Source organism: Haliotis asinina, chromosome 16 (genome assembly GCF_037392515.1).
Source record: "Haliotis asinina isolate JCU_RB_2024 chromosome 16, JCU_Hal_asi_v2, whole genome shotgun sequence".
NCBI lineage: Eukaryota > Metazoa > Mollusca > Gastropoda > Lepetellida > Haliotidae > Haliotis > Haliotis asinina.
In genome coordinates, this window is record NC_090295.1 from 35,296,306 (window position 1) to 35,440,484 (window position 144,179).

Below are 144,179 nucleotides of genomic sequence, written 5' to 3' on the forward strand. Positions count from 1 at the left end.
TATATGGCTGGAAATGATCGAATCTGGACCAGACAATCTTTTGATCAACAACATGACCAATAATCTGCGCAAATGGGAACCGCTGACATGTGTCAACCAAGTCAGCGTGCCTGACCACACGATCCCGTTAGTCGCCTCTTACGACAAGCACAGTCGCCTTTTATGGCAAACATGGGTTGCTGAAGGCCTATTCTACCCCGGGCCTTCACGGGTCGAATACCATTTTAATCGACACCCAGAGACTGGAAGATCTAAAGATAATGGTGACGTAATTACCTCATAATGGAATACTTTTGTAGCAAGGACACAAACTGGTATCACTACCATTTGGACTTATGTGTAGATGTAAAACAGAGATGCATTGAAAATGGAACGAAAATGTGAATCTCGTCATGGAATTATGCTGGTTTGGGAGTGACGACCTTTGACATAAAATCTCTCTGTGATTGTAATTTACAGATACACATACAGGAGTTTTTCATTTCTTAGAAATAACATTCGATTTACGTTTAATGAGGACTGTCGTATCTTAGAATAAGTGTGTTAATTTTACTTCTTTATTGAATGCAAACCAGGGAATATTATATATAGCTTGTTATACATGTTTACGTCCCCAGAGGGTCAAGTCTGTCACAATAGGTTTACGTTGAGGACTATTTCAACGTTGGGTGTAGGAAACTCTCGTGCTAATGTGGTCTGCAATCATAGTTATCGTTATTATTTAGATGCTGATATTTTCCTAACAACGGGCTTAAGTACTGCGCTTGAATAATCAGCCCAATTTCGAGAGCACTAGACAAGTATAATAGCGACCTAATTAGCCAGGAATTGAACACTAGTTATTTATCTATAACAAGATTAATGATCCAACTACATGCCCAAGTATAATCTGCGTATGCATGGTGTGCTGGAGGTGTTGTAAATCGCCGAGCTAGTGCTGTAGTGCCATTTTTGAGGGAAGTATTCTCTTTGAGTTGTCTGAAAGGAAACTAACTGAATTTCGTGTATGTTAAGAGGGGTATCACCTGCTGTGCTGATCAACTACCTCGAATGCTTTTGCCAAAAGCAACATTTGCGCATTGACGATAATAAATTTTGTTATGTTTGAACATTGTGTAGCCACAGTGTTAAGGTCGCCAGGCTGGGCAAGTCGGTCGATGCATGTCATCGTATCCTCGTTTCGTAGACTGATGCTCACTATATCGACCTCTGAATTGTCTGAGTGAGTGAGTTTGGTTTTACGCCGCTTTTAGTAATATTCCAGCAATATCACGGCGGGGGACACCAGAAAATGGGCCTCACACATTGTACCCATGCTGGGAATCGAACCCAAGTCTTCGGCGTGACGAGCGAACGCTTTAACCACTAGGCTACCCAACCACCCCCTGAATTGTCTCATCCAGACTCGGTTAATTTCAGACTACTTTCCCTCGACACCCGTGAAGATCCGGGTTAGAATTCATCTTCAGTAACACATGCTTGTCGTAAGAGGCGACTAACGGGATCGGGTGGTCAGGTTCGATGACTATGTTGACGCATGTCATCCTATCTCAACTGCGTAGATCGATGCTCATGCTGTTGATCACTTGGTTAATGTTGAGCAGCAATATTGTTGAGTGCGGCGAAAAACTAAACTCACTCACTGTCCCTTGAAACACTCCTAACAAACACGTCACCACATGTAACTTTCTATCTCTCAATAAACACAGAATGCCCCTTGCTGAGCACAGTAATTCAATCGGATGGCTTTATTTAGTGACGGGTAATTCACATGGGGCCCAAAACAAAGTCGAGGAAGTAAATTCTCCAGGGCAACTTATTCTATGACAGATGGTAAACTGATTTATTTTTTTTATATTTTATCTGATTTATTTTTCACTCGGGTTCAGGGTATTTCCCATGCGGAGAATCGAACTCTGGTGTGGAGTGAGTGAGTTTAGTTTTACTCTGCACTCAGCAATATTTCAGCAATATGGTTGTGGTTCCGGTGAGACGGAATGTTTGCTGGAAACCAAATAGCATTAGAGCACAGGTCGTTCTTGATCCAAGAATTCCAATTTAAATCATTATGGTATAGAAGAATTTGAATAAACAAACAAACAAAATCCCTTTAATTAAACGCATTGTGAAAGTATGTAGTTTCGTATGTTGCAAGTACATGTATTCACACCACTACAGTCGACCTTTCTGATATACTTGACACTATCTTGAAAAAATCTAAATGAATTATAACAATTATTAAAAAAGACAGCAAAAGCCACTCAACTTAAATGACATAATAATCAATGCATATTAAAGTCAATCACGCAATTAGGAAAATTAGGTAAACCAAATGTATAGCAATTACATCTTTAAAACAACATTCACAAATGATATCTATCAATTCATAATTACATACAAGGATACGAATATGCGAGAAAAGATTATTCGATATGAATGTTCTCAATTAAACTTTGTGTAGCTGCGGCGAATATGCTGATGGAGGTTGAAGGTTCAAGTGATAAACGCTGTGTTTTTGACAATCACGAGAGCAAATGTTGCTTTCAAAATTACTCGCAATAATGAAGCCGGGAAAATGGAGAGATTTTCGGCTTAATTAGATCTGTACGACAGATCGACAATTAGCTCTGGCGTCCATGTTGAGATAATTAGTAAATTTGGCAAAATTATCAATTTTCGCTTAACATATGTTTAATTGGGAAGGATACACACATACCCTGTCCAGGACTTGTTTAGCTTTAATTACATATTTTCATAAGGTATAAAACAATTTTGATGTAAGTCTCATTAAAAATGATATTTGTTTTTCAATTTAATATTCCTATTATTCCCAAAATTACTACTAACTGTCGCGTTTTATTTTTTAATTGTTAAATTTATAATGTCAGTTTTAACATCGGTTAATATTGGTTATGAGACTTTAACTTACACATTTTAAGCTTGAAATAGGACGCTAAAAATTAAAAGATTCGTTTAGAAAATTGGTCCGATCTGGCAGGTCATCGTCCACAGCGGCTGGTAACTGTCGATCCACTTTTAGACAAATATATGCTATCTATCTGAGCACACGACAGCCTAATATACATGTTATCAAATATTCTCATTTTCGAAATATGTTTCAATTTTTATATTCAAAAGAAACATTTATCAACATCCCCGCAAAGGCTTTGTCAATTATTTTCAAAGAAACAGAAGGCAATAAAAAGATAGTATACATACGATAGAAGCAGTGCTATATGATATGCGAGTCGTTATAACGAACACCACGCTGGTCATCAAGATGACACGGTTGGTGATTTGCATTATAAATTCATGTATCTTAGAGGCGATCTATCTACAAATGCGTTCCTTAAATGAACTATTAGTCTTATCGCTTGTTGGAAATTGTATGCAACTATTTTCAATAAAAGATATAATTACGGACCCTTCTTAAGAATCACTGCCCCATTGTCCACGTCAACATATACGTCTTTACGTTGACAGTTGGAAGTGAGATCAACCAGATAATTCTAATATGATAAATAAGAATTAAGGTTCTATATGATTCCTTTACCATTATTTCAAGGCTGAGAACTCGCATTTTCATAATTTTCTATATTCGTGAGAGATAAAGAAAACTACTTTCCCATCAAATGTTATGTTTTTTAACTTACGGCCATTTTCAGATAGTATTATAAAGGACGTCAATCAGTAAGCCCTTTCTCAGCACATTTCGTTTCAGGACAAAGCCTTCTCTGTTTTGAATAGTATCACGTGACCTTGGATGACCTAGGTAGATATGAGTAATAGAAAGTCGTCATGAAACTCATATAGCAATGTCTTTCGATAAGAAGACGAAATGGCACGAGTTGGATATTACAATTAAGACGTTTATAAACTGAAGTCACTATCATAATGTACAACAACAACGTGTCTTTGAAGTTCCGGAACATTTTAACACTTTTGAAAGAAGCATTTCTGAAATTGTTCAAAATGAGGATTTCTTGGGAATAAAACGAAAAAAGATCAAGATAGAGGTTATAAATAAAACAAGCGATATGCAGAGTGGTCCCTAGAGATTTGCATATGGATATAGACAATGCATTTCTGTGGGTGACGGATTGCGTGCTGGCGGGACATTAGCCACGAGTTGATTTTTATCCAGTAATACAGCTATTAGAAAGCGAGAGACGGGTGGACTGTCGTTATGTACACCCGTGGGAAGCAGTGCATACTGTCTTTATTAACAACTGTCAAAAAGTGACGCTTTCATTTCAGTTTCTATACGTGAGAATGTGATAGAACAATGAGCTTTGCCATGAATAGGTAAGGCTGATCCGTTAACAGAAGGGCCATTGGGAGCGTGATTCGGCCAATCACAGTCCACAACGGTCTTTTCTTTGGCTTCCTATCATCATGAGGAGGTTTAGACAATAACGAGGTCGTAGGATGATCAGTCATAATCGATGAGGACAAGCGATTTTATTGATGCAAAACACTGATTAGCTGTTATGTTTCAGTCAAGGCTGTCGAGGTTATATCAAGATTTACAATCAGTATTACTGAGACACAGAACCGTGGGATTTTCGCTTGAGCACCTAATGAAGGAACATTGAGTTTGAAGTGTGACGTTCTTAATGCTTAGATCTTGACGGCCGTCGAATCTTGCATGACAGTGTTAGATTAGTGTTCGAGCTATCCCCGTGTTTCTGTTCGGTAGAGCGTGTTACTGACAAATGTTGGTGACACCAAAGATGGGGAAAATATTGTCCAAGTGTTCACGAGGCGGCGCCTATCTGCGGCTAAACCCACGTTCAGCACGTGTTGGCCACGGTCACGTGCCTGTGGCGTTGTAACAGATAACGGCAGTGAGACGTGATTAAGCGGGATCGGTTTTAACGCTGACGGTTGGATGTGCTGTTCTCTGACAGATGATTTCAATTTACCGTTCTATCACCGAAGTAAAACAATATAACGATCCTAACTCGCCAAATGGGACACTCCCTTCTATTCAGTATGAGTCAAGTAGGTTTTATTCAACACTCATGGCGTCGGAAGCCATCCGAATTGTGCAACACAACATCTGACGCCATGCCGTATTGACGTTCCTGTTGCCGATTCTCTAATTGACATCCGTCGGATATTAAGTCATCTCGATGCATTGTCATCATCGAATCTGCGCCATTGGCGACGGCACAAGCTGCCGCAAACGCCATGTTGGACTCTAGGAAGAGCGGAGCGGTAATAAGCTGGTCGATCGTCCCTTCGCTCTATGGGAAGGGAGATTCAATAAAACCTCGACTAGAATTATAAGCCTCCTTAACAGGCTTGCAAACATCGACATATGCCAGTCAGCCTTTATATATGAGCATAAATGCAGATCTGAGAATACCGTGTTGTCACCACAGGGTCACTACTCGCCACATCCTATAAAATCAGTTCTCAGGAAAGTAGAATCTTGTATACTCCGCCATTAATCTGCCGCATGGTATTTACTGTCGTCAGGATGATAGGATATTTGTGACTGGAATTGCTTTGATTCGGCGTGATTGGAACCGACAATTAAACGGGCATTTTAACAATTAATAGCAGCGCCAAGCCATCTGTTAACCGATACATTTACAACTGATAAAACATACATAATCAATTAATTGAGAACATGCTGTTTAAACCACACCGGGCTTCGTTGTCCGCCTGGTGTAAGACACAACCCGGAACACGATATTTGTAATTAAGTAGTGAGTCAATACTGAAGCGAATTAATAAGGTAACAGTGCCCAACTGAACGTTTTATAATGAGGTACTAATAGCTTCTGGGCACGTTTTAGAATTGTTACAACCCCCCCCCCCCCCCCCCCCCACACACACACACACACACACACCCCAAAAAAAAAAAGAAAAAAAAGAAACTCCAATACAAAAAAAACCAAACCAACCAACCAACCAACCAAACGAACAAAAGACAACCAACCACCGCCACCACCACCTCCAACAACAAAAAACCAAACCAAACAAACAAACAAATGAAAAAACATTGCTCCCGAGGAAGACACGCATATCTCTACATTTATGACGTCAACGTCAACAACAACACAACAACAATCATCTTTATCATCGTCGCCGTCATCATTAAGTCACTTAGTAATGGATGTTTTGAAATAAACATGTGTTGATCTATATTTCATACCGCACACTTCTCTATTTAAGAACTTCTTATTGTACTCAAGAGGATGTGAAAACCAACTTTAAGTAATCTTTCTCCAACTAACAACCTCCCATTTGAAATGGGCCATTGGCGCGATATTCCAATGGACTGAAAACATGCCATTATGTAAATACGAGCAAGAAAACCATGTGCATATTAAATATACTCCCAAAATATGCTGGTTATAGCAAAGTAAACTTCATTTGCTTTACTGCCAGGCAGTTCAGGGATATACAAAATATATATTTTTTTACCATATGTATGCTAGTGTGCTCTATTTTCGACGCCTATTTGGCACAGCTTCAATATTGCTCATGCGGCTTAAATCAACACTCTCATTCACTCATTCACTCACTCACTCACTCATATATGATACAGCCATACTGCGGCAAAAATATGGATTTCTTTACTCTTTTACAACCAGTTACGGTTTGTGGAAAAATTAAAAGGGGATAGCGCTTAAGCCACAACAAAATTAACTGACCCATTTTAATCATTGCTTGTTCCATTACAAGACCCATATTTCCATATCGTTCGGCGGTTCAAAAGCACACTCACTCCAAGAAACATAGAAACATACAGCCATCACATACGATATGTCAACAGTCCTACAACACAGCATGTATTGTGCGAAACACATCCGCTCAACATGATCTTATAGAAATGTCTAACACCTGCAATCTGTGTAATCAACATATTATTTTAAATATACATGCATTCTGAGGGTAATTACGTATTTAAATTAACTGGATGAAAGCCAAGATACTTTCTTCATTTTCGGAAACTCAACCAGCAGTAATCTTGACTTGCCACATGTTCTGGACTTGCATGGGCTTTCTTAGTTTAGTTGTTTCAGGGTATCTATGACTGACAAAACGTTTTGAACACTTTATTAACAACTCAAAGTAAAAGAAAAATAATGCCCTCTAAAGTTTAAACGGGGTAAGTAATGTAATAGCTAAAATATTAGCCCTTAGATGAAAATATATTCCATGTTCACCAATATTACTACCAAAATGTTGCTTGGGTGTAGAATTAATGGTTGTGAATTATTGATGAAACACTTGCTTCCCGTGGGCAACATTCAGCACTTGAGAAGAAAATAAATTAACGAGTAAAATACAGTTTACACTTATGTTCGATGGCGCCTACAATGAAACAACAAAGAAATGGTTGTTCCATTGTGATGTATTTGATGAATGTACACAGTTATTGTACTGGGGTGTGCGATTGCTGTTTTCCGCCTTGCAACATTTTGATGAGGTAATTTATAAAAATATGATACTAGATATTTTGTATAGGGCCATGTTCAGTTCGCCATTTCAACTGCTCAAGGGGGCTTTGTTTTTCCCTCGCTCAGTGGATGTCCATCACAACGGCACATCCCACTTTCAATCTCAACTCCCTGGGGAATCATACAACTCTTGCGGGCTACTAGGCGAACGTGGCTTTCCCATCCTTACGAGGTACCCATTCACACCTGAGTGGACTGGGACACATAGTCACAGTACTTTGTCCACGTTTACTGCACGTTGCTGTACCCGCAACTAGGTGTTTGCACGTACAGTGTGACCACCATCTGGTCATCTACCAACGGATTCGTGGGTTCCTTTATGTGCACAGGGTTGTGTACTGGTTGTGTATGGGTTGTGACAACTTTGAAAGAGTCCGCACACAAAGTTGACTCCAAGGTTTTTTACACGCGGTCATAGGTGGGCTCGATCCCGGCTACCCCAAACTCGTTGCATAACTAGTCTGGCCCTTTAGACAGCTCGCCCACCGCGCCCCCCCCCCCCCCCCCCCCCCAGTTTGCAAGCGTTTGCATTTCCTTGAGATTCATTCTATATAAAACATATACATTCTGAGTATTGTTTCACTATGCATTAGAAACGTACCAAGATGGATCTTTTATTTTCAGAAAGTAAAAACATCTAGACTGGTACTGCAGAAGGATAAATTTGTCTGCCTTTATTAGAATGTTAGCCTAAAGATACAAGAATCTGCGGTCTAATTTAGTGATATTGGTGTTTTACGTAACTTTTAGTCATGTGAGGAATCGAACTCGTACAATCGGCGAGACGAGCCAACGTCTTAACAGGGATTCCCAACATGGGCACAATGTGTGAAGCCTATTTCTGGTTACACCGTTGTGATATTGCTGGAATATTCTTTAAGACGGCGTAAAACTCGCTCACTCATTTTAATGGGTCTTTCCCATCCTCTCTGAAGTTTGACTCGATAGAGACATTTCTGTGTTTTAATACATTGTTGTATCGCTTGTCACAGTAGACTTAATACAAAATTTAGATGTCCTTTTCTAATTGCAAAAGCAGTGAACTGGATTGTACCTCGAAGATAATCGAGGTTAAGCCTTTGGCTTTGGTGTTTCATACTTGATTCTCGAGTGTGTAATGAGTAACATGGAGTGTGTGAAGAGTAACACAGAGCGCGTCTCTATCTGTCACGAGTAACACGAATCGTCTGAGTGACGAGTAACATGGAGTATTTGTGTGTGAAGAGTAACACAGAGCTTCTCTGTGTGACGAGTAACACAGAGGGTCTGTGTGTGAAGATTATCACAGAGGGTCTGTGTGTGAAGAGAAACACAAAGGGTCTGTGTGTGAACAGTAACACAGAGGGTCTGTATGTGAAGTGTAACATGGTGGGTCTGTGTGTGAAGAATAACAGAGGGTCTGTGTGTGGAGAATAACGGCATCTGTGTGTGAAGAGTAATATGAAGCATCTGTGTGTGAAAAGTAACACAGAGGGTCTGTGTGTGAAGAGTAACATGTAGGGTCTGTGAAGAATAACACAGAGTCTGTGTGTGAATAGTAACATGGAGGGTATGTGTGTGAAGAGTAACATGGATCATCTGTGTGTGAAGAGTAACATGGAGGGCATGTGTGTGAAGAGTAACATGGATCTGTGTGTGAAAACACAGAGCGTCTGTGTGTGAACAGCAACATGGAGCATCTGTGACTGAAAAGTAACATGGAGTGTCTGTGTGTGAAGCGTTACATTGTGCCTGGGAAGAGTAACATTGTGCCTGTGAAGAGTAACAGAAAAGGTCTGCATGTGAAGAGTAACATGGTGCCTGAAGAGTAACACAGAGGGTCTGTGTGTGAAGAGTAAGATGGCATGTCACTGCATCAGCAGTAACATCAGCTGCGAGAAGTGACATTGAGAGTGTGAACAGTGACATGGAACATCTATGTGTGAAGAGTAACAAGGTGCCTTTGAAGAGTAACACAGAGGGTCTGTGTGTGAAGAGTAACACAGAAGGTCTGTGTGTGAAGAGTAACATGGAGCATCTATGTGTGAAGAGTAACATATAGTTTGAGAAGAGTTACAGGCAATTTCGGAATCCAGTTTGGTTAGAAAGAAGAGAATGAGTTCATAATGAGTTTCTACCCATCAATCAAATTGAGCCACACAGTTTAATTTATTTTGTACATATTCCACATTGAATCGCACTTCTCTTCAATCATCTACATGGTGAGTGGTGAATGAGTGAGTGAGTGAGTGAGTGAGTGAGTAACTTTTTTTCACATATTTAGAATTCTAATCACAATCTTTTGCCCTTAGGCAAATGCAAAACATGTAAACACAACATCGGAAATAAAAAACAAAGTCAAATATCAAACTGATGTATTTTAATGCATCCTGAGAGGAAACCGCCATAAACCACAATGTTACGTATTAAATCATATCAATGATACAGCTGATACTGGGACAACCAGGCCTTTACAATCTCTTTACACGTAAAACAAGATTCTGACAGCTTCATTACAATCAATAGTCAAGCTATTCCATTATCTGAAAGTTCTCTCAAGTCTGATATCCACATGGCAATGCCCCATAAAAAGGGGAGACAACTCACCCCTACAAAGACATCCCACAGAGGGCCACACTAATCCATAACAACACTAAGTTAATACCCCGCAACAGATGTCTAACAAGAGCTTTGATCGAAGAAGGCAAAACTAATCAATAACTTTGTGAAAAGCGACAGATACTTAAGACTAGAGAGACATATGGGCAGAGATAACTGCCGAGTTTACAAACAGCATATCTGACTCATGTCGTTTTACATCTTGTTCAATATTCCATGAATCAGCATGGATATTCAAAAGCTGTGAGGTCGTAAGTATTGAGACAGATGCTCCCTCAGACCCTTATTAAATATACCTATTTAGGGCCAGTTGAGGTGGACTAGATATAATGCTTATTATAAGTACTGAGACAGTTATATTCATATACAAAATCATCATTATAAAAAATCTGGACACTATCCGTTAATGCTTTTGGAGACAAAGAAGGTAAAAACTTGAACATAATTAAATGGATTTATTGTTTTTGTTTTCATGAAATTCCAGAACATGTTGAATCACATGTGAAAATAAATATGAAGGTGATGATATTCGAATAATTTAGTGAGACATAGTGAGGCAAAAAACAAAAAAGCAACAAAATAATAAATCTTGAAAACGGTGCTACATGTAAATAAATGCTCCACTATTACGTCGACTTGGGACTAAGAAGGGAGGCCGTGTCGACAATGTCTAAATACTTGAATTACACACTGCAATAGCAGTTTGTGTCAGCCTTGACATTCACAATATGTTTTGAGGAAAGTAGCAGGAGCTACTCAAAATGGCAATACTGTGGTTAAACATGGAAGCCATATCATGGGGGACAGCTGAATTCTATAAACTAACAACTATTTCTGCATACAAATATGCATGAAAATAAATAACAAACAAGCTATGCTAACAACAACCATCTAATGTATAATACTGGACAGTTTCGAGACCCTGGTCCTGACAAAATGGCTGCTGGCAAGAATGGAAGGTTATAACTACAAAACACTATCTTCCTCAAGACATATTATGGTGGTTTTGACAAATGGTTTAATACTGTTACACGAAGGCAATGGATATAGGTCTGTCCGTCCGGACTGGTCAAATAAATGAAAAATATAAATAAAACTTCTTACACCAAATTATATGCGCTAGACGTAAACTACAGTTAGCGATGCACACAGGGCAAATAGCCTTGCTTGTCGGGCTTATGATTAGACGTTGTATGTGCAAAGCTGAGATTCTAGTCTCTTGATTGACAGTTTTCGACACGAGTGTTACTGAAACCCCATAAGATAATTATGACTGGACCTACTGAAATTTCTAGCAACACTGATGCAGTACTCTTTTCTAGTCATCACAGCGAGGGTGAGCACTCTGCTATAGATACACACCAAGGAAAAAACACTTCACAATAGATCAGTCAAATTTCTTAGAAAATTCATGTTTTATATTCAGTAGCAGTATAAATAAATCTACATATTAAATACAGTGTAAATATAATTAGATTTCAAAAATGTCAAAATGAAAAAGAAAAAGTTTCAAAATCTATACATGTGACATATAGTTGTTAACAGCACAAGTGTAATGAGTTGTTAGGCGAGTGGGATATACAAAGTCCATTGACTAGTCATCGTTGAAAATTCAATAATATCCACTCAACTCTTACATACACTGGGTCATACATTGGGTATGCATACACACAAGGTGTAATCATTAACTGCAAAGACTCAATACACAGAATCTGTGTAACAAAACACTCAAAAAGTCAATTGGTTGAGAACTTGGTCCCTCAAAGCACATCCCTGAAATCCATTTGATTGACCTGGTACGTCAAACTACAAAAGACAATTCAAGTCAACACGAAATGTACATCAACACCATTGTGTAACCTTTCGACATTTACACCCGAGTGTAAGTTTACACCAATATACATCTATACACTGATTGGTCCTTTTACCAGCATCTACACAGAACGTCACAGATCGTCACAGATCACACAGTTCGGACTATTTATGTAGAACAGGCTAGAGTTGGGGTGTAGCCACTCTGAAGCTCATAGCTCGGCTTCGGACACACCTCAAGTCCTTCGTGGTGATACCCATTGGCAATGAATGACACGGGAGACTTACTGGTTTCTTTTTCATTATTGTTCTCAGACAGACGAGCCGATTTATTGGGAGGCTCATTCACACTCTCATTGTCATTGTCGTCTGTTGTTTCGCCTGCCTCATCATCACCATCATCCATCACAGCATCAACTGGACTACGCCGACTACTGAGATCTTCTTCAGAGAGCTTGTCTTCCCCATGGACACCTAGTTTGCCTTCAGTTGCTTTCCCAATGAAGTTACGAATTTCAGAGAAGTAGGCATCGTCTTTTTCTTCAAGCTCATTGGTTGGTGAGTCTACAACGTTTGGGCCTTCAGACTCGTGTTTCTTCAAATGGCGATCAAGGTTTGTCTGTTGCCCAAAGCAGCGATCACAGAGGGGACACTTAAAGGGCTTCTCCTTATTGTGAATGTTGCGGACGTGACGTTGGAGGTTGGATGAGATGCTGAAGGAACGCTCACAGTACTTGCATTTATAGGGCTGCTCTCCTGTGTGAGTACGAAGATGGCGAGTCAGGTTGGCAGATCTTGGGAAGATCTTACCACAGAACTTGCAGGAGTAGCGTTCCTTCATTTTGTTTCCACTGGGAGAATAAGGATAAGGGTCAACAACCTTTTCCATCTTCATCATTGGAGACAGGGTCTTATCGGCATCTGATCGCATGAGGCTGAAGGGGCTCATTGTGGGGAATGTTGGGCCACCCATCGGGAAACGGGGAAATGGCATGAACTTAGCGGCATCCTGGATGGCCTGGAACTTCTCCTTGTCCATCCTCATCATCGTATCCATGACGAGGGGTGTGGGGAAGGGGTAGGGGAAAGGAGGAAACTTGACTTCTGGCATCAGAGGAGATCTCATCTCGCCATATACATGAGTCTTGCGGGGAGTTTCAATTGGGCTCGTCTCCTTGGTGATCTTCTTGCTCAGATCCAGGGGCAGCTCATCTTTGGTTGGGGTTGTAAGCTCGGGCTTTGGCGATGGAGTTTTCTTTGACAGGTCAAATGGAGCATCTTGTCTGTGGCTTGGTGGTGTAAGATTTGGCAGATCAGATCTGTGTTTGGTAAGACTCAGTGGCAGTTGGGGGGACATTTTGGGATGGCAGATCTCACCAGGCTCAAGACTTGATGATGGTCTCTTATGACTGGATTCGCTTTCGGCATCTGACACGGAGCTGACATCCAGATCGCTTCCTGTGCTCATGTCGGACATCTCTCCATCAGAACCATCACGCACCTTCATCTCGCGGTGGTCATCCTTCTCAGAAGAGCTGACACTACTGCCTTCAGGTGAGAGTTTCTTCTCAGGTGTGAAATATGCTGGTAGTTTGGCACCAGGTGAAATGGGCGATCCAAGGACACCTGGGAGATGTCCTCCTGGCTGCAGGACTGGGAACGTGGCACCAAAAGCAGGGTAGTATGGAAAGGGAGGGCGAGCTCCATACAGTCCCATCAAAGCTGGATTGATAGGTGTTGGCTGGCTTCCAGGTGACAGAGACATTGGTGACATCTTATCTGCTGAATAGCACACACGCATGCCGTTCCTCAGCGCCCCCTCACAGAATCGCTTGTGCTTGCTAAGGGAGGTAACTGTTGAGAATGCTTGACCACAGTCCTTGCACTTAATCTGCTGCCGGCAATCTGCGTGCATGCGTTTATGTCTGCAGAGGTTGGAAAACTGAGTGTACGCTTTGAGGCAGACTTCGCACTGGAACGGCTTCACACTGCTGTGAATGTGTTGGTGCTGTTTCAGACCGCTTGATGTGGCAAAGGTCTTGCCGCACTCAGGGCAAGCGTGACACCGTGCACCGATGTGTTGGGAACGGATATGGCGCTGTAGGTTGCTTGGGTCTGTGAAGACTTTATCACAGTTCTCACAAGGGAATCGACGTCCGATGTCGTGTGCAGTCTGAAAAGTTGAAAGGAATAAGAAATAAGATCATAAAAATCAGAGTCAGCTACTAGGATAAATATGAATTCAAATTGAATTTTCCTCAAAAATACATACTTCAAATATATATTAATACTGTGAACTTAATTTGGGAAAATCATAAAAAAGGGGAAATCTATAATATGTAAATAACAAAAAATATTATGGTCATTCAACAAAATAATTTTCACGAATATTTTCAACTAAAATTGAAGAGTTGAAAAACAGACCATATATGGCATCCTTCAAATAACAGAAGCTGAAGAATGATATAATATTCCTTAGCCTCAAAAAAGAAAATTTAAGATTTAACCTTCTGGCAAGTGGCATAACAAACATTAGCTGAATGTGCTGCTATATTCCTAAACCTTAGAAAACTAAAACTTCTGATTAGTGGTAAAACTGTCAGGAACTGAAGTATAATGCTATATTTGTAAACCATCAAAATTCTAAAATCATAAACCAAAACTTTCAACTAGTGGTATAAAAGCATGTTTTCAATTGTAAAATTCAAAGTTTTAATTAGTGGGACAACTTACCTGATGTCTGATCAAGTTGGACTTCCACTGAAAAGACTTGGGGCACTCGTCACACTTGTATTCCCCTTCTCCTGTCTCAGTCTCTCTAGCGATATCGGAGTCAGTACTGCTGAAATCAAATTGCTACAATATACACCTGTACAAAGACGGACATCTGTACAATAATATTCACCTATCAACTTGTTGCCATATTGGTTGCATTTGTTTTGAAAGATGAAAAAAAACCCCAAAACTTTTTATGATCTAAATCTGATAATCAATTTCTGAAGAAAAAAAAATCAATAAAATCAGCATTGAAGAAAAACATGAATACATTCACAATTCCAAAAACATTCAAGTTAAACATCAAAACAATACTGCAACAAGTTGTGAGAAATGACAATCATAAAAAAACATCTATACAGGCAAATGAATGAAAAGGGAAAGGTAAATTACTTTGACACGAGCAAAGAGAGTCCCATATCCTTCTCTCGCCTATCCGTAATGTACGTCCGTTATGCTACCCCTCCAACAGACAACTGTCTTGTACCCCCAGCAGTCGCTGAATGAAAGGGTCTAAGCTACCCACGATCCCTGACAATGAGAGAGAGCGTCTATGCCGGCCCAAAGCTATCCTATCGTCAACAACAGGCCAGTGTTTGAGTGATCGTATTGTCAACAGACCGGTGGTAATATCACCTTAACGCGTTTGTCGGCTGCACAGTGTGAGAGCCCTATCGTTATCAACAAACCCTAACATCCCTCTCTGCTACACAGCATCTCATTGGCTGGCGGCTGTCCAGTTCACCTGTCACTCAAATCTGTGATTTGTTGACAAGGGATTTAGATAATTCCTTTCATTGCTTGCTTTGCCTGGCGGAAGTCATATTGCAAACATTTATTGGAATTTCAAAGTTTTGTGAGAGGATCTGTTGTCATTGGACAAAAAATCCTGCTTGGGGATTCTAACTCTGTGAATGCATCACTGTCACCTATTACCTTGGTTAATGAATAGATTTTCTTCATTATCAGTTTACACTTGCAATCATTTGATAAATACCCACACTGATAACTCTAATACAGTAACCTGATTTTCCAATTTACAATCATATATGATTATTTGTTGCTCAATGCAGTGTCCGCGGAATAAAGAACTTCTATTCGATTTAGACCCTGTTATCACAAACCAGATGATTTAGGAACTTTGTATGGACTGAAAACCCTATACATTGAAAAGAAAGGCAAATGTAATAATTCTGCCTTACAAAGGAATACTGACTTTAAACAAGAATGATGCGAAAACATATTTTGGATTTAATTTGAATCACTTGGTGATTCAGTTTTGAAATTAGAAAGCTAGTGGTGAATATGTTTTCGGTATCACAACTGATGCACATAACTGTCCTCGTATTGTGAAAAGAAAGAATAATGTTTTCATCCAAACACTCCATATCAAAACATGCACTAGATAACATTTTAAGTTTTGTGACTTTTTATGGTCTTCATGCATCTTTTAATCAAAGATATTTTTTTAATAGTTTTGTCATCATACTCTGACATAAAATTATGTCGAGACTAAATTACAGACAACACTTCTATTATTTTGTAAGTCATACACAATAAACATTCACCAACACTTACAACCAAACCAAATACATCAAACATCAAGATGCTTCAACAAAATATTTCCACTCAAACTCAGCATGCTGATGAAGCGAGTTAATCAACTTAACGCTTTAATCACACAAAATTCTAAATCCCACACATTGTTTCTGCCCATTCTGCAGTCATGAACTTGAATACACATGCAGAAAAACGACAGACTTACGCTAAATGATTTTATGTGATGTGATCACCTGGGAACTGAGAATAAATCAAGACGATATTACCAAAATAATTTTCATAACAACCTCGGAAACTAAACCTCACAAAATAATACCTATGTATAGGACAAAAACATTAATTACACATTGCCTGTAAAAATTTGACTAAAATGAAACCAGGATGGAATAACTTGCAGCAAGACTTCTTACCTTTTACTTTCTGCCTCAATATGGTCGCCAGAGTCTCGGGTCATGGCTTGGTAAAGTGCAGCGGAGCGACCACAAACATAAGTCTGATGGCGGCGTAAAGCAACTTTGGAACGGAAAACTTCACCACACTCAGGGCACGAGTATGTCCGATCTTCTGGAAAAAAATAGAAACCATATTAATCCAAAACTTCAAATAAAACTTCACCAAACTAGAAAAGGTATTAGGGTTTAATAACTTGCAGCTTCCAGTCAATACCCAAGTCTTCATCGTCTCATTAAGTAAAGAGTAAGACGGTTCATTTTCTAGATTTCCATATGATATTCTTTGTACATAAAGTACTACAGAACAGCTGGAAAACCATTTCTGAAAGACAGATGCAAATTACCAGAAATATCTATACACGTTAACTTCACACGTGGGATGAACATTGACTGTGTGGCGATTTCTTGTCCGAGGACAATTCTAGCGACCATATGTCACATCACTCTTGTACAAATTAAGGCTAGGCGGTGGGCATTGATTGGCTGTTGAGATAATGTGTGTCGTCTTAATGATATCAGTGCTAATGAATGTGACTTTGTGAGCTGCAAGAAGAGGTGACACATCATACTGTCACATTATCACACCTGTCAAGGTAAATACAAGTAAAGTAGTGGAAATACTGGGTAAAACGAATAAAGTGCATCAAAATACAGAAAATCATACAGAGGTTCAATAAATGTTACAATGTTAAATGGTTATTTTAAAAAACACCTACTTGAATTATGAATTTTTCTATATTTCTAAAAGCTTTTGTCTGGCACACTTTGCTTGCATATTAAAATAAATGACACATCCAAAATATTACCTTCTGAAAAAAGCTCCCATGACTCTTAAAAGATCTCATTGAAATATTCACAAGAGTATAATTGATGAAAACCTATTGTTTTCAATTTCAAGTACTTTGAGAGCCAGAATCACAATACAATATTTTCCAAATCTCTTAAAAGACTGTCTTTTAATGGATAAAGAAATCTCCAGGCTTTGACAGCTAATTGTGACGGGACAAAGAGACTGAATAACTGCATTAGCTCGGCAGGTGGACCACGGAGCACCTATAATGTTACCTTATAAACATAATGAAATTAAGGAGACCAACAAGAACCTTTAAAACCCTATCAATTAATTAAACTGTCAAAGCTTAACCATATGCTAGGATGAAGCGTCTTTTATCCCACATCATCAGCTGGCCGAACGATGTATAACTAGCGTATCCTACCCCTGCATGTTCTCTGTCCTAGTCTCCCTGTCCTTACTGGCCATTATTATCAGAAATCGTACAACAAGAAGTGATTGAGGGAGCTGCAGATTTGTCCCTCGTCATATCCACCTGGTACACCTGGCTGCGAGACAACTGTTTTTACCTGACAGCCACCTCACGAGCTTTATCCTTATCTCTGCTCTGAACCAGTCTGCCCAACACCACAAGAAGCATATAAACTTGTAATCTTGCCTATCATAAATTGAAGCTATTGCTTGCTTGAATATCATAAGCTTTTCCCCATCCGAAGTGATCTTTGTCAACATGGGGTTTTGTGTGTCGATCAAGCGGAGAGGGGCGGGACGGGAGGGTGGGGGGAAGGAGGCTGAAAAAGGGACGACAGGCTATAAAATAGGAGGACCCTTGAATTGGGGATATCGTGATAAGGCGGACAAGATAACACTGATGAATGGACAATAAATACTTGGAATTCAACAGGTGTAACAGTAAATCTTTAGTGGACATTTGGGGATATTTTTCCAAAGTACAATCATTTTTGTAAATGACATGAATTTAAGAAAATGAATAAACATCCCTATATTCTAAAGTAAAACCTTGATTCTTTTCTACTGAATAAAGTTGTACAAATACCTGAACTCGACTCTCTGTCCGCTTCTACAAGATTCTCAGCCAAAGACCATATATCCATTGGACAGAAAAACACACTGTTGTCACTACTCCAGGTAAAACTCACTACTAATACAATGTTTCTATCTCTCTAAACATTTTTTTATTATTGTGAGAACCCTTGAAGCACAGGTAGCTTAAGCCCCGCCCCCTGTCAGCCAGCCCACAGATGACCATTGCTCTGATAGGCCAGCTTGGGTAATTAGCGAGAATGTAATCAGTGTTGCCTGTCAATCATTCGCAGGTAGAAAGTCCTCGTTATACTGCTGAACAGTGATACCTGGGAGGAGAAGAGGCAGGCGGGTTATTCTTGGCCAACACAATGTACTATTCAACTTGCCCTAGGGGGTAGGGTGTTATAGTGAGGTGGGAGGGGAGAGGATCAGTGGGGGTTTAATGAGGGGCGCCTTGCTGGTGTTAAGGCCTTGTTTTGATGGGCAGTAAAGGTTGAGACAGGAATTTTATCTTGATGTGGCTGTTGACAAACTATCAATTTTAAATCATGAATTAATTCTAGCAATTTTTCCCAGTTGAAACTAACATCAAAAGTTGAATATCAAATATTATATGCAATTTTCTTTCCAAAAAATAATCTGCACTTTACAAATATATTGGTTAGGAGTTGTTTCTTATATTTTATGGTTTTATGATGATGATGTGTCTAAAAAATTATTAAATAAATTCATAACAAGCCCAATCAGCACTATAATGAGGCACTGGCAGGTGAGGGGAGTCAAAAGATGACACAACAATAGGAAAGGTCGGAGGTTACAAATAAACCCTAATTCATTCATTGCTGGCCAATAGCCCTCCCTGAGAAAAATGTTACATGGTATCATGACCTCTCTCATGACCTCACACTGACCAATCAAAAAAGAATATAGACTCAGCACGCTGACAATGACCAGGGGTCATCGCAAAGAAGCATCAGCCTTTTTAAAGAATATTCTGACCCATTGTCAATCATTTCTTTATTTGCTACAACTTTCTTCACAGCGCCATCTGTTGGCTATTGGGGCATGATCACCAAGTCAACTTAAAACATTAAATACGTGAAAACACTTATAAAGCCTCTCGCAGAGATAATGTCCCTCTCTATGGGGTATTCTAATTGAGCTGATGTACCATCTAGTCCAACAATTGGAAATATTGACCAAGTCCAGCATAGCCATTGTCCAGGTATTGTCTGTGCAATCCTGCTTTTTGAATGACCCTGGGTGAAGATGAGAAGCACACTGTCACCTTATCATAATACCACCTTGGTTTAATATTGGAGTCAGACATTCAATACTTCATACCAAATTAACTCATCAGCTTAGCCCATTGTAAACATACTTAAAAATATTTATTTTTTCACAGATATAAAAGGATGAAATTGTATTCATAAAGACATTTTTGCAGATGCACCTTTCCTGAATGCTCCTGTCTTTACTGAAAAGTAAAATAGGAAATATTTTGTTGATTAAAAAAAAGGTGAACAGGCAAGAATTTAATTCAATCTTTGGTGAAATACGAACAATAGCAAATTTGAAAATAATATGAATAGAAGGCAACAAAGCAGGGACGAAGCCGACTGGTGGGGTTTTGAAGATCGTACGTGAAGAGTGAGTGAAGAGTGACTATTGTCGTGGCTAGGCACGCGTTACTCGCTTGCCTCAGTCTGCTGCCAGGTGGCGCAGACAGCTGCTCGTGAGCTTTGTGTGGGACCCACGCTCTGATCCTCTGACTACCTGTAACGGGGGTAATCCTCGCCAACATGTCATAATAGAGCTAATTGTTTACCTACAGGCTTGCTTCTCGGCCTAGCGTCCTAAAGGAAAGATAGGACGTCATCTGTTGCAGACTGCCTTTTGTCTCCCTGATAAAGGGGGAAGGGGAGAGGTTTTTTTCAGGGATGAACTCATCAGCTGGAGTCTATTGCAGTGAAAGAAATTGGCACTTGTCCTATCATCCTTACCAAACTGCCCAATGGTTAAGATATCATGGCTCGAAATTATTAAACAATTTTGCGATTATTATGATGAGTAAGTAACTGAGCTTAGTTTGACACCACATTTAGTGGTATTCCAGCAATGTCATGACAGGACACACCAGAAATGGGTTTCACACACTGTACCCATGTGCAAACTGAACCCGAGCCATTGGTGTGACGAGTGAATGGTTTAACCACTTGGCCACCCAAATGCCCAATTATTATGACTCGCTGGATAAATATATAAATTTCTATAAGTGTTGTGATGGCAGAATGTACTTTTAGCACTGTCAGGAAAAGAATTTTTGATGTCATTTTGAATTCAATTCTGAACTAAACATAAGTTCTAAACATAAATATATCTACTTTATACCTTCATTAATGTCGCACTTAAAAGTGTTGAATTCAAATTCTTGACATTTTACTCTTTAATTCACAGACCATATGTCGTTTAAGCTCAATCCAAAACATCAACTTTTGCTCCATAAAAATCTTCTTTACACTGAGCAACTCATTTATTCCGCTTCTCTTGAGAAAACATGAAAAATGAATTTCAATGAAGAGAACGGGGGATGTTTAGAATATACACAGACATTAAGGTGGCACACAGATCAATTACATGGCAAGTTACCCCTAGACCCAATTCACTACTTGATACACGACATGACTAGTTCAGTAATTCCCTACAAAATGACACCACTAGATCTATTTTTATCCTAATTTCAACTGCGCTTGGGAACTTATCAAAATAGACAATGCTCCTGTACCGAGATGTGTTGGAGGCACACGAGAAAAGATACACAGTTGACCGGCGACATTGTTAGCAGACAACTCTGTCCTCCATACGTACATGATGCATCAGTTATTAGCCCTGTGTAGTCATTCCATCTCGATATAGTGACAGTTCACATTGCCACTCAAGCGTAAACCTTGTACCTGGATGCCCACAGTACACACAGCTTTAGATACTACTTACAAATAAAGCCGTTCATAATCATTTCATAAAAGCATGTACATTTTCTGACAAAAATTACATACTTTTCCTGTTTTAAGGAAATTGGAACAAGGATACAGCAACAATTAATGTGAAGAACATACTTGATAATGGATTAAGTAATAAATCAAATGAAATTTATACTGTTGGTATTATGCACACTGAAGAGTGGAGATATCTCACATTTTCCCGTCCATGGTTAGCTGTCAGGCTTCCAGGAATGCTTGTGTTATGTATGTTATGCCAGCTAGCTCTACTTAGATTGTCCACACTGTACAACCCTTGCCTGACACAAATAACCACCAAATCAATAGTGAAGACAAATTAGAGGGTACATTTTCATAAAAACAAATAAGGAAATATCATTTAGTTGACGGAAATATTTACATCTGCAATCAATCACTTGTACTGATAATTATTGATGCATCATTAAATAAGAACTGACAATCCCCTCCCCCACTCAACCCCCAACCCCCGCCCAAAGAACAAAACAAAACAAAAAACAAAACCCAGTCATAAAGTTGCAAATAAATTGAACTGAAATGAAAGAAATAATAACCTTACCCAACAAAATTAAAAATATACTAACCTTCAAAAGAAACTAGTACATCTGCTTGAAATTAATTTCAATTTATCATAAACAAGAACTTGTCGAAATAAAGTTTTTGGGGGGTTTTATTGAAAAAATACTGGCCATAGTTTTACAATGAGATCAAAATAAAGTAGAAAAATTTTCTAATAAATATGACATGAAGGGAATAGAAAACTCTAGATTAAATATATACTGATCTTCAAAAGAGCAGTACAAGTACTTGAAACTTACACTGGGTGTCCTGGGTAGAACTCAATGAGGAGGGACAGGCAGCGACATGGAGGGGTGGTAAGGTACATGCTCATTACACCCCCACCCCCCAGTCAGTTGTATTATCTTGTCCACTATAACACCCCTATTTCCTGGGACACTGAGCTACACAAGGTTAGCCAGAACAGATCTATTGTAAGGGATTACAGTGACTTGAACGCGTGTAGTTAGTTTTCGTAATTGCGTGACTTGGTCCAATAATACAGTTTGCTACTGACAGGTCGATGATAACATTTGAAGTCATCCTTATGTGCACTCGGAGCGATTGACACGTTGTTTGAGTACAAGAGCTGCACAGACAATGTGATTGTCATGATACCTGGCACCTGTGTTTTCCTCAACTCGTCAGGTATTGTTCTCGACAGGTAGATACAGGTATCTTAGCAAACACTGGTATCATTGTAACAGGTCTCTGTTAATACAAGTACATCACCTTTAAAGTAGTTTTTGCACTCTAATGAACAGATATAGTTTGGTTGTGATCTGCACACCTTCGTGAAATCAATCGGCTTATGATCATTCTCGACATGCACCTTGGACAATACAGTTGATGTTACCCATTGACAGGCAGGAGATCGGAATGTTTAAGCTTTGTTTAACAGGAATGCACCTATTCTAATTACCAAAAGCAAACATCATTATATCTTGTTTCAACTTGAACATTTCAAACCAAAAGGTTTAAAGAACATCCCTTATTTAAAAAACAAAAATTTTGCTGAGCTTGCAAAAATCACATTTTAAATTATTTCATTAAAATTACACAACATTAGATAAAATTTTAAGCAATTAATGACAATACCTTCAGGAGTGCCAATGTCCTTGTCGAGACCTCATCAGCAATACTTCTAAAGATTTAGGAATCACCAATTATAGATGGTTCAAGGAGCAATACTTTTCTTCAAACCTTGACACAATTAACTCATCAAACCGCCATAACGCCCGCTACCACCTCTCTACTAGACACACATATCTCACACAGTATGAATACCTTACAATGATCACCTTTACCTGTGCAACAGGTGAGCAATAGTTTATGGGCAGCTAAAACAAACATTGTGTCATAGGTAAAGGACAATACCTGGTCCTACCTGCCTTGTATTGTTCCTAACGAACACATGAGTGCTCCCATCTCTACCTGTCAAGCTACTGTGTAACTATTGCTACCTGTATTCTCACCTGCTTATAGTCTTAATTGTTACCAGGAAAACAAAGCTAGCCAAATACCTGTCATAAATCAGGGGTCGTTGAATCACTCACACTGGTCTCACCTGAGGTGGTGATTCCCAAGTCCCCTTTCACCTGTATACTGAACAAGTGCCACTTAACACCTTATCATAAATGCAAACTATCACAGTTTTTACACGACGTATCACAGTTTCAAGTGTTTATCTCACTAAACTGTTACCAAAGATACAAAGTAATTTCTACATAAAAAAAGAATTTCTGATTCACCAACATTACTTAACATATATATATACATATTACAAAATAAAAATTGAAATTGGCAGGGCAATGTTGCAACACACACACACACACAACTTTGGGATGCTATCTTATTATATGGGTATTTATGTAGTGCTATCTCATCTACAGAAATACTACTCCACATGTGTGTACACATGAAACTGAGTTAATCACTCCATAAAATACATTTATAATTTTAACCTATTGAGGGGGACAGCCCCAAAATGTTGTGTACGTACAACATACAACGTGTAATCAACACCTAAGCTTATTTTCATCAGGTCAAAATACTTACGATGTTCTCTTATGTCCCGAGTCATGTTTGTGAATAAATATAAGAACAACTTCTATTCCTTGTAGTTCTACTGTACAGGAGAGTACCTGTCTTAACGAAGTTCCAGGTGAGATATACAGGTAGTCCATAACTCATAGGTATTTATCACTTGTCACAGCTCAGCAGACATGTACAGGCTCATTCAAGCATCTAATTGGGGACACTAATTAACTCAATTGATATGTAGATACAGGTGAAAGCCAATAAAGGATAACAAGATGAGAGATACCATACCTGTTGATACAGGTAATATCTCCTGGATTCATCAGTAGTTACTGTCAGTTACATCTAAATGATCTAATTAATTAGCATTATCTATACTTGCTTAGTAATTAATTAATGTTGTTACTGTCATCGGTGAACGGTGTCAAGTTGCCACTGAAGCTGTTATGGATGAAGGGATGTGTGTTGGATGTTTTTGTTGTGATCAGATAGATCAGTATTCAGAAATATTGGTGTCAATACTGCCTGACTGATGGCTAAATTGGCTATTGCTACTTTAATGGACAGTTTATTGTTGACATATATATTTATATTAAAGGTTCCTTACAGTAATAGGTAGCATTTTTGGATTGTGCATTCCTAGAGGAACATGCCATTTCAAAAGGCATTTTGTAATCCTCACATGCATTTTGTAATCCTCACATGCATACAGCTGTAACTTCAGTGTGAAGTAAATTTCGAAAAAAAATATTTCTAGAAATATCTATGTGGATACACAGTGCTACTTAGAATCCCAAACATACCATATATTACATTTGTGTGTCAAATAGGACATCATGTACAACAAGTTTCAAATAAGATGTAAACATGTATTTAGAAAAATATACATTTTCCTAGAAATATCTATATGTCAAAGCAAACATCACATAGATCAATGGATTAATATTAAGGAAGATGAAACTGAATGATATTGCCCAGGTATGATGTATTTATCACTTCCTCACTCTCACTAACTAATGCCACCTTACAAGATACAGTCAGGTAAACTATAATTACACAGGTAAATTCAAACAATTAGTCTTGGGATACAAAATATGTTCAACTACTCAGCCTTTTGAGAGAAACTATATGAAAGGAGAAATGATCTACACTGTACAACTATCAATTGTGAGAATTGTCACACCTCTCTTATGAGAGTAATCACATGACAGAATAAATTCAGAATTCTTTAAATGTAAACAAATCTATTAGTGAAACCATTACAGAGGAAATCAGACCAACAATAACATAAGGTAAGAAATGGTATTCCCACAGTATTAGCCATCACTTATGAAGCATCTCTTGAATAAGTAATAATTACAGGTAACAACAGGTAAATCATATGTAGTTCACAGGTAAAATAACTTATTCCTTCATGATTGATTCCAAGCTTTGCTCACTATAGTTGTCCAACTTGAGTCCTTTCAGCAAGTGTGCAAGTACCTTGATAACCAGGTAACTGCAGGTAAAACACAGGTAAGAAACTTACCTTCTTCTATTTTGTGCATAGCCATAGCATCCAATTCCATTTCTGGGTACAGAGCTTCTCTAGCATACAGCAGCATCTCTTCTCCTGGGTGAATGTCCCTCACAGCTCTGTAGTACACCTTTAAATGAGGACACACCTGTCTTAATTACAGGTATACATTCTTTGATCTAATTTCCCCCAGCAAGCCTTCCCACGAGCAGCTTACAAATAAGACAATGGACAGTTTAACTGTGTATTGTATCCTCTTAATAAGAGACAATAGTCAGTTAATTGTTCATTAGAAAAAACACAGGTAACCAGGTAGCATTTGATGTGCTAATTACCGATGAGATGACTTCATCATCAAGTGACTGGGGGATGTGATGATAGGTGTATCAACAAGAACTGTCCCACAGACCGGACTACCTTTATGGTCACCTGATTGGTCAAAGCTAATTAGCTTCAGGGACAGAGGAAAGGTAGTGCTTCAGGCTGGTTTCGGACTTGTATGAACATGTCAGCTAAGATGAAAAGTAAATCTTCATAATAGGTACCATGGACATGCAAGTTTTTGTACCTGAGGGGGGATTGAAGTGCTCAGAAAGTTCCAGGTTGGGTGTAGCTTGGGGGGATTTTTCTTAAGAGATGATGAAGATGGACTGAGAAGAATCCTGCTTGGGTGTTATAATTAGCACCAGTTTCATGGTCTAACATAGCTTTTAGCAAGTCAGTGATGAGGTGATTTGTGATGACAATGTATCAAAAGGGGGACAATTACTTACGTTATCATTGTGCGAAGAATGTTGATACAGGTGAACTACGTTCAAACACCTGACTAGCTTGGTGAACTTAATTAACTAAGTGAATTATAATAAAGTGAATTAACGTGGGAGCCATTTCACATAAATGAGATGGAGGTGATTGGGGATGTGATTGTCCATGAATGTGTGTGTGTGTGTGTATACATACACACAAACACACACATATCTTTATATATACATACATATGATTGTGAATATTCAGTGATATATATTTAAGTTATATTATGTTGTAATATGAGGTAATATGTACATGACAAAATCATTACAAAATCCAATCTCTTTAAATACTGAACAAATTAGGTGAGACATAGCAATTACAACAGTTTTAATGTTTTTCAAGTTTTCACGATTCCTTTCATGTTTTCTTAAGTTACATGTTCCATTGAATATTTATGTCCATGAAAATTTCTAGCTTCATAAAGTCTTCACATTTATGCAGTTTTCTGACTTTTTTAATTTCTTGACAGTAATTTTTTAAAACTTTTCATACAGTTTTAATGTTTGTACACATATATTTTCATAATAAATAATTTCGGCAATAATTCTCTTCTGATCTATTACAAAAAAAAGAAGATTTTTCTGCTGGCTGTTCACTTCAACCCATTCATAATGTTTCCCAACTCAAAGCTCCCAGTCCTAATTTCAGTTTGGTAGATTTTTGTAGAACCTGCCGCCATTATGACACTGTACTGACACGTCAACACTGATATATGTTTCAAAACATCAAAGCATAGGCCTCCAATTCAATAACTAGATTTGAAACATTCAAGTCTTTGTTTCTTTGATATAATCTCGACTCTTCAAAATGTTCTAGTTCAGTCCACCGCTATCACATTCTAAAGTGAACATGCATGCTCTAAAGATTTCAAAGTTGAAACTTATCAAATTTAAACTTTGTTCAATCCTTGATAAGCACTGACAAGACGTGAAGTCGAATGAAATATCCAACGAGACTTTTCGCAATCATATCACATGCCTACAGGTCACGAATCGAGCAGCCTTTTTTCATACATTTACGCTCTTGTCAAACAATACTAAATTGCTGTTATCTACAACTGTTTACCTGACAAATATGTTCTGAATATCAACTCTTGATAAAAAATACAAACGTTTTCTGTCAACTCGTCAATGTATGACATGAAAAACTTAAATGATGATCACGTTATCAGGAATGGAGAGACACAGATGGTTGTCGAGTACCAATGTTTATCCTGCTCAAACAATTAATACAATTTCCTCATTTTGTAAATCTAACCTCACAACTACACTGACTGAGATCAGCCGTCTCTGATCTTCAAAGCTTGTGTAAGTATTGGACAAGATCTATTGTCAACCCGTTATCATACCTATAAGCTTCAATACAAATTATTGCAGTCCTAAATTCTGTTTTTGAATGAAAAAATGCTAAAATAAACACGCTACCTAAATCTGTTATCAACAAAGTCAAGTGACTATCTCTGTTTGAAATTTCATCAATCAAATTGTAGACAATGGTCATACTGTTGGAATTAAAGCAGACATACTTTTATCTATACCCAACTAGTTGTATATCACCATTATTCAATATCCGCTTCTTTGACAGGAGTAATACATGTTTTATACAATGCCAATATTACACATAAGAATATCAATATAGATTTTACCACAATTGATTATCAAATCATTACTCAACTGACATGTCGTTCAGTGTCTGAACAAGTTGTTAGGAAAACACCGTCTCCAATCTGACAAGTCATCACGTGTCAACTATGCCAAAACAGCTATGTGTAACCCAGTGAAGCAATTAAAATCCTCCTGTCTTTGAAGTGAACATCTATTCTTCTTCTATTACTAAGTAGCTTAATCTCCTCAGCATAATACACTGAAGCACATTTCTTCACTTCGCTAATTTGCAGGTTTTCACACATAATCCACTAGATAATCTGGATTAAAGCAAAGATTGCTGGCTAGGGTCTCTTATCTACAAGGTTTCATCTATCGGATTATATCCTCTGCTTGAGACGGTCAAGTTGGGAGTCTAAGTCCAGATGTCCGAACATCAAATCACGGACTCTCTTGTAGACGTGATATACAGTTTAGTAAGTGAGGATTTCTTGGCTAATCTACCCCTAATCCCTCTGATCTGGTCCACAAATCACTAGGGGTTCACATATTTAATGAGTTTAACATTCATGACCTAAACATGCACATTTTGTTTCACCTTTCATCAAGGTACCTTTTGTGTGGTGCTCTCTGGAGACGATGAACGTTATGGATAAGAGGTTTAAACAGCTCACAGTCTTAATAAAAATCTGACTTTAATCTAAGCTTATGTCATAGTTGCTCTCTGAGTTCAAAAGGTAATTAACATATTTCACCTTCTTTTGGGGTAACAAGACATTCCACTGGCAGAAAAAAAATAACTATTACAAAATACTAATACGATATATTTCTTTCTAGTCAAATGGCATCAGTTTGACAGATGTAATATTGTAACTGATCACATTAAATGTTACTGTTGCTAAGATTTGACAAGTAATTTAAAGAGATCTAAAATACTTAAAGAAAATCTAATGCAAATGTGAATCCTTATTTAGCCCAGAAATGTTTTTGGAAATGAAAATGCTACCAAGAAAACGAATAATAAATTTTGAGTGAATGTGTTGGAGATTTACAAATGACAAGCACAATCGCTATCTGACTCAAGAGAATTAACGTGATAAGACGGCTAAAGGAAGACCTGGTCACATGACCTTGCATCTTAGGACATTGGATTACTTGCTTCATATTTACGTCCTAAGTGAATCTTAGGTTCTTCAAAGGACAGACAGAACTTGGAGAGCTCTTTCAAAACATTCCAATTTCATGACATTAATAAAAATATGTTTTCAATGGCTGGCATAAACCAGGATTTAGCCAGGCATCTACTTTTAATATCTCACTGAGCTAAAGAGGTCTCGATGACAGTCACTTTGGGATGTTGTTAAGAAATAGACAAGATAATGTGCTGGGTAGAGAGTACAGAGGGACAAATATTTACTGCCTATCGTGTCGTGTGATAAGACAAGTTCAAAGACATTAATAATGATTCAATTTAGTCTCATCTTCAGTTTCCGTCTGATAGCAAGATGGTTCTTATGTGTCGGCTGTTGAGGCGATGGTTAAACTTCAGCTGTTAATGGACCTTGAGGGGTAATGCATCACTTGGGGATATTTTGAGTAGGGTATTTGTCACAATAAGTGGGTGGGATGTTTTGGGGTGGGGTGTGTGTGTGGGTCAGCAAGTGGGTGGGTTGGGTGTGAGTGAGTGAGTGAGTGAGTGAGTGAGTGAGTGAGTGAGTGAGTGAGTGAGTGAGTGAGTGAGTGAGTGAGTGAGTGAGTGAGTGGATTTGTAAGTGTTTTTGACAGCAAACAAGCAAGACTGACTGAGTGAGTTTTTACCTTTACTGATGACCCATTATGTGTGATTGATATCACAAGATATCACATCAAAAACATGCTTCACTTCACAACTTTCCCTTTTTTACCGTCCCCATTATCAATTAAGCTTAGTGGGTTGGCGCCATTTTGCTTAACATTACAAAACCTCAACTGGGTGTTTCTAAAATGTTTCAGTGTGTAGGTATGAGGAAGCAGATAGCTCAATAGCTGAAATACAGTGCAGACGACTCCCATATAAAGTATTTAAATTAATCACATTTGATACAAATTGAAAGTAGGCAATACGATCATCCAAGAGTGAAGGAATTTATCTTATAAAGAATCACCACAATGCTGGCACAGAACCTCAGAAACAGAACCACTGTCTGTCGCCACTTTTTCCCACACTTCCTCAACCAATATGGGTGGTAAATTAAATTACCGAAAAAAACTGACATAATTTCATCCTATTATTTCCTTCTGACGCCAAGTCATCCCTTCCCAGAATGCCGTGTCAGGACCACTGCAATATTGACCATCAGAAGACTATGAGGATCTGGTCATGGCTGAGAGTTGCCTGACGTGTCGGATGGGTGGAGGATTAGACTGCAGGGAACAATACCCCCAGGGGGCATTACCAAGGATGGGGGGGAGACATGAGTATCAACACAGAAACGCTTCATTTATTCACACACATTGTGGGAAAGTTGTCAGATCGTAATAAAAGAGTTAATATGACAACACTGATAGTCAAAATCAAGCTGTGACGAGATGTGAGAGACCAACCTCAGTCAGGACTGGCCTGTTGTGGTTGAGGTGAGAGTCAGTCTATTGGCCATGAACACATACAGAGACATAATGTGGACATAATAATTGTTGTGCTACAAGCATTTATCAAATATTTATGAATAAATACTTGTTGATTCTAGACGTAGCTCAGAGCACCAACCCATACAGTGAGCAAAATTTACATTGGTCCTGTGGTCCCTTGTTAGTAAAAAATTCATTAGGACCCCTAAATGGTCAGTTTGCTGTGATCCTGTTGGCCACTGATTTTTGTACTGATAGTTAAGTAAATCCATATACTACTACGACTAGATATTTGTATAGCTATACAAAAATCTAGTCGTAGTAGTAGTAGTAGTCGGAAAAGGTTTCTTTTCCTGCTAAATACAATAAACTCTCCCAACTGCCCAATGTTATTCTGTAAAAAAATCAGCATTTGTTGGCAATTGTCACACAAGATATTTCAGTTAGGCTGACCCTTTTCTAAATGATACATTTATGACATAAAGCTCAACCTGACCGTACACTGACATAAACAAAAACTTAAATGCAATCATTTCTTGAAAATACCACCTACTACACTACTAACGGAAACCTTTTAACTTGCCAAATTATCTAATGTTAAACTTAAATACATTTATTTAGTTAATACACATTTCAGCATAACACCAAGTGATTTATGTCCAGTAAAGATCATTAATTACATATTGACAAAAAATTGACGTTTCAGCTTAAACACTATGCATAAATTATCATCAATAATAAATTGTCATGTGGACAATATCATAAAGTAAACCAACAGTAGATATTTAATGGAGACAATATCATTCAGTACAACATCATTTTCAGCTGTCTTCCTCTTCGCTCAATGTGGATATGACTTATTGAAAATCTTTATGCCAAGATGTTGGTGCATCAATGTAATTTGTTTATGAGATGCTATCGTCCCGCCAACAAGCTATCACAACACGTGTGACACCAGTTTGTAAGTACTATTGAAACAGCTTAATTTATTGCTCACATGTTTCGTCTCCTATAAGGACAACAATAAGACATACACATGAAAGGATATAGATTCTGCAGCTCAATAGAACATTATAATGACAAACTGCGACAGCCATTGTCATGTTATCAACCTCATTCAAGACGTGGTATCAATTTTAATGCAGTGTAGCAGGGATGCACACCGCATGGTCAACGAATTTCTGCATAAACATCGCGAATATAACGTACTAAGGCTTAGTTGGCAACAGATGGAAAGATGCTGGCCTCTTTCATGCTGTTGTCAGAAGGAGATAATTGTCCCCTGACAACTACTATTGAATGGTGACATCTTGATAAGGGATTATTTATAGTAGAAGTGTAGTGATAATAATTCATGGTCGAATAACATATACACAAGCAGCTGAGAAATTACAACATTTTAATAACTTCCAACGCAGAAATGAGTTGTAACTATGTGCACGAACTGATGTTCCGCTGCAGTAAAATATAGATTCTCTTTAAATGGGTCATAACCTCGAGATAAAAACAGACTGCAAAAGAGATCACGAGACAAGAAAATAATAAGGTTTTGAAACATCTTGATAAACTGAAATTTGTATTTGTCAGTATCACAGTTTAGACTTTATCAGCCTGTTTGTAGAGTAAATTTCATCATACTTTTTGTAAACTTGTTATAGAATGGTGCAGTGTTTATCACTAACCACATTTTCTATATTTTAATCAAACTTATATTAAAATGTTGCAGCATTCAGCTTTTAGCACACTTTTCATAAGCTTTAATCACACTTTTCATAAGCCTTAACCACACTTGTAAGTTTTAACTACACTTTTCATAAGCCTTAACCACACTTGTCATAAGCTTTAATTACACTTTTCACAAGCTTTAAGTTAACTTGTTTTAAAATGTTTCAGTATTTAACTTTAATCACACATGAACTGTGTTAGAGATAGCTTTCTTCACACTTCTATATAGCTATTGCTGTGTTTAGCTTTTTAATTAATTATTTCATGGTATGTGCCATAGTTGTTAGAATTCAGGAAATATTTTCTTTAGTTTTGTGGAGCTTTGTGATTATTTATTACTGCAGCTGAGTGTCACAGAGGTTTGTTTTTCTTCACATGGTAGATATTTCATTCACTCGTTTGTTCACTCCTTCCTTCCTTCATTCATTCCTATCCTTCCATTCCCATTCATTCATGCATTAATTTGTTTGTTCATTCATTTGCAATAAATGATTGTTTCCGAAATTCTCGTCAGATACGCTGGTCAAATTTATGGTGAGATGTAACAAAATTAATAAAGCTATCTACATAAAATCACACTTAATTCCTTTTGTGATAAATGTTCTTAAAAGCAACAATTAGATGTAAGCAGTAAACAATAATGTTTCACATAACTAATCAAACGTTTTTCATTAATGCTTGATCCTCCAAGATGGCAGTCCACAGTGAATTGCACTACCTGATATGGCTGGGCCCTGTGACTCCCCACCCTCAACCACCCTTACCTATAGAGGAAACTGGACCAAAGGAGGAATTCTTTGGTAAATAGTAGAAAACATAAAATTGTGAAGAAAGGACCAGTGTTATTGATGTTCATAGCCATCTGTTGCACCTCAGAAGGTGTGCCAATCAATTTCAATTTCAGTGCCTCAGACAAGACGAGATGTGATGATCTACATAATCAATCCCATCATCATCATGACCAGTGCTGGAGGGTGACACATGGACATCGGGAGAGCGAACAGAGAGAGGGAAACGGGGGTGACACGTGGATATGGAGAGAGAAAGGAATATGATGTATCTTATAAAGAAAAAGACTGGATCCAATCTATAAATTTATGTACAAATCTGAGAAAGAGAGAGAGAGAAAGAGAGAGAGAGAGGGAGGGAGGGAGGGAGAGAGAGAGAGAGAGGGAGAGAGAGAGAGAGATATCGATTCTTCAGGACTGTACATGGTGATACTACCAAACATTTGTGAAATACTAATCAACTATTACAAATGTTTTTATTTCGCTATAAGTGACCAGTATGAAAAACAATTCATAAACTAATATTTCAAAAGACTCTAATATTCATTAAAAATGTGTATCAGTTCAACTAACCACTCATAAAAGAAAAACAATTAATTCTACCAGCCAGTCACAAAAATATGTATCAAATTCATTAAAGTCCCATAAATACATCTATCCAAACAACTACCGACTCTACACAATATGTATCAATTCTACCAACAACTCATTAAAATATATATCCATTTCATCAAGATTCATAAATACACTTATCTGTTCTTTGAACTGCTCTTTCAAATGTGTATTCATTTCATGAGGAAATAAGTTTATATACATAATTGCTGAGATACACAAATGCTCATTTCAACAGACATCTGTCAACAATAAAAGTAGTCTTGGAGTAAACAACATATCATATTTCGACCAATGGATGACAAGACACCTATCCTGCGACTCCAAGCCATTGTATATCTATCATAATCGATTTCCAAATGCCTAGACACGATCTGTGAATGTGATTCTGGGATATCTGCACAGAACAATTTACTGTGAAAAAATGAATAGCAATACCGTTCACACATTTCTTCACAGGAGGAATGAAAAACTGAAGAATTTGTCAACTTTTTTTGCTTTTTTTAAAAAAAATACCATTCATATTACAGTTTTGAAGAAAAGTTTTATTTCACTTTACATACCAATTCAATAAAAATTATTTTCTGTTGTGTTTGGTTAAATAACATAAGACCAAAAAGTCCAGATGTCATATTCCACACTCCTACCATATAATCATGCACTAATAGACGTATTCTAATAATTCCAGTTTAATATTTAGCATTTTAATAACCATATCACATTTGCTTGTCACATTTTCTACTATCATCACATAAATGGTTAATCATCACAATAACATCTAACACTCAAAAACAACCTACTTAAAAATAATTAAAAAAAACTATTTACCTGATCGTCAACTTGAACTGCCATCAAATTTCTTTGATTCCTGTCTTCGGAACCACGGATGTACTTCATCCAATTACCAGATCCGGGATTGCTTGCGTCCACCCAGCCTTTTACCTTACCACAGTCATCCACCAGCTGAAACAAAAAAACAAGCAAATAGAACAAACTGTGTCAATATTTTGCAGCAAATTTACCAAAATTAACAACCTGTAATTTTCCCAGGCTTTCAAACTACATCCAGTATGTGTTGCAAGCTGCTCCTGGCTGATGACTGGTGTTTTGATACAGTGCTAAAAAATGTAGCGACAACAACCGACATGTGCACACTGACGTAGAGTGTGACATAGGTGTTAATGTCTTAAAAGATATGGCATAATTTTTCATACACAGTTGCACTCCCTTGCCAAGTTTGTATCATTTCAAACTAATATTAAATGCATTTTGTTGAACATTTTCATATATTTAACTTCATATGGAACAACTAATGATTCTTTAAGAGATAAATGCAGTGACTACTTTATCATGAAATAGAGTACATTTATTGAGTTAGGTCATGATGCTGTTCAATTTACGTCTTGTGAAATGTATAACAGCAACTTGAAAAAATCTAAAACAAAAGGGAATAACTTCAACCCGACCACTGGCTGTAAATTTAATCATAAGACAATCATTTTGTCTATCAGAGCTATTAAAGATGAGTACAACATGTTTTGTTATGAAATATACAGAGACATTAGACTAATGTTTCAATTGTATTATCATCAAGAGCAGTGACGGAACGTTATTTGCAATAAGGACATAGTATAACCTGACCTTCAAATTACAATGCATCAATATCGATTTAATTCAATAAAGCTGCTTGTAAACATTTTCCTCAAATGACTATATAATCAGGCAATCTCTTTACACTGAAAGCAACAATCTGTCTATCAGTAATAATAGATACAAGCAACACAGGAATTTCCATAGTCACAATAAATCTCTGTTAATAGCTGAGTCCATTGTAAGATTTTGACAGTATCCTAGCCATGGGGTGATGAATCATCTTCAAAGATCAAATGTATGACAATATTTTTATAACTTAATAACCAACAAATATTTGTATGGATATCAACAACATAAAAATATGAAGGAGAATACAGCTGTGCTAAATTTATCAAATCATCTCTTAAATGTCTGTTTTCATTTTGCAGACAATACTAATGTCTGTCTATTGCAATTATACAAAACATCATTTGTATTTCTTCTTGTACATGGGCAGATGGTCTACAAACTGAAATAAACTTCTAACACAACAATCACGAAAAAGTTTCAGAAACAAAACTGCAGGGAACAACTCTAACAGTTTTTCCTGGATGACATAAACAGTGAAAGAATATCAGAATATTTCTCTAAAAAGACTTTCATCAGAATAAAAATGCACACAATAAATTTCCTGAAAGGATGTGATAAGAAAAGTACATATACAAGAATAAGAGAACAATTTGAGGATAGTGAGTATCAGTACCTTATCTCGTGAATGGTTGCAGCACTGGCTGTCCGTGACAAAATAACCCCCAGTTAAACACTTGTAGATTTCATTAAATATTGCAAATTAGATGAATCACAGCAATGTTATGACAACAAGCCACAATTGGCATGGAGAAATCGAGAGCTGTGATTGGCTAAATCTGGGACAGACTGGGACGAGTCGGGCGTTTAAGCATCGAGTGTCTGCTCCCTAGAATTGGCAGATCTGGCTCAGCTGACTTGAACAATAGCTAAGGGCAATTCATCATTTCAGGGGACATGTCAAGCCTCTCGTCGTGTTTCTTTGATTAATTCTCAACTATCAACAAATTAGCAGGATTCGGGGATCAATTACTGTTCTATCTTGGTAATATTTTCCATAATTCGCCCACCTGCCTCCAAGTTCATAATTAATTCCCTCTCATACATGGGACTAGTCATGAATTTCCATGAAAACCAATTTTTATTTGAAAAGATACGAGCAATTGGGAATGGAATAAACTATTTCATGAAAACAACAGATCAAATTTTTATAAGGGTATTTAACTGTAGCGATAGTTTCATGGCCATTTTTCTCCCAGCAGACTTTGACTAGCATTTTACAGTGTTCATAAATACATTGCAAATCTCTTGCAAGTTTTACTTCTATACAGCTTAATTAATATAGTATTCCCTTAGGAAGTTCAGCACAATCTTTTAAATAAACAGTCAAAAACTTTTACTGAATTTGGACAAGAATTCAATTTATTCCGACTGATGAAGCTGTTCAGAATTAGTAATGAAGAATGGTTGATTACTGTCATCTGTAAAACATCAATACCAGAAAACGTTAATTCAATTGTTTTATTTAGAAAGGTGAAGAAATAAGCAAAAATTCAACTCAACTTTAATATCACAAGATCTAATGCAGAAACCCGACAGAGCCTTGAAACATACATATGACTCAACACAAAGGACACAGACTGGACTGAAGATGACTATTTTGGTCCTGAACAAATGCGCATATCGAAAAAACATTATTTCTTCTATATACAACATTTGGTGATGCCTGGTGATAACTTTCACAAATGTGATATACATGCCAGGGTTGCAAGTGCAACTAAAAGTCATTTATTAGTAGTATGAAAGTAGTATTTATTTCTACCTAAGTCACTCCAAAAGATATGAGAGCATAACATCTTTAATTCATGAGGACTCCTTTTTGGAAATACTTTTTAATTAACCTGTTCTTAACTATAATTCATGGCTGTGTAGCAGTCAATTTCTAGTATAAAAGACATGGATGGTTTGACAGAAATCCATGTCAAAAGGCGTAAAGCTAGGTCGAGATGAACTAAATAATTTTTTTAAATATAACCTACCATAAATGCAACGATTCATTCAACACTGACCATAACTGTTACCAACAAACATCCACAAGATAATTCCATCATGGTATCTTTCAAATTAATTTAATCAATTGTCAATTTGATGGACGATTCTAACTGGCCATCCACTCTCTCAGGAGTTGGAGTATTAAAGCGTTTTTCTCACAGATGAATTTATGCAGGCACTTTATTTGATACTTGAAAAGAAATAGATACATCGGAAGGCAGGAGTTTAACCCCGTTTCCCAAAGACCGATCACAACAGGGGAAAGTAACTCCCATCTCTCATTGGCGATTGCATTAATTAGGCACCCTGAATGAGATGGGTTAGAATATATCTCTCAAAGAACTCTCGTGAGACCAAGACACTCTGTGTATCTCTTTGATCAGTTAAAATTAATAACTCATTACGAAAGTGTTAACGAGCTCGTCCGTTGCGACTACCATGGGTGATGAAGCGTCTGACTGGCAGAGGTCACATGGACGATCACATGGACAAAGTAAGGAGAAGTGTGAAGCATTTGTCATTCAAAGTACGAGTGTGAAATTTATTTCGGACACAAAACAGCAATTAAAGCTGGCAATGGTGGCAGTTATTATCAATATTGTCGCACGCTATCCTCCTGCTATTCGGAAACTATTTGGCTTACGATCATACTCTAATTTTCCTCAAGTGTAGAGACGGTGTCATATTAATAAGTGATGAATGATCAATGATTAACGTTGTAATTTGTCCAAATAATGATAGATTGTATGTCACAGTTTGACAGACGTATACACGTTTCAGAAATACCTTCATTAGAATCAGCATGTCGTTATTACAATTGTCATTTCCTCAAAGTATTTCCTACTTAATTTCCAACCTAATGCTTACTTGGATGAAATGTCAGGAAATGGGTGTAGATTGTTACACTTGCAAAGTGATGTGCATTGTTTGTTTGTTTGTTTGTTTGTTTGTATGATTCTAGACTACTGCCTGTCTCAAAGTGAGTCAGTGAATGAGTAAAAGGTATGGTCTTAAACCACTTTTAGCAATATCTTATCAATATCATGTTAAAGGTCACTAAAAGTAGTATTCAATCATCACATCCATGTGGGGAATCGAACCAGGGTCTTCCACATGATGAGCGAACACTTAACCCACTTGGCTACCCGATCATCCAGCCTGGCTTAAAAAAACTGCCCACTCAGATACCATGCTGCAGTATAACATGCTTAACACTCATACGCTCTGTGCCAACCAATCCTTGTTTTATCCTGTTCCTGTCCAGCACCAGGCAGGGTAACAACATCTACCATCCTTGAACATATTTTGGTAGGGCACAGCAGGGACTGTACCACTTAATATTCATTCTCCATTCTCTCTATCCATTAGACCATGGATAATGCTTAGCATTTACAGAATTCAACATTTAGAAAAAAGGCAAACCTTCACATTAAAACATGAAGCTGAGGTTCCTGCTTAAATAACCATTGTCGAAAACCTTGTGGACCTCAACATCTGTTTTCATTGTCTGACTGAAAATTTTAAAAGTTTGCCTTCTCTTATCAAATTAAATATAGCTTAAAGTTCCACACCATAAATTCTGACAATGTCTGTGATATGCCTCAGCAAATGATAACCAGATAAAATAAATTCCAGAAAATATTCTGGCGCCACAGAATAAATGGTATAAAGGTATAAATATTCTAATTTCAATATAGATGGAAAAATCCTGTAAAAGCCCAAAACTGTAATTGTAGCATGAGCTTATAGCTGTCGTTATATGTCATTTCTGTCTAAATTTCAGGAAGCTGATTTTCCGAAAAAGCACTTGAACATAATGTGAAAACAGATCCAAGATGTTCACTCTTCTAAATCACTCCCAAAGCAATACACAATACTTGTATTTCACTCTATAAAGATTACAACACCTGTATATAAGAAGAATGTTTCACCTGTGTCTCCTCGTCAACAGGTAGATATTTCACGGCGGTACAAGTTGATCAAAGAGAAAACACCTGTTGAACGAGCATAGACAGGGTGTTGTGAGGTTTGCCTCCCATCCCCTAATCCTCCAAACAATTTCAGACTCTGTGCAGAAACGGGTCGTCTTTTCATTGAGGTGCGAAATCCTCTGTCAGTCGACAAACACTTCTTGCTTGTTGTTCGTTCAAGAAGCCAGATAAATGAAAGTTGGGATGATCTCAACCGAGGGATTCTTAATTTCTGTGATTAGGGCGTGTGATGGTATTGTGATGGGTAGGAGGAAAATAGACAACCATTCAACCGAAGAGCAGTAAGAAGGTTAGTCACACTGCAGCTTCACAACTTTTGTTTGTCGGTGTGGTGACAAGGCTGTCGTAGCACCCTTAAAGTTACTATTGATGGTGGGAGGGCGAGTGGTAAATAAAATCAGCTGACATGATACAGGGATTCGTCTTTGATCAGTTTCACGCTATCTTTGATCCTTTATACATGGTTTCATAAAATTTTATGTGTAATTTTATACGGAGCTCATCTTGTCATATTTGTGTGACATCTCAAGCTGACACCTGGGGAATTAACAATTAACTTTCATTTCTCCATCTCCACCTTTTAGTCGTTTTTCTTTAAGTGTGGGCTTTTATATCTAAAGGTTACTTAAGACATTCCTCAAATTTATCACGACTTAAAGATGTGCTGATGTATTAGTCATCAATCTGAATGCGTGTGGGTTTCATTTAACCATTTGGAGGCTGACGTCTATATGTGAAATTCAGTTTAATATTCATTCTGCATTTTTGCATCATAAAATTGTATATCTGACAAATGGACCAAAGAGCATTCTCACAAGTTCAAGTCATACCCTTAGGTCAAAAAGTTGCCTACTACTTTAAAAGATCTTTTTTAATGTTAAGATTTAAAAGGGTTAAAAGGATTTAACTCTACTGTATATGTGGAGATGGATGAAGATGAATAAGAAATATTAAAACTTTATACACTGTATAATGCTCTTGGTTGAAGTTTGCTTCAAGGATCTTACTGATGTGAGAAACATTTGACATCATGGCAAAATATACATTTCTCAAACAATTCTGACCGGAGCAATAAGATAAAATCTTCAAATTCGTATTTATTTTCTATTTTGTTTCGTACAAATGTCCATGATACCTCAGACAACAAAGCCTGTCTAAATCTAAATCCTTGAAACCAGTGACATGCTTTCATATGTCAAATGTGTTTTTATCAATTTGGAAACTTCTAAGTAATCCTATCCAAGGTTTAACGGTGGGGGGATACTTGCAAACCACAATGCTTTTCCCACAATATCTCTCAGCCTGCTGGACACTTGACAAAACCTTCGAGCTGGAGACATCGAGATTAGAAAGGAATGATACATGCTAAGACTATCATTATGTCTGATTATGTAGATTCCATGTTTCATTTGTTGTCCGTTGTTGTTGGAAATATAGGCTAATACAGGTATCATCGCTATTTCCTTTAACCTGCATTAGCAATGCATCATTGTAGTCTTTCCACTGCCATCATAATGACGTGTGTCAAACGTCTCCCTAAATCTGATCTCCAGTGTCCAACAAATTGATGCAGCTTTCTTCACTGAGAGGAAGATCTATTGTCCCTTATATCCTTTTCAAGCCCCTTGACACATGAACAAACAATCATCTTTGCAGGCGTGTCCAAGAATCTTTGGAGGTGATTGTTACGATATCGTATTGTCTGAGAGGTTGATACGAAGGTGTATCAACCAGTCAGATACACGAAGCCACACAGTTGACTAACACGCGGACAGCAGCCATGAAACACACAAGGCCATGCAGGTGTCCGTGCCCAAAAGGATTACCTTCGTCTTCTGATGTTGGCCCCGGTTGGGGTGTTTCTGCCCCGAGGGCCACACACCCCAACAATTGGGGTTGGGTAGAGTTGAGTAAGAAGCTATTAGATGTATTTAGCAAGGAGCAATGATAAAGGTTTGAACACACTGTTAGAGAAAGGATTTTGAGGACAATCTTGAGATGACTGTCCACTTTGAAGTGGACATCTTGTCTTGTTTGATGACATTATCAGGGATTGACCATCACTGTTGGGGGTGGAGAGCAAGGGTATCAACGCTAGTAATCTCTGAAAGTATTCCGGGGAAGACCTTTCAACATAATAATTACAGATAGTTTGAAGATTCCAGAAGAATTCAATCCAACCTCAAGACCACCCATATGTAATTAATTCCAGATTCCCATTTTGCAAATAATCCTTGCAAAGTCCAACAAAGGTAACAAAAGGGTAACATCCTGAAACTATGCACATATGTCCCACACATCATTGAGAACCCTTTCAACTGGATCAGGCAGAGTACCATTTCATTATCATACTTATTATTGTTGTTATTGTGATTATTCCTCAAACTATTATTAAACCTTGGTGGTGTAGAGGATACAGCATCTGCAGGTGAGCACAGAAAGTCTGTGATTTAATTCCCTCCCTAGTCATGACAATGAACAGTTTGCTGGGTCACTATTGGGTATCTATGTTAAGCTCAGCATTCATGTTTAACTGAGTGGGGTATCCATGTTAAACTAGGTGGTGTATCAACTAAGTGTGGTATCCATGTTAAAGTGAGTGGGGTATCCATGTTAAACTGAATGTGGTAATAACTGAGTGTAGTATCCATGTTAATCGGAGTGGGATATCCATGTTAAACTGCATGGGGTATCTACGTTAAATTGAATGAGGCATCCAAGTTAACGTGATCAGGGTGTCCATGTTAACCTTTGTGGGGTATCTATGTGAAACTGATCAGGGCATGCATGTAAAATTGAACAAAATGGCATCGATCAGGATTCATAGAAAAGAAGGAGTGAGTTTAGTTCTACGCCTCTTTTAGCAATATTCCAGCAACATCACAAAGGAGGACACCAGCAATGGGCTTCACACATTGTACTCAAATGGGGATCAAACCTGGGTCTTCAGCTTGATGAACAAACGCTTTAACAACTTCGCTACTCCACCACCCTAGATTTATACAGGCAGCAGTACACATCTTGACACAAGTGAAATAATCCTGACTATCCATTTCACCTCATTTACCTGGAGCCGGGGATCAGATGATGTCCTGGAGTAAACACAATCCATTTCTGATACAGGATGAAGTCTTCATCATCCTTTCCAAACATATTTCATAAACTTCTATTCTTCTTTGAAACATAAATAAAAAAATGTAAAAAAAAATTGTAAAAGACAGACAAGGCATTTCAAAGAAGTTGCTCATTCACCTGCCATTTGTAGAGCTTTTTTCTTCGCAGGAACATACACAGCTTAAATGAGACGACATAACATCCATCCGTTTGTTTACTTAATACCTTATTTCAAAGCATTCTATACAACAGCAAGCCATGCACAGACAACATAAAAACATTATAAAGGATTATTACAGCATAATGCATCATAACTCGGAAGATTGGATCCTCAAAACACTTTCAAATTCTTAAACAAACTTTCATCGAGTTTTTTGAGGTATATATTCAAATTATACAATAATCAAACGGGTCTAGTGCTCTGGTTGTTCAGCATTGCTTTCTTGCCATCTCATGAACAAATTGGCAAAGGTGTGTAAAAAATTTAATGTTGTTCTTTATGGTAGTTAATACGATTACCATACAGGCATACAACAATGTGTTAACTGCACTTGGTGTGTTGCATACAATACCTTGTCACAACGTACTGTCCGACACTCCACACACTAACACAGAGATTCAGCCGAGCTCGTGAAACCCTATTCAGACGGCAAAAACAGATATATGTGTTAATTCAGATTTGTTTCCCCCGAGTGATTCACAGTGATGGGACTTGGACACGTAACAGTTTTGGAATTCATCCCAGAAACATCATTATACTATAAAGCCCACTTTTGTCGCTTAACGTGCACAAAAAATTGATCTTCGTAGTCAATGTAGCCAATTTTCTCCAGCAGTGACCTGGTAGACACCTGTACACTAACGAGATAATACCTGTGTGTCTGTTCAACCATCCTCGTAGTAAGTCATCCTTTTTTAAGTCTGAGGTGAGTATGGGAAAGGTTATCAAGTGCAGAGACACCCCGTTTAGGCCTATTAGCCTTAGACGACAAGAAGATAGGTGTGTTGGGAGAAGAGAAGACAGGCAGGATCTCGCGATGCATTTACGGAAATCACTGACCCCACGAAGACTGTGTGAAGTTTGTCGGTGATGCTTGTCGGAGGAGCTATTAGATGACAATCTGAGTCGGCTAGCTTGTGATGGACTTGTAGCGAGCTATTACACTGACAATACAAGCTGGCATCACTGCTCTCGTGACTACCCTCTGTACCCCAGGTGACAAGACGTATTGAGCTCACAGTTTGATACACCTGGGAAATGTCACATCGAGACAAACTCTCTCACCTTCCAACTCACTGTCTCATTGAAAGTTTATGATTCATCCGATATTATTTTCAAATTTGCATGGCTCATTTTTCTCACGTAGATTGTATATTTATATCAAAACAGGGCAATAATAGGATGAATGTATTATAACAGTGTCCGTGCTAACTTTCTCACTGTATACGTGTGATTGATCAAACTAGCAGTTGGATCAATTTGATCCATTTAGACTTGAACTCTTTCTAGTGCATGTATAGAATTAGATGCGGCCAAACCTCATCCACATCAAGAAATCACTGCTAAAAGTATAGTCGATTTTACAATAGTAACTAATGCATACCGTGAAATTTTCAAGGTATCTTAATTTCAAGGCATTTTATTTTCAAGGTATTTTATTTTCAAGGTATTTCAGGTTAGAAATGCAACCTTGAATATATTACATCCATGAACTTTTCTGAACTTCAAACATTTGAGTTAAATTTCCTATGGATAAGCATTTCAACTGCTGGCAACCAATGACTTCCTGGCATAAGCAGATATTTGTTACAGCAGTAATACAGCTGTATGATGTTGTTTGTAAACAAATGAGTCTGGACCAGACAATCTAGTGATTGTCATTATGCCATATGATGACAGATTGTGTTTATGGATTGCTATGAAACAGTGATGAATTCTTTCATATTCCTTTACTTAATCATGACACAATCATTTTAATATGAAAGGTTTGAGTGGTTTTAGTAAAAAAAAATAAAACTGACACTAGCAAAGGAAAGCATCCAATTACCTGAAAAATATCAATTAGTTGCTTAGTAACTAAAATAATGAATGTCAGTTAAACGATGACCATGAAATAAAATTGCAAAATGTAACAGATTGGCTATAAAATGTCCACAATATTTATTTTGGAAGAAAGTGCCTCAAAATACCAGGCATTTTTTCTGCGCCCTGACAGGACACATCTAATGAGAAATAGCAAAGACTATCTGTGCTACTTTGATATGACTGTATCACCAACGACTTTAAATATTTCCTTGGTAAAAGTCAACGTCTCGGACACCACAGCAAACAAAGTCCAAGGAACTCTAACATTTGAGCCATGTTAATTTGCAATAGAACAAAGATGGGAGACAACGTGAAGTCTAGAACATGTCACGACTCCAATGTGTATTACCTCGAAAACAATCAGCCCAACCCAACGACCATCGAGACGCAGTTCGACTACTTACATTCATTTCTCACATGTATATTTCGACGCAGAAAAGGCCCCTTGGCACAGTTTTATTTGTACGACATTTTTGTTCAATTATCGTTATTGAGCGGTTTAATTGTTTAAAATAAAACTCCTAAATTGGATTATTTGCAGCTTCTTGACATGTTGACTGGCGGACGGGGTTAAAGACGACACAGGCGGGAACACACAAACGGCAAGTGTAACGTGTTTGTTGCAGTGTGTGACAAAATGCCGAAAATGGCCAACTTGCCATGCTTGGCGATCTAAGCAAACAAGACCGACATGACAACTACAAATTTACATTTGTACAAGTTATTTGCCGCAAACCGATTACACACACACACTGTGTGCTGGTCGTCTTCTCAGCCATTATCTTGTTGGAGCCCCTTCTCAACACATTTAAATGCTCGTCGTTTACATGGCTAAACTTCCGTCAGAATTAAATTGTGATTAAACAATTCTTGGGGAAAGTGATACCCATACACAATACTGCTGAGCAAATAATGAAAGCTTGATGAAATAATCTTATCTGCCATACCAAAATATTCAAAATGGGACAAATAAGTGAATAGTTGGTATGTTTACCTCATAACATAATGAAGTGTTGATACAAATATAACATTTTTTTAAAAATCAAACCCAAATTAAAAACCTAAAATATTCCATTTAAATAGTCTAAAGAACACAAAAACTTCATGATTTTTCAAAACGTTTTCCGACCATATTTTATGATATTAAAAAATTCTGAAAGTGAAAACATAAACACTCAATTCTTTTGCACCCGTAACACCATTAAAACAGCCACTAAAATCTTACAAAAATGCTTTTTCAAAAACTTCATACGATGATTTTTCAAAGATTCCAAAGTTGAATGTTAAAATCCATATTCAAACCTAAAAAAAGAATAAAGGAATAAACATCATTACTCATACCTTACAGAAGGAAAAGCCCAACCATTCTTCTACAACTGCGAGTAGATTGTGAGCGATTGTTATGCACAACAATATAATGTACAACAATCATAACGCAGCTATGCATTACAGTGCTGTTACTCCCTTGTGGGATATAAACAGGCTGATTGAGTGGCGGGTGTGAGAACCACTGTATCCCACAGAGAGAGTATTATACAATATGTGCACACACACTCACACACGTTGGAATTTGGAGGAAGGAAAGAAGACAGAAGGATGTGAATGGAGGACAGCTACAGGCGGTCATCACTTGGACAGTCGCATTCTTCATACTTCCTTATATAGACATTCATATACTGATCGTCATCAATCATTAGTTTATTGGCAGTGATACTCCTGTATTTGCGAGTTCAAAGGTTTTTAGTTAAAGAAGATAGAAATGAGACTCTAACTGATGGAATTACAGTTTTGTTGGAATAATCTGTTATATATTTGTGAATTGTGCTAACTTTTTTTGATTTAAGGAATAAAATGATACTATTTTTGTAAGTTTTATTATAGTACTTCCTTGATTCTTACCTTTTTAAACTTGCATAGGTCACATACATCACTCACATTTCTCCCTTGATAAATAACGTTGTATCAAATGACACAAAAAACATTATCATATCCAATCACATTTCACTAAATGTACACAGCTCATCATTAACTTCACCTAGGCATACTGATGTTATATCATACATCATTATCCCCGCATAGACATCACTAACCCCCACCCTAGACATCACTAACCCCCACCCTAGACATCACTAACCCCCACCCTAGACATCACTAACCCCCACCCTAGACATCACTAACCACCACCCTAGACATCACTAACCACCACCCTAGACATCACTAACCACCACCCTAGACATCACTAACCACCACCCTAGACATCACTAACCACCACCCTAGACATCTAAACCCCCACCCTACACATGACTAACCCCCATCCTTCACATGCCTAATCCCCTCTACCCTACACATGACTAACCCCCATCCTACACATGACTAACCACCACCCTACACATGACCAACCCCCACCCTACACATGACCAACCCCCATCCTTCACATGACCAACCCCCACCCTACACATGACCAACCCCCATCCTTCACATGCCTAATCCCCTCTACCCTACACATGACTAACCCCCATCCTACACATGACTAACCACCACCCTACACATGACCAACCACCACCCTACACATGACCAACCCCCACCCTACACATGACCAACCCCCATCCTTCACATGCCTAATCCCCTCTACCCTACACATGACTAACCCCCATCCTACACATGACTAACCACCACCCTACACATGACCAACCCCCACCCTACACATGACCAACCCCCACCCTACACATGACCAACCCCCACCCTACACATGACCAACCCCCATCCTTCACATGCCTAATCCCCTCTACCCTACACATGACTAACCACCACCCTACACATGACTAACCACCACCCTACACATGACTAACCCCCATCCTACACATGACTAACCCCCATCCTTCACATGCCTAATCCCCTCTACCCTACACATGACTAACCCCCATCCTACACATGACTAACCACCACCCTACACATGACCAACCCCCACCCTACACATAACTAACCCCCATCCTACACATCACTTCCCTACCCTACACATCACTACCCCCACATAAAAACACAACCCCCAACCTACACATCACTAACTCCACCCTCCACAACAACAACAACAACAACAACAACAACAACATCAACAACAACAACAACAACAACAACAACCTTTGATCTTACACCCTATTCATCTGAAACCCATCACTACCCACGTATCATGTTTTAAACACTTCAATAACATTATTGACATTAAAACTGTTCAACGGTACATTACGAATCTATCCCTTGCCTATCAATTACTCATTTGGACAGATACTTCAAAGCAGCGTGGCATGTTTTTCACAAGACAACCACATCTGTATGTTTTAGCAGACAGATTCGGATGTCACCAGCTGTCATAGAAACCCCCGACAGACGAGAACTAACCAAAACCTCAACAATCTGTGACAGTCATTTTATCGACGACATCGAGCTGATGTCCCAGTTAATTTTCTAGCCATTGTTTGTCTGCCGGACTTCTATTGCACTTTTCACCGTGCTAGTCACCACTGGCTTAAACTCAATTAATTACAGGTAATGCATTGTTTTCTGTCAGGTCTCTCAACATGGCTAACGCACCTGAAATCATCGTTGGCTTTGTAGTCGAAATCAATTAATGACTCGTGTAATTTAATATTGGCGATGATATCAATATTATCTGCTAAACAGATGGCGAGGAATTGATAAATCTCTTCCAACTTTTATTCCAATAAAAGGCCCAGTCACTGATAGCAAGTTGCCTCTCTGGCAAACATAAACCTCGTTAATCAATTGCGGGGATGTCGCCAGGTAGATCTGAACCAGGGAGAAGCTGCGAGTCTGGAGGGGGGGACTCTAATTGGTTGACTGAGAGGATGCCTTACTGCCTCACCAGTGGTGTTTCTAACTCTGTTATGTGGGAAACAGCCCAGACTGGGCCAACATTGCTCGTGCCCCTGTCCCATTACTATCATCCTTTAAAAGCTTGGTCAACACACTACAGGGAGTACCGTTTGCCAACAACATATTGTCTTTGAATCGCAGATTTCACTGAGCTGGGTGCTGTTATGTCATTTGTCATTTGTCAAGTGGTCTAATCAATCGCGCTAAATGATACCAATAAATGTCTCGGATTGTCCACTAGGCCTTCGATGACCTTTCTGTATTACCGGGTCTCCAATACACACAGTTACACCTCAAATACTAACTTTGTCCTAATGAATTTCTACCATATGCTATGATATTGATATCTGGACATCGGATGCGGAATGGCTTTTCAACGGCATTTCGACTTGTAAAGAGGTGCAATAGATTCTGGGTGGGAGATAAGGGAAGGAATATTAGAGCTGGTGTTGTTGGTTCTGGGATAACAATTTTATTATGATTGGACCTTCCATGACTTGTATTGGGAATGTAGGGAAAGATGCGAGTGAGTGAGTGAGTGAGTGAGTGAGTGAAAGAATGAGTGACTGAATGATTAAGTGAGTGAGCCTGTGAGTGTGTGGATTTGTGAAAAAATGAGTGGGTGTGATTGTCACTTGATTTCTGAGTAAGTGAGTGAGTTGGTGTGTGTATTTGTGAGTGAGTCATGTGCTGGTTTTCGCAATGTTTTATAGATTTCTCTATAGCATACATCAGGCCACCACAAAGCTACTACCTACTTCCTCCTACTCAAGATTATGGTAGGTTGATCTTTGGACGAGATTTGTCATGCAAATTAGGTGAGGTTGCTGTAGGGACAGGTACTTAGGGGCTGAAGTTGGTAGTTATGGCACTCAGACTGGGTGGGGTGAGGGTGGTGGTGGGGGTGGGGGCTACAGGGGACAGGGACTCAGGTTAGGGGGTTAGGGGGTGAGACTGGTACTTCTCTCAGATTAAGGTGGCAACATAGGGACAGACTAGGACAAGGGGCAGGGGACAGACACGTACATTAAGGAAGGAGCTGAGGGTGAGGCACGTGGATTAAGGGGTGGGGCCAGGCACTCAGACTAGGAACGGGGGTGGGTGATCAGGCACTTAGTCGAGAGGTAGGGGTGGGAATCTGACAATCAGATTATTGTGGTAGGGCTGGGTACAGGCACTCAGGGGAGGGGAAAGGGGCCAGGCACTCATGTGAGGGGGGTGAACTGGGAATGACAGGATTACTGGGTAATGACATGGGGGACTGAGAGGCATTATCACCAGGTACATACAGTATCATGACAACAACCTACAAGGTTTAATTGACACTTACCCTGAGTGTAGGCAACAGGAACATCTGTCTGTTACTGCTGTGTGTTTCAAGCACCTCTAATATAACCAGCACTTCACACAGAAAGAAAAAACACATATCTTCATTCAAAAAGTGGTCAATAGCACCATCCATGATTTATCACAGACAACGACGAAGTGCATACAGAACCCTCCCTGCAAATCTCTCACAGCTGAGGGGTGACAACCACAGCCATTATATTCCCTCTTCAGGGTTGGGACTTCTATCAAACGTTTCACTTATTTAACTGTTAAACTCAAAGACGTAAAACTCAAAGACCGAGGCATGCATTACATTAAGTCTGGACCATCATGAAGATAGCCACACCAACAGAAATTGGAAACCACAAGCGATATTTACAGCTCCTTCAAGACAATGGACACATCCTCTTCCGACTGAAACATGATATCAACTTTTATCTTGTAGAATTTATTGCAGATGAGTGAGTGAGTGAGTGGCTTTGAGTTGTTTTCACCAATATCCCAGCAATGGTGGAATTTGACCCTTATAGTTGAATGGTGTCACCAGCAGAATTTCAAGCACATTTGATCATCATCATATACTGGGTGCTTTAGAAGTCTAATAATGACCAGAAGAATATAATGAGATACAAAACAACTACTGTCTGATACGAGGAAAATATCAAGCGATACAACAAGAACACCATGTGATACAAGAACACCATGTGACACAAGAACACCATACAATACAGGAATACCATGTGACACAAGAACACCATGTGATACAAGAATGCCATGATAAGAAAACATCATGGGATACAAGAAAATTGGAATTCTCATCAAAGTCTGAGCAGTTGTAGTTGGTTTATCTCTCCACCAATCAGGAGACTGGCGAGACTGACAACCACTGTTCAGCCCAGGCAGCGCTTGGTGTCAAATAACAAACATACACTTTATTTTCCTGCATAAAAAAACCAAGGAGGCAAGTTCTCACGCATAAATTTGGCTCAACATGTCTATTAGTTGAGAGCACATGGTTGCGACATCTGTCTTCCATTTTGGCTCTGTCTCAACTCTCTCCCATCCTCGCTGCAGTTGATAAGGACACCACACTCACAAGCTCTTGGCTAAACTTTGTCATCTATGTCATGTGCTGAGGGACTGGTTTGGGCCATTTAACAAACTTTAGTTTGGGTCATCCATAAACCTTGGTTAAACTTATCACTAGTTTTGGTGGACACTGTCACAATCACCATTCGTGAAACACAAACACAAAAGCACATTGCTGTTGCCAGCTCAGGAAGAATTAATTTCTAAAATCAATACAGAAAACTAAAACAGATATTTTAATTGTGGGTACACCTAGTAACTGCATAGTAGCTGTTGAATTAATCAATATTGATTTAATCTTGATCAATAATGAATGATCAGTACTGACCTTAAGTTAAGATACTTAATACTCAACAGACTGATTCTGTGATTGATGTAATATTTTCAGGACAACTTAACTTCCAAAACAACTTCTTAAATCTAAAAAGATAAAATCTAGATAAGACAAAATACATTGTACTGTGATGCTGACATTTAACAAACAATAATGATATCATCATATTAAAAATATTAATTGGAAAAATTACACTTACATCAATAAAAAAAAGATGACCTGTTTGTAACATTCATCCAAAGAAGTGGAATTGTTCAGAACAAAAGGACACCAATCAAGCCATGACTAAAAAATCGCTAATTTTGCATTATTATCGTGAAATAATCAGTAGTAAATTGACTTCAGATGGCGATCCGCACTGTGACATTTGTAGGAACAAGTTTAACTAGAATGTAATTTCTGTATGAATGAAATTCATCTTTACTAATCACTTAGTTGACATACCAATCTAACGTGCCACGCAGGATGGATCGGTGTGATCGTTGCAATCAAACCAATTGATGTGCCAGAGCCTGGCCAGATAAAATGGTAATAGCACCTCTTGTGACAATTACGTAAATACCATAACACTGTAGAATTAATACTACCTTAATTAGACACACAATCATAGTCTTGGTGCACTGCAAATACGATCTTCTTGAAGTTTTAGTCCATACTATGAAATAGTGAATAAAATATCATTTGGTTCATCTTAACACTAGATGCAAAATATTATATTTCTTGAATATTCCTGTAGAGAAAGTGATATTGTAAAAATACATTAACGAGATATATAATAAGACAGACTAGCAATACTAATCCAAATGTGTTCAAGTAGTCATAAGTTGATTTTTATACATAAGATGTTCTTCAAAGTTTTATTACGAATTAAGAAATAGTTACTAAAGTACGACTTGGTTTATTTTAACACTTGTCATAAGCTGAGTTTTTACATAAAGTGTCCTTGAAAGATTTCTTCCAAACTACATAACAGTTACTAAAATACAGTTTGGTTCATTTAAATATTAGTCATGAATTGATTTTAAGGAAATTTAAGATATTTAGTTCAATATATGGTTTGCTTTTATGACTATATAACTTCATTTCACTGTTTTCTTAATATTAAATCATGAAATGAACTAATGACATGAGTAAAATTATCAAAATATTAGTAATCAAAGATTACACTTAGAACATTCATGGAAATTGTATGTATAAATGAAAGTAATATATATGAGCAAGCACAAAAAACATAGCCCTCTTACCATGAACAGAAGAATCGTGGGAGCTAGGATATGGAGACAGAATCACAGATGGCGCCAAACGCTTGCAGTGATTCCCACGGTAACCAAGAAATGCTGCGACTTGTTGCACTGTCTGTTTGGATCACACACAAACAACCTGTTGTAAGATCTCAACATCTTACGAATCCTCCCATTGGCTGATGAGCAAGGATGGACCTGTTCATGTCTCGCGTCAAGAAACTGCGCCTCCTGATTGGCCGACCCCTTCCCAATCACTGACAGTCATAGAGTCTTACTTACCCAGACTGTGACCTTAGAAAACACTTGCTTATCAGTAACAATACTCCAGCAGCTCCCCAAGATGTCTCCCCCTCTTCCTCTCTCTCCCCCAGTGTCCTCATCTAGTGGTCTTACATCTGTTTCCCTTAAACAGGACAGGGGAATTCCTACTGATTCTCAAGCCCCATGCCATGTGTTTTCTCTATCAGACAACTTGGACGTTGCATTTTGGCTGTCATCGGTGTGTGGCTTCCGTAACGACTACAAGCCCTGCACAGGAATGTTTCTTTAAAAATATCATTACAAAATACATCAGTTTTTGGACATTTTTATTGCTACTATCACTAGCTTTTTAAAATGTTTTTTTTTGTGAGTTTTTTTTCAGGGTAGTGTTTTGACCTCTTGTATCTTTCTAAATTAGTTCATGATTTGAAACTAATATTTTTTTACATCAACAGTATTTTCTGTGTCACACAGTCATGTAAATTTATTGATAAATCTAAACATATGATAACTTCAACTAACGATGCCTACAACTGAAATGCTAAAGATCCTCTAAATGTGTGAAATTTTTGCATGTTTATAAAATACATCTATTAAGATAACCCCAAACATTTCGGAGAGATTTTGAGTTATAAAGGAATTTATAGGCTATACGTTAGTTTAAGTCCTCACATGTTTTGATTACAGGGAGCATTTGGGCATTGGAAGAGTTGGGTCTGGGTGTTGATGTGATCGTGATTGTGATCGTGATCATGATCGTGAATAGTTGCAATCATGGTTGGTTTCTAACAGATTTGGACGATAACTGGTGGTATAATAAGGTTGGCTGAAAGGAAATGTGTAATGCATGTAGGTGGCAATAGCACTGGTTTAATAGGTGCTGGCATATAGGGTTTGGAGCAACTGATGTTGGTCTGAAAGATTGGTTTCATGGGTGTTGGTTTAAAGAGGTTGGTGCAACTGGAATTGGTGTAGAGGATTAATGCTTACTGTAAGGGGATTGGTTTAAAGTGATTGGTGCAACTGGTTTTGGTGTAAGGGAATATGTTGGACGGCATTGGTTTAAAGAGGTTGGTGCAACTGGTGTGGTGTGGTGTGGTGTGGTGTGGTGTGGTGTGGTGTGGTGTGGTGTGGTGTGGTGTGGTGTGGTGTGGTGTGGTGTGTAAGGGACTAGTTGGAGGGGTGTTGGTTTAAAGAGGTTGGTGAAACCCATGTTGGTATAAGGGATTAGTTGGATAGGGGTTGATTTAATGGGGTTGGTACAACTAGTGTTGGTCTAAGGGATCAGTTACAATGTGCCATTGATTAATATGTATTTTTGTAATTAGTTGTTCTCGTCATTATATGACTGAAATATTGCCCATGTGACGATAAATAACTCAGTCTCTCACTAAGGGATTAGTTGGATAGGTATTGGTTTAAAGAGATTGGTGCAACTCGTGTTGTCTAAGGGATCAGTTTGGAGGGAAGTTGGTTAAAAGACGTTGGTCTTGGTGTTGGTCTAAGTTGTCTAAGATTGGTGTTGGTTGTCAAATGACTTTAGGTGGTCTTTTTTTATTTAACATTTTGAAGACCAGGACTAGAAGTAATTCAGAGAAGACTTGACTGGGGCAGAAGTCATGTCAGATTGGTTAGAAAACCTGATACATACACATGTATATAAACATACATCTCACATGGTCACATGACATCACAGACAGTTCCAGCCAATGCCTACAAATTATACCAATGTTGAATCCAACTTCCTGTCTCACTTTTCATATCATGAGTAATTCAAAATTGGAACGGCTAATTACCTAGATAATGAGACAGATAAGCTCATTACATCACTGCTGCCACGGAAACTCCATGCTTTAATTGAGAGGGAGAGAAGAGAGACAATTAGCAGGATCCCGAGAGGAAGGACTCAAGAGAACTCTTCAGAGTGGAAGACACAAAGTGGTAATGTGACACTGAACACGCTCACGCTCAACAGTTGCTGTAGGCAGGATTGTACCTCTCAAAGACTGAGCACAGCCATGCCAAAATCAAATCTACATTTCTTAAAGTTCATATCTCTGCCACAGTAATCATAGATTCTTTTAATGAATTTGACTTAGAAAGGTCTGTTTTACAGAAAAAAACATGTTTATTTGGTTAAAACATTTAAAAAAACCAATCTACTCAATTATGTTTGACTTTTTGCTAAAATGGTATGAACTGTAAAATGTTTCATAAATATTTGAAAGAAAAATATATCATAAGACTTTAATAACATTGTAATATAAATTTTGCTTAATCTCTGTGCAAGAGGTATATATATATATAATTGTCACCAAAATTACAGAAAAATCATAAACCTAAAAGACACAAAAATTAGAAGTTCATAAGCATGTATTAAACTTTTAGTGCTGCTTGTAAAATTCAGTTCAGAAATCTCCATTAAATCTCCAGGTAATTAAGTAAAGGTAAACACTTTGTATATGCTGTAAACATGAACACTTCTCAGTTACGACCTCATGTTCACACCATGGAATACAAGTCTGTTTATGGTCTCACTAACAGGATGTATTCCCCACATATGACACACACTTGCATCAATTTCCACTAGTTTATCACCCACGTGTTATCCACTAGTATTCCATATCTAGGTGTTATTGTACATTACAGCCTCCTGATTCCTGTAACCCCACGGCTTGTGGACCCCCCCTGCTGTGTCTGCGAGTCTAAAACGGCTTTGTGTTTTTTGCCTCCATTACAGGGAGAATGTCGGAGTGTGATCGTGTCCTCTGTCCATTATCTGTACACGTCCCAGATGTGACTGCTGCTGTACCCCCCCAGCAGCCTCCATGACTTCAAACATGAGACACGCGGGGACGTATTCTGCCCGCGCGACACGAGACTTCTGGTTGCGATCATCTTTACTCTACGCCCTTTTAACAGTCGTGGAAAAACAGACATGGACTAAGACTCATGGCTCTAAAAGCATTGTCCTTTTGCCATTTTCCAAATGTATCCTCGAAACTATGTCAAAGTAAGGCAGAAACACGGCAGGTTGGCTTACGCTTGCAAGCAGCATCTGCAACTTATTTCATAAAGAGCCATTTTCGGAGTCACAGCAACTGATCACGATGGACATGTCATAAGCATCTGAAATGTTTTGATCTGTCCTGAGGGTTGTATACGGAGCCTCATTATGGAATGTCCATATATCCAACCATTGTCCTGCTGTCATGACTGGCGGATCCCCACGGACTCCCACCAGGATCCATCTTATACACTAAGTATCTAATCCGATGTCCATTTTGAGATTCCGTCATTATTCTTTCATGTTTCAGATATTCTAAGAAATTTGACTTTTTTGCATTAAAACTGCATTAGCTTTTATCTACCTCAATTATCCTTCAAGCATATACATTCAGGATTCTTTAAAAGCTAATTATGTCTACAAAATGATGGACTTTCAGAGTTCATAAAGAGAGTCTAGATGAAAGGGCAATCAGTCCTAGAGAGTTTGATAAAAGTCATTTAAAAACAACGTTCTTCAAACTCATTTTTATGGCGTACAAAAAACTATCAGTTGATTATGGTAATTACCTGTGGACAATGTGTTAACTTCAAATAAGGCACAAACTGCTACGTCTAGACCTTTTACTAGACAATCAAAATGGTTGAAGAAAACTTCAAATTGCATTGAATTTTGCAAACACAAGTATTTTAATGAATCATTAGGAATCAATACTAAGAGACAGCGCCTAAACAAATCATGCATCAAGACTGTCTGTCATCTATTTCGCCTTTGACCACAAATGACATGCAATTTCTCAATCTCTTGTGAACATGCATAGACGCTCACACAATCAGGTACGGAAATGGTTCTGAATTTACGCAAGATAACGCGTCTCTCTTGATTCCTAGATAATGACTTAAAGACACAAAGTGATCCTCTGTCGTTTCATGCTCGTCTTTACCGTAGAGACAGTGCTGAAAGTGTTTAAGACTTAATCAAAGCAGGATAATGACAGCCATTACCTCGGCTGTGGTGACATGCTTTGATTTGAAACTCAATCTTAGCGCAATAACAGACACTTCCCTAAGAGGAAATTATCAATTGCAGCAGATTGTGAGAGACAATCGAGCACGGCCAGGTAGAGTCGGCCATGTGGTACGTGAATTGTGGATGATGGAAGAAAGCCTCATCCCCACGTGCTGATCAATACCCTGTCACAATGTGTTCTAGTGGAGAGAATATTGATACCTGGCCACTCTTTATCATGCAACTCTTTCAAGGTGTCCACTTTTGATGTTTCCATATAGGTCAGGCACTAGAGGCAAACTGAGTAAGAACTTATCCTGATTTCAGTCTCAGAACATAATCATAAAAGAACCTGGAAATGTAAACTAAACAAGGTTTGAGATGTTTTGAAAGGGTTCAGATTATTAATTCACAATCAAGTTCACTCCCTTTGGAAACTAAAAACACTTAAATATACTGAGAGAAAGAAATAACAGGAGACAGGAAAATTCAAGTGTTCCTTTAATATTTTGCAGTTTTCATCACCAGCTTTGAACAGTGGTGTGAGAGAAAATCTGAATATAAAGGAATGCTGCCATAATGTTGTGTTCCCTTATTTGTTTCCTTCAGTATAAGTCAAAGATAGGCAATTATTCTTCAGGAGGTGGTTTGATTGACTATCACACAGTAAATGAACTGAAATTATTTTACCAAAGAAACCAAATTAAATCTTGATAAAACATATTAAAAATGACCCAAAGGCTTTCAAACTGCAGTGCTATGGACTTCCTAGATATTGTAGGCTGCATACAAGTAATTAAATGTTTCTTGGGCACATTTTTTTCAAAAGTGATGAGGGCGGAAAGACTTTTTAAAAAAAATTTATAGAAAAAAAAGTGAAGATGGAGGAACAGGTGCTTTAACTCAGCTAGATCACCGCTCCACTGAAGGAGTGAATGAATAGTTCTGGCAGCACAGACTCTGTATCAAGTCGTGATCTAGAGTTCACAACTGACTGACCAGATTGATGGTGACTAAGTGTCCATGTTATCACCCACAGGTTTATCACTCTCAGATCTAGTTTATCCTGCTGCTATCAAACAGCTGGAACACGTTTAAACAATGTACAACAAAATGATCACTCAGACAAACAAGGTTTCCAAACACAGTAGTACTTCAACCGATCAAATCATTACACATGCATCAACAATTTCGTATTGTCCTAAAAAGTACTTATTGATTTGATGAGACGTCCTTCGCAACGAGAGAAACATGGTCAATATGTAATTGTCAGGACCCATAGAGCCAGAGACAAACGTCATACAATGAACTTGACTGTGTAATTTTTTGTTGACAGAGTTTAAAAATGTTAAAAAATAACATGGATGATGACAAAGAAATAAATTGACATGTATCAGCTGTTTGGTACGTCATTGACACTCGATTAAGGACAAACCGTTCATTATTACAAATTGTCGAAAAAAAATTTCCTGAATCTAGTAACGATATCAATACCATCAATTGAGAATCTATTCAGTACTGTCATGGGTTATATAGTAAAACATATGGTGCCGATATGGCATTGAGTAAGCGAGGGAGTTAACAATATTCTAGATATCCGAAATTTGTCCATACACTCAAACCATGAGTGAGTGAGTGAGTGAGTGAGTGAGTGAGTGAGTGAGTGAGTGAACCTGGATCTTCGGCATGACAAGCAAACTCTTTAACTACTAGGCTATCATGTTGAAGGCGACTATGTTTGGTTGACACATGTCATCGGTTCCCAGTTACACAGACCGATGCTTGTGTTGTTGGTCACTGGATTGCCTGGTCCAGACTCACCACCATCTGGTTGGAATATTGCTGAGTGTGGCATAAAACTAAACTCATCCACTCACTCAACATGATTTAACCAACGGTTACATAGTAGCCTCTAAGCTGGACATATTCTGGCCACAAAAAGTTACAATTACAGTTAGAAATTTAGCATTGATAAAAGGTAATAATGCTTTTAATGCAAAATAGTTACAAATGTTGGTCCTTTTCAGTTCACTATGACCATAGTACACTCTATATCCAAAGGTATTTTTCAAGATTGAGCCTCAACCCACCTTCTATTATCCTGACAAAATTTTCACTTCACTAAATGATTCAGTTACTGTGATAGATCTCATAAGCTATACATTCAGAGTTAATACAACAAAAGTTTGATAATGACACTTGTTACATGCAAAGATACACAAATTTCTATCAACTTCCCTAAAATTAATCTTAAGTTAAACTTTTCCTGTCGTACTCAAACAATTTCCTTCAAATATCAATCACCCTGTCCCATGGTATTACTAAACCTTACTGAAATTGATGTCAGTGACTAGCTGGGAGACATTTGGGAGTTATCTCCTCTTGAAGGTTAAATGTAGTGGTACGTGTTAAATGCAAATGACACGAAGATCAGGAAATCTTTAATCTGCAATCAATATAGGATGAGTTGCTGTCAAGGATCGCGACCCCCTCTTGTTTGTCAATCCCAGTGTAGCTCTTCACTGTTGGAGGCTTAATTACTTATACACTTCGTTAATATCAATTGTCGCTTGTCGACAACGATCATTCTTTCTTGTGTTGACCACTTTCAACTTTGATACTGTCAATGATGTGTCAACGCGCAGCACAAAAGCTGTATCGGACATGATGGCAATCAGATGTGAGGATGGCGATTCTGCTAGAAGCTTGGTATGCTGGTGTCGTGATTATCTCCGAGACAGCTCAATATATCATAACCCCTGTGAGATTGCCGGAGACTTTCATCAGCTTTTCACAGCCGCAGCAACTGAGAATTCTTGCTAATGATCCCAAAAAAGTTTGACAAAGAAACAGAGGTTAGGGAAATTAATTAATTGTGGAAGCAAAGGTGTACGTCAGGCTCACACTGACTGGTGTCTCCACCTGGTGGCAGAAAATATAACGAGACGCAAGACTATTAATGTGAATAGAGAATGGGCTGGCTTCAGATGAGGCAGTTTGAAAGGAGAAGAGAACCTCATTCAATGGCAGTTGTCCCCAGGATGCAATCACCGACCACAAAGAAATAAGACGTTAATCTCAAACAACGACACGCAGCTAAATCTACCCATCCTGTCATACATCAATAACTCACTTGAACGAACCCAACCAACAGCTGAGGTAAAGAGAATGCCTATTGTTTATACAAGTTTATAGTTTTATTGGAGTAAAATTACTTTTTCTAACATACACGGTTCAATTAAACTGAGATTGAGGCTCCAATTGTCGTTTGATAACAGAAATTGACATTCACTTTCTCTGTTTTATGACATATTTCAAAGAAAGATCAAAACTGGTCGGTCTTCTCAAATGGGGAACGTCATAGGCCAGAATATCAATATGACTTAATCACAAGGGTTTCCAAATGAGGTAGATTGATTTGTTCTCCATGTACGATTAATCAGAGCCTCATGAAAAAGATAGGGAACCATATAGGGAACGGAAAATCAAAATCTGGAATCTAACATCAAACGTTGGATGAGATTAAAATATGAATATCCCTGACACCATGTGGGTTCTGGCAAAGTTTTATGAGGTCTGTTAAACCATTTATGAGAAAACATTGATTCATAAAAATATGACAAGATGTTCTACAGTATCTCTGAATGCACCAGATCAATTTGATTTTACTTCAGAAATAAACCCTTAAACATTTGTATTCTTTGCTTATGTAAACATTTCTTTACAATCAAGAAATACAATCATTAGACACGTCTTTTTCACTACCAGGTTTACAATATCTTGTACAAAAAATTAATTCTATTTGGATGAAATATTTTTCATTAGAAAAAGCAAGTTTCCCAGTGACAAAATATTGTGGTTTTATTTTCTAAAATAAACATTTTTATGAACAGTACTGATAAAATTCTGAACATGTTTTTTTAAATTTTTAGTTCAGTTAATTTGTGGCACATTTGCCTCAAATGTAATATTTTTTATTTGTTTTAAAGTTTAAACAAACATCATAAACCAGTACACATATTTCAGTTCATTAGTGTTACTTAACTAATGTTTTAAGAGCATTATAATTCAACCTATTGGAGTACCTGCCTCACTTTACATTGTTGCAAATTTCACGGCCCATTGACCAAGTGCTGATGGTCATCCCTCTTTTATCCACCATTGTCCAGTTATTGTCCTCACATCATTCATGCATTGTCCAGGGATAATTTCCTGTTATCGTCCAGTTTTGACCCCCTATTATTTTCCTCTCGTCTTCTTGTTTCTGCCCCAGTACTTTCAAACTCTGACAGAGAGCCATTGTTATTAAATGGCCACTTGATCAGGTAGCCATCATGAAGTAATGGTCATCTGACCCTAATTGGCTATCACTGTCCCTGTCCATCCATCCCTTACACACTGCCATTAAGGAGGATGTCCAGTTGACAATACGAGACAACATCACACAATGGGCCAGCGTCCATACAATACGGGTACTGTACATCAATATTGTTAGTTGTAAAGAAATTATCATCATCAGGGATTAAAATACATGACTGATGGATATCATTGTGTCTAGTTGCGTTCAAGCAGCATCATTATGGATTAAGGTACCTGGAAAGAAGACAATATGACTGATACTACAATCACGCGATCACCTGTTGTTCAGAGACGATGCTTGAATGCTTCTCAAGTCGTTTAAATGGCAAACAAACTGTAGACAGTGTCAATGCCTGAACGGTTAAACAGCAGAAAATTAGTGTGGTCTTTAAATAAACGTGACAGGTACAGAGACAGTTCATCAAACATACAGGGAGACTTTAAACCCCTCCGGCAGGTGAAAGGATCGCCAGTGATCCCTGAGACGAGTGTCGACCAATCACTCGTGAGCAGACTAACAAGGATCACTCAGGACCAGATAGAGATATCAACGACAAATACCTATATTGACGGCAACTGACCTCTAGCGACCTCACAGATCTGATCACCGGTCATGTTTCTTTACATCTTTTCTTCTTTCACTCTTCTGTTTAAAATCTCACCTGGGTGCATCGTGTTGGCCAAATGGAAAAGTCGCGTTTTTGACGTGACTTAACAAATTTGTGTACTCAGAGCAGACAAGACAGAGATTGCATAATTACCTACACACTCAGATGTCCTGGAGGTCGCTGTGGAGAATTTCTGAGTGGTGCAGAGAATGTTGATGGTATCTCACATAATTCTGTGACATGAAATTTGAATATCAAACATACTTGTTGAAAGAAAGTGTTCTGTCTGGGATATATTGAGATTAACAGATACTCCAAATATTATATATATTTCTTTCACGATTAAGATGGGAGTGAACTGTCCTGTCCATTTGTGGGAGCCATGACCCTTTCTGAGGTTTAGGCATTATGAGCTTATTTGCTCAATGGGCACTATGGGTCACTCTGATACTGAGGCACTATAAGCAGTTCTTATCTGTGGGCACCATGATCCCCTCTGAGTTTTGGGCACTATGAGCTTACCTGATCAGTGGCTACCAAGAGCCACTCTGGGCACCAAGAACTAGTCTGAGCTGTGGACACCACAAGCCACTCTGATCTGTGGGCACCATGAGCCCCTTGAATATTTGGGCACAATGAGTCTTTATGATGTTTGGGCACCATGAGCTTCTTTGATCTGTGGGCACAACAATCCCTTCTGATTTTGGGCACCATGAGTCAGTATGATCTGTAGACACCATCTCTAAGAGTCTCAAACCACCCAACAGATCTGGTTACATATGAAGCTGTCACAACAAAGTCAGCACAGGCATGAAGTTGAAGCTTCTCAGATGTTGTGATGATCTAACCACTGGCCAACTCCCCTTGTAACTTAGAAAGGACTCGGATTGCATATGTAGCTCTATTGGGCAACTTCTGAGACAAAAACAAACCAGATTGAGAAGATAATTATTCACGATCTCCTGCCTCAGCTGACACCAATGCATTAAGTCCCCACCTAAATGGAAAGTGAGATATGATTTTTATCCCACTTTTTTAACAAAACAGGCCAAAGGGTGTAAAGTCCATCCTCCCAAAGATTCGACTTATGTTTGAGGCATAAGAAACCGAGAAAATATGGAGGAAAATCGTGATAGTGCAGATACCAGAAGAATAAAGGTAGCTCAGTGCAGGGAGGTATTGTTTGGTGGAATCTCTGCCTCAACAACGCCATAGCGACCACGGCGACATCTTGAGGACAGGAACTCTTCAACATGGAAGACATTAAAGTTGTATGCTCTGCAATATGCAGCACTTACACACTTGTTCCACGACAGGCTTTCACTTTCAGGACTGAAAGAATAGAATAACACACATCGTGCTGGACATGAAAGAATCTGGTTGTTTTTTAAAGGTCGGGAAAGTTTGTGTGATCGGCATTGTCCTCGTGTCGTTTTAGATACAAACAGGTCCTCTGAGAGTGGTCACAGAATGTATATCTGTGGTAACAATACCAAAACCTAGCCAACAATACAAGCTGAATAAATACTTGTGCATGATCGCCAAACAAAGCTTGTCAACCATTTCTTTAATCTGCAGAGGATTTTTGCTTTGTTTCTGGCATCTCTCATGACTCAGAGATCAGAAATGATGTGCCATGACCATAAAATTTATATATGTAACATCATATTGTTATTGTCATCACCTGGAATAACATTTAAGTCAGTACGGCAATTCTTTTGTGCATTTTACTTCCTTTGTTTTCAACAGAATCCCCTTTAATGGCATAATTTTGATTTACCAGTGAGTGAGTGAGTTTAGTTTTAAGCCACGCTCACCAATATTCCAGTTATATGGCGGCAGTCTGTAAATTTCTAACTGTAATTGTAACTTTTTGTGGCCAGAATATGTCCAGCTTAGAGGCTACTGTGTAACCGTTGGTTAAATCATGTTGAGTGAGTGGATGAGTTTAGTTTTATGCCACACTCAGCAATATTCCAACCAGATGGTGGTGAGTCTGGACCAGACAATCCAGAGGTCAACAGCATGAGCATCGATCTGCACACTTGGGAACTGATGACATGTGTCAACCAAGTCAGTAAGTCTGACCTAACCACCCGATCCTGTCACCTCTTACGACACGCATAGTTGCCTTTTATGGCAAGCATAGGTTGCTGAAGGCCTATTCTACCCCAGACCACAGATTTACCAGTGGGAGTTTGTGTGAAAAATTGTTTCTGTACTAACTACGCTTGACTACATGAAATATAACCAGGAAAGTCATTCATATCACATCATGTACCAGATGTAAAAAGCATTCACAGCAATGATAGCATGCAATGTGCGAAGATTTCTAACATATAAATATTTAGTAATTAAGTAGCATTCACCATTTCCTGTTTCATAGATCTTACAGTAACCCTTGACTGAATAAAAAAATAATCATGGTCATCAAAAAGGGAACAAATGTAACCAGATGTCTGTTGTATCATAAAAAAGCTGTGTACAATTTGGTGTATTTTTCACTAGCTGCACCATATGCCGCTTGGCTTATAGTTTGGCTGCACATTGAAATATTGGTTACATCACAAATTAATGTCACTGGTTCTAAAATGTAATATAAATATTTATTCAGCAATTTTCATAACAAGTATTCAGTACAAGTTACATTCAACAGAACGAGACCTCATCATGCTAATAATAAATGATTCTGTTTTAAATTTGTATTACTTGTATTGTATTGTATTGTATTGTATTGTATTGTATTGTATTGTATTACTAACAAATATCAATTACTCATTGCTGCTTTGTAACTGATTAATGACTACACAAATGTTTAAGTTTGTAACAAGTCTTGTTACCCCAGTCAATTACTTCCCAATTAAAACACACAATGACACCAATAAGATGCTGGAGGATTTATTGCAACCTGTTACTAGGGCAACCTGCACCAGCCATTTTGAACATGCATTGGTGCTTGTTGTAAGAAGTAAAATTGCACTCTGTAAAGTATTCTCAGAAAGTTAACTGGTCCATGTATTGTATCAGAGGTCAGAATACACCCAGGAATATTAGAAGTACTATGTACAGACGTACATCAAGTGTTAAACCATTGTTTGACATTTTATAACTATGCATTGTGCACTGCACTTTCAGGGGTATTTATATATGCAACAACAAATGTATCCCAAATTATTGGTAGCCTAGAACATTTTATAATATCCTTACAAATCTGCAATACTCCGACTGGCCCAGATTTATTTTATCATTTTTAAGGCCAGTTTACAAACAAATTTCACTCTAATGAATTTTACTTTAGTTTATTCCAAAAGGTATTTGGTGAAGCTCAGGGTTTAATATGTACTTTAAATTCATCAATGACTTTGGTGTGAGATCAAATTAAAGGTTTTCTAGTGAGTGAGTAAGGATGTGATTGAGTGAGTGAGAAAAACAACTCTTATACCCTTACCTATCATGAGAAGGCAATTATGATCACCCTGCTTCATATGATCCAAGTACAAAACAAGATCATAAAACAGTTGTGACCTCCCTAATGTCTCCCAGCTTCAGGCTGACATTAACATGACCCCCCTCTTTTGATCTAGGGAGGGGAGCCCCTTGAAGTACACTTACAAGGAGTCTCAATATAGCAGAACTGGATCTAGTCCTGGGATGCAATTAAGGACCACTTGCTGGTATTACAATAAACATTTGGTCTGTTAAGCACTCGGTTTGTTTCCAGGACTGATCAAAACAAACAACGCATGCCCTGTATCAGTTTAGTCCATAGAGCTCCCTACAGAGACTTGAGTTTATACAGCATTCAAGACTCTGTGATCTTGGCAGATAATCAGGAAAAAAAATGATACTCTGTTTAAAATTGTGATTTTTTTGGAACTTTTTTTTTTTAAATCAGAAGTATATTGTCAAAACAATAATATAGAATTAATGCAAGTCTCTTTAAATATTGTTTTAGCGATGTTTTTATTACTGACAGATAATTCTCTACAAAAACCCTAAACAAGAGGTACCACCAACATAATAATGAACTTGGCAATTCTAAAATTCCACTTTGGGAAGATTTGGGCCTGATAATCAGTTTGTCTGTATAGATCTGGATCTGTGAAGAAACCGTGGCCCAATTCTGAACACTAACTATTATGCTGTGGTCTGAAGCTGGACATGTACCCCACCCACTAAAATGTAACTGAGCACGTTTTGACCTTTCTGTAAGTAAACACCCAAATCATAGTACCACTGCTAAATGTTATCAAAACAAAACACATAAAGGAGGTTTTTCAGAACTGGCAAGAACTGTCTTGCATTTAACCTTGTTGAGTGAATGAGTTTATTTTTACGCCGCTCTATATATATGACAGCAAACTGTAAACATCTGAGTCGAAACCTAGATTTCGAAGCTCTCTTAGCACTAAGATAGTCGTAAGTTAATATTCACGTATGACAGTTATGACTTATCTTAGGGCTAAGTCAGCTTTGAAAATCTATGCCCAGGTGAGAGATTTTGACATGGCAAATAGTATAAAGTCTGTTCAATGAAGTCTTGAAAAAGTTCAACTTCAACTATACTAGCAGTATACATTCATAGACATGTATACATTCATATACCTATGAATATATCCACTGACTTCTTTGATGGCAATTCCAATAAACTTAAGAACTTCTCTTTTGAATACAATAAATAAATAATTCCTATTTTCAAGCCACTTCTCACAGTCATTAGACAAACAGACCAAATTAGAATGATTTGTAAGTTTCCATCGGTACAATCTGATATGACACATGTTTTAAGTTTCTAAACCTAGTGTTTATTTTCATATTGAATATAAATTTGGTGAGAAACCCATAAAAATATGTCATTAATCATTTTTTTCTTCCTGTAGGGTTTAAACTGGTGGACAATCAGGTAAGTGCAAGGGCTGTGCCGGCATGCAGATCATTACCAATTTAAAGTCGAACAAAGATGACTACAGACTGAGAATAATTTTAAATGGCTGCATATAATACAAAAATGCTGGCAATCACACCCTATGCTCTCTGTTTAGACAGCTGAACATGTCTTGGACCAATCAGCCAGCCATCTTCCAGCATTTGTCAACTTGGTAAAAGGCAAGAGAAGGAGGAATTCTAGATATTTTACTTCTGGACAAATTGTCTATCCAAGCCTCCAGCTTTTTACTTCTATGTCCACATATGGGCAACATACCTGTGACCATATTTTATTTATAATATCATCATGTCTTTAATTAGAAAATGCATTCCATGTGGCCTGGTTTCTTCTTTAAAAGAGTGTAAATGTGATTTGTGATGACTAGCTAAACATCCCCTAGCCACAAGCAAGGAAGAACAAGAAGCCTTTGTGGTAGAATGTACAGAACTATTCCCCTAACAACATATGACATGATGGTCTTCTCGATTTCAGACCTTCTGGGGAACAGATGACATGGACACAAAATATACAAGATGTTTTGTTTATATTTAGTACACGTAGAGGTTGGGGGAAGTTAGCACATTGTGTATTTCAATTATTTTACCACTTGAAAATTTGTTTATTTAAAAAATAAACTAAAAATTCTCAATTCTAAATTTAAATAATACCATTAAGAATTGAACTTAATCATTTAGGTAAAAGATATCACGTTAGTAAATGAAGAATAACTGACAGGAAAATACACTCAGCCATTACTGGACCTCAAACTGTGAGTGAGTAAGTTAAGGTATGGGCACTATTTAAGCAACAGAGCAACGACTCAAACTGCTATCTTGTTTTAATGGTTATTCTCACTTGTCTAATAGTAACCTTCCGGCCACAGATTTTGCAAATCGAAACACTGGAAGAAGTGCCAGGTGGTCGGGTGGATGAGGGAAATGAGAGGAGGTGGAGTGAGTGAGTGAGTGAGTGAGTGAGTGAGTGAGTGAGTGAGTGCTTACGTGATTGCTTAGGTCAGTGTGTGAGTGTCCTTTTTGCTTGTGACATTATTTTACCAATGTCACAAAGGTCACCCAAATTGTGCTTTAGACACTGTACGATTTAAGGGACTCAACACAGATGTTTAGAGTAATAACTGAGGGGATAAGGTTTAACACTGCTTTTAGCAATATTTTAGCAAGGTCACAACAGGGGACACCAGGAATGGGCTTCACACATTGTACCCATGTGGGGAATCAAACCTGGGTCTTCGGCATGACAAGTGAGCGCTTTAACCACTAGGCTACTCCACCACCACCCCTTTCTCTAGAAGACCATCAGGAACCAAAATTACAATAACAGCTCTGAACACTCCTTGCTCACTTGTTCCATCCAGCATCTATTTTAAAAAAAAAACTATAGCCTTATGCATAATTCTAACAACTAGAATAGAGTTTACAAAAATTACCGGAAACCTTTAACTTGCGTTTGATCTGAGTTGTGCAAGAGCACACGAAATGAGATAAGTGTTGAGGAAAGGTCAAGCACATTAACTGTGGTAATTAAACTCTGACTGTTAATTACTCGCAGACAATTAGATGTCCTCATCACTGGCACCTTGTTGACCTCTCAAATCATCCTAGTGTAAATTGCAGCTTGAGTTTCACAATAGACACAATTAACATCATGTTGGGATAATTATAGACACATATCTCTTTCGTAATAATGGGAAAAATAAACACGTACAAATATATGTATGAACAAATATATATATCTATTATGCAAGTTAGTGTGAATGACGCCCCAAATAGATGAAATATATATCTCGTCACTTAAACATTTAAAAGCAGCTTAATTGGAAGCATCTGAGAACAAGGGGAATCAGTTCATTCAATATTCTTCATAATAATTTGCAAAGTTGTTTACTTTAAACTCAAAAGTACAAAAAATTCAAATATTAAAAAAATATTTAAACTTTTTTTCATCTCATTTCAGAATCCCAATCTACACCTTTGACAAATATTTCTCTTTCATAAGACTTTGTAAAAGAACATGAAAAAAAATGCTAGACTCTTAAGACTAGCTACAAAATACTGTGTTTTGTTTCGTTCGGAGGTAACCCTTCACACAATAAAGCCTGTGTTAACACCCTTTGCTCACATCTGCATTATACGGAATGACCCTATAACGTTACACCTCTACCCCTTCTCACTACCCTCAGCCTCTACACCCTATGACCCCCTTCTCCCAAAGATACAGTTTCTCAAATTTGACAAAGAAATACCTTTCTTGATGCAAGCTGTGGGAAACCCAGCCAAATGTCCTGTCTGACAATACCAGCAAATGAGACAAATATCTTTATGACTTTCAAGAAATTATTGACAGGGAATTACGATGACTGTAATGTCCCACCTGTGAAAGGTATAGTAAGATGAGGAACAGACATGCTCACCTGTTAATGAGATATGATCACCTGTAACGACCAATGATCAGGTCACCTAGCCGTCTCTTACCTGACATGATTGAAGAAATCTGCTAATTGCACCCATGTTGGTTAAATTCTCAAGCGCAAACAATGAGTCTGTCACATATGCGAATGTATATTTTACACTGCTCAGAGACACACGAGAAAGTGGTATTCACATGACACCAAAGTGTCACACAAAGCACTAGACTTGACACCCCTAAGTGCTAAACGATGTGTAGCTGTTGAAAGACATTGCTCCAGTACTGCCAGTGCATCAGTACTATATCCTTGTCATACTATACTATATACTTGTAGGTGCTGAAGGTATTAAACTCTAAAATCTTGATTGACAATATAGTAGCCTAGTGGTTAAAGCGTTCATTCTTTTTTCCCACTTGGGTATGTGAAGTCTATTTCTGGTGCCCCTCAACATGATATTGTTGTAATATTGCTAAGAGTGGCAAAAAGCTAAACTCAGTCACTCACTCACTTACTCATACCATTCTCACTCACTCATATCATGTGATTCCTCTTGGTCATAATACTCTATAGGAGTTGAAAAAAATAAACTCCACACTTGACCACACACTGGGATTTTATTGTGTTGAAATGTACATACACAAAGTTAAACCTGTTTTTAATAAATAAGTTGTTTAAATATTAAGTTACTTCCTGAAAGATATGATCTCCCAAATGCAAAGTCAGCAAAATTCAGCGTGACCCTGTGAAACCTGTAAACATCTTAGATCAAAATATACAAGGATAAAAAATGGCCACACTGGAGTCTACAGATATTTGTCCAAAATATGTATGTGAGAAGAAAAAAACCAGAAAACATATCTATCAAATCTAATTTTCATTCAATTTTCAACAGCTTTTAAGTACAGTACTTTCAATAATATATGTAACCATCGCCCTCAGTATATCTACATAAGACCATTTGTACATTCTGAAAGCTACTAGAAAATGATTGTTCTAAAAATAACATTCCCTCCATTTCTACAAAATAAAAACACTGCTTGTTGTGCACTTTTGAATTTTTTTGGATTTGGAGGTTTAGTTAAACAAGTTTTAAAAAAGTCTCCTCCTTCTGCAAACTCATTGTAGCTCCTATATACAGGTGAATTTCAAAAGTGCTAAAATTGCGCCTAATGAAAAACACCTGATCAAGATGTCATTGTCCATTCACTGTATAGTCAGACAGGTATATACGACAGGTAAATGTGACTGAGGAGACTTTGATGTGTTGCGTACCTGTAATCAAATCGCAGGTAACACAGGTGAGAACCACATCAATAGGAAGTCCTCTCAATACCACAACCATTTCTCAGACAGACCCGTCCAGCTCTGCCTGAATTTATTACCTGCGATAACCACTGATTACCTGAAAGCCTGATTAATCATGGCGACCACGTCCAAACTTGACTAATCGAGACTGGTAGCTAGGATGTATTCTGTGCTCTTTATTTCTCCGTCTAACCATTCCAAGTCATTAGTGCCAATCTTTGTATCTAATCAGAGTTTCTACAAGCGTTTCTTTCATTAAGGTGTTGAGAAAATAGCTAAAATCGTGTTCTCACACACCAGAGAATGGTCATTGAACAATCAAAGAAAAGGTCTGAATGAAGTCCACTCTCTCTACATAGACTTCATCATTAGGTTCTCTATACACCTGAGACTATCTGATGAAATTTTGAGGGATCAGCTTTTCACCTGCATAATTTTCTTGTCTGAAGATTTAAACAGATCTGATTCAGACAAAGAGATCGAACAGGAAGTTTTAGACAAGCAAAAATGAAATCCTAACTGCTGGTATTAAACATAGGAAACGTGCCGCTAAGCTGCTGATACTTGGGTTCAGTTTAGATAGCTATCTGAACAAAAGGTTCAAATTTGATACGGACATTTGCTTCTTACAGATGTGTATTTGTGTGTGAGGTCAGATGAAATGGTGTTTTCACTTCTTACAAATGTGTATTTGTGTGTGAGGTCAGATGAAATGGGGTTTTCACTTCTTGCAAATGTGTATTTGTGTGTGAGGTCAGATGAAATGGGGTTTTCACTTCTTGCAAATGTGTATTTGTGTATGAGGTCAGATGAAATGGGGTTTTCACTTCTTACAAATGTGTATTTGTGTGTGAGGTCAGATGAAATGGGGTTTTCACTTCTTACAAATGTGTATTTGTGTGTGAGGTCAGATGAAATGGTGTTTTCACTTCTTACAAATGTGTATTTGTGTGTGAGGTCAGATGAAATGGGGTTTTCACTTCTTACAAATGTGTATTTGTGTGTGAGGTCAGATGAAATGGTGTTTTCACTTCTTACAAATGTGTATTTGTGTGTGAGGTCAGATGAAATGGGGTTTTCACTTCTTACAAATGTGTATTTGTGTGTGAGGTCAGATGAAATGGGGTTTTCACTTCTTACAAATGTGTATTTGTGTGTGAGGTCAGATGAAATGGGGTTTTCACTTCTTGCAAATGTGTATTTGTGTGTGAGGTCAGATGAAATGGGGTTTTCACTTCTTGCAAATGTGTATTTGTGTGTGAGGTCAGATGAAATGGGGTTTTCACTTCTTACAAATGTGTATTTGTGTGTGAGGTCAGATGAAATGGGGTTTTCACTTCTTGCAAATGTGTATTTGTGTGTGAGGTCAGATGAAATGGGGTTTTCACTTCTTACAAATGTGTATTTGTGTGTGAGGTCAGATGAAATGGGGTTTTCACTTCTTACAAATGTGTATTTGTGTATGAGGTCAGATGAAATGGGGTTTTCACTTCTTGCAAATGTGTATTTGTGTGTGAGGTCAGATGAAATGGGGTTTTCACTTCTTGCAAATGTGTATTTGTGTATGAGGTCAGATGAAATGGGGTTTTCACTTCTTACAAATGTGTATTTGTGTGTGAGGTCAGATGAAATGGGGTTTTCACTTCTTACAAATGTGTATTTGTGTGTGAGGTCAGATGAAATGGGGTTTTCACTTCTTACAAATGTGTATTTGTGTGTGAGGTCAGATGAAATGGGGTTTTCACTTCTTGCAAATGTGTATTTGTGTGTGAGGTCAGATGAAATGGGGTTTTCACTTCTTGCAAATGTGTATTTGTGTGTGAGGTCAGATGAAATGGGGTTTTCACTTCTTACAAATGTGTATTTGTGTGTGAGGTCAGATGAAATGGGGTTTTCACTTCTTACAAATGTGTATTTGTGTGTGAGGTCAGATGAAATGGGGTTTTCACTTCTTGCAAATGTGTATTTGTGTGTGAGGTCAGATGAAATGGGGTTTTCACTTCTTACAAATGTGTATTTGTGTGTGAGGTCAGATGAAATGGGGTTTTCACTTCTTGCAAATGTGTATTTGTGTGTGAGGTCAGATGAAAAGGGTTTTCTTGCATTCAAGATTACTTGAGTTTCACACTGATGTGTATGTGTTTTAATGCATGTATGTTCATATATCTGTGCCTTTGTGAGTGAGCGAATGTCTCATGATGAGACACCCAGGTTATACACAACACAGAAAAAGGGCAATTTAAAAACTCAGTGTCAATGTAAACACACTGTCCCTGACACACAGGGGTATGAAAGATGTGGAGTTTTAAATGTTTCTGCTGGTTACCAAAGTCAAAACCAAACATAAGTCTGTGGATGTACAAGAACCCCATCCTAATAAAAGGCAAGTCTAGATAACCCAAAATGCACTGGCCTTTTGGAACACCTTGTTGTTATTTCTTCTATAGCAAGCAAGCAAGCAAGCAAGCAAGCAAGCAAGCAAGCAAGCAAGCACAAACGCTCAATGCTTCAAACTGATAGTTAACAGATAGGTACTGCTTTACAACAAACAAGATTTTTTATATTTTTTTGGATGAAATCAAGTAATAAATTTATTATGGCCTGACAAAGGTTGATGGAATGTTTAGTTAAACTCTACTTCCAAACTGAAGCTGAATGGACTTGATTCTACCAATTATGTCAGATCTACTGCCATTTCAAACATATGCCCCTTTCTTCAAAAGTCAAAAGTATTACCTGAAAAGCATAAAAAATCAGCTCTTGATATAATTTGATTTAATTCCCTATATTCAAAAGTACAAAGGTGAAAAAAAAATCCCCAAGTCATAAATAATTCTTTAATTTAACTTTTTTCACTCCATGAGGGCATTGTTTAAAACCGTCACAGTGAAAGGTTCAAGTATTTCCAATGCATATTACAAACTTTTCAAGGAACCTCTTTTTGACTTGAAAGAACAGTAAGACACCCTGTTATGACTGAACGTGGCAGGATACAAGTGTGTTGATCTTCTCTATCCATTTACACCTGCCCTCGCTTAACGTAACGAGGGCAGAGGGTGCACAGGTGTATCGAAATATCACATCTGAGTGTAGATTTATAACATCTTCCGAACAGCCAAGCACCATTGCACTAACACATGAGGACAGTTTGTATACCTGTGAACTGCAGAATGCCTTATCTTGTAGATCTCACTAACTCTCCACACACGACAAATAAGCCCGAGATCTGTCAGCAAACAATCAAATTCTTCTCTACGCTTTAAGCAAACCTTACTATGGGTGCATAGGGAGCAGACTCAAACAAAAAAGAAATGACATGTCTTAAAGCAATGACTTCCTTCCTAGCATCGAGAATTAGTCGCCAAGTTTTTAAAGTATAATACTCAAAAAACATGCATGAAAAAGACAAAAGTCAACAAATTCCACCTCTGATATCTGTGAACTGCTTGGAAGGAATTATCACCAACAGGGACAGATAAACGAGACCAAACAAATATTAGATGACATTTCGGCAAGTCGATGACTTCTCCGTGCAGGATACACACACATAAATGGGTGTATTCGGGAAAATACATACAGTCAATGTTCTATCCTTTATAGGACCATGCAGAGAAAGTTCTGGGCAGCTTACAGGGAGCACTGGGCGGGTCGACAACATGGGTGGTTTGGCTCTTGCAATGTGGTAGTGATTTTCTTCGCATGTCTCGTTACAAGGCAAATACGCTGTGCTTGGGGTTAGCGGTATGACAGACATATATAGACTGTGTTAGGAGGCTTTGATAAGTAAAATGTACACTACATAAACATGCATATCAGAATGCCAATATGGGACTCTGGGCTCGGCAAGGTAAACGCAACAGCAGTATATTGGGTGGTTATCTTTAGATATGCATGTGATGTTATCTTGAGGGTTGTAAATCAGGAGGAGAAATATTATTTACCTGAAAACTAATAAACATATAACTTCTATTTCTATCACTTTACTTAAATGATGTAGGAATGCTTTTGAAATATTTGAATTCATAGTGTCTGTATGGCGTTTCTTTCAAACATGTTTACATTTTGTAAATGGGATAATTACTGGAAGGAGGGAAGGATAGTTGGACTGAAGGATAAGAGTTGAGGATAGTTGGAGTGGAGGATAGGAGTGGAGGATAGCTGGAGTGGAGGATAGGAGTGGAGGATAGTTGGAGTGGAAGATAGGAGTGGAGGATAGTTGGAGTGGAGGATAGGAGTGGAAGATAGTGGAAGATAGTTGGAGAGGAGGATAGGAGTGGAAGATAGTTGGAATGGAGGATAGGAGTGGAAGATAGTTGGAATGGAGGATAGGAGTGGAGGATATTTGGAATGGAGGATAATTGGAATAGAGTGATGTGGCATTCTAAGCATAATCAAATTTTGCAAATAGAATCTTAGGAAGATGCAGAGAGGGGAGAGCTCAGACAGTGAGTGAGTGAGTGAGTGAGTCAGTGAGAGTGAGTGAGTGAGTGAGCAAGCACTAGGCATTTCATGACAAGGGATAAGACCTTCATACACTGTATCCAGTCTTGTATCAAACCCTGGTCTGCATTAACCACAACACTACCCTTCCACTCCTTAGAACACAAACAAATCACCAACCCAAGAAATGACAGCTAAAAAGCCAGACTGGGGATCCTCATAGCAAGATAATTTAAAAAAGATATGTTAGAACAATTCCTCCAACAGTTGACAGATTAACATGCTTTGTATTTCTCCAGCTTGTCAACCTGTCTGTCTGTTTGTCTGTCTGTCTGTGTCAACAGGCCATCCTTGTTCTCAGTCCCTGCCGATAGACAAGTAAAATCTGAGGCTAAGTCTACTGCAAATTCAGCTAAACCTTCTCTTTATTCAAGTTAAATGTGTCGATAACACATCGGCAGATAGTCAATGATGTTAACGTACTGTCGTCCTCACCGCTGCCGGATCACATTCTCGTGTTGTAATATCAAACTTAGTGTCGCCTGTGTCAACTCAAGATCATTCACGAACAACCACCAACTCAACTTTACACAATTCAGACAAATTTGCGTGTTTGTCAAAATTCGGTTCCCATGCTTTTACAAGGAACAGCCCAAACCTGTGAATGATGACAAACTAAGGGCCAACTATTGACCAATCACAGTTGGTTTCACAAACAAATAGCCAATCAGAAATCAGATATGAATATACACCCAAAATAACTGAAAGGAAGTTTGAGATAACTTTTTATCCTGAGTCTAAGTTTAGAAATCGTGAACATTATTTGGACAATTATTATTGGTTTGATAGAATTGCTAGTCGTACAAATATTCTTCTTCAGTATACAATGACTTGTTATCAACTGGTTATCACGATACAATAGAAAAGTTATTACTACTGGATGAATTGTTAGAATTTTCACCTGTTCAACCAGATAAAAGTTAAAACACTTTTTGTATATAGTCTGCATGAAGAAAGAGATTTATTTACAAAGTTGGGACAAACATGCAATGGGGCAAATAGCTTTTTAATGCACCTTCCTCTTTTACTCACACAATTCTCTACCTGTTTACATGCTGTCATAGTTTTTAATGAGCCAGTGAGGCTAAAGTTTAATCATAGAGCCAACATTATGGCTAACGTTACAACAGCATCAAAGCTACTCAAATTTACAGTACAAATACAGAAATATGGTACCACATAAAATAAATATCTCGGATGAAAATTAGGAAATCTGGCATTTGTAATTTATGGTTTGTCAAAATTGATTTAATTTCATTCGATGGTCAGCAATGACAGTGACACTGACAAACTACTGATATTATACCATTCATCATAATTACATTGGTGTTGCCACTCACGTGGCGCTGACCATCAGAGTTCACAGGTCACACACTTACCAAAGACTCCCTAATCAACACAGAAATGGTTAACCACTGGTTAACTACATAATCGGTTGTATGGATAACATCATCATAAATGTGAAATTATATCGGAACCAAAGGGGCATAAACCATCAATTGTCACAAACTGTCCTGTGTTAATAAAATCATCTCATAAATTTTACACATTTAGAGGTGAGAAACTGTCACAAATTATGTCACAGAAACAAATGAAATTGAATTTTAGAATGAAAAATAGCCATCTAAAGTGTACAGAATTTTTTGCCAAATATTGATAAAGCTGATTTTTCTTCCTTAAACAAAATATTTATTTGACAAAATATTATGTTTTTCTCATGAAATAATACTCAGAAAACATATATAACAAACAGTTTTCATCACATCACATCACATCACTATTTTTTTCACAGCTATTCACATTGAATATCAATTTTTTTTGCTTACAGAATCATTTTCACACAAGAAATTATCATTTCTAATTCTTACACATGATTAAACATCAACTTCTTCATAACATTGGTTCTAAATATTTGAAAAAGCACTTGCTAAGAGCTATTTTCATTACAGCAATTCAAATTAAATATTAATGTCTGACAGGATAATTGTCACAAATGACATTTTCTATTTTCGTCGTTGATTCCTTCTTGGAGAGTTGTTAAGGAACTGACAGCATAACATCAGTGATTAGCCTGGGTCTTTGGTGTTTATCAGAAAAATCAATTAACGAAATAATGTGAGGAGATTAATTTGTTTCGAAGCATATGGTGCTCAGTAGAGGCACTAGGTCAGGGGTCAAACTGTATAGAAACTGTCATCAGGGGACATAATCCTATCTGTTGTATGACTGCTAGTTCAGTTACACCTTTGATGTTTCCGGGAACCGTTATCATCCATACAAAGATGACAACAACAAATGATTGGCTGAACAAACCCTAGAGTTGAGTTATTCGTAGGCCCGTGTGGCACTGATAAAGCATGAGTATCAGAATATCTTGGCTTATTCGTCAAAGAAAACTGGATCCACACCATCCAAATATTATGTCAATTTTGTAAGGGTGTCTATCGTACTGAAACCGTTTTGATATTCAGAATCAACACTGACTCCACACTGAGGTCATTAAGTGCACTAGGTTGATATCAGAATATCACTGTTACTATGGACAAGAACGTGTTTATTGATATAAGCGGGTTTGCGTAGAATTCCTTGATAAATGTCATTGAAACGTGATGAAAGAACTGCTCATTTTAGGAATACTGTATTTGAAGAACACTAGGTATCAAGTTTTAGAGTTGGGTGTCTGTGAAACGAGGATTTATACACCTTGTTTATTTTATCTGAACCAGGGTCATGTCATCAAATAAATTGGGGCAATATTGCATGACAATCCAAAGACTTCATTCCAGCAAAAACCTCCACAAAATCCCCTCCTTAACATAGACAGTGAATTGTTTCAAATACTTGAGGATATCAAGTTCTGATTGGAAGACACCAGTCTGCCACAAAGCGTCACAATGTCAAAGTTCGCACTGACAGACAAAAGAAAATCTTTACAAATAAACCTGAAGATAAAATCATATTTTTGTTAAAGAAACCTGACCACCAGAATGTGAGTACGTACATTCTACAGTCTAATCAAGGCAAGTACATCATGTCATCGGCAAAGTCACAGAGCTCTGTAATGATTATCATCTATGAAGATGCACATTAGAATTTGTCTTCAACAACCCATGCGTGTCGAAAGAGGCAACTAACAGGACTGGGTGGTCAGGCTTGCTGACTTGGCAGATACATGTCACCATATCCCAATTGCGTAAATTGATGCTCATGCAGTTGATGACTGGATTTGATTACTCAGATTGACACAATATAGCTAGAATACTGCTCAGTGTGGAGTAAAATTATACTGATCAGTATTATGAAACCCATGAATATGGGCATGGTGCTACCAAACCAATCTATATAATTTGAGAATATTGGGATTCAAACCCAGAGTCACAGGCCTCTAGTATCATTCTAGCCACCTGTAACCCTGAGACTAGACTAAAGTTGATAAATAAACTGAGTGCCATATACTTGAAACAAATTAACTGTATATGAATAAGAGACACTTGAATGTCAACAAAGTTGACAAAATAAAAAACATTTTGATAGTGATATTTTGTCGTCCAAATGGGCATGACAAGATGTGAATTGCTGCTCATTTTATTGATCATCAGTTTGTCCATCCCAGACAGCACAGTCATGTTAAGGTTTATAAAGATACATGTTCAAAACCATGAAAAGCAGATCCTGGCATGACCAAGGAAGATAACATAAGAAATTGAACAGGCGTTGATCACCGATTTGAGGCTAACCGACCAAGGACCATATGCCCTAAGCAATCTTAATGTTAAGACTAATATAAGTCCATATTAAGTATGGAAGAGACTCTACATGCTTAGATTATCTTGTGCAAATGGTCCCTTGAGCATCCAATCAAGAGATCCCAGAATTACTAAGGGACACAATTCGGCACAGTTTTTGAGGTCTTTGGGTCATTGAAAACATAGAAGATGGCCTTACCTCCCATGCACAAGATGGATCTGACACGGAGGATTTCAAAACACCAGCAAAAGGCCCAACTTTCTGATGTGCTGGCAGGTCAATACGACTCCATACCCCTAGCCCAGGGTAAACCTGTGATTCTCGGAGTTCAAAGTCTGTTGGAATCGGGATGTCTTCGGGTATGTAGACGGGAAGGCTTTCGGACTTCATGTCAGAAGGATTGTGGGAAATCTTGTGAGAGTCTGTGGCATCAACACTCTCACTTTCAGCATCACCCTCCTCTGAAGCAGAAATACTGTCATGAGTACAAAAATTACCTCTACCATAAATACAGAATCAAATGTTCCAGGCAGGGTATGAAATTGTATTTTTCATATCTTTTTATTAAAAATATCTGATGATTGGAAAACTTGTAACAGACAGTGTGACCCAGAGTTTTCAAATGTTAAATTTCTTATTATCAAAATACCACTTTACCTCAAGAAATTGCATACATAAATTAACATTTAACATGTTAAAAATTCAAAGTCACATGTAAGTTTGTGTAACAGTTGTTTTTCCTTTCGGCAGACTGATGACATCATAATACAATGGATGACATCATAATACAATGGATGACATCACAATACAATGGATGACATGTTTTCACCATAACTGAATCCTGGGGTCAGCAAAATGTAGAGAAATAGATGCAAACAGTCATTGTCTTTATAACATGACCTGCATGCTGATATGAGTCACATGACCTGTTTATTGTGTCACATGACCATTATGTCAAAAGGTAAGTTGAAGGAACTTGGACAGATACAGCCTTTAGAGGAAGTTGGTGGGGAGTTCAGGGAGAAGGGGGATAGGGTTGGTGTGCGCACACATCATTTTCACCTGTTTTCAAAGGTCATTTGATTAACTTACAGGGAAAAAATAAGGAAAGGGGCCGGGTGCGTGCTTGGTGCGCACCCCACCTCTGGATCTGTCTTTGAGTATACTAATGTTGCCCATTGCAAAATGAAACTTCTCTCAGAACACTATAAATACCAGTTTTTGTCATATTCAACAAAGAGAGATAAAACATTAATATCAATGTCCTTCAGAGAGAATTAATGTCAATAAATGCTTTACATTAAAAGTAAAAAAAATAATTTATTTTTCTGTTTGTCTTTTCAGACCAAAATATTCACTTCAACACAAGAAAGAGAGGCAACAGTTGACGATTTCTGATTTGAATTCATTATGACATTATCCAAGGTTAATGCCTTTTATTATAACCATTTCCTATACAGAACCAGCAATCTATTTAATAAAACTCTTTCTCTCTTTGTGTTTCTTTCCTCCAAACTATTTTATCAGATTCAGTGTTTCAAACTGGTAATTTGGCTATTTTAACAACAAATAAAAGTTAGTCCCAAAATTAGGAGTCATGACACAATCAAATCAAAGGCTGCTGTTTCTCGCTGCCTCTTTGCTTCAATTCACTTGCGATGATTCTAAAGAAGCTGAGGTACTTCCCAATAAAGAACGATAGAAATATGAAAGAGTGGAGCAAAGATAGGACAATAAATGGGTATCAATCATCATTTAAGGATATAAAACTCTTCAACAAAGAAGGCTGGAGCGTGTGGTAGTGCGATCACCTGCCCGTACTGCTTGTACAGAAACAAAGACAGACACAACGCTATACACGTAAAAAGCCGTCCGCGCATCAAGGGCTACAGCAATGGGGTGCTCTTTAATCTTAAAGACAGAAAAGACTAAAGAAGACAATGTTGATCTGCGACACGAGACCCCGTGAAAGGCTTGACTTGGGTAACAATGATGAATTCAGATGTAAAGACAAGCAGGAGGAAAAAAAGATCTTTAACAGACCTCGTGCATTAAACTGGGGGTACTGAGGTACGGAATCGCTATCGGGAACTCGTAAGATTTGGGAGATAAATACGAAAGATAATGAAAGGCTGACAAGAGAGACACTACTGCCACCCGATGGTGCAGCTGCATAGTGAAAAAGCCAAAAAGAAATCTCGACCCATCTGCCTTCATGTAACACACGGGACACTACAAACAATACTCCGTCATGAATGGCAACTGGCCTTCACTTCATAAAACCCATCCTTAGAAAGAATAGGTGTAAGGGCACCTGGCTATGTTGGATGTGACGGTTATGTCAACCGTGATGTTACGGTCGGTGGGTTAATAGTGCACGCATTCAGGCAAGACCAACAGTGGTGACAGACGACTTGGGATGGAGTTTGGGGGGATATCGTTGTCATATTGCCCGGGAGGGTGGGTAATATTATGATTGGACAGGGTGCTGCCAGAGCTATAGGCACATCAACTGTATTATCAATTCCAATGGTTTACTGGTATTTTATGGACGGTCGGACACAGCTTGTGGTTTGCCTTTCTCATGTTTGATGTGGTCAATAAAGAAGGACCATGCTTGGTGGAGTGATGTTTTCAAATGATGACAAATAATAGCTGATTATTTGTGAAAATAAAGACAGTGTTAAACAACCAGCAGCTGTGACAGACAGGGTTTGTATCAAATGTAACTTGAAAAAAAAATTGTCTGATTTATTTGATGAATTACTCAGCCATAAATTCTTGAAAGATTAAAGAGAAATCTGACAATATAAAGGAATTAAAAATAAAATTAAATTATATGTCTTTAACATTTTTAACAGTCTTTACATGTGCTATTATATGCATCCTGAAGTAGTACAAGGATGGGATTTGAACCCATGAACGTTGACAGGTCATTCGCCAATGGCTTGATTGAAAAAAAGGTGCAGTGTAAGGCCTATTATCTGTGTTTCCTGCTGTGATAGAGGTGGATGAATCCTATCACACTTAAACCAGCATCTACCTTCCAATTTTTAATGCAGAAATAATCATCATCAAACTTCAAGAAAAATTCATAATCTTTAATGTGATCATGTCAGGTATACAAGTCACTTTAATTTATTTCCAAAAATTGCCTGTTGGTTCATGTTCCATTCTCAAAAGAAATATTGATAAATGCAACTACAAAAAATAATAAAGATTCCAGCTGCAAATATCTTCTACTAAACCAACACTTCTTAAAAAAATCTTTATCTTCTTAATGTAATCTTCCACACAAACGAACAAATTCATAGATTCCATTTAGATACAAATGAAGGCATCACTCTAACGAAATCAACATGCCTAATGTGTTTGATTGCTAAAGAGCTATAAAAGTTTTATTTCAAAACAGAGACAAAAATATCTCTCATATTGCAATGAATGATTCTGCCTTTGTGCAGTGAGTAGAGTCTGTTCTCTGATGATAAAGAATAGTAATTGACAAGCCCTGTAGCGTACAAACGGTTAAAGGAGAACACTGATTGATAGAGATATTTCTGGACGCTACAGTCTCATCATTCCTCAGACTTCAGCTTGCCGTGTTCGCTAATGGCCACAAATTAGATGACAGTGCACAACATAATCGCACAAAAGCAAAAGTGCGTCGTTAACTAGTGCAGGTATTACACTGAATTGCAGCATCGAAGATGCGACAGACAGCGATTGTATCTGTTGGTCGTTGAGCATCGTGCGGCAATTTGGTGTCATTAACGAATCAGGAAGCTGCAAGAAGCCTAGCATCATAATCTGCCTTGTGACAATCACGGACACTTGATATCATCATCCGTAGCTTAATAGCCATTAAATTTTCATCTGATTGATCCAGGGAGACAATAACAATGTCACGAAGCGTCTCTAGATCTATTTATCGACACACGGCAATCACAGCCACTTAAACGTGAGATCTAATCAAGCAGACGGTCAAACAAAGACCTCAAGCCATCAATGATGTTTTTCACGCCAACACGAATACAGCTATCCAATTTTTGCTCTTTTTGACTCCTCTCATTTTGAAGCAAACCTCCATAATAGCATGCTCATTTCGCCCAATGGCACTTAGCAAATGATTTTTTCTAATGGGCGATAAAAATACAAATTGAGGCTGTATTCCAGGACAGTTACTATGATAATACATCAATTGATTTGTCGTGTTTATATGACACTTACAAAAAGGTATGTGTCCTTTGAAGTTGAATAACAGTCAAAGTGTAACTAATATCAGAATACGCAAATTGATCGGGGCAAGCTAATCTTGATGCGGGTGTGATGTCAGACATGGGCTATTCACCTTGTTTATTGTGGGCATTTTAAAGACAGGATTATATTGATCAGAGTGAAAATAACTCGTCGGACTGATACCTACAAACGACAGCTTGCAGCCATGTGCAAGGAAGTGATGGATGGAGAGTATCAGTTGGACTGTGGTGGTATTGGTGCTGGTTGTCATGATGGTGATGGTGGTGTTGATGGTGATGATGGTGCTACTGGTGATGATGTGTTAGTGTCGATGATGATGTTGGTGTTGGTATTGATGATGATGATGATGATGATGATGATGATGATGATGATGTGCTAGTGTCGATGATGATGTTGGTGTTGGTATTGATGATGATGATGATGATGATGATGATGATGATGATGATCTACATAGCTGGGATACAATGACATGCATTAACCAGTGATTTTAGTTTTACACTGTACTCAGCAATATTCCAGTTATATGGCAATGTCTGAAATAACTGAGTCTGGACCAGACAATCCAATGATCAATTATATGACTATGATTATCGCTCGACACAACAGGGAACCAATGACATGTGTCAAATAAGTCAGTGAGTCTGACAACCCGATGCTGCTAGTCACCTGCATCAACCAAGTCAATAAGCCTTACCACCTCACCACACTTCAATGACGAGCCGGGTTCATTGAAGAATAATTCTACCCCGTATCATCATGAGAATCAATTTATCAAATCAATGATTAAGAGGTTAATAACAATAACAATTATGACCATTAAATTGTTATGACTTCACCAAGGGAATTTTGAATTATTACAATAAATACATCAAATATTGACATCAAAATTTAATCAAAAATGATAATTACAATCATCAAAGATGCATCTGACTTTGCTAAAAAAGACTAAAATACAACATATTAATATGCTGAATTTTGAGGTTTCTAACTGTTTTTCAGAAGAAAAAAATGTTAAAATTTTACGATTCTGATGGGTCCTATTGAACAATTCTGTCCGAGGAGAGCCATTATCCATTACGCCAATATATATCAACCCAACCACACATTAACAGATCCCTTAACCCCGAGCTGACATAAAACAATTCTAAATCTTACCAAGCTTACAGCAAGGATGCCTCCGTGAACGTATGTATCCACAATATGAGGACCAGGGCTTCATACAAACTATAAAATAACATCAGCCAATCTGGGATTTTCGCACAATTAGCCACAAGCCTGACCCATCAAAAAGTAGCGCAAATGGTGGCTGACGGTGGTGTTTTGATTGCATGTGCGAGCATTCCCCGCTTATTTCATGGGGTGTCTCCGGGGATTCAAGTTTGGTGTAAGATGTCAGCATTATTGAAGGTATCTCTAAAGCTTGTCCTGGGATCTTCTGCCTGATTACCGTAGAATCTGTAGAGGCATGGCGGCTAAGACGACCCTAATAAAGCAAGTGCCACGAGCCTGCGAAACGATAGAGACGCATCAATTTGAGAAGTGCCCCAGAATGACGTTTAATTTTGTAAAATTCGTCGCTGACAATTTGGGTGTAAACTTGCCATCGGATGAGTTGCTCAGCTCCCATCGCTTGAGAGAAGCGGAACTTTCCAGGCAGAAAAAGACCCATCTCTTTAATTGGCTGCGTTTGGATGTCCTAAGTTGAGACACTTGCTGCCAAGTGATGTGGACAAAGTTACCGTGGAGATCAATCCCTTCTATGTCCACTAACTCTCTGAAGTGCTCGGAGCCCCTGCCACAGCAAGTCTCAACACAGAGACAAGCCACACAACCCTCAGCTCCTTGTCTAACATAGAGTTGGCTGATATCTTAATACTCACCGCCCGGTTATAAAATTCAAATCTGATAAATTTATAACTTTAATGAGTTTAGGTTGAGTATGTGGATTTCTCTGACAAACAATATAACTGCCAGTCCTGAAGGTTTGGTGGGTCAAGCTTTGTAATCATTACAAGGACGCACCAAGTAATTTGCAATAAGTATAAAAAATAGAAGACATAAGCATATCATCTAAACAAACTGTTCTAACTCATGGAGTAGTTCTTGGCTTTGTGGGTAATGCTTTTGCATATCAAACCGCGAGTTAATTCCCAGAAGGGTACAATGTGTGACATCCATTTCTGGAGCACCCTGCTATGTTGGACAATAACTGAATGCAATGTAAAACATGACTTGCTATCTTTAATACACTTCTCCATGATATAAATACGTGTCATTTAATTGTCTATAGTTATTACATAAAGTAAACTTCATATTAAGGTTCAGTTTCGTATTACATTAATTATGAAACTACTACTTCAAAGTAATTAGACAACTCTGCAGTTTGGAACATTCCAGTCATATGACATACAGCTTCCAATAATCAACTCTGGACAGGATGAGCTAGTGATTGAAATTTTGAGCAATGATTCATGCTTTATCAACAAGTCCCTTTCATTTGTCTGACTCCTTTTACAAACAGCAGCGGTGCTCGGGTAGGCTTGCGGTTACAGCATTTGCTTATAGCATGAAACCTGGGTTTGAATCCCCACATGATTCAAATGTCAACTGCCCTTTTCTGGTGTTCCTCGCTGTGATATTGCTTGAATATTGCTAAAGAGTTGTAAAACTAACTAAACATGTTACAAAGAGTGAAACTTTTAACTTGAGTGAGTGAGTGAGTGAGTGAGTGAGTGAGTGAGTGAGTGAGTGAGTTGTGTTTTCAGTAATATTCCAGAAGGGGACACCAGAAACAGGCTTCACCCATTTGGGAAATTGAACCCAGGTCTTCAGTGTGAACAGCCATTGCTCTAACCACTAGGCTAATCCTCTGCCCCTAGATATTTCAAACTGATAAAATTAAGTCTGTATTTAGTTGTTAGAGCTTCAACAAATTAACTCAATCATTGTGATGATATTTCTTATTTCCTGACACTGAACCACATCCCTGACATATACAAAAAACAAATCTAAAAATAAAATTTTTGAGAAATGCTTCTTACAATAAGTGCCAGGTGAGGGTGTCCAAACACTTGTAACTGTTTAAACTAGTTTTGTGTTGACAGTATCCTTCAGATTTCTGTAGCAGAAGATAAAAGTAGTTTTATCAGTCACATCCAGTCAACAGCGAGCTCAAGCTGCCTCTTGAAAACTTCAACATTACAAACACTCGACACAGATCTCCTGTCATGTTCCCCTACAACTACTTTCAACATGAAACAAATGTGTTTTGTGAAAAGGATAAAATTGATGCCATCTGAATATTTATCACCACTGATAAAGCCTTATTTTCCACCTGTCTATACACCTCATTTTAACACCTGGGTGTATTCAGCATAAAATCAAGGAAACAAAATCATAATCATATTGAAAATCATATTGAAAATAAGTCACATTGCACTCGTGTAATACTGAAATCAGTGTTAATTCATGTCAATCAATCAAAATTAATGTAGCATTTATATATAACTGACAATAAACAGAATCAAGAATAAATGTTTCCTGTTCAACTTCACCTAGAACTTACAAAACATGAATTCTTATTTCAATCATGTTCATCAAGATATATTACATACATCACTCACTACAGATCTTTCTGGTGCAGATCAATGGTTTGATAGTTTGAACATATTTAATGGCATACAGTTTTCAGTTTATTGAAAAACATTTTTTTAAATGCAGATTCTGAATTCAAAGCAATATTGAGATTTTTCTTTGGACACAATAATAAAAAGTTTAAGGTTTGTTATGAAGAATACATGTTGGTTTAAATAATCTTTTTTAGTAACAGCTCTTGTAGATTTTCAGCAAATTTATATACAATGATCACAACATATTCCCAATCTTTATTTCACAAACAGAGGTCATTGAAAAACAGAGGAGTGGAGTAGTCAGATTGTTTACAAGATAATAATTAAAATATTTTTAAAGAAAAACTGAAAAAGCTGTACACCATACAGGAACAACAGCCATAGTACAATTTACTGATACCATCAAAACGTGGACCTAAAACCTATGCAGGGCTGTGGAAAAGCTTCATACTTATCAGGGCAGTGAAAGAAAATTTAAATAAATAGATAGCAAATGCCCTCATTTGAACTGAGCTCTGTTCCCTTTTAAATCACAATAGCAAATGTTGGTGCATTAACAGTAAAGTGATCAGGATCATCTTGCACACTGAGCTGTAGAAAGCATTAGGAGACAAGCCCCATTAGAAGACGTTTAGGATGAGATCACTCAAACGACAGCCTTCTTTGGTGACATCTCCACAAGGAGGGGTGATCTTCCACAATGAATTTATGTCTATCTGGTGTCTATCGACAATTTCCCCTACAGAGAGAGTGACGAGATGTATCAAGATGATAACTATCCCCACTTTCACTGACAGTCGGATCCTGTTTATTGTGGTTTAATTCAAAACATAATGTTAGTTGTGAGGACAGTACAATAAGTCTGCTAAAAGCTTGCTCTGTGCTAATTGAGTCTGTTATTCGTTTGGCAGTTTGTTAAATTAAGGGAGCTGATTTAAGGGTGATACTACTCCTACATGACAATTTGTCAGTCATCCAGGACTACCCATGTGGAGACAATGAAAGATTGCTGAGGACCTATATTCTTCTCAGAATCCCCTCATGGCGATGAGCAAAGATTGCTGAGGACCTATATTTTCCTCAGAATCCCCTCATGGAGATGAGCAAAGATTGCTGAGGACCTATATTCTTTTCAGAATCCCCTCATGGCGATGAGCAAAGATTGCTGAGGACCTATATTTTCCTCAGAATCCCCTCATGGAGATGAGTAAAGATTGCTGAGGACCTATATTCTTTTCAGAATCCCCTCATGGAGATGAGCAAAGATTGCTGAGGACCTATATTTTCCTCAGAATCCCCTCATGGAGATGAGTAAAGATTGCTGAGGACCTATATTCTTTTCAGAATCCCCTCATGGAGATGAGCAAAGATTGCTGAGGACCTATATTTTCCTCAGAATCCCCTCATGGAGATGAGCAAAGATTGCTGAGGACCTCATAGTCTTATACAGAACCTGTACAATTTTGCTTTGACATTGTTGTAATGTCACCACTTCAGACAAGAACTTCAATCTCATCTCCAAAGTGCCTCCAATGTATCTGTGCAACAAATAGCAGTAGCTGGCAAATGTAACCTCATTCTGAAAACTAGTCATTAGATGTGACCAAGAACAAGGCCAAGATAGGATCTCCAAAATCAAAAACTAAAGTTTTAATAATCAAGCAAACATGTTTGTTATTATCTAGATTACGGTAGTTTTCCTTAAAATCTATCTTTTTCCAAGAAATTTTATCATCCAAACTCCTAAAAATTCATGATTTTATTAACTTGAATTATAATCTTTATTAACTTGAATTATAATCAATGGCGCATGTGACAATGCCTATATTAAAGCAGAAAATCTGGTCTTCATTACTGGATCCACCATTTAAAATGTACTTTCAATTAAAACTATTTGGCTGAAAATGGTGAACAAACCCATCAAATGAATTGTTAGTAACTACAGATGGAACACTATGGATGTGATAAATACTTGCACTGGAACCAAACCCTGGTCTTCATCATGAAAAGTGAACACCTCCACCACTTGGCTACACAACTTCCTGAAAGCCTCTGAATGTAACCAACTATGCTAGGCGATTGGTCAGTGTGAGGTGCAAGCTTCTATTCATAATCACCTAGTTATTCTTGGTTGGTTCAAGTAAAATATGTCCCAACTGCAACACCACACAGCAGCTAAAGTACATTCTATTGAAAGTTATCTTCAGTACAAAATATTATCTTTTAAACTTTGCTTGTCAACACAAATAACAGCAGGACTGCATCCTTGTGTTCATTATGTGGGCTGGATTACAATTCTTCCTGGAATCTTCTTATCAGGGGCTTTCCCTTTGGCCATGCATGATTTGTCGTCAGACCATATCAATGTGATACTACTTTCCTCATGACTGCCACTTTGGATTTTGAAGCCAATCAGATGTCACTCTCCCATCAAAGGAAGGAAAAACTTCCTGCCATAAATAATATCTTGATATATATTGTTATATAATGTATATGAATAGATTGTGATATTTATCACCTTCCTGACTGTGAATACTGTTACATTATCACTGCAATATTGCATACATAAATAAGATAGAGCTTTTCCAACATTTCTGAACATTAAATATCAAATTAAACACTTGAATTCTGAACAAGAACATTTACGTATCAGGACTATATATTTTATATGTTTTGCAGAAAAGACACACTACACAAATTGTATTAAGATTTTCTCAGAAATAGTCTTGATCACCAACCTTGCATCTCTAGTACATATAAGCTTCATTGATCTAAACAGATTTATAAGCACATCATATTTTCCCAACAACTATTTTGACAATGAACAATGTTGTAGACTTGAAACGAATGCTAAATGCATGTCTGGATTAAAGCCACTCTAAAATAATGATTTAATGCAGTAGCTGACAATTAAGGTGCTTAAGGTAATTAGAACAGTTAGAACAATTCACCCTATTGTCAATAAGTCTGCCGGAAAGGTCGTGCATGCAATTGACTCAGCAATTTCATATAGATGTCAATCCAGAACGATGAATAATAAGATAATGACAATGTTCTTACATAATTAGCTTGTGAATTATTAATTGCCTATGACACCGACATATTATATTTTCTATCAGCAGAATAGTTATTCAATACCATACTGCAGCTATGAAAATAACAACTGATTACTGCATGACTTTACCAGGATTTTATCACTAGTCCATCAACACTGATTGTCTGCAAACAGATTTTTGTTGTTTAATTCCACACTCAGATGCATTCCATCGAAATAATGGTGGCATGGACATAATTAAGTTGAACAGAACAAACCAGTGATTCACATCATGAGCATTAAGTCTAAACTTTTGGGATATGATAACATGCATCTCCTAGGCAAATAAGTCTGACTATCCAATCCCACTATTCACCTCTTACAAAAAGCATGCTTGTCTCGAGACCTGGGCCTAGATTTTCAAAGCTGTCTTAGTGCAAAGATAGTCGTAAGCTAATGCTAATGCATGACACTTAAGACAACCTTAGCGCTAAGAGAGCTTCGAAAATCTAGGCCCTGTGTCCTATTCCAGGAAGAAAATGTAGTACTAACAAGATCATAACTCGCATGTTTTATTACAGACTTACAATAATCGTAGTACTATGATCATTTAACACTAACAGCCCCAAAACAAGCCCTGTACCACTAACCCATATCTTCACATTGGTGGGGTAGTGTAGTGGCTAAAGCGTTTGCTTGTCACACCCAAAACCGAGGTTCGAATCCCCTCATGGGACAACGAGAGAAGCCTATTTCTGGGGTCCCATAGTGATATTATTGGAATATTTCTAAAAGCGAAGCAAAGATCACTCACTTGAGCTCACTTCACAATGGTATATACGACGACAAAGTGGATGTACCTTACATCGTAATCAAATGAAACTATCAAATGCGTTTCAGTTAAAATTGCAATAGCTGTTTAATAATACAGGGACTTTCCCTTTCTTCTTCACACCATTTCATATTATTATGAAATACATGGAATAAACTTTAGTTCCGTTGAATGTGTATCTGACACTCCAATGCATTATGATACAAGTATAATCCTTGGAAAACAGTACTCTTATCAGCGCATTCCCAGAAACCATATATTTTCTACCAATAGGACATTTTCCTAAATACATACAAATGGAAATACATTCTTACAATCTTCCTCATACATTCAAAGTTAAGCATTCACCCACATGTCCTGAACATCTTGCAGATGTATTCAAACCAAAACATGTTAAAGTTTAAAAAAATATTAAAATAATGTGAATTTTAAGAACATTACATAAAAAAAACCAAAACGATACTGTTTGTCAAACTACAAATAAATATTACATTTTCTAAGTCTTGATGAAGCCCAGTTTCCCATCTTTTGTGGCAAGAAATGACACTACATTCATCTCCGATCTCGATAAGGGGGTAGGAATGCGTTCATTGCACATTTTGAGTAATGTAACACGTGATAACAAAACTCCAGACACTGATGCACATTAATCACACATATCAGATCAGGAATAGTTGTTATTAATGGCTTGAGTCAGTGAAATATGTTATATCTGCAGGAGATAGCTGACCTGTCAACAGATTCCATGTCACAGAAATTTGGAAACATTTACATGAATTTAACACTTTAATATTTCAGTTAAAAATGTGGCTGAAATTGCTGTTAGGAGTTATTAATCATATCTTCCAAACCCATAGAAAATGTTTTAAGAAAAAGAAAACAAATCAGGTTTTGATTGGGGTGGAAACAATTCTTGAATTGCTAATGTACCCCAGTAAAGTTGCACTTGTAAAATCACTTGCACTGATAATTTTTCCACGATACCAGTTGATTTTCTTGTTGATTATTTAAATAGACAACATAATTAACAAGGGAATGTCCCCTGGACACCGGTACAGCGCACTATACAATTTTGCTTGCCCAACGGAAAAAACACTAGACTGGCATGTCGAGCAATGGGTTATTTCCACCCCTGATAGGCATGTGTGTATCCTTCCAAAAATATCAAAGTATGGAAAGGGTGCATGGCAAGTCCACCATTATTATCATCAGTAAGCCAAAACTCAGAACATCAAGTGTGTATGTGAACTGTATCTATCAGCATGGGGTAGTATATAATATTTTAAGATACAGCAGCTCTGTCAGGAATTTGCTAATTCTTTCTTCAGAAGTCACTAGATGTTTGTAACATGAAAACACAGTTCGTAATACATACATAACAATAAGATTTGAAGATAACCACAGTGTATTTATCTGAATTTCCTATTAAAGAAAAACGCATTTTGTTTAAGAAAACTAGTAAGAATGTGAGTGCTACTATCTATGAAGAAACATATAAACCAGCTGTGATAAAAATAAAGGTTAAGAATGGAATAGAAAGCAATACAGGGTGCTTCATAAAATGCTATATTTATGCATGAGCACTATAGTGCAATGACATAAATGGCATAATACAACTCCTTCACATTTTTGTAATATACAATCTTAACCTAGTTTTGTCCTGTCTATCAGTACTCTCTGCTAATTGTATGACCCTGAAATATTAGCTGAAGTGTTTATGGGTAGAACTCAACATCTCACTTCTAGGATTTAAATAGTTTGAAGGTAAAGAGCACTTATGAAAACACCATGACGCATTACCTAACTTCCCGAAGTACTTTAGAACAATGTAATGTATCAAGCAAGATATGTTGTACTGATAACACTATTAAACAAGTACTTTCTTTAATGAGTAATTCTACTTCAATCAGCCCAAAACAAAACTGTCACAAGTACTCAAAATATTAAATACATTCCATTGTTTATGATAAAATCCAAATCATTTAGTCTTGGAAACAAAATGACAGTAAAAAGACACTATTCTGACAAAATATGGTAGAACTGACAAATCTTCATGATCATCATACCAAATGCCAGATGGACAAATATTAAACTGTTGGTGAAATTTAAAACTTACCTGAGCAGCTTGCTGTAGAAGTATAACTAGAAAAAGGCATAAAAGTTTGACAACTTGCTCCAGATCTGTAATCACAAACGATGAGCAACCAAACAGGCTATTGGAAGCAAACTGGCATTGGAGACGTCAATTTTTCGCTCACGCCTCTCGATGCGATACTCTGCGTTCCATATTGACATTAGAAAACTGCCTCGACACAGAGGCCCACAATGACATGCACAGCACAGGGACAAACAGGCAGGAAAATGTCGGCAAACTTAAGTTTGGTTGAGCTGAGAAAAAGTAAGCTTGGGTATTAGTTAGTGAAATATCTAACTTGAGAGAATTGCCATTTTAATGGCAACTGCCGCAGAAGGGCTGCCCACACACTCAAGGGTGTAAACAGTCAGCGTCATTCACATTGTAGATATTCTAATCTTTCAAATATTTCCCTCTTAAGCAAATGAGAGATTTCTGAAACGTAAACTCGGGTTTGCGATCTGACACACGTTTTGTTGACTGTTTGTTTTGTTTCACTATTCCGCAGTTTGCAACCCCTGTTGTCAGGCCCCTCATTGACACAGGGAATTATAGATCTGAGACATATCTGTACACTCAGTCCTGCTCCTTAGGTGTTGCCGTGTTTAATTCAGAGCAAGAAAATCATTTCTCAAAGTCACGAAATAGCAACTGTCATTTTCTGACAATCGTTAATATGAAATTGGATAAATGTATCTCTGAATCATATGACATACTATATTAATAATCAGTAATTCTGATGAGGTCTCACAACGCTGTCATGATAAATCATTAAAACACGATTTTCAAAAATTTTAATTGAATTTATTTATTCACTCTAATACGATAAAAAAAGCCAAATAATGCATTTACATAAATTAAAAAATGGAAAGTATTCTTATTTCAGAACTGAGACTCATATTCCATATGACTCTTAAACTGTCTCAGTTTCAATAACAATGCAATATAGAAATTCAAAACACAAATAATTACACAGTTAAATTAATTATCCAATAACAAATTACCTAAATATTTCAGATCATAATCCCCGTAAGTGTGAGACAGAGCAAGGTAAATTCAAAACTGTTGCCACGGCTTCAACAAGGCAGCACTGTCACAGATTCAATTGAGAGAGATTCCAGTTTAAATAATATTAACCAAGGAATGGGAGAAAATCTTGGAATCTGCCCGTAGAATTGGCTGCTAATAAGACTCTCCGAACAACAGGGTGTCAATGGAATTCTGAGATTGGCGCTTTAAAGACAAGAAGATTACAAGCTGCCAGAGCCACACCAATACTTCCTTGAAGTTGAACTGGTCAAAGATCAATCTTGAGCTGTCAGTTCCATTTAGCAAGAGACAGAAGACAAATTCATCTCTAAACCAAATAATCAAAACGTCAATATTTAATGCTAGAAAATATTTAAGTGTTAATCTTCCAACTTGTCTCTGTCAAGGGAAATTCACTTCTAAATTCTGTGGTATTCACTAGAATGAGGAAAATGTCTGTTGAAAAGAATATATTTGATGAAACAGAAAATAAATTTGAACTCCTTTATTTTCAATTTAATTACATATAAATCTGGGTATACCTAGATGGATATTCTGAATTGTCTAATATGAAATACGTCTTAGTGGTACTGGACTTAAACAGTGTAGGAAGCATTTTCTGAACATGTGATAGAATAAAATGCAGAAATGTCTGCCACTGACACTACAAAATACAAAATTTCCAACACAATTTACTGCTTCACTACTTATTTCATATGTGCCCAAAAAGATATAAATAAACCTACGCATAATAGTTCCTTAAATTACCTCAAATCATCCTATTGTTACATGGTCCCATATACTGATCAAATTAAGTTAGGGAACATGAAAATGTTTACAGGATATTAAAAACTGTACATTGCGCACTAAATTTCACTTAAATATTCATGAGTGAATGAGTTAATATGTATTGTCACATCCGTAATATTTAAGCCCTATTGCAATGATAAATATTAACAGTTTGTTTCTTTTTGTTAAGCATATATTATAAGCCTACTGAAAAAAAATTGTTTATACCTTACTTCTATAGTTTTAGAAAAATCTCTCACAAGGAACACAACCCACTCACAATTTGAAATATTTTAATACATCATATTAGCACATCTACACTAAACCGCTGATTAATCATGATACAAAAGATTAAAAAGACCCAAACACGCTTCAAACAACTCAAAAGTTAATTCAATGTCAAAATTTTACTGCACTGTTGAGAAGCTGGCCAGTCAGAGAGTCTACGACAAAATTCAATTTTGAAGTGTGTTGTCTCTGGAGTTGAAGTGAAATGGAGTAAGATGGTCTGTGTGTCATCTGAAGGATCATCTGCCATTATCAGGGCCAAACAGAGGCCTAGACAACCCTACATAATCATCTGGTGTCTTGGGTATTATTCAACCGCTTTAAAACATACCCACTCTGGAGACCTTTTAGAGGTTTCAGTGAAAAACTTTCCTTCGATACTTTTACACATTTTGACAGCGAAACGAAACTGCCCCATTTTTTAGATTTATGTAAAATTAGTTTATTATCAGCAGAAAATGGGTACCTGGTGGAATGAGTTGTGAGACAAATAACCTTCTAGTGCTTAACGGGCAGTGTGTTCCCTTTGAGGAGTATATTGTTACAGGATATTTATATAGCGCACATATCCATGCACCTAGTGCTTGCTCAAGGCGCTGGTATACGGTTCCCTCGATCATTGGATGTCAGTCTCAACGTCACCTCGTATTAACAATCTCAACTCCTTGGGAAGTATACAACTCTTGCTGCCACTAGGGGCACCGTGTTACATCTAGCCTGGTAAAGGCACATGATAAATATTCTCATTATTACTATTATACTGTGAACCTCACACAAAGAAAACTCTAAGGCAAAAAAGATAGAGAATACCAGAAAATCTGAAAAGAGAAATTTCTATTTATCTACCAATTTTATGTGAAATTGTTGCACTGTGCATAGAACATGTCTAACTGAACAGCAGGTTTGTTTGAAGCTTTAACAAGAAAAGCCTAACCCTACAAGATTATCCCCAACAAAACTCCACACTCCAAGAAATAAAACGTAACCTAAGTATTCTGACAAAATGTGACAAAATTGGCAAAGTTTGAAGCACAGAGGGTTCAAGTGTCTTGAGGTTTGTTGCTTTAGGATAGGAATATATGACCTCTCCATTTTCAACATGCATTTTCTGACCAAGTTATGTTTGTTTACATTCTTTGGGGCTGGCCATATATTTTAGGGGTCAGATGGACTGACGGTACTGTTTCATTCCAGGCATTTACCAATTTTTTCTTCATATGTCCCCCCAAATCTCCTGTCTCACTCTCCGTCATAAACTTTTCCCCTATATACCAAATCAGTTACCTCTTTGTGAAATAAATGACCAGTCTTGACAATAATTTTCACATATTTTTCTTGTTTGAAACATGACCTGTGTCAATTTTTCATTGCCTCCTTCTAAAAAACTCTGACAAATGTTGAGCATCCCATCTTTCGCAATGTAACCCTCCCCCGCCCTCCCACCAAGCTTCCCCATAAACATATTCACATAATAATTGACCAATCCCCTTACAGTTTCCAGAACGTCCACTATGACTCTAGAACTCATCACAACCTCCTTGAACACCCCTGAAAACCTACCCTCAACTATTTATAAACTATGTACATATAACTCATTTCCATACACACATGGCAAAGCCATAACAAGACATATTAATCCTCGTACACATCTTGTAACAGATTTTCAAACAAAGGTCATAGAGTGAATTGAAGTCTGTGGTCATCGTTTCAGTAATCCATTATGATAACAAGCCTCTTCAGGTACATTCATCTCCTCCTACCATAGACCAGGGACATCATGTTTACGTACCCAATGATGTAACTCTACATTCTTTGTTATGCTGACACTTTGAAGTAGTTTGACAGCCCCCCTCCAGGGATTCTGATATAATCAACCGATCATATGTGTCAATAAACGACAATTAATTTGTTTAAACCATGCGTACAGAGCCGTCGGAACAATTCCAACATGCTGAGAATGTGAAGGGTGAAAAATAATTGAATCGGCTAATCTGAGATTAGGCCGTTTAATAAAAACATCCATACAGTTATGATATGAAGGATGAAAGAAATACGGAGTGGTCCATTATCTGCGTGTCCAGTCGTCCAGCTGACAGTTCGGACCAGGTGTACATTGAACTTTGACCATGTCCAGTTGAAATAAACCCTTGGTCAATATACATACATGGGATTGGGTAGTTAAGCTTGCTGAATTGGAAGGCACATGTCATGATGTAGATCACTGGATTGTCTGGTCCAGACTGCTGGCTCATAACTGGACCTCACTCATTCACACATACCACCATAACTGACATAAAGATTGTTCTGGGGCTAATGACACATAAATTCTTTTATTACATTTTTCAAGTTTATCTAGAATAGCCCCTACTTTGGGAAAGTGAAAAAACAGAGAGGACATTCAACTTATTCTTCTGTCCTTTCAAAAGTTCCAAAAGGTCTGTCATTTTGAACAACTATGCCCCATATACAGACTGAGCATTTAATAACTGGCAAGGCTGGGTAACTGTAATGAAAACGGAGACAGCATAGAATAAGATAATTTCACAAAAGTCTTTTTCTAAAATATATTAATTTCAGAAACAAGATGTTGATCTCAACATGTGAGTAGTTTGTTGGTTTTGCAGTTGAATTTGTTATAAACAAAGTTTTGATTTACATAAAAGTTTGCATTCATCCAAATGAATTTTTACTATTTTAAAATAGACCAACAGTAAAAGCCTTGCCTTGGGAGACTGAGTTTGCACACGTGTGTTCGCATTCGTGACTTTGCATTTAGTTTTTGTGAGTGAGTTTCATTTTACGCCATCCTCAGCAATATTCCAGCTATATAGCAGCGGTCTGTAAATAATCGAGTCTGGACCAATCCAGTCATCAACAGCATGAGCATCGATCTGTGCATTTGGGAACTGATGATGTATCAACGAAGTCAGCAAGCCTGACCACTCGATCCTGTTAGTCGCCTCTTACGACAAGTATAGTTAGTCAAGGCCAATATTCTAGCCCAAACCTTAATGAATTCATTCGTGAGTGAGTGACACCAGAAATGGGTTTCACACATCATACCAATGTGGGTAATCGAACATGGGTGTTCTGTGTGTTGATCAAATGCTCTAATCACTGTGCTAACCCACTGCCCCCATCACAACAAGTACAGAGATAAGAGAGAGGGTGTGACTGGTGAAAGATGGGAACTTGATAAAATGCGACATTTATTTTTTGATACAGTCCAGTGATAGAAAATATGACTTTCCAAGAATTAGATATATATGACATACTGACTAAAGAATGTTTTGTTTTACATGTTCATTATTATTATCTTAAGGCATATTTGCAGTGGGGATATTATTAACAAAATCTGTTAAGTATTGATATGATCAATTGAAGTTAAACAAAAATATATAAAAAAATAGCATGTCTAAATGTCAGATTTCATGTTTGGGGGAAAGAGAAGCCAGCTGATTGCACTTTGATGCCATACCATTTTTAATAAAACAGTTTTCATATTTCAGAAAGAAAACAATTTAAATATCATGAGATCAAAGAAACTGCTGTTCCCTTATCAACGGGAATACAATCAGTTTGATTTTGATGTTTTTTATTCAGTCCATATGATACTGTGTTGATATAATTGAATCTTGACATCAGGTGAAAATGAGTTTCACAAAAAGTTTTTTACTCTCATTAAAGTTCCAACACTCATCTGTGTGAGTGTGTGTGTATGAGAGAGAGTGAGAAAGGGGGAAAAAAAGAGAGAAAGAGACAAAGAGAAAGAGAGAGCAGGCATGAGTGTAACCATCCTTTCTTTCTATCTATTATTTTTCACTAGATACCTACATGGGTTCCCAACATTGATACCTCAAAGTTCTAAAAACTTCTGTCTCCTTCAACTCACCCTTTCCAAAATATTCCACTATCACTCCACAAATCCTCAAATAGCAGTGCCTTGAATAAGTACTATTTGGATGGATATGTGCGCTATATAAATATTCTATAATAATAAAATATCATTACCAGATGCAAAATCAGGAAATACACAATGGTATAACGGTTCAGAACTTGAATAATTTTATGTAAGTGAAATCCTCATTTGAAATAAATCAGTAATTACATTTGTCACAAAATGCTCTGTTCAATTAAAGCCTGCATTTCTGGACGTCATATACAGCACAGTTCTCTCTTTTATCATCAAATATATGGTCTCCATCTACCCTCCAAGCCTTAAAGCAGTTCCATATTCAAACCCACCAAATGCACTTGTACACAACTATATATCCCAGCATGCATCGCAGGAATCAGAATTCCATGTATTGCAGTTAGGAGGCAGAATTTCCACTTTGGGTGCCGATTGTCTCCATCTGTTTATTGTGGGAACAATTGTAGCACTTTCCAACTGTCTAAACATACCAATGTGTCACTGAACCTATTAGAACAAAGCAAAGGGTCTCACAATGGGAAAAGACTCTTATGTCTTTTCTCAATCTACGACAACTTTGTGGACTGGAGCATTCTATTCACAAGCTAATGATTTTGTTCGGCATCTTATGTAAGTCATGTTTGACCATGGCTTGGAGACAATCCAACTCTTGCCCTGGCACACTGATGACCCTTCACAGTATATACAACACACGTTTGATCCCTGTCATGAATGGTGATCAGCAAATATTGACCTGACAACTAATTGTTACTTCTGTCTGTTTTGTGGTTAACCATTTGAGTTCTGGCAGTCAGTGTTAACCACTTCAATGATAAGTGGTTACAGTCAGACCCAGTATTGTGCTGGTGTTGTGCAAATAATTATCTCCCCTTTTGTGTAGGTCACAGATGTCAAATGTTTACAAGCATGGGGGTAGGTGGGTAGCCTTGATGATAAAGTGATTGCTCTTAACACTGAATGCTTGTTTGAATCTCAACATTGCTATAATGTGTCAAACCCGTTTCTGGTGTCTGCCTCCATGAAACTGTCATCATGGGAGATGTCAGTTACCCCACTGATTTTAAAATGCCCTCCTTAATAGAGGTACCATACAATTTCACTTGAAAATATATCATAAATAATCTGATCTCATTAGTGACACCTGAATAATACTATCAGTATACATACTTTACACCAAATTAATATATAACTATGAAACTGAAATCAGGAATCCCAAGATACTATTGATCATGTCTGCAGTTGATTTCAGACAACCACTTTTGTAAAATAACTACATTATTACATTAAAAACTCAACATTTGCACAGGTCTCAGAATGACACGCTGCAGGCCATGTTATAATCTGCATCGTACCTGTTATCAGCCTGGGTTAAAAATATAAGCCAAAATAAATACTTCTCTTCAGTCACATGGAGAGAGTGGAAAACCAAATATACTCATGGAAATCAATGAGGGAACACATGAAAGAACAAATGTTCATTTATTTCCAGAATTTCCACCTCATAGTAATATAGGCCTTGTGAAGAAACCAGGAAAAGACACACTTTTATGTGTTCGCTTATTTGTTTCCATGAGTATATATATTTCAGTTATCACTTCCCTATGTGCTGACGTCAGTCAGTCAGGCAGGCAGGCAGGTATCAGTCAAAAACTATAAAAAGAGATGTAAAAGCAGATATATTGAGAGGTATGACAGCTTTAAATATTTTTAATATATATCAACATTTAAAGATTAACTGTGATGTGTAGCTACAAAAATTGTCTAAACGTTTGGAATTTCTTAGTATTTTTATGCAAATTGATGACTTTTTTAGCATAACTCAATTTAGAAGGAAAAATATGTTTTGTCCGTTAAACCCAAAGCTGTGAACTAAAACGCACAATCGTTTCACACTGACAGCGTGTCTGCGGAAACAGACTGGACAAAGTCCATACTGGTCAACTATTTGATAAATTGTCATGCAGTCCACGAGCCGACACCACTAAGGAGCCACGTGGAGCCTTACTTCAGCAGTTGCTAGGATCCATTAACAGTTATCTTTCTGACCTAACACTTGTCCGATACCCTCTGACAACATTTAGAAAATTATTTGCCTTCTTTCATCAAAATCGGGTACCAAAATCAAAGCCAGTGTCCACAGGTGCATGATTCCATTCACAGTTACCTACCCTGCCCAAACACTTGGTTTGTACCAGCTGACATTCAGAAAATTATTTGACTTCTGTCATGGAAATATTTGGGTCAATACCTTATCAACCAACAATTCATTTGGATGATAACTCTGTCAACATTTGTTAACAATAAGATGACAATGAATCCTACAGCTACATTATATCAAGAATTTACCTGTGTTAACACACAGAACGAGGTGAAGGTTGTACTCTCAATAAAGATTCAAATACACTGCCAAGTTGAAGTAAAACTGCAACATTCACCTGACAATAACATTCAGCCATGTTCACGAAAAGAAAGTATTTTGTTCCGTTTCGGTCAAAATGGGGCTCTGCATTTCAAACAGAACCACATTTGCATGATTCACCAAGACCAACCCAGGGATTCCAGATGTTCATATTCCAGATGAAATTATTGCCCTTTTCACAGCGATTTATAAAAGTTAAGCAGAGCAATGTCTCGACTGCACTTGACTAACCGAAATGAAGCATTAATCTCCATACAACCTAGCACACACACAACATGCATTTTCACATGTGGAGACTACAAACCATACAAGACACAGGTATGAACTACAAACAATACACGACACAAGTGGAGACCATAAACAATACATGACACTGGTGGGGACCACAAACAATACACGACACAGGTGGGACCACAAACAATACATGACACAGGTGGGGACCACAAACAATACATGACACAGGTGGGGACCACAAACAATACATGACACAGGTGGGGACCAGAAACAATACATGACACAAGTGGAGACCACAAACAATACATGACACAGGTGGGGACCACAAACAATACATTGGTGTACATTCATAATAGGCAGTTTGTACCTTCATTTTCAAGAACGAAGGTTAGAGTCACCTGCCCTTGGTGAAAGACACAGAAAGTTAAAAAGAGTGACAAAATATGGAAAATGACTCAGATAAGAACCACAAACATAAGTTGGGGTGGTCAGCTATGTCTCATGTCATAACATCCAATACTACACACGTCATTAAGACACTATCGGTCAGCTTACACAAGCTTCAGTTAAGTCCAACCAGTAGATTTACAGATTATGAGTGTATGCTCTAGATTATGATAATCTACAGGGGTCAGGAGTATAATCCCAGTTTCAGCTGCCACAATGGGAGACAGAAAAAGTCAGATATGTCAGTGCTAGTCACAAGAATCCCCCAACATAAGTACGGACATTTTACACAGTAAGGAGCTTAGTGGAAGGGTGTCATGAAATAATACACCAGTAGTTCTGTAAGCATATATAACATTCTACAAATCTTGACAATTATTTTTTAAAGTTGCTTCTGGGACACACTTGTATAATACTATAAAGACATTCAAGACTACCTGAAGCTTTCATGTCTAAGAGTGCCCTTCAGGCATAATGAACATATTGAAATCCTGTGCTTATGACTTTAACAGTGCTATTGGCACCTTAACACTAGAATCTAGAAATCAGTGCCTAGATTTTTGAAGCTCTCTTAGCACTGAGATAGCATGGATGTTATTGTATGGCATGTATGACTATCGTAGCCCTGAATGATAACTGAATGATAACTTTTCTAAGCCCTGACTGATAACTTTTCTGAAATCAGACCAGTCTATTACTCAAACAATTATTCATCTATATTAATTGGATTTAAAATATTAACGAGTAAATGGGTATGGTTTTATGCTGCTGTCAGCAATATTCCAGCAATATCACAGCATGAGACATCAGATATGGGCTTCACTCACTGTACCCATGTGGGGAATTGAACCTGGGTCTTCAGCATCACAAGCCAACACCTTAAACACTAGGCTACACCACTACCCCTTAAAATTTTAGAATTGATAAAGCAAACATTCTCATACCTCAAATGAAAATATTTTTATCCCAATTTTTTTTATCTGTTTGATAGGCACTCTTGCTTGACAACAGTATTAGAAATATTGCATCCACCAAAACACATCATAATATAATAAAGAAGTTGTTATCCATGAAATATACTTTTCTCATTAAAAAATTGTTTGAAAAACTTATTTCTTTAGAGACAGAATTAGAGCTGTTTTACTGCTGAGGCATTTTCAATTTACACACTAATACTTTAACACAAGTCTCAACATTTCTCAACGTTTGCATGGTGGGAAAGCTGTATTAAATAAAATCAGTGGTCCTGCTCTCATAAAGTCTAACACTTGCATGGAATACATGGTCAAGATAGTTCCCCACCCCTAATCTTACAAGTGCATATATTATGCAAGTTAATTACTTTGAGTTAAGGGGGCAGCACAATTGTTTGTTCTGAAATATATATGCTGTAATATATATGCCGAATGTTGGATGATTTTTACCAATCATTTAATCATTGCAACAGCTGCAAGGTGAAGTGGTTGTACAGAATTTGTGCAACATGCAGTTATGTATAAAGACAATACAAAGTCCCACTCTTTATGGTTTACATCTTGAGAAAGGAACTCTGTTTATACCTGATGGAAGCAGCGATGATGATGATGATGATGATTTGTCAGGAATCCTGACACAAGAAATATGTGACAAAAGATGCTGGAGAAATTACCAGAAGTACAAACTAGAAGTAAAAAAGATTTACATTATCCCCCAAATCACAGGTGGTATTTGTAAGGATTGAGTGAGTGAGGTTAGGTTTGCACCGCTTTTAGCAATATTCCAGCAATATCACAGCGGGGGACACCAGAAATGGGCTTCATACACTGTACCCATGTGGAGAATTGAAAACGGGTCTTCACCATGACGAGTGAACCACTAGGCTACCCCACTATCCAATTTGCCAGGAATCCTTACATATGAGACGTATATTAAGTCAGAAGATACTGGAGAATATACAAGAAATCATTTCATGACGTCAAAAATATTTACTTTGTCCCAGAAATTCCTCATGGGATTCCGCATGAATCCCCACGAAGAAGATGTGAGGAGAATGTGTGACAAGAACAGGCCTGAAACTGCAGCCTCATTACAGAGTGAGGATGTCCCTGACCCAGCAGATGAGTGAAGCCTGTCAGGTTCAGCCTCACTTGGAGCAATCATAGGAAGCTGGTCAAGTGACCAGAACTCGGATATTCACAGACAATTGCTCTAAACATCTTGAGGTCTGTGTTGTCTGTGCAATCACATTGACAGGCTTCATGACCTCGTGGTAATGGAGAGAATTTATACAACTGATAATGAGGCTTTTGGCCTGAAGATGAGCTAAAGGAGCCATTGGTGCTAAAACATTGTATCTTCACAGTGGAGCAGTCTAGCAAGAAAGCATAATTTGCGTCTCTTTAAATGCATGCAAGACCTCAATGTGTCACTTAACTCAGAGCCAATAATAACACTCTGAGGGGAAGGTCTCCCTTGGGTGACGTCTTCACTGCATGGCCATCAGAGGTGTCCTCAATCTGACACAGATGTTTGGTGGATCCTCAGATCCTGACACAGATCTTTGGGGTGTTCTCCAATCCTGACACTGATCCTTTAGGGGTATCCTCAGATCTGACTCAGATCCTAAGAGGTGTCCTCTCAACCATTCCCTTTAGGTATCTTCAGATCTGATGCAGATGTTTGGTGGGTCCTCAGATATGACATAGATCTTTGGGGTGTTCTCCAATCCTGACACTGATCCTTTGGGGTGTCCTCAGATCTGACACAGATCTTTGAGATGTCTTTGGAACTCGACACAGATTCTTGGGAGTGTCCTCAGTTCTGACACAAATCCCTCTGTTGGTCCTCAGATCCTGACACAGATACTTAGAGGTGTGTTCTCAAAATGTCCTCAGATGTGACACTGAACCTTGGAAGGTCCTCAAATCTGATGCAGATCCTTGGAGGGTCCTCAGACTGACACAGATCCTTGGGGTGTGATCACATCTGACACAGATCCTTGGTAGGGGTTGGGGGGGGGGGGGGGGGGGGGGGAGGTCCTGAGACCTGACAAACAGATGTTTGGGGATGTCCTCATATCTGACACAGATCCACAGAGGGTCTTATGATGAGGACCCAGACAGCTGTTGTAATGGATGAAGATCTGTTAAATTTAAGTGAAATTCGATGAGCATAAGTAAGAAACCTAAAGACTTAAGAAGTTGATCCTGGTATAATTAAGGGACATAAACATTGTTTTCAGATCTGCAGTGATTCTTTTCAGCGACAGAAGTGTAACGAGTTCAGTGCATCAGACACTGAATAACACCAAATATATAAAAACAAAAAATGCTTAGCGACTGTAAGTAGACCAACACCTGTTACCCAGGATACTGACACACTCCAGATAACAGTCAGAGATTCAAACTCACTCTGTCAAGAAGAAGGTTAACCCCCTGACCCACTCACCCATACTGCTCCTTGGTGAAAGAAGTGAACAAGATCAAGTGGGTGTTTATATGTTGTAAAAGGAAGCTCGGCCAGCAATGCAGATAAGGTTGATGGTGACTCACTCAGCCTAAAGAACCTACTTGACCAAACAACACACCACTAATTGGGAGCGTCATGTGGTAATTCCTTAAAGGTTCTCTCCCAAGAAAGCATGTTTTATTTGTTTGTTACTCAGCCCTATTTCAGCCACTCAGCACTACGCCTGCGATAGTCTGAAAACAATCCAGTGATCAACAACATGATCATCAAACTATAAAACTGAGATCTCATGAAAAGTGCCAGCAAAATCAGCTAGCCTGGCAGGTGAAAGCATGGATGACTAAGCTACCCCCCAACACCTTTTACAACATGTCTAGACAAAAGTGTGTATAGCTTTATGAGGCTTTTAGCAATAGAACATCCTTTAGGGGACACCAGAAATGGGCTTCACACATTGTACAATACACCGTTTCAGAGGTTTTGGAAAAAAGCAGTTTTTTTGCGTATGCAATATATGTCATCATGGTGGGCAATCTATCTGTAGAATTCTCATTGGCAAGTCTCCAAAGACAAATCAAGTCTTGACCAAGACAAGCACAGCCAATTTGACAGATAGTTCAACTGATAATACTTGCTTTGAGGCCTCATTCGGAAATATTTCAACTTCCCATTTTTTCACTGCTTAGCAGTACGTATGTCAAAGGTGTGTTGACCCCTAATATGCAAGCTGAAGTTAAAACAGGCACTTGTTTGTTTAGTCCCATGCAACATGCAAAAAGACCGCTTATTAAATATATTTTCTGTATTTTAAAGCAAAGTAGTGAGAATACGAGTGAGTGAGTTTAGTTTTAAAAAATAAAGCTGCTTTTAACCAATACTCCGGCAAAATCATGGCAGGGGACACTGAAAATAGGCTTCATATATTGTTCCCATGTGAGGAAATCGAACCCAGGCCTTTGGCAAGACAAATGAACACTTTAACTCCTAGACTATCCCAACACCCCTTATAAAGAAGAGAGGTATATTACAAAGGACATGGGGTCGATTGCAGCTAATTCTCAGCCTAATCAGTGTAACGCTGGGATAGTGTGCCGTTTGGAAAGATTTGGACTGCTCATGTTGAACAGTTGTGTCAGTGCATGGGTGTCTTCCAATATCCATGTGATTACCAGGCAGACAAACAAATGGGGGCTTTGATGATTGAAGCATGAGGACATATGGGGCAGGAGAGGACACTGAGGGGAAAGGACGGGCACATCACACAGCTGGGGACATCTGTCATGTGGCTGGAGGGATGCATGATAGGATATTCACTGTCACTGAAAACACTCATTAGATGAAAACAAAACAGGATTCGTTCTGCTTTGATTTGTCAGGTGTGTAGAGGGGTTGGAGGATGGGGGCTCAACGCAGGGTGGGGAGGAGATAAGGTTGTGGTGAGCTTGACAATGAGGTGGGGCTTGAACTGGAATTCATATATGATGAGGGTAGGTGGAAATAAGCATGCTGTGGTGTTGCTAGAAGCTGTATTGTTGACATGAGTGAGTGCATGAGTTTGGTTTTATGCTGTCTTTAGCAACACTGCAGCAATATCATGGAGGGGGACACCAGAAATGCACTGTATCCATGTGGGGTATCAAACCCGGGTCTTCGGCATGAGGAGCGAACGCTTTAACTATATGGCTACCCCACAGCCCCTCCCTGTTCTAAATTGAGACTTACTAACTGATAATCAGTATGCTTCAGTCTCTGTTAAAGAAGTATAAACCTGGGTTTAACACGACACAGGAAAAATACAAACTGCATCTCAAAAGATGCTCAGTATTATTCACTGAACCAAATATAAAGTTCCCGACAAGAAGGCAACTAACACATCTAATATTATAGTAAACTAAACTAGCTATTCTATTTCTTTACTGGATCTTCTTACTTCTTGAAAGGACCCTTGACATGAATAACAAGAGGTCCTCTGGCCCTGTAGTTTTGCTGTGCTAGTTAATACCCTTAAAGATCCTTAAAGATGTACAGTTGCTTTCTATTGTCAAAATTATTTCATTTTCATCAACTTTGGAACCAAGTGTTTATTTCCTCTTGATCTCTGAAAACACATTTTTATCTCAGGCCTGGTTTTAATAAGCAGCCTCTTAATGACTTGTTACAGTTCAGTTACAATTATGAAATTACGCTACAGATTCCCCAAAAAGAATACTGTCAGAATGATCAATTACAAAAACCGACAAAAAATGCCACATCAATGATCTCATAAACCCCAAATAGTTAAAGAACGTATGGGAAACACACATAAGCATGCTTCCCTCCAAATGTACAGTAATCAGTGTAAAGTTGAACACAGGACTGGGTGGAATCTTGTTCTCAAGGAACATCCCAACACTAATAACTTCAAGGTGCATTCCATCAATGTTAAAAAATGTTCTCTTCCATAGCAAGGCAACCTTCTACATGCTGGTCTCTGGTATCCCCCTCCCAGTCATGTTAGCCCCATTTCCAACCACCTGTTTCCTATTTGGGTTGTCCTCGACCACATCATACACCACAAACCTCCATGTCTAGTATGCCGTATACTTCTTGCTTTTTGCTTTGCTTTCAGCAAGAAGGGGAAAATATTATACACACATAAATTTTGTCTACCTCATTCTTGGAAAGTCAGAATAAATAAATAATTTTTGTAAAAAACATATGTTTATAAAATATTTAAAATAGAATCCCTATGGACTCCACAACAAGGCTTAATTTCAGACTTGAAATAATCCATGCTTGACAAATATATCTAGACTTAAGGTGGACCCCTTCTGGTTCATCTGGATGTGATTGCAAGACATATAGTGGGAATACTGTGTGTATCATATTAAATGCCATAAGAATATATTACAACTTTCACAACATCGATCATTTCTTGTTATATGTCCAGATATAACTAGACTAATATATAGTCTCTGAAACGAATATTATGCACATAAAATAGTTCTAAAACATCTTCATAAAATATGGTAAAAAGGAGCCAAGAAAATCTCTTCATTTTCAAACTGTGGTAACTACATATTCTCGACTCACATGAGTTGTATTTAGTCTAATGCTTAGTCTCTGAATATACACAATTTTGATAACAAAAAATTTATCCCATTTAATGCAGCCCCAGTAAGATGTGAAATTCAGATCTTGAGAAAAACTAGACTTGCTTCATTTAGGGCTTTAGCACTGGAGGAAGAGCTAGGCAGTAGGGAAAATAATGTGGTTCTAGGACTGAGAGATAGACTAGGGCTGTGTTGGGTATATTCGTTTCAGGGTATGTTTCACAGACTAAGGTACTAGCTAAGAGATCAGAATGATAGAATCCAGGTTAATCTCTTAATTAACTTCCATGGTAAGGAAAACACCTGAATATTTTGCTGTTGATGGACTAACAACAACAGACTGCTTCTACTGATTAGTGGAAGCACAAAGTAAAACTAATATGGAAAACAAAAACATATATTTCAGACATCTTACTCAAACATACGACAGGACTCTTGCGATCCTGATATTTGGCAAAACGAGGAACTTCTCACAGAAATCTACATAACTGCAACAGATTTGCCAATATTAATATATACATAAACCAACATCCTCGTTTAATTAAAGAAAAACAACTTTTAAAAGAATTGTAAATTTCAGAACATCAAACCACCTTGGGCAACCTGCTTGGCAGCTGCAGTTGGCCAATCAGTGAGCTTGTTACATATAAGATAGGAAGCAATGTGATTTACAAGGCATGTGACACCATCCATCAACACTGGCTGATGGTGATGAGCTCGCAGGCTAAGAACATACTTATCTTAGCTTCCATACACAAATATTCCTGACAGACACTGGAGGAGGCTGAAATCTTGAAATCAGCCATGAGGCCAAGAAAGCTTGTATTTTGTTTCAAACATAATTTTTTTAATGAAGAAAAATAAATGTTATCTTTGTAACATTTGCCAAAAAACCTTGAAATATTATTGAAGTGATATACTTTGATATTTTCTTTTCCTGTTTGGGAGTTTTTAACTTTTGTTTATAGGTTTACGAGAAATGGAAATATACAGTTTGTGACCATGGGTGCATCTAATCACACATGTAGAATTTGATGTACAAAAGGACATTAACCAAAATTATTTTATTGAATTGGTTCTCAAGTTTGAAGAGTATGTGAGTAGGAACTGAGAATGACTGGGAATGACACTTTCTTCGTTATTTATTCTTGCTTTCAAAAGGGTTTTGATAAAAGAATTGCAAGATCAATAACTCTTAGATAAACTGACAGGAGATCAAATTAAAGTTCTCAAGAAATCTAAGATTTGTAATTAAAGTAAGTATTACATGAAATTGTCTTAAAATATGAAATTGACACCATTCTGTAGATGACCTTGTGATCTGGGGGTGATGGGGTACCCTAGCGGTTAAAGCATTTGCTTGTCACACCCAAGGACTGGGTTTGATTCCCTACATGGTGTCCTCTGTCATAATATTGATGGAATATTGCTAAAAGCGGCGTAAAACCATATGAAATAACTCACTCACTGGCCACATGTGGATTTATGTTGATTTGGCAATAATCATAATCTACACAAGACAGTATGTTATAAATGGTAAAACAAAATGGTACCAATGGTACCACAACTCCATTTGTTACAGGATGACAATAATGTCAATGACTCACTTTGCAGCAAAATGGACTTGACTGGACTTGAAAGGGGTAAAGTTGAGAAATCACAAGAATGATCAATAAAGACTCAAATTATGTTAAACAATACAAGAACAAGCAGGGCCAGTTAGTGAAAACATGGCAAGTACGTCAATATCTATAACTTAGGTAAAAGACAAAACTGCCATTTCTGCAGTTTCGGTACATTTTGGTCAAAGAGACCCATCAACTTCAATGATGGGAAATTCTGATAAATGAAAATGGTGCCATTAGCTTCAGATGCGGTAAAATATAGTGACAAGTATACATCTGCTATAATTAAGGTAAAAAGACAAAACTACCATTAACTACAGTTGAGGTAAATTTGGGTAAAATACAAGAGCTCTATCATCGACAGTTATGGTAAATATTCTTAAGTCATTTGCACAACTTGCTTGATATCATGTAAATACGAAAAATTACATCATCACCAGATACAATTGTGGTAAAAATGGTACAAGGCACCGATGCGTGCAGGTTCTTGGTAAAATGGTAAAAGACCAGAGCACCATCAATTGTATGGACTTGGAAACACAGTATTTCCAGCATTTGGCCTGGGTGTCTTCCGTTCTCACAGCCAGCTCTGCATCTTGTGAGATGTCCTCTGAAGTCTTCTTCCCACGAACTACACTGCGTTTTTTTTGTGGTGGCTTGGAAAAGCAATTGAGATAATCTAGCCCATCAGTGCAGCCGTAGTGCTCTCTGTTTACAGCATGCGACATCCCCTCATCTCCCAAACACGGTTCTACTTGCAGATAAATCCTTACCAACAGAATGCCTTCTGCAGATGGGTCCTCCAGTTGCAAGAAAAAAACTGGAGCAATCAGGCCAAACTCGGGACATCACAAGCACGACAGACATTATCTTGTGGGAAAGGTTAGGATTGTGAAGACACGGACATCTTTACTGAGAATCTGCTCAACATGTGTGACTATGTGCGAGGCAGACTCGGTGGTGGTAAACAGTGGTGGTGGGAGGTGGGTGGATTTAAGTGAATGTGGGTGTGGAATAGGGGAATGTGGTCGGAAAATAATGGAAGATGGTTGCAAGAGGGGGGAGGTGGGTGGATTTACGGGAAGGTAGGTGTGGAATAGGCGGAGGTGGTTGCAATTGTTAGGAAAGGTGGTTGGAATAGGGAAAGGTGGCTAGATTTGGGAAATGTGGGTGGAATAGGGGAATGTTGGTGGGATGGAAGAGGGGGCTGGAATAGGGTGAAAGGATAGAAGAGGAAGAGGTGGGTGGAATATGAGTGGAATTGGGGAAGGTTAGAATGGGAGGAGGTAGGTGGAATATGAGGGGAATTGGGGAAGCTTAGAATGGGAGGAGGTAGGTGGAATATGAGGGGAATTGGGGAAGCTTAGAATGGGAGGAGGTGGGTGGAATATGAGGGGAATTGGGGAAGGTTAGAATGGGAGGAGGTGGGTGGAATATGAGTGGAATTGGGGAAGGTTAGAATGGGAGGAGGTGGGTGGAATATGAGTGGAATTGGGGAAGGTTAGAATGGGAGGAGGTGGGTGGAATATGAGGGGAATTGGGGAAGGTTAGAATGGGAGGAGGTGGGTGAAATATGAGGGGAATTGGGGAAAGTTAGAATGGGAAGAGGTGGGTGGAATATGAGTGGAATTGGGGAAGGTTAGAATGGGAGGAGGTGGGTGGAATATGAGGGGAATTGGGGAAGGTTAGAATGGGAGGAGGTGGGTGGAATATGAGGAAAGGTGGATTAATAGACAGTGGGTGGGATAGAGAAGGTGGGTGCATAAAAGAGAGGAAATTTTTTGTTAGTGGAATGGGAGGATGGGAGATGGAGGGAGAGGGTAGTGAGAGTGAAAAAAGGGTGTGGAATACTTTGGGATGGTGGGTGTGAACTAGGGGAAAGCAAGTTAATACATTCTATGAATACAATGGGAAGCTGGTTGTGGAATGGGGGGAGGTGGGGTGGAAGTGAGGTAGAATGCATGTAATGTATGGAATACAATCAGATGGTGGATATGGAATGGGGAATGGTGGTTGGAATAGGGGGAGGTGGGGTTGTAAAGGCTAAAATCATTATTTTTCAACTTTGTGCAAAAATGCTCATTAAGTTCATTTATTGACGAATATGAAATATGAAATACAATATGAAATACACATATGAATTACAATGGGATAGTGGTATGCAATGGGGGAGAGATGGTCCAGATTATGGGTGTGGAATAACATGGGATGGTGGTTGTGGAATACGGATGTGGAATATAATGTGAACATGTTGCAGAATAAGGAAAATTAGTGTGGGATAAGGGATAGGTGGTTGTGGTATACAGGTGTGGAACACAACAGAAATTATGGAAGGAGGGTCTGGAAAGACAAGGGGTATCTGAAACTGGACAGGCTTCTGTGGAATAGAAGGGTGTGACTTGGAAGATGGGCATGGAATGGGACAAGATAGGAAAGGAATATTGAAAAGCGGAGGTGATTGTGGAATAGAAGGAAATTTGACTAAACAAAGGATAGAATTTTCGTGTAATACTGATTGGGTGGAAGGGGTGCAGATGACAGGGAAGATTGGAAGTGGAAGGCTAGTCTTGAATAAGGGTGGTTAGTTGAGAAAATATAGCTGAGAGGACAGAAAAAGAGCTGTATCTCAGCAACTGGACAAGCCATCAGTTATCACCAAAGCATGCTGAACGTATTTGTGAAGAGAATTCTGTATGGCAAACACATTGTGATGTTTTGCATTGTTTGGGAACGCTAACAGTCAAAACAGACGGGTTACAACAGAGGCAAAAACACAAATGGTCATAGGATCGTGAGGGCTTGACAATGTTTACACCTTAATATATGCAAGACATGAAGAGATAATGAAAAAACATACTCACAAATATAAACATCCACAAACAGTTCCCACCGCCCATGGAGAAATCCAAAACAAATTACAATTACAAATGACTTTCTTCTGAAAAATAACAGTTTGACAAAATTTTGAAAGATGTTGCCCAAGAATGATTGGGCTTTTCTTCAGCCTCAGAAAGTTTTTGAACTATCTTCAGTTTAACTGTACTGAAAGGGAGATATTATGAAACTCTTTCCAGAGTCTTGAACTTATAAACCATTTTTTTCAATTTAGACAAAATGGTTCCCCTAAAATATCCACAAAAGATTTATTAATACAATAAAATTTCTAACATCTGATAAACCTGATTGTATACACATATGAAAATGGATTAATTGCTGTCATTTCACCAGTATATCCAGCATACACAATGGAAAACTGGAAATGAAACTTTGAATGTCTGATTTATTTAAAGTTTTTATCAAATCCACAGAAGAAAAAAATGTTATACATACTCATGAAAACAAATAAGGGAACACCTGAAAGTACAGGTGTTCCTTTCTTTTCCAGACTTTCATATACAGTGTAATACACAGCTTGTGAAGAAACAGGAACAAAAATAAAGGATCACTTGTACTTTCAGGTGTTCCCCTATTTGTTTCCAACAGTATATATAATTAAGGACAGTGGGGTAGCCTATTGGTTAAAGTGTCCCCTCCTTATCCTGAAGGTCTAGGTTCAAATTCAAACATAATTACAATGTGTGCCACCAATTTCTGGTGTCCTCCTCAACCATAACAGAAACCTGTCCATTCAAAACTGTGGCATTCTCAGTTGCTCTATTCCTAAAGGCACAGCGGGATGAAACACCGGTGAAATATGTTCACTAGCCATGATGAAGGCCTTGGTTCAAATCTTACCATACACATAACATGTCAAGTCTAGGTTTCCCTCAGTGATACTGCTGGAATCTTTCAAAATAATTTTCATTTTTTTTTTCACTAAATCCATAGAGCCTCCAAATAATAAAAAAGGAAGTGTTGCCATTTAAAACCATGAAATTATGAAATTGAATTTATTACTCTGATGCCGAAGCTGGAACGTTATGTCATAAATGGTATAATATTAAGCATTATTCACACCTTATCTTTTCTGTACAACGAACCTCAGTCATCACACCTGTGAGTTATGTTATCCAAACATGTCAACAAATTAAACCTCAATCAACATCCGTCCAAGTATCTCTTCCGATACTCTGTACAATTTGCAGTTGTTAAAAAATTGTTGATGTCAAATACAAACCTGTTGCCTGTCGATGTATTTGATATGATCAAGGAGTTGGAGAGACCCCTGGTGGTGCACAGGGGAACTACAGATGACCTTGCATCCTTGGTGACCTGTCTGATGCTCATGTTTGAGATCTGGCATTGATACCGAGACATGGAAGTCACGTGTGATACTTCCACGCTATTTTTGTTAGTGTCATGTCCTGTAAGACAATATCACCATTTCTATTCCCATCGTTCCCACAATTTTTTTACAATCTTTAACATCTGTACTTCATTTTAATTGAATTTTACTCCCAGATTTAAGACACTAGATATTTGTTCGAGTGTCTTAATAAAGATGAACTTCTTATGGTGATATTATCAAAACCTAAAGTGTTATATCAAGACAACTTCAGACGCACAAGACTGATTCTTCAATAACAGAAGAATAAACAGCTCCCTTCTCTGGTTCATCAAACTTTCCTAGAGTGTTCATTTTTACAAGAGGCCAAACGCATTTATTTCAACTAAATTTCAATCTTATCATTCCAGCTCCTTCAACTAGGACTCAAAGGATCCTTCCTTAACATTCTCACCTTAACAGGGAGTTACCTTGACTCCTATATTTGAGGGTCCCTGTTACTCATACTCTTAATTTGCCGGAGCCTTGGACTACAAAATGGAGTCCCAGACACTTAAATATTATTATTAATAGTATGTTACCATTCAGTTACTGATATTGTATTGTGTATCATGATCATCAAATTGTCACAGTAATTAAATTGCAAATGATACCATAAACCGGCTTGTGGCAGATACCGTGATAACTCATTGTTACTTGAGTGAATTTCTTACAAATTTATTTGAACATTTTGTTGCGTCCATTGTCAACTTTTATGTGCATAAGATGCAGGAATTTGTGTCCTGTAAATCCCTGCCTTAAGCTGAACAATCTTCTCTTTGACTGGCATGTTAGAAGTTTGTGAGTACCTGTGAGAGGAAATACAAATCTAGGTGAAAATATCTTTGTTTGGTTGTGATGTGACATTTCAGTACAGATTTATATAGCTCTTGCTTGACAATGGTATATGGATCTATACTGAAACGTCACATCCCAAAAGAATAAAGAAGTTGTCATCCATACAAGTCTCTTGCCTTTACTGAGGTGACCTAGACCAGCCAATCATTACAGACTTGAGTTGGATATATTTTGTAATTTATTCTTTGTAAGCTAGGAGACAGATAAGTTTCTTTACTTGTAATACTGATTTACATTTTAAAAGTTACAGAAACTAAAATAAAACAAAATCCTGAAAAAGACATTTTGTTGCTTTCAAAAGAACCATTTGAAAGTGTTTATAAGAGATCATGAATATTCTCCAAAACCTTATACATCTTAACAGCTTCTAGGTGAAAGAGTGAGTGAGTTTATTACCATGCCATATTTAGCAATATCCCAGCACTATCACAACCGAGGACAGTACAAATGGGCTTCACACGCTGTACCCATGTGAGGAATCGAACACAGGTCTTCAGCATGACGAGCAAATGCTTTAACCACTTGGCTACACATACCACACCCCTGCAGCAGAAAACGTAATGAATATACATTATCCATATCAGCTCTCCCAGCTTACACCTGACAGATCATTTATTATTCCAGTCCAAGCAAAATAATTCCATTTCGGGAATTATTTATTATGACATAAATGCCATATTCCATTGGAAAGCACTTGCCTTTGTCACTCCTTAATAAACCATGATCACCACTTCTCTCGCCCCAAATCAAATTTTCACCCCTCTCGCAGAGAGACTGACAGATTCCAACTTATGTTACTTTCAGTACCTCGATGGTGTCTATATCTAGGCTGACATATTCATGACACTTTCCAAAACCACAGCAGGTAATAATGACTCTTTTACTAATTTTTTCTTGCATAAAAATCTGATACAGTTCTCAAATTACGCTTCAAAATTCGACTACCTGTCAAACATATCCTTGGAACAGCTTAGGTGTATGACAACTAAACATCAAAGACCAGTGATCAATTTCCTCTGATTACAGGTGAGTATTTACCTGCAGTTACCTGTGGGGGGGACAATCACCTTGTGGTATCTACTTTCATCCTCTGATTGGGCAAACATCTTGCAAATGAATTCTCAGCAAAAGATCAAAACAAATAATTTCCAATTTCTTGTTTAAACAAAATATGATTGGCAAATTCAGGTGCTAAATGTTGTCACTGATAACATCAAAAGATTACAGTCTAGTCAGTCTCATGAGTATTCATTAGTTCTTAAGAGGAATATGACTTTATATGGCTCTAAAATGATTAGTATGGACAAGGTTGTGATAAATGTACTAATTTGTTTAAACTCAAAGGAAGAATAAAAATGGAAAGCAAATGCAAACACATTACAAAGTATCCCATGTTGGTCAAACCATTATCTTCTTGGGATTAAGGAAACATGGAAGTAAGCACCATTTCTTTTATTCAGTACTATCATAAAACATATTTAATACTCATTTTATTACAGCCAGTGATTTGCTGTCAATTCGAAAGATTTTATTATAATTTCTGAAGTTGTCTTTTTTTTCAGTTTTAATTTCATGGCAAACAAATCTCTCTGCCAACAAGCTGTGACAGTTTGACAAGGGCATCATCTAAAAGAGATAGCTGGTCGGGGAAATGTATCTGGATGCTATTAACAGCGGTGGACAAGTGCTTCAATTATCTCTGTGATGTGCTTCCAGACCCAGGAAGTTTTTATGGCTTCAGGACAGAAATTTAAGCTGTCTGTGGGAACAGAAGATACAGCGATGACATAGATGAACATGTGCTTGGAGAGGGGGGTCGGGGAGGGGGATCTGAAGGAGGGGGATACATGTAGGAAGGGTGGACACATGTGAGTGGGGAGAAAGACACACATAAGGTGGGAAGAATGACACTCTGAGGGGATAGGGACACTTGCAAGGGAGCGGGGACACTGTAAGACACTTGTGAAAGGTGAATTGGGACACTTGCAAGGGAGATGGGGACACTGTAAGACACTTGTGAAGGGTGAACAGGGACACTTGAAAAGGATGCTGGACACTGTGAGACACTTGTGAAGGATGAATAAGGACACTTGCAAGGGAGATAGGGACACTGTGGGACACTTGTGAAGAGTGGATAGGGACACTTGCAAAGGAGATGGGGACACCGCAAGACACTTGTGGAGGGTGAACAATGGCACTTGCAAGGGGGAGGGGGACACTGTGGGAGACTTGAGAAGGGTGAATAGGGACACCTGCAAGGGATGGGGGACCCTGAGAGACACTTGTGAAGAGTGGACACCTGCAAGGAGGAGAGGGACACTATGAGACACTTGTTAAGGGTGAATAGGGACACCTGCAAGGGGAGGGGGACATGGTGAGACACTTATGAAACTTGTGAAGGGTGAATAGGGACATCTGCAAAGTGAATAGGGACACTTGCAAGGGAGGGTGATACTGTGAAACACTTGTGAAGGGTGAAAAGGAACCCCTGCAGCATGAATAGGGACGCACAAGTGATGGGGACACTGTGAGACACTTGTGAGGAGTGAAAGGGGACACTTATTACATTGGAAAGCAACACTTGCTGAGAGGGAAGAGGGACACTCACAAAAGGGAAAAGAAACCCTTGTGAGAGGGGATAGGGGCACTTGTGAGTAAGGATAGGGGCACTTGTGAGTGAGGATAGGGGCACTTGCAAGAGGGAGGCGAAACATGCGGGGACTGAAGGTGGACACTTATTGGAGGCTGAAGGGGAATACTTTCGAGAAAGGAGGACACTTGCGAAGGGGAAGCAGGAATATATATGTGGCAAGGGGATGGGAACACACAGGGAAAGACATTTACTAGTGAAGGGGAAGGACTCATTGGCTGGATTCAGACAAGGAAACAGCCACCAGAACATGTAGTTGGGGGAGGGGTGGGGAAGAAGGAAGCGGAGAGAGGGTAATGTATGTTATGTACAGGAGGAGGATATGGTGCCATGTACAATGACAAGGTTTATGCAACAGGATGTCGGAACTAACAGGAACTTACAGGAACATTCAGATAAAACATCTCACTTGAATTTTACGGCACTTTCTCAAATGTAATCTGATGAATGTGTAGTACCCGTGAAAACATGGGCAGAAATTGCATCAGTGTATCATCGTCATCATCATCGTCATCATCGTCGTCGTCATCACCATCATCATCATCATCATCATCATCATCATCATCATCGTCGTCATGGACCTTACAGTTCAGTAATGCACCAGTACATCACTGACAAGTTTTGCACAATATGATACACGTTTCATGTGATCTTATATCTATTCATTTTTTTCTCATATATCTCGATTACTATTTTTAGTCTTACAGTTGTCACTTGTATTTTTACACAGAACACCAACATGACTCATTGAGGGTGAGTGATGGGTACTAAGCTGATGTGTAGCTGTGCTTTCTCTGTTAATTTCTACTTACAGAATTCACGTGGATGAGTTTTCACAGGTTTTCAGTGAACCATGGTTTCAAATTCAGACAACCTACCATCAAGGTAATGACTGCTTGGTGAAAAAAAGTAAAAACTGTCGTATCGCAATATGTATCATATCATGTCCGCATTATCAAGATGGGTATCGTATGGTAAGGCACCTATATCATGACACCCTTATCATCATCATCTTCATCATCATCATTGTCAGCATCGTCACAACAGTTCTCACCATCATCATTGTCATTGTCGTCATTGTGATCATGTATACCATCATTACAAGTCAGAAAGGCTGTGCACCCCCCTTTTTATACTGAAAGTTTGTCAAATGACCATTGAAACTCTTGTGAACTTTTTCAAGAGTGTGCACCCTCACCCCTCCCTTTTTCTGAAAGCTGCATCAATACCTCTACATACAACAAATATCACTGTGGTTCCTTGAGATGAAATATACTCAAATTTCAGTATCAATTCTACCCACTTGTACGTACTGGATGTCCATTACTGCATCATGCAAAAGCCTCCGAATCACATGGAAAAATATAAATAGAACTCTCATTTCCAGGAATAAGTGGTGAAATACCACAGGACAATTCTCTGCTGGCTGGAGAATGAGGAATGAACACTTGGAACTGGAGACTCCGCCAGCCATGCCTGGGACTGTCACCTCAACAAGATAGATCTCCACTTTACTTTTTCAGTGGTTGAGTTTTTCTTGTGTTCTCATCTTTCTATAATTAAGCTGAAAGCCTCACAGGGCAGGACAGGTTCAGAAGATGAGGCGCGACTTGAAACTTTCTCACGACCACAAGATTCTCGGCTTTAACAGACACATAAAAAATGTCAAAAAACATGTGGCGATGGATCGTCTGTCCAGAATTGGTGTTTGCTAATGATGGTGAATAGATGGGAGATAGATGGATGGGGAGTGGGGGGGAGACTTGGGATGAACGATTGGAGAGAGATTCTGAAGAAGGACTGGACAGTGGTAATGGAGGGGAAACTGAGGGGTCCAGACTGGGGGTGTGGTGTCAGGATGAGGTAACCACAGCTGACTGTGATGGGGATATAAATACCATCTAACCATTTTGGATGAGGTGGTGCGCGTGTTGTGTCTGGCTGAGGCAACCACAGCTGTAAGTCCCACTAAACATAACTGTGGGAGTGGTGATAGGGTGGTGATAGGGTGGTGATAGGGTGGTGAGGTGGAAAGAGGGAATGAAGTGTGGTGGGCTCGAAGCATCTTCGGATGGGGTGGCGAGGTAGTAGGCATGTTGTAAGTATAAGATGAGGACTGAAGGGGTGGCGTTTTACATTGTTGAGAAGAGTAAATGAATCATGGGCGCTAAGGATCTTCAGATAGGGTGGTGAGGTAGGGGTGGGTCTGTCTTTGGATGGGATGAGGCATGCATTTCAATAGAGTGCTGGGTGGTAGGGGTGGAGGGAGGAGTGATACAGACATGGTGGGGTAGGGTTGGGTAGGGGTGGGTCTGGTTTGGATCAGGCAAGTGTTAGGTTGGGTGTCATGAGTTGGTGGGGTAGGAAGAGAGATGGGGTCAATGTGCAGTACGTCTGTCTTTGGTTGAGATGAGGCATGTATTTGGAGAGGGTGGTGGGGTTGATGGGTGTTAGGGCAGGAGAAGATCTGGCCATGGTGGGGTAAGGGTAGATCTTTCCCTCAATGGGACGAGGCACATGTCTGAATCAATGCTAGCCGAGACAGAATAACAGTGGGGGGATACAGTAACAATATAGTCCACAAAACACAGTTACCTAACTGGCTAAATAAACATACTTCAATGAAAGAACCCTTGAGTATTATCAAACGCTTAATTTCACAGTTGAAAAGAGGATGAGTATAAGCTGCTGCAGCTGAAGAGAAGATGGATGAGGAACAAGGAACCTTCAATAAATATATGATGTGGGCTGAGAGACACTAATGGGGGTTGCAGGTTTACAAAAGAGTTATGTTTCTATGAATTAACCAGACGTAAAATTTGTGAAGTCCCTTCAAGTGATGGAGGGGCAACCTGACAGGGGAGGGGGGAAGGTGTACTTGAGAACTGGGTGGGAGTGCAATTCAGCTGCTGCAAGAGGAGGGGGTGGGGGGTGGTAGTGCGAGATAAAGGTGCACTATGGGATGGGGATGGGGAGTTATCTGTTAATCTAATGCAGGGGCATTATACAATGAAAGAGATGAGCTGTGAGGATGCATTACGAGCCGTAATAATGGAGAGTTTTGAGATTATGGCATCTGGAGCTGAGGTTGTCTGGGAACAATCCATGGCAAGTCTTGAGAAAAACTCTTCAAAGAAACAATACAAAAGAAAAGATCTGATGCATTAGATTTAAAGAACTTGGTGACAAAATGAGAAACAAAATTAATGACAGAACATGAGAAAAATTTGACAGGGATTAGTATACTCATATTAATCTAATCAATCATTCACAGTGGAACTACTTATTTTCTAGGTGTATTGACAGATTAAATCTTGTCAGTATTAATTGTCTTATGGTCATAAAAAGATTATAAAAGTAAAAAATATAATAACAATAAATTTAAACACATTATGGTATACAAGCAGAACGAAAATATTTTTAAAAAGTATTTTAAATACTGACAGCTGTAACTAAAGTAGAAAGAGGAAGTAGAGACACTTTAGACTGAAGCCATGGAAAAAGAGTGTGTATGTTTTAGTTTTACACCACTTTTCAACTAGGGACACTAGTCATCACTTTCACACAATTGTTGCCATGTGGAAATCGAACCCAGGTATTTGGTGTGAACAGCAAATGCTTTAACCGCTAAGCTAACCCAATGCCCCATATGAAAAAAAGAGTTCTATTCTGGATTTAAGTTCTTGGTTGCTTTTTTAAATAAAAAGACACCAGAATGTCATCAAACACACATTGTCCAACTGACAATCTATACTTCATACAACACTAAATATGCAGACATGAGACAAGGACAATGAACAAAAGAAGTCATGAATAAATTTACATACTGCATCGTGATTTATTGACAAAACTGTAATCCTCAAAACAAACTGTTTTGACTCAGGTGATATTATTCGAGAAAATGTATGCCAGTATACCAGCTTCATTTCATATAATTTGCTAATAAACTTTAAGATATTATTCCTTTTCAGATTTGTTTTACCCAATAAAGTAGTACTTATCATGATCATTTGGACGAAGCAACATAGACAAAAAAGACAGGTGGGAAATATGACTCCAATAAAGCTTAAACACCTGCCAATTACTTTCAGCTGATCAGTAAACCATCAGCAGGAATCACGGTAATATTCCCAACATGCCTGCCACAAGTCCATATCCGCCAAAGACACCTCCAATACCAACAGTACTCAATGTCAAAAAGCTCTACAGAATCCATTATCTTTGGCCCGAAATGTTCCAAGACATGCATTTGACGAACTGCTGTAATGCCTGGTTATATCCCGGTCAGGACCTACGGGTTCATATCGCCAACTAAATTACCACAACACCTGTTTAACCATTGTCTGAAAGGGTACCACGATGGTGTCCATTGTTTTTCATTTATTTTAAACAATAGCTGGACCTGTTGACCAGTAGTTATCAACCGGGACGGACAATGAATCGGCCAAGCAACCAGCCTCCTGTTCTAAGTGCAAAGAAATTCAACTATTTTATCTCATAAAGCTTCGGAGCTGTCAGCTCCTTTCATGACTGTTTTCTCAGCTTTCTTCATCTAATTGTCCCTGTTTGAAACTGTTTTGTAGCACAGAATCCAAACAAAAGATTAGCTATTTAGTTTGAAAATATATCAGTGGGGCTCTTTTGTTCCAGAAGTTTTTTTAAAACCCTTAGCGTGCTCAAACTCCACTTCACCTGTTTGCATTTAAATCATGAAAGAGTTTAAGGCTTGCAATTGTTCATCACATGAGATGTTAATTGTCCCTTCTCTTTGCCTGAATGATTTTGGGTGATTTATGTCTCCTGAACTCCTAACACCTTCCCTGGCAAGACCCTGCTAAGAGTCTTGTCTTACAAGTGCTCCACCCCCATCCCAGTCTATCATCATTGTCATAAATATATCTCAAATGTTTCGCTTGTCAGCCAGCTGCCGCAGCAATCATTAAACATGCCCACTGCATAGAGTGAAGCTATATATCTGTATTTTATGGTAGAAATAAATATTTGACTGTTATGTGAAAGTGAAATATTTGACGTGTTATTGCAATCTGACTTTCTTATCTTCAGGGGGATTTCTTCAATTGAAATAAATTTACAGTTATGTTAGTGACAGGTTGTTGTTGAGGTTTTACATGACCTTATGCTTGGTTGTGTTGTTTTATGTTGGTCTTGCTTTGATTGGGTTTTACAAGATGCTTGTTCAGTGAATGTAGTTTCACAAGACCTTACCCTTGGCTGTGTTGGTTTATGTGGGTTTGCTTGATTGGGATTTACATGACCCTTGCCTTGTAAATGTTGTTTTACAAGACCTTATGCTAGGTTGTGTTCTTTTAAGTAGGTCTTCCTTTGACTGGGTTTTACACAATACTTGCTTCGTGAATGTGAGTTTCAATAAGCTTTTTATGGGTGAGTGTGTAAATTCAGTTTTACGCTGCTTTTAGCAATATTCTAGCAATATCACAGTGAGGGACACTAGAAATGGACTTCACTCATTGCAGCCATGATAGGAATGGACCCCAGGTCTTTAGCATGACAAGCGAATGCTTTACCACTTGGCTAGCCCACTGCCCCTTTGTTGGTGATGGGATAAAGAAGCTTATATGAAATGTATGGAAGAGAATGGCTACAAGTGGTGCAAGGGAAACTATATTTTATAAAGTTAAAATGGCTTGTTTTACCGGATGCTTCATAGATTCCATATGTTTGGCCTGTAATCAGGATATCAGAAATCAGGATATCAGAGGAAACGTTGTTCAATATGCTCAGATAAAACTCTCAAGGTAAAACTCTTTTCCTATCATATCTGTGTACGCAGACCTCGGCAACAAATGTAACATTGTGACGTAGCACGGCGCCAAGCGGCGACTTCCGACTATTACATGACACTGTCGTCGCCCTAGTGGAGTGACTGTCAGTGATAGCTAGCTGCAGATCAGGCATCAAGTCACAGCCGACTCACTAATTAAAGAAAAGCCTTGAATACGAGACATCCTGTAGTAAGATAGTAAGGAGTTACTTCCCCTTGTCGAGTAGAAGAGGATATCCATCCTATCAGTGCCTGAGCTACTGGAAGTGTGGGATGAGAGATACAGGATGCTGGGGGGCTTGGTTGCTGGGTTTCCATGGTTGCCACGGTCACATAAATACGATCGTCATCATCCATTTTAATTAACATCGTCATGATAAATAACTAAGGTTGACTCTTGAGGGAGAAACTATTATGGAATAGGTTTTCGTTCCTTGAATTGTCTCATTTGAAGTTATCTCCCAAATCAATGTACAGTTTATATGAAAATAAAAACAAGTTGAAGTAGTTTCAGTCTCTTTTGACACCTGGTGAAAGCCCAAATCAAATAAACAATCATGTTTGTTTAATAGGTAACTCTAAATCTAAGCGAAGGAACCTGGTACTTCCAGTATCTTGTGCTGCACACATCTCAACAGAAGTCCGTACTAAACTATTGATAGTCACACATATATCGACAGCTTTTTGTTTCAAACATCAATTAATTGCTATCGAAGACTCAACTGTTTCTTGTCTGGGCTGGCAGTATGTCAACTATCCATAATTAGTATACCCAAGAGGTCAAAGTATTTGCTTGTCATGCAGAACACCTGGCTGGGATTCCTCACTTGGATATGTCACAGTCCAATGGTGATACTGCTGGCATATTACTAAAGGTGGCGCAAAACCATACTCACTCACTTGTGAAAAGTTTGCTCAATGCTTGAACTACTACAATGATAGTGATGCAATGATATTTGATCATGAGACATACACAGTTCACAGGTCTTATCATCCTCGATATCTCCAGGGTATACGTTCCGATAAGTCTCCACTATACCCTGGACGCATCAACGGCTCTGCCAGATAAATTTATTACCTCCCTTGACTGTCTTTTGATCCAATCAGGTGTCTAACGCTGGGAAATTGAGCGAACCAATCACAACTCACTTTTGTTTTTTGAATTATCTAACCGATTATACTTGGCAACAGAAACCATGCAGAGGTTCTCTGGCAGAGGTAGAAGGCGTTCTTGCATATGTTGTTTTAAAGTTTCGGACCTGTCAATTTGTATGATTTCCCTAAAATCTGGGACGCACTGCGAGCAAACCTTCGCAGCTACCTTTGTTGACACTGGCAAGCTCGGTTATAACGGCGGCCTAGCTGATTGGCTACTGTGAGAAGGCGGAGCAAGCAAAGGGAGGTAATAAATTTATTGGGCAGAGCCGTAGATGCATCCAGGGTATAGTGGAGACTTATCAGAACGTATACCCTGGAGATATCGAGGATGAGGTCTTATGGACCTGTGCGGAATTGAAACTGGGTCCTCAGCATGATGAGAGGACAGTTTAACCATTAAACTACTCCACTGCCCCTCTCCCAAGAGATTAAAGGTTTTGCTCATCACACCGAAGGTCTGGGTTTACTTCCCAACATGGTGGGTACAATGAATGAAGCCCCTTCTGTTGTCCTATGACACACATCACACCGAAGGTCTGGGTTTGCTTCCCAACATGGTGGGTACAATGAATTAAGCCCCTTCTGTTGTCCTATGACACACATCACACCGAATGTCTGGGTTTGCTTCCCAACATGTTGGGTACAATGAATGAAGCCCCTTCTGTTGTCCTATGACACACATCACTGAAGGTCTGGGTTTGCTTCCCAACATGTTGGGTACAATGAATGAAGCCCCTTCTGTTGTCCTATGACACACATCACACTGAAGGTCTGGGTTTGCTTCCCAACATGTTGGGTACAATGAATGAAGCCCTTTCTGTTGTCCTATGACAAATACTAAAATGTTGCAAAAAGTGGACTTAAACCATACTCACTTTTGGGTAAGAAGAATGGGCTTTGAATATTGTATCCAAATGGATAATAAAAGCAATGTCTTTGTCATAATGACTTACATGTCCTTTTGAGAGCATATGTTTGCTTGAACAAATAATTTGGCAAACCAAACCATAACTTTTAGAAGAATCATTCACCATCAAATTCAAGGAAAGGAAAATGATGTTATTCTGGAAACTACTCCGAAATGTGACCATGCACATTTTCAAGACATATGTGCTGAAAGACAATTAACTTAAAAACAATGTGTACAAAAATAATTGTGCATTTGTTTTTCCAACCATATAAATAAGGAAACTATCAAAGCAAAATATAGAATTTGAACAACAAATGTCAACCATTACTATTGATTCTTGGAAAAACTTTCATCATTGGTCTCCAGTCAACTCTGTAGCTCTAGCAAATCACAACATACACCCAAACTTTTGAAACTTTTTTTAAAAAAAGAACCCCAAACTAATCAACAAGTTTATTGATTCCTTTAAAAAAATATATTCAAAATGCATTTTTTAAATCATTAGAAAATACTTCTTTTTAACCAAACCGCCAGAAATTGAAATTGAAAGTAGAAAGTTTGGATTAACAATGTGCACTTGGTCACAGAGTGAAAGTTTACCAATTGGGCCTGTTCCCAGAACACTGGAACTCAATCAAGTGATGCGTATAGAAGAGATGCCTAATTGGTTTTCCACCAGATGATAATGAAGGTAGAATCGGTGGGGATTCCCAGTTGGCGCGAAAGACGCTGACAACCGCCTATTTAAACTTGTTGTGTCTCAGAGTATTCTATTTACACTGTCAGTCACATGTCAAGAGTCTCCTATCTAGTAAGGGTCTTCGTATCATGCTGTCAAATGCACGCCACCGTCTTAGCACGCCTGTCAGCGCCACACATACAATTTGTATTAGTTTGTGATACTTTGCAACACTTCTCTTTGATATGTGATGCTTCGCCCTCTGCGATGCTCTCTCACATGAGATCACTGTGCCTGTGTCCTAATGATATTTCATTAAAGCGTCACAGACTCCCCAGCATCTTAACTAAAGTGCCACTGACAAACAACATCATCTTAAACTAAGCACTGAGGATCTCTCCCAACCGCCAATTAAACCGTCACTGGCTCTTGCCCAACTGTCAGACAAACGACTGACATCTTCACTGGTCAAGGATGTTCCATTAGGAGTGGGCTCCTCCGAGATTTGTCGAATGATTCTGTCTAATTATAGGCTCTGTTTCCTTGAAAGTCTCGTACTTATGCAAGAACTTTATTCAAACACCAAATGTTAGGTTAGTTAAGATGAACAACTGAGTATTCTTGACAGACCTACGACTGACATCTTCACTGGTCAAGGATGTACCTTGGGAGGGAGGGACCTTCATTACTTGGTTCTGTCTTATTATAGATTTAGTTTTCCCCAACATGTTGTACTTATGCCAGGACTTTATTCAGACACCAAACTTGCTCATGAAATAATGGTAGACATCTTTCATGTTATCAAGATCACTAATTAGATAATGTTTTAATATGGTTTAGAAGCTTTCCTGGTTCATGGGGAAGGATAATAAACATTGGTTTTGGAGTGGTTGAGTTGGTGATTGGGTGAGTGGGCGAGTGAGTGAGTGAGCGGGTGGGTGGCTGCATGAGAGAGCAAGCGGGCGAGCCGGTGAGTGGGTGGGTGGGTGAGTAATTGGGTGAGTGGGTGAGCGACCTTAACAGAAGAAAATAAAGCTTTTTCAGAAAGGGTGGGGGAAAAGGGAGAGGATAGGTGCACAGTTCATTTCACTCATTCTCATGAGAGTTTCAAAGGCCATTTGATGAGCTTTCAGGACAAAATGGTGACAGTTGATGATCTATTTCTTATGGTATCACAGCTGTGTTTTCAACTGACTGATGTTTGTAATGGTTTGGTCAAGTCCACATTTCAGGTGAAAATTTATACTGCAATATTTCTGATGAAGATTTGAGCCATCATCACTCATTCACTTGATCAACCTTATGTATGTCACCTAACACATATAAGGGGTGGTGGGGTAGCCTGATGGTTAAAGCATTTGCTCAGTATGCCGCAGATGCGGTTCAATTCCCCACATGAGAAGCCCAACTCTGGTGTCCCCCGCCGTGATATTGCTGGAATATTCCTAAAAGCATGTAAAACCATACTCACTCACTCACTCGAATATACATGAGACAAAGTTTAGGCCTGATTGTTTCTGAAATAATTTCTTTTCCCCAAATGGCCATCCATATTAACTAAAGAAAACAATCTGGCCCCCATTTCAAATTATCAAAACGCCTCAATTTTGCCTCTTCTCCATATTATTGAAAGCACTAATTGTTTAATCACTGACTGACAAAAAACACAATTACCCAGTTAACAAGTAAATATTTGTACTCTGTACAGATCATGATCACTAACTTCGCCATGTGGGAGCTGATGAAAGCTTCATTCTGATAATTAACTCACTGTTGTAAGGCATTAGTTCTTCTTCCCAGAACTGGAAAAACTTGAGCCGTTTTGAATACAAATTAACCTCAAAACATATTTAATCTGTTCATCTGTTTCATTAGGTGATTGGTTGGATAATTGAGTTTTTAGGTTGTTTGGTTGGCTGAATGAATGGATGGATGGATAAAGATGAAAGAATTACTGACTGACCAAATGTTTGCATGCCTTTATAGTAACTCATGCAAAGTTTGTTGGTTGGATAGATAAATGAATGAATGAATGAATGAATGAATGAATGAATGAATGAATGAATGAATGAATGAATGATCACATGCTTTTATAGTAACTCATGCAAAGTTTGTTGGTGGGATAGATGAATGAATGAATGAATGAATGAATGAATGAATGAATGAATGAATGTTCACATGCTTTTATAAAAACCCATGCTTGTCCTAAGAGGCAGCTAATATGATTGGGTGGTCAGGCTCACTGACTTGATTGACACGTCCTTGTATCCAAAATTTATAAATAATTATGCATGCTATTGATCACTGGATTGTCTAGTCCAGACTCTATTACTTACAATCCAGAACCATATACATGATATTGCTCGAATATTGCTGAGTGCGGCATTAAACAACAACCAATCACTGCATATCAAATGAAATCTAAGTCTCCACAACACACAATTTAAATATAACAACTATTTCTCCATGTACTGATTTCAGAGGTTCTATGGTATACAAGTGATACATTTTTATCATCAAACTAATTAGCAGGGCCTCGTTCTATGTAGGTCATACATAACATGTAAGTGTGAGATGTAATCTCCCACAATCTCTGCTCCATCCTTCAACACAGGCTTCCTCACAAGTTGAAATACTTCCCAAACATGTAATTAAATAACTTTTCCCTTACATCCATCCTAATTATCTGATTAATAACATGATAGTCAAATGATAAGCAATATTTTTGCAATAAAAAAAACCATGCAAGTAAATAGTCAGCAGTTCATGTTTTTCTATCAAAGGAGTTCTAAGTGCTTGAGAAATCTCATAAAAATATTGGAAAAACGTTTTATAAATCTTTCTAAAAATTGAAATCTATGTGACAAGCAAAAATGGGTTATGAACATAAAATCCTATACATTGCTAGATAGTGTTGCTATATGATTCTCAAACTGTTGCAAAACAAATGATTTACTATAAATTTTGTCTTCTTATGAACAGTAAAACGATTACATAAAACATTTTCTTTTTAGAAGTTTTGACATGTTCTGGCTTGTAAATAATGAAGGCTGAGCTGTTCTAGAAGAAAATCCTCCAAAATGTTCAGATCTGTAAGTTTTGGCCATCATATTCTGTACAGATCATTAAGGAACTGCCTTTGGTTTGTGTTACCTGCCATACAGGAATTGACCAACATATTTGATCAAGGTCCAGCACTGAGCATCAACTCCACAGTGAGTGAGTGAGTGAGTGAGTGAGTGAGTGAGTGAGTGAGTGAGTGAGAGAGTGAGTGGGTGGGTGGGTGGGTGGGTGAGTGAGTGAGTGAGTGAGTGAGTGAGCGGGTGGGCGGGTGGGCGGGTGAGAGTGCTGCTTTGAACACTGTTCCACTTCTGAGACAACTATCACTAAAGATGTGGTAAAGCAGTCTAATTGCAAAAGCGTCCACTCATCATGCTAAAGATCTGGGTTCGATTCCCCACAGGGTACAATGTGTGAAGCCCATTTCTGGTGTCCCCTGCCATAATATTTCTGAAATATTGCTAAAAGCAGTGTAAGCTAAACTCACTAATTCACATTAAAAATTTGCAACTCTTTCATTTCTCCTGAGTAGTATACACAGATGCTTCGATAGGGAAAATATCTTTAAGATCAATGGTCAGGTTTACACAAAAAAATTCATTTACTCTCCTAACATTTTTATTATGGTACAAACCAGTTCTTAAAAGACAGGTCTTGTTAACCAGAAACACTGATGAGAACCTGTTGCATTTCTAAATGGTATATCTCCCTTCAAATCACCAACAACAATGGTACAGGATCCTGTCACCAATGCATTGTTTCAAAAGCAATTTCTGTGAGAAAGTTCTACAACTACTGTAGATATTCTGATCCTATCTTCCATGCACTCTCATACAGGTAACCCATCACTCGCTGTTTTGTTCTATGGGGCCTGTATCAGCCCATCTGCGTTGACACTTCCACAATAAGTCAGCGAACTTAATTCCCTCTGACCTGCTCATTAAACAAAGCGGGATATTTAATTGGCAAACGTACAAACATGATTTTCAAGTATTTCCTATTCATTGACTTAGAATGAACACCTAAAGCCCCAACCATTAGTCTCAAGTTGAGGTTCGATGAGAGCAGTCCGCGTCATATTACTGTTCCTCCTCAGGTGTCATACAGGGAGACTTTCCTCCGTCAATATTGTCGTTTCTCGCTGAAACACTGGCCAGTTATTTGACAGTTCAAAACCTGGGTAAATCTTGTAACAATTGCTTACCGTGTTCCTCAGGGCCGATATGGCAAAGATGTACTTATGGCCTTCTAATCTCATCACAAAAGCTTTAATGGATGGTTGATCAAGCAAATTTCTATAGGGTTAATGAAGCACTACAGAGACACCTGTTAGAATGTTTTAATGTATCACTATGAGTATTGGCACCTATAGGATGGTGATTGAGTTCTTCATCAATTTTCATCAATCAACAATACCATACATAAAATTATAATGGGCTTTCTTCATTCTGAAACCATACTGTACAATTTACCTCATTTATTGATTATTGGAAAAATACATATTTGATTCTGTTTTCTGTTAAGAATTGATAAACATTGAACAGCTACATGTTACATTCTTCTCTCTACATGTACATTTAGCCAGTAACTAGATGTTAAAAACATGATTAAAATTAAATAGTTAAATCTTACACTTTTCTCCCTACATTTAAAGTAAGTCAGAAACTAAATACAAATGTGGTGCCTTTAAAATTTAAATCTTTCATTTGTTGTTTCAGCTGATCATGTGCAAAACAGCAACTGTGATATCAATGAAGATCAAGGTTTCATAGGGGTTTGAGGAATTCTATATACACTACAGTCTTTGATGAGCATTTGGAAGTTGGTAGAACATTAAGATACAGAACTGTTTGTAGATAACACCTTCCTCATTCTTTGTGATTAAATTTTGGGGCAATGTCTTGCATCCTTATCACATACAGGGTTTTGCCTCAAAGTATTTGGCTAAATATATACTTCACAGTGTTTAAGGAAGAACCAACCGCCACTGTGAAGTATTTTTCATTGTATGTACTCATTTGTCATGAGCAATATTCAGTTATTTTGTCTGTAAAATTTCCTTATATGTCTTGGGTTTGTTATTTAGTTATGAAAAGTATTTTCGTAAGCTGGTCAAAGTGGACGACGAAGTTACTTTATTTAAGATTCGAGGAAAATGAAATTATTCTTTTATCAAATTACACAATAGTTTTAAGTTCTACAATTCTTAATTAACTTTAAATGACAACTGTTGGTTTGGTGAAAGGAAACTGATCTGTTGAGCTTGTTGCCTTTGTATCATGGTTTTAACATTGTTTTGTCTAAATGAAATGGAATAATGTTATGTAAAAGTGTTATACTGACAGACTGAGAAATTGTTTTTTCCAAGGGTACTGTACTAGATTTTTTTGAAAGGGAAAGATATTTTACTTTTATTTCAAACAAGTGACCTAACAACCACTTGTTACTATCAAAAAGACCAAATTACTTCAATTCCAACAAAGAAAGATTTCTTTTATTGCAAGCACTTGTAAGAAAAGATAACTGTATTCTTTTTTAACACAAACATGAAAAGGCCACATAAGACTGCATATTAATTTCTCTAAATTAATTTGATCAAAAGTGATGTGTTGTTTGGAGAAAGGACAATAACCCTAATTAAATACGATATAAGACCATATTTCTCCTCAAACGGTGTACAGATCTCCCATGGTTAGCCTGATAAAATATTATCAGATGTGATGAGCTGGCAGATAAAATAAGTATTTTCTTTGGTTCAGAACAAGAATTCCCATCAAATTAGATAAAACAGTTTTTTCACTGGTTGTGTATGTCTCCCTTAGGAAGTATTAAACAGTTTGAAAGTAATTAATATTCATAAAATAACCATAAATATACATTTAAAAGAAGCAAAACAAACATGTGTCTCGAGTACCCTAACTACGTCATATCAAAATTTCTATGAGCTTAACTTTATTACTTGATTACCAAATAATGCATTTAACTGCTTCTCAGCAGCTTGCCAGGGACAAAATCAAAGGCTGCAGGGGAACTTTACCAACTGGCCATGCCACGATGTAATCTATTTTCTAACCAACTGCATATAGAGACCAAAATTGATCGTCTTTGTACAGATGTCAGTGGCCACAATGACAACTTTGATCAATACCAGATTAAGAAGAAGGTGTCAGCGAGTGACTGAGAAAGTATGCCAGAAAGTTTCACTCATATATTCCCTGAATCTCTACAGTGGTAAACGCTACCAGTGAAAATATGGGACCATTTTAGCATGGTATATATGACACATTAAAGTTGTGCTATTTGGCCAATTATACTTTTTTAAAACTAAGGTTATGAAACAATAGGTGAATATTTTTGATCTGAATTTCTGTTTCAAGTGTGGCTGAAATTCATATAAAATTTCTAACCTGTTTAAGGAAATGTATACTTAAGATAATTGTTTACTTAAAATACTGCGATGGACAGTATTTCTGAAGAAACATTCTGCAAGATTAATATAAATTTATGTTCTTGTCTCACCTCTGTCTAGGGTAGGTTCTTCTTGTGATTCCAATGTTTCAATTTTCTGTAACTTCTTGAAACAGTATTGACTGATTAAATATCAAATATTATGACTTCAGGAAAAACAGAAATTACAGACTCTCATTTGCAATAGGTTGGTTCTAACGATACAATCAGTATGTCTGTTGTATCATTACAAGTGTCAAAGGTAGTATGTTCCTATTACGGTTTTATTTCATTAATTGTTTATATAAAATTTATTACACAAAATTGTTAGCAGTTAAACTTTAATAACATCATGATCATCTCCAAGTAATATTAAACAGGTTGCTTTGATTTTAATTCTGTTCATCAAAACAATATGTTCAAGTGATCTTACCACATCCCATTAAAAGTCCTTTAACACAATGTGAATCAAAATCAAAATCTAAATTTACTTTTTGAAACAGGTAAATCTAATTTGAAATTAAAATCACTATTTCAGTAACTTGTTGATTTATATTGTGTCAATGTAACCAACTTTCAAGCAGCTAAATATTTATCCTATAAAATAATTGATTTAACTATTTAATGCTGTCAATTACTCCCCTCCCAAACCATCCCCATTACAGCTGCAATTCTGTTTCAACAATGACCTGACAAGCGACCTGAACCAACCTCAGGGCATTTAACACTTAATTAATCACTTATTAATTACTGATGCATTCATTAATGCCATGCCTAAGGGCCTTTGAATAGCAGATAGTTAACAGTGCTGTGAGCCTGTTTTAACCATAAATCTCCAGCACTGATTTCTGTCTGTTTTGGAGTGTTGCATGATTAAGCCTTTAACTTTATCACATCACATCACCAACATACATGAGTGATGTGCATATACGATTAAACATTATTCAAAACTATTGATCAATAATACCATATTCATCAAAAAGATATCAGTTTGGAATTAATTTAGAAAACATAGTCATTTTAAGTATGAAAAGTAGGTGTAGATCCATATTTTATGGTGGGATCAATGCATGCATGCTTGGATACCAGTTTGGTGTGATGGTTTGACATGTGGAAGTCTTTGGAAGCCTACTTCAAATTTTTATTGCTTCTAATGACAGCCATCGATAATAATGAAGAGATGGGGATCCATACCTCATGGGTAACTTATCACCTTGGCGACATTACGAGTACACCTTGGATCTGAAATTGTCGTCTTGCCATATCATAAAGAACCGCACCTCAAGTCAACGAGACACATTGTTTGCACTGTTCCTTTAAAGATTCGGGTCCATATGTCACCACTATTGTCTCAACGATGGACGGGATTCTTTCAAATTGATAACGGAGCGCGTGCGCACGTGCTGTCATTTTCACGAGCTTGATAATCCAGTCCCCCTCGTCCTACATCGACCTGTCGTCAGTGCAAGGGCCCTGTTTAGCATATGTGGCTTTGAGAGCATAATAGTTGCTTGTGCACGCGACTTGGGGTGGGGAATAAAACGGTATTGTCCCGAAACGACCTCCATCGAAACATGCATCTGTCCACCTCAATAAACATGACAAGAAATTCTACTTCTTTTAACATACTTGTCAGTTATGAATATCAACAATCTAATTTTTGTAAAACACGTTGCGAGAATTCATGTCGTCCGTTCAGGAGTGATTCACCGCCCCCCTGTCAAAATCAGACACCAATTCCATTCCGTAGCCGCTTATGTCAACAAACAAATAACGCGCTGATTAACTGATAATTACCTCGCGTTTCTACACATACATATATAACTGGGCTGATTACACGTAAACATCGTGTATTGACTGTGACAAGCTGTTTGATATGGAATTCATAACGACACACAATTCGCTCGCTCAACAGTCTGGAACTTGGATGGCAACATATTTGAATATCAGGCGACTGTCGCAGAATTCCCCTCTAAGACAACACATGTATATAAACATCTGAATGACAGGAAAGTTGGATAGTGTTATCTATCGGCAAATTAACTTACCGTTGGGGAGTTTCCTTGCTTTGGATTTGGATCTCATGTCTTGTTGCGTTGATCGAATGTTGTTGAGAAGTGATAAGCAATAGATTGACAGAACAAAAACACCAGGGACAGTTCTCCCGTAACACCTGGGCGCATGCGCATTGGCTTAAGACACCACATTGACTCGTCTAAAAAACTTTTAAAAGAAATTAAGCGTTGAGTGGATGGGATAGAGGCGATTGTTGGGTCGCGTGTGCCTCCCCCCAATTTCCCCCCCTCCTGACTGCACGAGACAAAGGAGGGGTCTGCTTTTGAGAGCTGACAGGAACGAGAGGGGTTTGATATGAAAGATGGGGCGATATCGCTAGACGTTTGGGTGGTACAGCGACACTTTAATCTTTCATTTCAGTCTATAAAATGACCATGATGATGCATTGACTGGTTGTTAGAAAACGATATCTGTGTTATTTACCACGCTTTAGTCGCTCTGAGACGAGCTCGAAGTGTTTAATATCTTCAACCAGGGCCCGAGTCTCGACGCTTTGTAAACAGCACGAGAGCAGGACGACAACTCGCCTTGTCGTGCAACCACCTGCTAATAGAAACAAAAGGCACAAAATTCGATCAGAAATTCTTTCGCGTTTTCCGTGTAAATAAACTTGTCTGCTAAATATTTGGCGACACCTTCTAGTCCATTGACTTTATAAACTTAAATTGTTAGCATTGAGTTAGAGCTCTACCGCTCGCTCCTGAAGACCAGAACTTGTCGTCTGCTCGCAGCCGCTTTCAAAATTAATTAGCGCGTTAAAGAGAGTATAATGACTTTCCGATAGTCTTTGTGAAGACGGGCTGGCAATAGTGCTGGGCTAGTCGATCTGTGAATAATCACGAGACTTCTGCGGGTGCCTACCTTGTTTGAGAGGACTTTCGTGGAGGACGTTTAACGGCCCGGTGATGTTAAAGCACTAGTCGAAATATCATCCCACCATTTACACAGCGCGTAATGTCACTCGCTGATTTTGATGAATTTTTAATGATTATTTGAAATTCTAAAGATCTTATCTTTGATTGGAGACAGCGTTGAGAGGGTTGTTGAGAGCGGTTGCCTCTTTAAACAAGAATTAATGTCGAATGATGTCTTCGCCATGTTTGAGCTTTTGTTGCTCTTCACTCTGTTTGATAGAAACAATAATTAGCCAATTGTGATAACCATTTCTGAGCATTATTTCAAAATATGTTATGCAGTCACCGCGTCTTGATTGTAGCTCTTTTTTAGTTTAAATCGAATATGATTGTGTTTTATGAGGATTGCTTTCAGTAATTAAGTTTCGACCGTACATGCGTCTGAATTATTTATTTTGATTTGTATTTTTAAAGACAAATGCCCTGAAAGATGTACTAATCGCATATGGTGCGTTATTAATTAAATTAACAAATCCCAAATTAGCAATAATTGTGGTGTATTTTAAAATATAACTATATATTTATTACATAATTCAAAATGCACTGCGATGTTATTTACGAGAATGTTAACAGACACTTGTTAATGATGGGACACTGTTTTAATGTCACTGGGTCTACGTCTAGACGTTGAGTTAGTAACTTGTATTGAATGAGTGTAGTATTTAATTGTCAGACATGGCAAAACTGTGTTTGAACAACTGGACGTAAACTTGCGGGGCGGTCAATTTACCATCACTCCTTTTTAAGGCTGCGTAGAGACATCCGCGTTCGCGGAGAGAGGCGCCTAAGTCACTCGGGTAATGAAGAGAGACAAAATCTCTACACCCCGTCACCATCAGGGACAGCCTCCGCCAGAGACTACATCATCACCTTGCAGTATTATCCTCGGTTGCTGATGTTTACATTCTACGCCTTCTCACTGAAGCCAATGTGCTATCAAACTTAAAACAATTACAAAAGATCTCCCCTCTCTCTCTCTCTCTCTCTCTCTCTCTCTCTCTCTCTCTCTCAACACGTTTTAATAGTTTGGAAGGTAACAGCTGAAGTCGCATTAAAAAAGATACGAAACTACAGTTTGTTCTTGCTTTTAGAGTACATGCGCTTGATTGGTCTTGTATCACAAAATTAAAGAAAACATAATACGATAACTTTCATTTACCACCCATTGCAACACAATGACTTGTTTGGTTATAATAAACACCATCGCTTTCTCAACATAATCTGCAGCGATGGTATTAATCAGTGATTAGGATAAGATTATTAAGATACAGATCTATCCTCCCAAAGAGGCATTAACCAGATAACCTTCACAAGCCTTCACCTTCCGATTAAACCAAAATAATCCAACTGCCCTGTGTAGCCATTTGACAACGCGTCATAATTCCCCGCGACAGGTTGGCGAGTGGCTATTATATAAGGAGCTTACCTATCTTACTGCCGGTCCACAATGGTCACAAAGCCGCACCCTTTACGTAGTCTATCCAGACACCATATCTATTATGGTTTCTGGTCAAACGGTATCACAGTGTTAACCCCCGTCACGTGTAAGTTGTAAGAACCCGACGTGTTTATCTTCAAAGAAGTATTTACCTGGGTAACTGCTAATGATAGCGTCTCGTCACAAATGACAATAAACAAGACAAATAACGTGTTTACTTTACAAAATACAATTACGAACTGTTCCTGTGTAAACAAACTCAAAATACAAAAACGAAATAAGAATTACCAGGTTGTCAATTTCCATATTCAACATTTAAACAAAGTATAATTACATTTATCATAGTTTTTTTAATATAATGATTTTAAATATAGAATAAAAGGAGTGTGTTCCAGTACGCCCTAAACAGAAATATTACACTGTCTTTGCTTTGTTCCGCCATTATTTAAGGAATCAATCACATTGAGCGTTGCATCATTACGTCCGTAACGATGTTTTTCATTGGTCGGTTTTGATTTCTTCAAGCTGCAGGTGCCCAAACACAATTTACATAGAAAGTCAATTTGATTTGTTCCCCAACAACGGGCACGTGTATGTTCAATGTGAAGTAGCTCGTTCTTGTCATGGCGGGCGAACATTCGACAGGTGCCCCCAAACCTCGTTGGTTGTATGGAGATGCTTGAAGAATCCTATATAGTCAGTCTATGTGGTTGACTTAAAGAAAAGAAAGGGAATCCTTTTTGAAAACATTACTCTACTATGCATTCAAAATATATACCAGACAGATTTGTTGACATCATAGGCAGGATTTCAATTATAGCAGGGGCGGCAAGAATTTCAATAAGTTACAATATGTATGTGATTGTGGGTTTGCGGAATGAAAATCACGATAAAAATGCAAATGAAAAACAAAGATCTCCAGGTAACAACAACAACGACAACGACAACAACAACATTGAACAAACAAACTAAAAAAGATACAAACGAAAACACACACACACGATCAGTTTATTCAACAATTTTATGAACAAGATAACACGACATCAAAACATTACACAGAGAGTGAGTGAGTATCGTTTTACGCGGGTTTTAGGAATATTCAAGCAATATGACTGCAGGGGACAACATAAATGGACTTCACACAGTTTACCCATTTTGGGAATCGAACCTGAAGTCTTCGGTCACTAGGCTAGGCACTGCCCCTCAGTAAGTTTTGCAAATCACTATTGCTGAGCGACTAGACCTTGAAACAATGTCACATGACTATGGCATGACGTATTGAATGATTCTGTTGTGTCGGGTGGATTCGAACTCAAGAGAGGCAGCTCTAATAGAAATGCAAACTAGCGTTGGTGTATTGTTTTAAACATAGGCTGTGAATTCGCGAACAGCCTATGATTAATTTCGGATTATTTGTGCGGAGTAAATAATTAAAATCTGTAAATCGAGTTTCGAGGCTAGTATTCATATTATCAATAATTCTATCAACTGCCCCAACCCCCACCCCCCTCCCCACTCCAAGAAAAATAAAGTAAACTAAAATAAAACAAAAAAAAATAAAATAAATATAAATATCAGAAAAATAATGATAAAGTACAATAAAATGAAATGTGGTGTTTATGATCTAAAGTGGGACATTGGATGCCCCCGTTATCCAAGGATAATTGTCTGTTAATGAAATAATACTTATTTTTCAGCCTCCACAAACTACGTTTGTAGATAGTGTCGGCATCCAGAGAAACTCCACTAAACCGTTACTATGGAAACACGCGGACTATCCACAACAACAACCAAAACACCTGAAACGCTGCATAATACACCCCGGTATTCGTGAGTGAGTGAGTGAGTGAGTTTGTTCGGCCTTGAAGTCATGTCACTATCAGTCAACTTAAGGTAGAATGAAAGTCTAAAGTTGCGCAGACAACTGACCATTTTGTTGCTTCAGAGAAGCATCTTTTCGGTCCGAATCTGGGATTCGAAACCATGACGAACGGATTCTGACACGCTAAGGGGCGCAACTCTATGCAGTGAAAAGTTATGTCCTAGACCAGTTCTCATGTGCAGCGTTGTCAACAATTCAAGGATTCCATGCCTTAATTACAGGATTAGGATTACAGGATATCTACGTAACACACATATCCAAATTATACAAAGACGTTATGGTAACATTTGCAGCAATTAAATAGAAAATTTACAAATCAACAGCAAAAAACAGCATTGAATATCTATATCAGTTCTTGTCTACATTTTGTGATACGTTATTGGCTGTCACAAACTTCAAGAATTTACGGACAATTGGGAACGGTCATGTGATATTCTTGTGGTTGTCTTAAATGTATATCCAGTAGAAATAATCCCCTTCCTCTATCCTTCACATCAGTATCCTAATCAGCGGCATGCATACCCAATCAAGCCCAATCATGTCTACCATATCACAATCAAATCTGTTTGGAACCTGTCACTCACAAAGCATTCAGTATAAATCAGTCCACTCCATCAATCTGTCAATCAAATAATCAGACCCATGAATGGTTAGTCTAAAAAGACGGAATAGGTTGTCTGAAACGAACAACGGAAAGATATCCATCACCTTGACTGCCGACTGTCTATTGGGCTGGTATGACTACAATCGGCACCAATGGAAAAGCGTGGATCAATACCATTCCTCAGTAACTCTGCGAGAGGAGGTTCCAGATAATTCACCTAGTGTCTGTCGATGCTGCTATCGCATGTATTTCTCAACATACATCAACACAATGTGCTAGGGTATCATAATGCCTCATTGATAACTCCGGAATCCTGTTTTTACAATATGATTGGTGGGACTAATTTACAATCAATAACCGATTAGGACGATTGTAATGGAGAATTACTTAATGCTATACATGTGAATCTGCATGGAAATTATTGCAACCCGTGGAAGAAATTAAAACGAGCCAGAAAATTAACAGACATGGCCATTTAGTTTTTTGTCGAGTCCGAATAAAACATTTTCTATTATAAAGCAGTGTGGAATATTTCCTGTGGTTTAAGGCTGTGAGTGCGGTGTAGTTCCACGCTATATTTGATAAGAATTAACACGTGTAGGTATGTTACACGCGTGCGTTCATGTTACGTGTGCTTTCGCTCAACAGGTTTTTTACGCATGCTCATCGTGCTTATAAACAGCTTACGTATCGATAGTCAGTGCTGGTGTCAATGACAAACACCATGCATTATGGTGATATTTGTTATATTTAAACGAAGCGTACTGGCATGATGAAAATAAAGCGCCCTTTCAAAACGCAAACATTCGCACGTTCTAACCACATTAGACGACACATTCTCAAATGTGCATCAAAAAGACACACTCTAAAACTGACGGTGTGTTATCAAACGGCACAATCATGGAACATTCTAGTGATATATTCTTGCACCACTCATGGAAGTCACATATTCCTCCAGAAATTCAGGAAGCTGACTTATCAAAGTGACACTGACTGACCAAAAACCACATTCTCTCAAGGAACCCGACTTCAAATCACACATTCTGGGACTAACCATCCGATAAGTCATTGTGACAGCGAGTCATACATTCTGTCTAGGAGCATCAGATCATATTCTAACAGCGAATGTTCCGATCATACGTTCTGACAAGCAGTAGTTCAAATCACATTCTAACAGAGAGTGTTCTGGTCCCAGATTCTGCAAAGGAGCATCAAATCATATTCTAACAGCGAGTCTTCTGATCATTCATTCTGCCAAGGAGCACTGAGATCACATTCCAACAGCCAGTGTTCTGACCATACAATCTGCCAAGGAGCATTCAGATCACATTCTGGCAGTGAGAATTCAGATCATACATCCTGCCAAGCAGCATCAGATCACATTCAAACAACGAGTCTTCTGATCGTACATTCTGACAACATTCGGATCACATTCTGACAGCGAATGTTCTGATCACACATTTTCCTAAGAAGCATTCAGATCGCATTCTAACAGCGAGTTTTGTGATCAAACGTTCTGTCAAGCAACATTTAAGATCACATTCTAACAGCAAGTGTTCGGATCATACATTCTGACAAAGAGCCTTCACATCACTTTCTGACAGCGAGAGTTTAGATCATACATTCTGACAGGGAGCATTCAGATCACATTCTAACAACGAGTGTTCTGATCACACATTCTGGCAAGGAGCATTTAGATCACATTCTGACAGCGAGCATTCCGATCACACATTCTGGGAGCAATCCCCCCACGTTTTTAGCACGCCTGGGACTATTGTTTGTGACTGACTCCGGACATTTGACTCATCAATAAACAACAAACAGAGCCGTTTTGGCGATAATTATTTGATCAACACGTCAACCGAGATAGTCCACTGAAGTCAATATGTTCCGAAATGTATGACTTCCGGTCAGCAAGGTGTCCATCCAGTGTCACATTGTGGAATAAACCGGACAAATACCCTAATTACAAGAACATGTTGGTCCAGTTCGGACGATTGATCCTCGTGTGGTCGATGTGTTGTCTTATCTCGATTGCCTGACGCGGGATCATTCTCTCTCTGCTGGTTTTCCCACGCGATGGTCATCATGGATTAGGTAGTTAGACCCCAGTGGGATTTCTGCAAGATGGAGGAGAATAAATAATGTCCACACGAAAAATCACAGTCAACGTGGGAAATTAATTCAAATGACATTTAAAGTCGAAACATATTTCTTGCGCGACTTTTAGCAATATTCCAGCAATATCATGGAGGGGACATCGGAAATGGGCTTCACATACAGTACCCATGTGGGGAATCGAACTCGGGTCTTCGGCGTGGCGAGCAAACTCTTCAACCACAAGGCTACTCCGAGGTGAGTGAGTCTGGCTTTAGCAATATTCCAGCAATATAAAGGCGGGGGACACTAGAAATAGGTTGCACGCATTGCACCAATGTAGGGGGATCGTACAGGATTTTTGGCGTGGCGAGCGAACGCTTTAACCACTAGGCTATCCTACCCCACCCACTCGATTACAGATAACCAGTCCTATCCCCAGTCTTCCGAGTGAGTGAGTGAGTTTAGTTTTACGCCGCTCTCAGCAATATTCCAGCTATATGGCGGCCGTCTGTAAATAATCGAGTCTGGACCAGACAATCCAGTGATCAACAACATGAGCATCGATCTGCGCAATTGGGAACCGATGACGTGTCAACCAAGTCAGCGAGCCTGACCACCCGATCCGTTAGTCGCCTCTTACGATAAGAGACCTTCACGGGTCCCAGTCTTCTGAACCATGGACAGTATATATTAAAGGATTGCCTTGGCACTTCTCTGATACCTTTCAAATCGCAGTTACATAATCTAACAAATTTACCTATTAATCCTTGGTTTGGGCTCGTCATTAACTTCTGCTTGCCCCAACCAGCAGGTGTATGACAAATACCTTAATGTGATGTATCAGGTGTTATCGTGGCAGTGGTAACGGTGATAAATACATGCGACAATATTAGTATAACCGGGTGAGTCTTCATTGTGAGGGATCGTGGAATGAATTCCTCGTGGAGGTTACGTGACAGCAATTACAGCACACTGCTGTGGAGGTGGGCGCCATTGTCATTTGCGACTTGAAAGACTCTCATATGTACGTGCTAAAATATAACGTTAGTTTAACCCAACACGCAGGGAAATGCGTGGATGGCAAATACACACATGGTGTGTCACTGATAATGGTGATCCTACCCGTCTGCCAAGGGGTCGTCACGCTATGCGACTGGCTTACGTTCCGCTCAAAGTTTGACATAGTGAGCGATTTAACGCCATATTAAACAGTATTTTCGAACGTGTAAAAACCCGGGATAGAATAAGGTTCGACTACCCTTGGTCGTACGACTGGTCGTAAGAGGCGGTTGATTGGGATCGGTGGCAGCCTTGGTTGACATATGTCATCGTATCCTAATTGCGTAGATCGATGTTCATTGTGTTGATCACTGGATTGTCTGATACAGACTCTAATAGTTAAAGACCGCCGCTATATAACTGGAATATTGCTGAATGTTACATAATAAGCAGACAAACAAAACCTACACAGACAAACAAAACCGCATTTCAGATCTAGCAACAAGAGCCTACAATGATAAAACCACAAGTACAGCAAATCTTGGGTTCGAATCCGCTATCCAAGTGATCTGGTACGGATCTCTGCATACCGAATTACGGCGCTGAAGGCGACAAAGCCACCGGTTTCAGCAATTTTTCAGCAATCTGTGATTTAGGATTGCGGCTTGCCACTGCGGGAACACTTCAAAGGTTTTGCCCATCCATTTTAAACCTTTTGCCCATTAGGTTTTCACAAAGACATTTTGGTCATACAAAATTGGTAAAATATTCACTCACAGTTCCTCAAAAGCTGAGGCGGTAAAACAAGATATCCTGATCAATATATTTGCAATGGTTCTCATAGAGTAAGCAATACACGACATAGGCAATTTATATAATGATACAAAGTATGTTAACAAAGTAAAGATTAAATTATGAAAATGACGGTTGCCGAAAATTTAATAATTATCTATATTGATTTTGTGCAGACGACGTGGATCTTCTGCATCATTAAACTGTGATTAAACAGTGAATCCAAAAACACAGTGCAGATTCAAAACTTCAGGTTCAAAACAGAAGTCCAGAACAATTATGATGCTCGTTCCCAATACATCACAATTCAATAATTATTCTTCTTTGCTTCCTTTTGAATTTTGAACATGGCGTGGTCTTGCACTGAATTCTGAACAGTAAGGTACAAGAAATCCATTGGTCCCATTCTCCACGGTGGAAAATTTGGCGGCCATATTGTATTTCAAAATATGTTCAGTCAATAACTCTCTAATTCAATTACACTCCAATTAACTCAAAAACAACTTGAAACATGAAACTATCTGAATTATGCAATATTTGATCTGAGGTCATCGGTTGAAAGAAGTTGAAATTCTGCTATAAAACACTTCGTTTAAATATCTGCTGCTTGAAAAGGTTCGGAAA

General features: G+C 38.2%; 1 protein-coding gene across 4 annotated transcripts; it reads right to left on the reverse strand.

Moving 5' to 3' along the window:
- Positions 1-9,822: 9,822 nt before the first annotated feature.
- On the reverse strand, positions 9,823-92,675 carry LOC137267589 (histone-lysine N-methyltransferase MECOM-like). Of its 4 annotated transcripts, none has more exons than XM_067802078.1 (7): positions 92,600-92,675; positions 78,930-79,192; positions 34,621-34,755; positions 25,659-25,776; positions 16,634-16,787; positions 14,622-14,727; positions 9,823-14,061 (listed from the first exon to the last, which is right to left on the reverse strand). In XM_067802078.1, the coding sequence occupies exons 1-7, from the start codon at positions 92,637-92,639 to the stop codon at positions 12,058-12,060; spliced, it is 2,820 nt and encodes a 939-aa protein (XP_067658179.1). In that variant the 5' UTR covers positions 92,640-92,675; the 3' UTR covers positions 9,823-12,057. The 4 variants fall into 4 exon arrangements, with proteins under 4 accessions (XP_067658179.1, XP_067658178.1, XP_067658181.1 ...); XM_067802077.1 differs by having other exon boundaries at positions 14,622-14,730; XM_067802080.1 differs by lacking the exons at positions 78,930-79,192; positions 92,600-92,675 and adding an exon at positions 52,582-52,674 and having other exon boundaries at positions 14,622-14,730.
- Between the last annotated feature and the right edge of the window lie 51,504 nt (positions 92,676-144,179).

Bases quoted from the DNA above. Each gene is read 5' to 3' on its own strand.
- LOC137267589 (XM_067802077.1), bottom strand. From the start codon at position 92,639: ATGCCTTTTTCTAGTTATACTTCTACAGCAAGCTGCTCAG. The intron at 25,777-34,620 runs GTAAATAGTTTT...CCTCATTTAAAG, and splicing joins CAGTTCAAGTTGACGATCAG to GTGTACTACAGAGCTGTGAG. The intron at 14,062-14,621 runs GTAAGTTGTCCC...TCAACTTTTCAG, and splicing joins CCAACTTGATCAGACATCAG to ACTGCACACGACATCGGACG.